General features: G+C 51.9%; 1 protein-coding gene and 1 long non-coding RNA gene across 3 annotated transcripts; one reads left to right on the top strand and one right to left on the bottom strand.

Moving 5' to 3' along the window:
* Positions 1-46,696: 46,696 nt before the first annotated feature.
* Positions 46,697-66,328, bottom strand: PDGFB (platelet derived growth factor subunit B). 2 transcript variants are annotated; one of them, XM_031463298.2, is made up of 7 exons: positions 65,621-66,328; positions 57,639-57,735; positions 55,309-55,398; positions 53,861-54,066; positions 52,331-52,472; positions 48,671-48,820; positions 46,697-48,178 (listed from the first exon to the last, which is right to left on the bottom strand). In XM_031463298.2, the coding sequence occupies exons 1-6, from the start codon at positions 65,681-65,683 to the stop codon at positions 48,696-48,698; spliced, it is 723 nt and encodes a 240-aa protein (XP_031319158.1). In that variant the 5' UTR covers positions 65,684-66,328; the 3' UTR covers positions 46,697-48,178; positions 48,671-48,695. The 2 variants fall into 2 exon arrangements, with proteins under 2 accessions (XP_031319158.1, XP_031319157.1); XM_031463297.2 differs by having other exon boundaries at positions 46,697-48,327; positions 65,621-66,327.
* On the top strand, positions 63,966-99,917 carry LOC135322512 (uncharacterized). The gene is made up of 2 exons (XR_010383103.1): positions 63,966-64,132; positions 99,069-99,917. It is a non-coding gene; the product is annotated as an uncharacterized LOC135322512 (long non-coding RNA).
* The last annotated feature ends 9,302 nt before the right edge of the window (positions 99,918-109,219 follow it).

Raw genomic sequence — 109,219 nt, 5'->3', positions numbered from 1 at the left:
ACCGTGGTCTCTCTAGATCCGGGCTCCGGGGCGGCGTGGTTTGGCCAGCCCTGAGCAGACGCCTCCACCTCATCCTTCCGTCCGTTAGTCCGTCTGTAGGCGGTTGTGCTGAGACGCCCAGATCTCACGCGGCCGCTGCTTCGAGGACCCCCGCTAGGCAGTAATTGGCGGCAGGTGTGGCCGCGGTGGATCTAAGGTGCACAGCGGAACAGATTTTGCTGCCACGCAGCCCAAGTCCCCAGTGACACGCGGCTGTTGCTCGGCACTTAGTAGGTGTTCTACTGTTTGTGGAATGAATGGATCTTGAGGGCAGACTAACTCAGTATCCCCACCTACTCCAACCCCCTTGTTTCCGCTATGGCACCACCATTCATCCTGCTAGGAACCCGAGTCATCAGTGCCGGTCCGGCTCCCACCGCCTGCCTGCAATGACCCCGAGTCCTGCCTCTCTGACCTCCTCCTCTCCACACCTATTGTCCTTTTTCTGGACTGCAGCAACAACCTTCTCCCTGCCATCGCCTCCGATCCCGAGTCTACACAGTGCAGGAGTGCGCTTTCTAAAATGCAGATCTGACAGGGTCGCCCTGGTGCTTAAAAACCTTCCATAGCTCCCTGTTCCCCTCAGGATAAAGTCTAAACCGCCTGTCTGGGGTACAGGAGAAAAAAGAAATGATAGATTTACACTGCCTTTTTTGTCAGGAGCAACGGAAGCCAGCCAGAAGGCTGTAGAAAGATACATCCAAAGCCCTGAGAGAAAATAACCATCATCTGAGAAATTTAGTGAAAATGTACTCCTAGATTTACGTACCCAGTGAAAATATCTTTCCAGAACGAGGTGAAACAATAACATTTACAAATACAAAAACTAAGACTTTGCCCCGAACAGAGACCCTCCCTAAAGGAAATTCCAACGGAGGAACTTCAGGCAGGAGGAAAATGATCACAGACAGACGTCTGATGCAATAGGGAGTAAAGAACAATGAAGAACATTGATAATGTAAAACAATAACAATGTCTTCTGGACAAAAATAGAATTAAAATACACAACAACGGCATAGAACTTAAATGGAGTAAAGGGTTCTGAGATCCTCATATTCTTCAGGAGGAAAAATGAAAATAAATATCAAATGTACTTAGACTTTGATGAGTTAAGAATGCAAGTTGTCATTACCAGGGTAAACACAAAGAATAGAAATGCAGAGTATAGTATTTAGCCAAATTATTAGAGGGGGAAAATAGAATAAGAAAATCAACCCAGTTGATCCTAAAGCAAGAAAGAATGGAGAGAAAAATAAATACAAGACAGGTGGGACATATAAATGACAGATATAAATTCAAATGTCCTATAATTCAATAAATGCAAGTGGACTAAATTGTAGTTAAAATACAGAGATTATCAGACTGGATAAAAATCCAACTACATGCAATTTACGAGACATCCACAAGAGACATTTCCAAAACATAAGGATACTGAAAAGGTGAAAGTAAATGCGTGGTTAAAAAAAAAAATATATATATATTATATATATATATCATGCAAAGGCTAACGAAAAGAAGGCTGGCGCAGTTATTTTAGTATCAGGAAGAAAAATCACTAGAGATAAAGAAGCTCACTTCATAATGCAGATGGCCCAATTGACCAGAAAGATAGAACAATTTCAAATTTGTATACAAATACCACAGTCTTAAAATATAAGAAATATGAAGAAAAGAACTACACACAGAAATAGACAAATCCACAATTATAATGGGAGATTGAAAAACACACCCCTCTGTAATTGGTAGAACAAGTAGAAATATGTTCAATTAGGGTATTACTAAGAAACTTCACTAGTGGACTTTTACAGAACACTATGGCTAAAACTGCAGAATATTCTCCTTTTCAAGATGTGAAATATTTACAAAAACCAGTAGATCTCAAGAAATTTCAAACGTCTTAAATCATACAGAGTACATTCTCTGACCACGGCACAAATAAACCAGAGATCAATAACAAAAAAATAATTTCAAAAGCCCCATATGTTGGGAAATTTAGAAATGTGTTTCTAAATAACAGATGGATCAAAGAAGAAAGCATAATGGAAATTATAAAATATTTGAAACTGAGAATGGAAATATCACATATTAAAAATTGTGGCTACAGCTAAAGCATGACTTAAAGGGGCATTTATGGCCTTTCGTGCTTATATTAGAAAAGAGAAAAGGCTGAAAATAGTAAGTAAGCTCCCATCTCAAGAGAGTAGAAAAAGAACAGTAAAGTAAACCAAAGAAAATAAAAGTGAGGACAGGATACAGTTAAGAGCAGAAAGTAATGAAAAGGATCAACAAAAGCAAAACTTATTTCTATGAAAACACTAGTTATACTGACAACCCTCTGGTGAAACTGATCAAGAAAAAAAAGAGAAGGCACAGTCAATCTATATCCAGAATGAAGAGCTTAAAGAGTCTGCAGACCCTAAGAAAAAGAAAAGATAAAAATGAGTATGAATAACTATTACAATAGCATTAGCGTTTTAATGAAATGAATAAATTCCCAGAAAAATATACCTTACCAAAACAGACTAAAGAGAAAACTTCACATTGTAACTGATTATACTTCAATTTAAAAAAAGAGAGAGAAAACCTAAATGAGCACCATTCCTGGTCATAGTACCAAAGTATTTAACAACCAGGCACTGAATATTCATAACAAGTGCCAGCCTTAGCACTGAGCGGAGTCCAAGAGCCCCCTGGCTATGCACACATTCTCTCTTCGATCTGTGTGTCATCAGAAGGTCTGGGGAATCTGGAGCAGCCATGGAGGGGTTGTTGCACTTAGTGGGTTGGGAGTGGTGGCTGTGTACCAACAGGTATGAAACTATTTTGGCACATTAGCAATCTGACATTCCATGGCGCCAGCTGAAAATCAGACCTCCTCACAACCATTAAAGGAATTGATCATCAGTAATGTTCCCACAAAGAAAACTCAGGCCCAGAGGGCTTCACCTATGAGTTATTTAAAGAAGAAATAATTCCAGCTGTGCCCCTAGTTTTCCACATTTTAGAAAAAGAGGGAATCTTTCCCAATTCTTTTTACAATATAAAAAAGAAAATTGTAGGTCAGTGTCACTCATGAATAGAAATACAGAAATCCTAAACAAAACATTAGCAAAGCTTAGAGTGGAATCACTGGGTTGTAAATGGCAACTATTTAAGAAACTGTCAAACTGTTCTCTACAATGGCTGGACTATTTCCCATTCCTATGAGCATTGTTTGAGAGTTCCATTGCTCCACAGCCTTGCCAACACTTGATGTCATCAATTTTCATTTTAGCTATTCAGTGCATGTGTACTGACAGAGTGTAGAGAATTTGCATTTCTCTAATGACTATAGATACTGAGCATCTTTTCATGTGCTTATTTGCCGTTTGTATATCCTCTTAAGTAAAATGTGTTTTCAAATATTTTGCCCATTTTAAAAATCAGTTTGTCTTCTTATTTTTGAGTTACAAGAATTATTTAAATAGCCCAAGTCCTTCACCAGATGTATGTTTAACAAATATTTCCTCCCAGACTGTGGCTTGTCTTTTAATTTTCTTAATAGTGTCTTTCAAAGAACAAAAGCTTTTGCTTTTAGGTGCATGATCTATTATGCATTAATTTTTGTATATGATATGAGGTAAGGATCTGGTTTGTTGCTTTTCCATATGGTTATCCATCTGGTCAACTTCTATAAAAGACTAATAAAATTTTATTAAGATTATTTTGAGTCTTTAGTTCAATTTGCAAATGACTGACATCTTAGCAGTATTGAATTTCCAACCCATGAAAATGTTATAATGCTCCATTTAACAACATTTAACATTTAATTCTCATATAATTTGTTTCAACAATGTTAACATTTTCAGCAGTGTTCTGTAGTTTCAAGTGTGTAGTTGCTACCCATTTTTGTCAGTTATCCCTAAGTGTTTCATGGTATTGTAAGTGGTATTTTAAAATTTCAATGTCCAATTTCCAATTGTTTCATGACTAGTATATATAACTAAATTTACTTTTTTTATATTTACCTGTAGCCTACAACATTGTTAAACTCACTTATTAGTTCTGCTAGCTTTTTTGTAAATTCTACCCAGTTTTTTTATGTAGATGATCATGTCTATGAATAAGGACAGTTTTCCTTCATTTTTAGTCTGTATGCCTTTCTTTCTCTTGCCTTATTGCGCTAAGCTCTCCAGTATGATGTTGACTAGAAACACCAAGAGAGGACATCTTTACTTTTCCCCTGATCTTAGGGAGAAAGCGCTCAGATTTTTTTTAACGGTATTGATGATATTAGCTACAGATTTTTTTGGCGACATCCTTTATTAGATTGGGAAAGTTTACTTCTCCTCCTGGGTTGCTGAGAATTTTTTATTATAACAGTATTGAATTTTGTCAAATGCTTTTCCTGCATCTATTGGGATGATTGTATGGTTTTCCTTTTTAAGTTAATTAACAGGGTGAATTAACATTTAATTTTTAAATCATTATGAATTTAAATATATTTTTAATTTTGATTGGTAAATATAAAAATATGAATTCTAAGGCCCTGAGGGGTGTCCCAGATCTTCTTTCTGACTCACTTCCCACCCATCTCTCAATTCCTTCCTCTTCTCCCAACCCCTGTGATCACCACCACCACCACCCTTCCTCAATCCCAGAGCAGCCACCAGCACCTGTCACCTTAGTCCCCGCCACCTCTTCCATCTCGTACTTGTAGCCAGAGTGACCACGTCATTCCCTACTAACTACCTGTGATATCATGACTGTCATAAGAAATATATATTTGGTTTCCCCATTTCTGACACAGAGCTCCTAAAACCCTTGGAATTTCCTGAGTGATAAAAGTGATAAAGGTATCTTGATATTCATAACAAACCCCTTTCAACCACATCTGAGTTTATGTTAATAGTGATTTTTGAATTAAACTTAAAAGCTATTGTACAGCAAAGGAAACCATAAACAAAATGAAAAGACAACCTACGGAATGGGAGAAAATATTTGCAAATGATGTAACCAATGAGGGATTAATTTCCAATATATACAAACAGCTTATACAGCTCAATATCAAAAAACAAACAAACAAACAAACAAACAACCCAATCCAAAAATGGGCAGAAGACCTAAATAAACATTTTTCCAAAGAAGACATGTAGATGGCCAACAGGCACATGAAAAGATGCTCAACATCGCTGTTTATTAGAGAAATGTAAATCAAAACTATATTAAGGTATCACCTCACACTGGTCAAAATGGCCACCATCAGTCTACAAATGATAAATGTTGGAGAGGGTGTGGAGAAAAGGGAACCCTCCTACACTGTTCTTGGGAATGTAAATCAGTGCAGCCACTATGGGAAACATTATTGAAAGTTCTTTAAAAAACTAAAAATAGACTTACCTTATGATCCAGCAATCCCACTCCTGGGCATACGTCGGGAAAAGACAAAAACTTCAATTCTAAAACATACATGCACCCCAGTGTTCATAAGCAGGATTATTTAAAATAGCCAAGACATGGAAGCAAACTAAATGTCTATCAACAGATAAATGGATAGAGACGATGTTTCTCACACACACACACACACACACACACACACACACACACACACACACACACACAATGGAGTACCACTCAGCCATAAAAAAAGAATGAAATGTTGCCATTTGCAAAAACATGGATGGACCTAGAGATTATCCTATTAAGTGAAGTAAAGTCAGAGAAAGACAAATATCGTATGATATCACTTATACGTGGAATCTAAAAAAAATGATACAAATGAACTTATTTACAAAACAGAAAGAAACTCACAGACATAGAAAACAAATTTATGGTTACCAAAGGGGAAAGTGGGGAGGAATAAATTAGGAATCTGAGACTAACAGATACATGCTACTATATATAAAATAGGTAAACAACAATGACCTATTGTATAGCACAAGGAACTATATTCAATATCTTATAATAACCTGTAATGGAAAAGACTCTGAAAAAGAATATATATATTGATAACTGAATCACTTTGCTGTACACCTGAAACTAACACAACAATGTAAATCAATTATATTTCAATTTTAAAAATACTACTACTAAGGTGAATTTTGGAAAGCAACCAAGGATGGGAACTGGTTTCCAGGGGAACCAACCAGATGGTTAGAGAGTTTGAGCTTTCAGCTCCAAGGAGGGGAGAAGGGATGAAGTTTGAATCAATAGTCAGTGGCTGATGATTTAATCAATTGTGCCTATTTAATGAAGCCTCCATAAACCCCCAAAAGGATGGGGTTCAGAGAGCTTCTGGATTGGTGAACATTTGGGGGTCTTAGGAGAATGGTTCACCCAGAAGGAGAATGGTTCACTCAGAGCGAGCATGGAAGCACCCCACCCCTTCCCTATACCTTGCCCTCTGCATCTCTTCCATCTGGCTGTTCCTGAGTTATATCCTTTTATAATAATCTGGTTATCTAGTATGTAAACTGTTTTCCTTAGTTCCATGAGCAAATTAATCAATCCGAGGAAGAGGCAGGAAGAGGTTGTGGGAATTTCCGATTTATAGCTGGTGGTGCAGAAGCACAGGTGACAACTTAAACTTATGGTTGGCTTCTGAAGTGGGGGATGGGGCAGGCATGGCAGTCTTGTGGGACTGAGCCCTTAACCTATGGGATCTGACACTATCTCCAGGTAGAATTCAGTTGTTTGGTGGTGAAAAAACACACACCAGACCACCATTCATTGGCTCTCAGCTCAGGGCCTCCATACTCTGCCTATGCTCTTCCCTTCATGACTTTTTTCCCCCATCCCTCTTCCTTTTTTTGTGGTGAGGGGGCAGGTAATTAGGGTTTTTTTTTTTTTTAACTCAAGACCCACTGCATGCTAAGTATGAGCTCTACCACTGAGCTATACCCTCCCCCCATCCCTCTTCTGATTACTAAGAACCTCTAACATCTATGAGAGGCTGGCCTTCAGCAAGGCATGGAGAAGAGGGAAGTGAATGGGGGCTATGCAGCAAGAGGTGGGAAGGCTGTTAAACCGTCAGCACGGATTGACACAATAATTGCAGAGGAATGGCTACAAGATATGGAGTGTCCAGAGTTCTCTTAAACCCTGGAGGACAGTGGGATGAGCTCTGACCACCAGGTGGCGCCAGGCTCCCAGGCGTCTGGCTGCCCAGCCCATGCTCTCCAACCTCCCTCTTAGGATGGAGCCCCTAGCAGACCAGAGCCAGAAACTGCAGGACCCACAGCAGCAACGCCAAGAGAGTTCCTCTAGGCTGGCCCTTGGTGTCACCTCAGGTTTTCAGGGTATCCTGCCCCATCTGCTTTTCTGTGCCTGAGATTCCACCCCCTGGAAATGGGATGCCTGCTCTATGCTGCAAAACCCACCAGGGAGGAGCGCCCAGGGATGGTGGGTGTGTCACAAGAACAATGGAAGAGAATGGGACCTGGATCTAGGAGACCTGGGCTCAAGTCCCCACTCTGACACTTACTGGCCATGTGATGGGGACTCTAAGGCTGGATCTTGCTCTGTGCAGGCTCATTCTGAGGGCTTCACATATGTTACTCCATTAATCCCTTCACTGCCCTAGGATGTAGGAACCACTATTAGCCGAATTTTAGAGACGAGGGAACTGAGGCACAGAGGAGCTAAGCAGCTAGCTAAAGATTACACAGCTCAGAGCGGGATCCTGCTGGGGAGGGATAAAATGAGGATGCAATGCCTGAGGCTGGGAGGAGAGAAGAGAGTGGATGCAGATGCCCCAGAAAGAGGGTCCAGGCTGGCAGGGGAAGCCAACCAGACTGAGGAGGAGCTGCTGAGGAGTCAGAGGAGAATGGCAGAGGGGGCACCTTGGAGCCAAGTGGAGACATGGAAGATGCTGAAGGCTGATGAGAGATGTGTGACTTTGAAGGAGGAGAAGTGATGTGGATAAAAGGAGAAGGGGGTGGAGGGTCAGCTGGGACCCGGGGGTCAAACGGCTTGTCTGTTTCAGGGCAGACACCTGAGGCTGAGTCTGGGCTGTGGGCGGAGAACCAGTGGAGACACGGTGGCTGGTGGAAGGGGAGGAGCTGATGATTCTGGAAGTCAGGAGAGAGGAGCAGCACTGGGAGCTCTTCCTGGGTGCAGGTGCAGCGCCCCCCCCCCCCCCACCGGGTGATGTCCTGGGGTCCCCATGCTTCCAGCTCTCATTCTACAAGGAGCACACTGAGACCCTCAAAGGCTAAGTGACTCACTGAGAAACCCAGGCCGTGCCCTCTCCCCCAGGGCCCAGAGCTGCTCAGGAGGCTCCTGCTGTGTGTGTGCCAAGCCCCCGCCCAGTCCGGGGAGGGAGACCCACAAAGCCAGAGCCAAGGGTTTGACCTCACGATGACTGTGACCAAGGCCAGGAGACAGAGCCTGAGGGGACTGTCCCAACCTGTCGGTCAGACAGTTTCCCACTTTCTCTGCTTTCTTCTTTGCCCGTTCCCCTGTGTCCTGAGGGCCAGGGTGGGCACAGAGCCGGGAAGTGGAGCCCTCCCAGGGATCCCCAGTTAGAAATGGGGATGAGCTCTAGGTGCTTACAACCTGCTCGGTGCTATGCTGCCTTCATAGGTATGTTAATATGTTAACTCTCTGGGTCCTCCAGCATCCCAGGAGGTCCATGCTGTTCCAACCCTCTTCTTGCAGGTGGGAAACCACACAAAGACATTGAGCATCTTGCCCAAGTCATCCAGCTAGCAATAATGGACCCAGAACATTGCCACACTGCAGACCACCTCCCATGCTGTGTTGTTAAAATCCCTCACCATTGAGTCTATCTGATGTGGCCACGGAGCCAGGACTGAACCCAGAAGCTCCAGGTGCCAACCCACACTCTTAAGCATTAGGCCAACCGACTGCCTCTCCCTAGAATGAGAGCCCTTCTTTCACAGAAGAGGAAACTGAGGCTCGAAGAGGGGAACAATTTGACAGAAACTCCGCCCCTGGTGTATAATAGGACTCTGGTCTGGTGGCTCCAAGGCCAGTGCCCCTTCCTCAGCCATTTGTGATGACCCTTAGTCACTTCCTGTCCTAGGAGCCCTGCCCTATCCCAGTAGGGCCTCCGGGGTCCCCTCCCTTCACCTTCAGCTGGCTCCGGGCACAAACCACCCACAGACTGTATCCCCTTTCCTGCAGCCCATTCAACAGCCCCCGGGAGGATTTCCACCAGGGCCCGGGCAGATGCATGAAGGCACCGGATGAGGAGGCAGGAGGACAGGTGTGGGCGGGCAAGTCCTTTCCGGGTCCCACCTGAGGCCCTCAGGTGCAGCTCCAAGCCCCAGATGCTGCGTTTGGGGCCTGGCTTCCGGCTGAGCAGGCCCAGGGCCCAAAGGCCAGGGGCTGAGACTGAGCTTCATTTCCTCCAGGGCCCTGATTGCACCCGTTCCTGCCTCTCGCCACATCTGCTTCTCCTTCCCCCTCACCGAGCCCCGGTCTCTGTTCCTTTTCCTGTGGGACACCCCCCAGTTATCCGATCTCTTCTCAGGTGCCCCTCCTCCCCCCCTCCCTCTCAGCCTTCCTTTCCCCCCCGTGGGGCCTGGGCAGCCTCCCTGCTCTCCATGGTGTCCACCTGGCTCCACTTCCGCAGCGCCTCACTGAGGCTGGAGGTGGGAGAGCTCTGAGGGGCCTGGGGCTTCCTCCACCACCCGTCAGTCTAAGGCTGGGAAAACTGGGGCCACTAACCCAGGAGCTCCTCAGAGGCATGGCTGGGGCTTGATCATCTATGTGCCCCCAAGTCCCAGTGTGGAGCCAGCTCAGGGCAAATACTGCAGTGAGGCATGCTTGAGATGACAGATGGAGTCAGTTGGGCTGGGGCTGTGCAGACTGGGCAAGTCTCTCAACCTCTCTGAGCTTCATTTTCTCACTTGTAAACTGGGAAGAATGAAGCCTACTTCATAGGGTTGCAGTGAGAATTAATAAAAACAATGTATGCAAAATAAATATCTCCGTATAAGGTGGTTATCTCTCATTCAATCAACAAATGCTGACTGAACACCTATTGTGCATCATTCTTATTGAGTCCTCATCTCTCCAGAGAGATCTCTCTAAATTATCCAATTGCCTATGCCTGGAGTATCAGGCCTCGACTCCTGAGTGTGACCCTCAAATCATCCGTGATCTGACTCCAAACTCTCTACCCCTTTGGGTCTCCCCTTGTTTTGTTCCACTGCAGTCCCCTGGGCCCAGTTCCCCTGCCCAGAACATACCTCCGGGCTTCCTATACCCTTGGGTAGAACAGCCACCTCTTTCATCACTGTCAAGCAAACTCCTACTAGGTTTTTCTGGTCTGTTTCCTCTGTGTGGCCTCCCTGCCTGCCTGGGGAGGCTCTGAACCTTGGTCAGCCTCCTCACTTAAGACGTCCATCAAGCCCCAGCCCTAGTCCTGCCCTGCCTCCTTCTGTCACTAGCACGGGCAGGTGCTGGAGCAATTATTGCAGAGGATGATCTGCACTCTGCCACCATCCAGCCAGTGTCACTCATCTTCATCACATTCCCAAGGACTTGGATGGTGGCCCCCTCTGCCCCAGAGCCTTAGCTTTGTCTGAGGTCCTGGTCCCCTTCCAGGTAATGCGGAGAGTGCCTCCAGCTGCCCTCTGGAACTGCAGGCTCTCCCCCACAGTCAGGGCACAGGCACCAGCCTGGCACAGACTAGACCGTATCATCCAGACAGATGGCTTCACCACAGCCCTCAGCTGGTGGGAGGGAGGGAGCCTTGAGGATCCTGCACTGCACCAGCCTCGGGCTCAATCCCCTCTACAAGATCCCACCAAGTCTCCGCAACCTCTGTCTGCCCACTTCCGCTGACCAGGAGCTCGCTCCCTCACAAGGCATCTTGTCCACTTCTGACTCTTAGTTCAACCTGAGCTGAAAATTTCCTCCATGGAACTTCCACCTGATCCATTCATTCTTTCACTAGTTCATTCAACATGCAAGGAGCACCTGCTGTGTGCCTGCTGATACACCAACTCATTTAAACTTCACAACCCCTCAGTCAGGTGGGAAGGATGATGCTGACAATGGTGATGCTGGTGATGCTGGAAACAGAGGTTGAGAGAGATCATCACTGCGCAGAAGCTCACAGCCGGCAGCAGTGGGGCTAGGGGTTGAGTTTCCACCTGAGCGCCCCGAAGCCTCTGCCCTTTCCTCCCCAGATCCAGATGCTGCCCCGTGCAGGACCGAGAGAGTAATATCCGGTGGAGAGACTAGCCCGTCTGGTCCTCAGAATTTGGGGGGCTCAGCAGAGGAGCCACTGGGAAGGACCCCTCTTCCCCGGCCAGGAGTCTTCTTCTGAGAAGGAAGTATTATTTAACAGACATTGTGTTGAGAGGGGAAACACGGGGTCCTTGGAGCTCAGCCAGGCTCCTGCCTTCAGGCTGTTTGGCTTTGTTTGTTTTTTCGACCTTTTTTTTTCTTCCTTTTTCTTTGGGCTAATTGTTCTCATTAAATCTTTTTGTCCTGTTTTGTTTTTTACGGGGCTGACAATGCTGCACGGTGCTCAGCGCCGCTTCCTGTGTTTCTGCCACGGCTCAGGCCTCCGTGGGGCCTGGCTTCCTGTTGTGAGCTGTTGCCATGGAGACCCAAGGCCCGGTGGGCTCCATGAGGGTGGGGAGGGGGTGACATGGTTGACATCACCGGGTGAGGAGGCAAGGGGCCGGGGTCTGAGGGGGGTGAACGGGGGCCGGGCAGGCAGTGGCGGGAGCCTGGCGCATTGCTGAGGGGTGACTCACAGCCTGGGAAGGGGAAGAATGCCCTCACATTCTTTCGGGAGGTAAACAAGGTCAGGGAGTGCGGCTGGGATCCTGTTTACCTGACCCTGGCCCCTTGGGGGACCAGGAGCCAGTGCAGGACAACACACTGGAATAGAACCAGCCAGACCTCTGGGGCTGAGGGACCAACGGGAAGGCCAGGGCAAGGTGAGGGGCTGCCGGCTCCAGCCCAGGCCCCCTTGGTGACAGCGGGGGATGGGGGGGCGGACACCAGAGACAAGACCAGGATTCAAATCACAGCTCTGCTAGGTGACAACTCCGTGACTTCAAGCAGGTCCCCTGGCCCCCTGAGCCTTGATTCTTCTACTTCTGATGGGTCAGTCTCCCTGTGTAGGTGGTCCCTTGTTCTCCCATCACCCAGGGCCTGGGTCTGGGCAGCCTCTGAGGCACAGTCCAAGGTTCTGTAGTCCTCCCTGTCCCTATCTACCAACAGGGCCTGGTCCAGGTCAGGGGATGGGAAAGCTACACCTGAACTGGCCAGGGTGATGCCCCAGAGGCACCACCTAGCCAAGGGGCTGGAGGAGCTGGCCTCAGGAGGGAGGAGATGGGTGCATGGCCTGGGGAAGGAAGGGAGGTGGCACCTCCACAGTCACAGGCTGGAGCCTGGTGCAGCGCATGCTCCCTCACCCCTGCATCTCCCTCCAGCCTTCCCAGAACCCTACTTCCTGTCCCTGTCCCCCCAGCAATAGCCCCCCTGCCCATCACCAGGCTCCAGAAAGAGCTCTTCCTAGAGCCAGTGGCCTGTACCCTGGTCAAACTCTGGGAGTCCCTGATGCAGGAACCCCGCAAAAATGGCCAGGAAGGGGCTTTAGCTGAGCCTCTAGCCCTTGTATCTTGGAGACAAACCTCCCACCTTGACCCTGTGCCAACTGCAAAACAGACCAGCTGCCTGCCAACAAGAAGGGGCTGCCTGTCTGCAGCACCCCCCATCCTCTGCAGGTGCCATGGGGGCATGGGGAGACGGCCCCCAGTGGCCACAGTGTAGATGAGGCCACTCGGCCTAGTGGCTGAGAGCGAGGGCCTTAGCATCAGAGCCGCCCAGATCTAGCCTGGCTTTGCCACTTTGCCAACTGGTGCCTTCAGGCACGTTCCTTAGCCCCTTTGAACCTTGATTTCCTGATCTGTGAAACAGAATCTACCAGGGTTGCTGTGAGATTAAATGAAGTGATGCACACGAATCATTTAGCACATAGTAGGTACTCAACACACGCAGAACCTGCATAGATCCATGGCGTCCTCCCCAGCAGTGCCAGACTCCCAGGCTCCCCTGTATGGAGCGCCCATCCCAGGGCAGGAGGGGTGCCTACAACATGCCCTGTGGTTTTCCCATAAAGGGGCTGGACTTGGGCTTCCCTGGACAGGGAATATCCTGTTCTCGGAGTGGGGGGAGGAAGAGGAGCGGGAAGGACACAGCCGCTCCGCATTCCTGGCATTCTTGGCGGCAGCCCTTCCAGCTGCCTGGAGCTGCCGCTGCTGGGGGGGCGCTGGCCCAGTGCCACGCTGTCCTGGCATGGCAGACCAGCATCCCACTTGGGGTGCCCCTTGGACTTGGGGTAATAGGGAACCCCTCTTGTACCAGTCCCACTCACCCCAGGCTACCACAAAAGCAGAAAAACCCCAACCTTGGAAGGAGAGGTTTGGGGGGCCTGGGAGCAATCATTCAATAGAGGAGGGGTTTCTGCTCTCAGTTCAGTCTTGTGGGACTCCCTAGCCTGTCTCCCATCCCCAGGGAAGCTCTGGAGAATGACCAGGGGACAGGGGTGTCTGGGTGGGGGGAGGAGAGAGAGAGGCAGATTCTAGTCTTTAGTGCCAGGGACAGTTGCTTTCCCTTTATGGGACTCAGTTTCTCCATCTGCAAAATGGGATGGTTGTCTCCCACCTTTGGGTAATCTCAGCATTGCTACACTGTGGTGTCACAGTCTAGTAATTACCTCTTTGCAGAGTCTCTTCCCCTGACCAGGGGCAGAAACCCAGCCCTTCTCTGCACTGAGGCTGCCCCAGTGCAGGTCATGATGATTTCCACTGTTGACGTAGGGCCAACTCCTTCTGCAGAAATGGTCTGCAGACCTCAGATTCAGGGAGGAGCTGGAAGCAATGCAGTCCCAGGGTGGTCAGGCTCGGGAGCCTCCTGCCTGGATGTGTCTTGAGGGTCCTGGGAGGGAAATGACTTGTCCAAGATCTCACAGGTAGCCAGGTTGAGCTGACTCTGGACCCCACGCATTTGCTGTTCCTCCCCCAAAACTGCCCAGAGCTGAGTTCATTCTCTTCCATGTTTTTCTGCAAATGGCCTCTGGTTTCAGACCTGTGAGAGCTAAAGCCGTCTAGGAAGGAGCCAAGACAGGGAAGCTTCCCAGGGATCTGTCTCAGAAACCTCCTCTCCTCAGGAGACCACGCCTGTGAGCAGGTGACCCCAGACACTGGCCCTTGCACCTCTCTCTGAGTTGCCCTCTGCACTTGGGGAACCCTGAGGGATGCTGGGTGGGGAGGGGCAGGTGGGGCTGCGCTGGAGTGGGCGCATCTGGGGTCAAGTTTGGGGCTCCAGTGTCTGGACGCCCTCCCTCTCTCCTCCCCTGCAGCTCAGAGCCCCCCCACCCCCAAGCCCCTCTGGCCCGTCCTAGAGACTTTCCGGAGAAGTCTACTCTCCACACCCTTTCATGCATTTCAAAAGCTCATCCTGGCTCTGGGGACAGAGACCAGGAGAAACTGTCCAGGCCACATGGGGAGGCAGAAAAGTCTCTTTGTCTGAGTCAGGAGACCCAAGAGGTCCCAATCCCTGGACCTCAGCACCTGTATTGACTATTGGAAGGCAGAACCCGTGGTCTCAGGATTCTGAGGTTCAAGTTTGCAGTTCTGTGACCATCCGCCTCCTCCTGTATACCTCTGAGAGGATTAAGCAGAGGAAACCCCAGTCTTTCACCTGTTCTTGTCTGGGGCTTTCCTGGCAGAGTACAGCCCGGGCCCTGCTGCCAACAATCCTGTCTTCCCCATCACCTGATCCCCCTGAAAACCTGGACACCCCAAAGCCATTGGCTCAACTTCCCCTGACCCCACTCTGCCTCCTTACTGTTTTCCCTGTCTGTCTGTCCTGTCTGTCCCAACATCTGTCTGTCTGAGGGATAGTAAGAGGAAAAGGCTGGAACCCCTCCCTGCTGGTCCACATGAGCAGTGCACTGGTCACCCTCTGCTGGAAATCACCTCCATTGTGGAGATCGGGAGCCATGGGTGTGTGGGGCTGGGTGTTTGCCACACAGTCTGTTGTCAGGCCGTGGGGGTGTGTGAGTGTTGGGTTGTGTAAGTGTGTAGAGGACAGGGGGACAGTGTGTGTGTCATGATCATTTGTATGTGAAATATATCCTGAGAAACTGACACAGCGGAATATTAGGCAGTCTTTAAATATGATATCTTTGGGAATCATATGACATAGTGATGAAATAAGAAATGGTCCCAATATTAGATTTAATAGAAGAAAAATTGTGTGCCCAGAAGAGAAAGTTGAAGTGAATACCTCAGATGCTAATAACAATTATCTCTGGATTGCTAAATTGTGAGTAATCTTGTCTTTCTTTTCTATCCTTGCATAATTTCAATGTTTTCTGCAATGAGCACGTGTTAGATTTATAATCAGAAAAAGGAGAATTGGTTCGAAGGGTATAGCTCAGTGGTAGACTGCATGCTTAGCACACATGAGGTCACAGGTTCAATCCCCAGTACCTCCTTTAAATAAAAAAATATATAACGATAATAATAAATAAATATTACCTCCCCCACAAAAATTTTAAAATTTTTTAAAGAGAAAAAAAGAAAAAGGAGAATGAAGGTGATTAAAAAACACATTAAAGATGAACTAGAAAATAAATAAACATAATATAAAATAAAAGAAACTAAAACCTAATGGAAAATATTGAATATAAAACAAAGCCAAATAAGTTCAAGTCAAGTCAGCAAACACTGAGCGAGCACCTACTGTGTGTTCGTCTGAGTGCAGGATTACAGCAATGCCCAAGACGCAGCCCTCCCTGGCGAGCGCACTGTCCATCGGAAAGGGAGGACAGACAGCATAGATAACGCTGACGCAGATGGAATGTGGATCCCCTTGGGAGGGCACCAGAGAAAGAGAGAGAGGAGTGAATCAAGAGGGCTTCAGGGAGGAGGTGACTGCTCACAGGAGGGCTTCAGGAAGGGTAAGTGTTAACGGAGGGCAGTACAGTGGAGTGATGGTAAGAGGACCTGCCCTTTGTCTGGAGCATCCATTAACTACAGAGCAGGAGTGACAAACAGGTTGCAACTCACCAGAAGCCTGCAACGCTGGGTTGAGAGAGAATCTGAAGTTCAGTGGGCATTCACGGAGAAAGAATGCCAGGATTGATTAGCAAGTCACTCATTCATTTATTCACTCAGGAAATATTTCTTGAGTACCTACTATGTGCCACACACTGTCTGGGGATCCCAAAGTGCAGCCTCCATTCAGGTGGAGGAAAACAGGCAAGAGGACAATGAACAAGTGAAATGTATCAGATGCCAGATGGTTAGAAGCTCTCTGAGGAAAGATGAAGCTGGGCAGGGAGGCGGGAGTTCATTTTCTGTGAGGTGATCAGGGAAGGCTTCACCCAGCGGGGCATTTGATCAGAGACTAAAGAAAGTGAGGTGTGGGGTCTGGAGAAGGAAGGCTTCAGGTCGGGAGTGTAGGGAGCGGGGAGGATGGTAAATGCAGAGCCCCAGGGGCGCTCAGGGGAGGTGAGGTCCACATGGGGCCAGGAGGTCCTTGAGAGTCATTGTGAGGACCTGGCTTTTACTCTGAGTGACAGCAGGAACTCTGGGGGCAGTTCGAGCAAAGAAGTGCCTTGTCTGGCCTGTGTGGCAACAAGCCCATCCTGGCTGCAGCCTGAGGTGGGGGTGGGCAGGAGGGTGGGGGCTAGTCTGGGCTGGCAGCGTGGAGGTGTGGGGAGGATGGGGAATCTAAATGTGTTTGAAGGTGGAGCTGCCAGTGTTTGACCCATTCAATGGGGGATGGGTAAAGCAAAGGGAAAGCTGATTCCAAGGTTTGGGCCCCAGCTCTTGGGAGGATGGCCAAGTGGGCGCGGCAGGTTTGGGATGGATGGGAGCAAACGCTGAGGTTGAGCAGGTTAAGGCTGAGATGCCTGGTGATAAATCCGAGACAACTCAGGGAGCAGTGGAGCACGCAGCCAGATCCAGGAGTCTGAAGTTCAGGTCCCAGCTGGGGACACACATTTGGGTGCCATTGGCTTATGGGTGGTAATTAACCCGTGAGACAGGATGAGATCACCCTGGGAATGGGTGTGGACAAAGAAGAGGTCCAGGGATTGAGCCCTGGGTGTCTGCCAACATTTAGAAGTCAGGGAGAAGAGGAGGGACCAGCAGAGCTGCTGAGAGGAGCAGCCAGGGAGGTGGGGGGCCCAGGAGAGCGGGGGTGGGGGCCTCAGCCAAGTGCTCAGCACCCAGCCGCATGGCAGTGGATGGAGACGTGACAGATATTGTTCCTGCAGAGCAGTGGGGGCAAGCCGGATAGGAGACAGAGAATTTGGGAAAGACTAGAGGAGAAGAAGTTAAGGGACAAGCCGAGACAACTCTTCCCAGGAGTGTGGCTACGTAGGGAGCAGCTGGGCTGCCCTGAAGCCCAGGCTAGAGACTCCGAGGGCCCCACGCAGGCCTCCTCCCGCTGCCCTCCCAAATGGTGGCCAAGGGGCAACTGTTTGCTGCAGGGGTGGGAGTTGGGGGTGGTGGGCTGAGCTTGGTCTGGGCTGGGTGTCCGCACACAGGTGCTCAAGGCCTTTCAAGGTGTGGGTGGAGCCAAGAGTGAGAAAGAAGGGGGCCGGGCTGGGGACCAGGGCCAGAGCCAAGGCCAAGGCTGACTCTCCCCATGCCACCATGTTCCAGGAGTGGGAGAATCCTGAATCCAAACACTTCATTAAGAAGACCTACTTCTCAAGTAGAAAGAGAGAACATATCTGATTTAACAGTTGGTTAGTGTGTTTATACCATTTTGATATTTAGACTTAGAGGATGCGGGCCTCCACCTGCATTCTTGTCCCGGGCCCTTCAAATGTTAGGGCTGACCTGGGGTGAACTCGCGTGCTGGGGTGAACACAGGGTTGTTTTGGGGTTTGGTTCATTTTCTGTTTTGTTTTTAATATGGGAGATGAACTAACATTCTCTCCTGAAAAGTGATCCCAGAGAGAGGAAGCTGGTGGTGCAGGAGGGGGTGTGAATTGCAGGAGGGCTGGGGTCCAGCGCACATGAGCTGGGCCGGCCTTAGGGGGACTTGAACATATCCATCCACAAGACCAGGGGGACGTCAGCCTGAGTGGGACTCAGCAGGTTGGTGGTGGAAGTTCTCCCATGATTCCTTCTGTTATTTCTGTGAAAAAGCAGCAAGGCCATCGGTCATAAGTAAGGGAAGAAAGCCCTGGAGGTTTGCAGAGGGAGGAGAATGCGTGAAAGGGCCCTCTCATATGGAGAGGGGAGCAGGCGGACCAGAGATATGTGGCAGCATCGCCCAGTAAGACTCTGGCAGATTGCATTTTCCCAAGATGGAAACATCTTCCACCCCACAAGCTCTTCTAGAACCTTCCACTCCTCCACTAAGAAGTGGAGTCTATTCCTCTTCTCTTGAGCCTGGGCAGGCTTGTGACTCACTCATTACCAACAGCATGGGTGGCAGTGACGGTGCAACACTTCCGAAGCTACGTGAGCAAGGCTTCCATCTTGTCGGACACCCGTGCTGGAGCCTGGAGCCACGATGCTGGAAGGAAGCCCAAGCTAGCCCATGCAGAGACCACACGGAGAGGCTCTGAGTCCATGGAGGGAGACAGGTGTCCAGCCAGGGCTCAGATGCTCCAGCTCCAGCCGCCATCTGACTGCCACTCTGTAGACCCTGAACAACGCAGCTGAGCCCTTTCCAAATCCCTGGCTCACAGAAACCATGAGAAATAATAAGATGATTGTTGTCTTCAATGTTTATGATGCAGGAATAGCTAATTAGAACAAACACCAAGGACCAACTAGAGATCCATGGTCATGAATTAAAGTGATGCAACCCTTTGGCTCAGCGATAGCCAACACATTTCTACAGAAACAGTCTCCCTTCCTTCCCACAGGGGAGGAGTAACGAGGGTGAAGGAGAAAAGGTAGAGGGGTCTGGGTCTCAGATATCAGGCTGAGGTGTTTGGACTTGACTCTGTGGGCTACTGAGAGCATGTCAGTGAGAACTCTCTATGTTCTGTGCACATGCCAGGCCCACTCTGGTTTTAGCAATGTAGACTCCAGATGCCATCCTTAGATAAGTTCGGGGAGGAGAGGCCTGGGGACTCTGGGCACAGCTGGATCCTCAGCTCCTCCCATCTGCCTGAGGACTGCGGCATGAAGCCAGTAGACTGGAAAAAGGGCAGAGAGTAGTAAGCCTCAGTGATCTCATCTGGTAAGTGGGGGCTTAGACTTAAGGCTTCTATGTGGTCTTCTGGCTCTGAGACTAAGGATGGGACAGGGACATTTTTTAGCATGTTTCCACAGAAGCATTGTCTGTGGTCAGGACAGGTGCAGGCTGGGCCCTAGGGCTCCATCCTGTGAGTGAGACTTGCAGGAAAAGGACTTGAGGCCTGCCCTCCTTATGTTATAGGCCTTTTTCAGGATTTTTAGGTTCCCAGGAGCAGAAAACCCAACTTAAGGTGGCTTTAAAATCTATGGGCTGTGTAGCAACTAAAAGCACAGGGGTATTTGAGGTTTCAAGCAAAGCTTGAGCCAGCCGTGCAAACAGGGTGACAGGACGTGGTTTCTCTGCCTCCATCTCTCAGCTCTGTGTTCTCACATTTGCTCCTTTCCCAGGCTGGGTCTCCCCTGGAGGTGGGGGGACTCAGTATGTTCCCCCGTCAGGTCCAGGTCTACCTGCTTCTCTTTAGGTCCAGTGGAGAGAAAGTCTACTTCCCAGAGACCTTAGTACAGGCCATTCTGTGATTGGACTAACTTGAGTCACATGTCCATCCTTGAACCAATCACAGCAGCCATGGCATGGGACATAGTAACTGGTTTTAACCAATCAGGGCCCACCTGGAGCTGGAGTGGTGTCTACCCCACCCAGCCATGGGCTGGAAACATGGGATCCAGTTAGGAGGGAGGAAAGGGACTGAGGGCTAAGGAGGGACCCAGTGTCTGCTACTACAGGACGTTGGAGAACAACAAACGGGTCCAAGGCATTTCCTTTGGTCCACCCAGCAGAACCTTCTGGAGACTGTGTGCTCTGTCAGAGAGGAAGTGGTTGAGCACCGGAAAGAGGGGGAATCTCCCATCAAGTCTATTTCCAGTACCAGCTGCCCATCTGGCTGGCCTGAGCCCTGGGATGGAGGCGGCCACCATTGGCTGGAACCCAGGGCCTGCCTGAGACACTTGGGCAGCTGGAGACTGATTAAGCTGGGAAAAGTGCAGGCTGGAGAGGGCTGGGGTGGGGAAGTGATGTGACTCTTCCCTAATACCAAAAAAGGGAACAGAAAAGGTCAGCTCAGGCTCCAGGAGGGAGCCAAACAAGTAGCACATGACAGGAGCAAACAGCCCCTTCTACCTGTGCTCAGTTCTGGTGGGCACGCCCTTACCTTACTGGCCCAAGAGTCCTGGGGACAAGGCTGCATGGGGATGACCCCATTGCTCGGATGGGGAGGTGGAGGCCCTGAGAAGAGTGACTTTTCTAGGGTCAGCCCGAGAAATAGGGCAAAGCCAGGGTATGAACCAGAGCTCTCTCAGGACTCCCCCGACCCCTTCCTCCCATAGCACAGATGGTCAGGCCCTTTCCCACACCCAGAGTTAACATGATGATGAGACCACTAGTTGGGAGAGCATTCAAATCCCCCATGGACCCCCACTCTCCCAGAGGCTACGGAGATAGAGGGCAGGGGCTGCAGGGTCCAACTGGCCCAAGTTCAAATCCTGCCTCTGCCATTCTGCCTGTGTGAACTTGGAAGAGTCAGTGTCCTCATTATCAAAATGTAACAAATTCTTTCATTAGATGTCATTGGGAAGAGTGATTGACATCACATATGTAAGGCAGTTGACACATGCAGCACATGGTGAATGTTCCATGCCTCGTGTACCAGAAGGAAAGAGTTTGTCAGGTTTAATTACCATGCCATGGCAGAAATGCTGTGATCCGTTGAACCCAGCACTGCAAGATGCAGATGATGGGGGACTATTCCAATTTAAAAAAAAAAAGAAGAGAAACATACTGGGAGTGGGGCTTTTGTCAAGAAATAAACCAGGGCTGCAGTCCTAGAAGTCCTGGCTTTCTGGGAGGGGCTGAGAGCTCTGTCCCCACCGCTCACTGGAAGCCCAGACACTGCAGAATCTGTTTCTACCTTTTTCCCAGGGACTGGACTAGATCCCTCATCCCCTGAGCCTGAGATCAGCAGGGGTGAGAAGGCTGCAGACAGGGGGTCATTGTCCACCCTGGCCAGGCCCAGATCCCAGAGCTCCAACCCATCTGGGGCACAGGGTCTTCTTGGACCAGTCCAGCCATGTGTGTGTGTTGAGGGGTGTTTATCCCTCAGTTGCCATGGGCGACCTAGATTCTACACTGAGCACTCTCTCCAGTGTCCCAACGGTGACCCCAGAGCATCTCCGAACAGCAGGCTTGGGTGGGGCCTGGGAGAACAAAGCTGCCTTTGGCTGCCGGCGGCCGGGTGGGCAGAATGCGTCAGCTTGTCAGCCAGCCAGAGAGACCTGGAAGCCAGCCTTGTCACCCCCTCTCTCTGTCACCACGCATATCTTGTTTTTGTCATGACATGACATGACAGATGTTGCTTGTCAGTGCTGCCCCTGAAATGTCTCTAGACCCTGGCCCCTGCCATCCAGCCACACAGCTGCTGCCCTGACCACCTCCACCACTGGACCCCTCCCTCCTCGTCTCACAATCAGTCTGTCCTGCATCCACGGCCAGAGGGAGCTTCTAGAAACACAGTTCAAGCCCTGGTGTTGAATCCTTCAGCGAATATTTGCAAAGTATATCCTTGACAAAGGACTCATCACCAGAATATATAAAGAACTTCTACAAATCAATAAGAAAAAGAGAAGCAACCAGTAAAAAAGGGGCAAGAGTCTTTGAACAGTCCCCTCACAAAAGAGGTCCTCCAAGTGGCCTATGAATTCATGAAAACATTATTAGTCATCAGTGGAATGCAAAATAAACCCCCAACGAGATAACACTACACCCCTGCCCAAAGTGCTAAAATAAAAATTGTAGAAAATATCAAGTGTTGGTGAGGATGTGGAGCAACTGGAATGTTCAGAACTCTGTTGCTGAAGGGAGCATATGTGGTACAACCACTGTTTGGCACTGTCTTACTAAAGCTGAGCATATGCTTACCCTGTAACAGGCAGTTCCACTCCCGGGCGTATGTCCAACAGAAATGCATGCATATGTCCACTGAAAGACACGGACAAGATGGTTTTTATTCATATTTTTATTCTGCTTTTTTCCAAGCAGCCACAACCCAAAAATAACCTGGAATGTCCATCAACAATACAATGGGATGAGATTGGACATATATAACATGGTGCTGGGAGGAAGAAGCTGGACCCAAAGACATATACACTGTGTGATTCCATTTATGTGAGCTTCAAAAACAGATGAAACTGCATCAAAGTCAGGACAGTGGTGATCTTTGAGGAAAACAGAGAAATAAGGGGAGGCACAAGGGGCATTTCTCGGGTGCTGGTAATGTCTTGTCTCTTGATCAAAGCACTGGTCACACAGGTGCGTTTAGCTTGTGAACATTCATCCTGCTGGACACTTACAATATAAGCACTTTTCTTTCCATACATTACTCTTCAATAAAATGTTAAAGAAAAAGAAAAAGAAAAACCCCACCTACATTGCCCAGGTCCTCTGTGATGGTTCCCACCAGCTTATCCTCAGTTCCCTGGACATGTTGTGTAGTTCTCTCTGCCTGGAGTTCCTGTATCCAGTGGGTAAACACTCTGCTCTGGGGTCATCACCACCACCATGAAGCCTTCCCTCCTGGCCCCAGACAGAGGTGTTTTCTCCCTCCTCCAAAAGCCATAGGTACCTTCATTCCAGCCCTTACTCATCTTACAGTCACTCCACAATATTTATTGAGCTCTTGCAACGTGCCAGGCACATACACTTGTGAATAAAACAGTCATAAGTTAACAGGTTAGGTTTTAAAAATTTTTTAAATAATCACAGAAATAAATAGACGCAGACAAATTGCAATAAGTGCCCCTAAAGGGAAGTCCAGATAAGCTGTGGAGAATGAGACAGGGGATAGGGGAGTGGGAGGGGATGGTTTACACTGGAAGATCAGGGAAAGCTCTCCAAGGCAGAGACCCGGATAAGAAAAGGAAGCCAGGCCAAGATGAAGTGGGAGGAGTCTCCAGGCTGAGGGCACTGCACTGCCGGAGAGCGCTAACCTGTGAATGTCCAGGGGTTGGGACTGCGCCATTCAGGAGATTAGCACAGGTCCCTAGGTGTCTGGGAGTATTTTGTGAATGAATGAATGAATGACGAGAGGCTGGAAGGGATGCGCAGGGTGATCACAGGCAGGGGTTTGGTGGCCTCAAGGACACAGGTTGCCCCTTCACAAATGTGCACCTTCAGCTGGGAGAGCCAATGGGGGAAATTAAAGTTAGAGTTCCCAGAAGCACAGACCCTGCCCTCTGTACCCAGCAAGTGTGCAGAGGCACAGACTAATCATTCCTTCATTTATTCACTCATTCAGTTGATACATATAAATTAAGTGCCAGGCCCCACACAAGGGGCTCTTCCCTTGGCCTCCCATGCATGCCAAATTCCCAGCAGCTATTTTAAATTCTGGAATCTCTGGAAATTCAAGTCTCTTCCTGCTTTAAAATGTTTCCTCATCTCAAACTTCCGTCCCCTTCCATGGGCCAGGCAGGACTCTGCCCTGATCACCGGGGAAAATCCAGGGGAAACCTAGGTTACGCCATCCAGTTATTTACAAGCCCAAACATGATTCAGGGGACGGAGTTCACCTTGCCAAAATAATGTCTGCTTTACCAAAGAATTCTCAAAGCAATTTTAATTAGTTTTCCCAGCAGAATTTCTCAGACGCTGTTGGCGGGACCATAGACAGGTACTGCCCTCCCAGATGCAATATGCCAGGACTTGGAACAGTTATGACAGCATGTGTCTGTGACCCAGCAACCCCTGGAGCACATTACACCCGGGTCTACAGGGGTCATGCCCAACGTCTTCCTGCCAGCTCTGCTTGTAGCAGCTGTGAACAGAGGCAACCAGGTTTCCCCAACTAAGGAACTAGTTAAAGGTGGTGGATGCATGCAGTACTTAGAAGAAGTAGCCCATCTTTAGGACAACATGGGTCAAAACAAAAAGATCTATTTGGGGTAAAATGGGAAATAAAATAAGATGGGATATCTGACATGTTACTATTTGTGTAAACTTAAAACACATACATACACACAAAAGCTACATACTTTTGAGGATGAATACATACTTAAGGACATATATTGAGTACACTGGATGGGGAGTCTTCGGAGGGAGGGGAACAAGAGTTGGTTCAGGGATGAGGGAAGATTTTGCTTTATATACAGACATCTATATACTTTATATAAAGTAAGAGAAGGCCTTGCATGGACCATGAAAATATACTAGAAACTAAGGATTTTTAATTAATTCAACAATCTCCACCTAAGGTAAAAAGTAAAATTTAAATTTTAAAAGTTTACATCTTCTGGGAAGACGTAGTACACATACTCTTTTTCCCTATCGTCCCACTAAGTCAAGCTAGAAACCATACACATTATATGTAAAACAAGCGTAAGGAGACTCTAAAAGGAGAGGGGAAGATGGCAGGTGAGCTAGCGGGTCAAAGAACCCAAGGAGCGACACAGTGGTGAGTGTACCACTGGTCACGGCTGTTTTCTTTTTTTTAATTTGCCTCCTATGTCCCTGACTTGGAGCTGAAGAAGCCAGCAACCTGGAAATGCCTAGACATTAAAAGTCACCCTCCCCTGCTCCCTGCAAAAGTCTGCTCTCTCCAGTAAAAAAGAAAAATCAAAAAACCAAAAAACAAACAAACAAACAAAAAACAGGAAAGAGGGAGCCTAGCAAGACAGAAAAATTTTAGACATTAATTGTTCTACTTCAGCCAAACACCTCAGAAAAATCTGTAGCCCCATCCATGTCTTTGCTAAGAGTTAAGTATGAAAAATAGAAAAATAGAAAGGTTACAATATTGTGCCCCAGAGAGGAGGGCATAGTTCAGCGGTAGCGTGCATACTTAGCATGCAAGAAATCCTGGATTCAATCCCTAGCACCTCCACTAAAAATAAATAAATGAATAAACCTAGTTACCCCCCCCCCACAAAAAAAGCTAAAACAAACAAAATTTAAAAAAAGATATAGCTCCTCAATCTCCCCGCCAGGGCAAAGACCAAGCAGGGTCTTGTGACTCTCACCCTCACCTAAGCAGTAATGAAGAGCCCCATCACCTCGTGTATCAACAGAGGTCAAGTGGGGCACTTGGACTTCTAACTCTGTCTGGCAGCAGTGAGGCAGCATCCCCACTTCCCCCTCTGGAGCAGCACGAGAGGAAACCCACGAAAGCAGAAGGTTTAGTAAGATACAGAGTATTGTAACATAATACCAAATATGTCCAGGTTTTAATAGAAATTCGCTCATCATGCCAAGAACCAGGAAGATCTCAAACTAAATGAAAAAAAAAGACAACCCACAAATGTCAAGAAAGATAACAGAAGTATTATGAACACGCCAGAAACAAAAGAAAAAATCAAGTCTCCGCAAAGAAATACAACATATAAAGAGGAAACTCAACCATAGAGTAGAGGGCGAGGAAAGAATCAGTGAAAGACAGATCTTCCTTGACTTATGATGGGGTTTCATCCCAATAAACCCACTGTAAGTTGAAAATATCGTAAGTCAAAAAAAAATGTATTTAATATACGTAACCTACTGAACATCATAGCTTAGCCTAGTCTACGTTAAACATCCTCAGAACACTTAACATGAGCCAAGAGTTGGGCAAAATCACCTAACACAAAGCCTATTTTCTAATAAAGTGTTGAATAGCTCCTGTAACTTACTGAATACTGTACTGAAAGTGAAAAACTGAATGGTCTGGATCCAGAGGATGCTTGTATGTGTATCGGTTGTTTACCTTGGTGATCACATGGCTTGCTGCCACTGCCCAGCATCACAGGAAAGCATTGTACTGCATATCACTGGCCCAGGAAAAGATCAAAATTCAAAATTTGAAGTATGGTTTCTACTGAATGCATATTGCTTTAGTACCATCACAAAGCTGAAAAGTTATAAGTTGAACCATCATAAGTTGGGGACCACAAGTACAGAATAATATAAATTACCTAACCTAAAAAACAGAGAGAAAATAGACTGGAAAAAAAAGGAACAGAGCCTCAGGGAGCTGTGGGACTACGACAAAAAAATCTAACATTCATGTCACTGGAGTCCCCGAAGAAGAAGAGAAAGAGGGAAGGGCTGAAAAACTGTTCAAAGAAACAAGAGCTGATAATCTGGCCACAGACATAGGCCTACAGATTCAAGAAGCTGAGTGAACCCCAAAAAGGATAAACCTAAAGAAATCTAAAAAACTTCTGGAGAGGGTATAGCTTAGTGGTAGGGTGTGTGCTTAGCATGCACAAGGTCCTGGGTTCAATCCCCAGTACCTCCACCTAAAAATAAATAAATAAACTGAATTACCTCTTCCCTCCAAAAAAAAAAAAAAAAAAAAAAAAAAGAACATTAAAATACACACACACATCATGGTCAAACTTTTTCTGAAAACTAAAAACAGAGAAAAAAGTCTTAAACGTGGCAAGAGAGAAATGACATGTTTCCTATAGGAAAAAAACAACTTGAAAGATAGTGGATTTCCTTTTAGAAACTATGGAGTTCAGGAGGAGGTGGTACAACATTTTTCCAGTGCTGAAAGAAAGGAACTGTCAACACAGAATCCTATATCCAGAGAAAATATCCTATAGAAATGAAGGGGAAATCAAGACATTCTTGGGTAAAGAAAGAGAATATACCAAGAGAATGTGTCACCAGGAAATCCACTTTAAAAGAATAGCTTGAAAAAAATCCTCTAAACAGAAAGGAAATGATAAACAAGTAATCTTGGAACATAAGGAAGGAAAAAAGAACACAGCATGCAAAAATATGGGTAAACACATCAGAATTTCCTACTCTTCTTGGGTTTGAGAGTTGAAGCAAACATTTTAACACTATCTGCTGTGGCTTTAAATGTATCAAAAGGACATATTTAAGACAATTGTGTTATAAATGGGAGAAAGTAAAGGGACTTAAAAGGAGGTAAGATTTCTACATTTCACTGAAACTGGTAAAATGATGACACCAGTATACTGGGATATATTAATGTGTATATAATGTAATACTTAGAGAAGCTACTAAAAAAGCTATACCAAGATGTACACTTAAAACTACACCATAGATAAATCAAAATGGAATTTTGAAGAATGTTCAAGTAATCCAAGGAATGCAGGAAAAGAAAACAGAGAAATTAAAAACAGAACACAAAACAAAACAAAATGACAAAATTAAGCCCTAATACATCAATAACTACATTAAACATTAATGATCTAAGAACACTACCTAAGGACAGAGATTGGCAGAGTGGATTAAAAAACATGACCCAACTATCTGATGTCTGTAAGAAATTCACTTCAAGCGCAATGATATAGGTAGGTTGAAAGTCAAAGGATTGAAAAAGACATATCATACAAACATTAATCAAAAGAAGGTAGAAGTGACTATATTAACATCAGACTAAGTAGACTTCAAAGCAGAGAAAACTGCCAGAGGCAGAGAGAAACTTTATGTAATGATAAAAGTGTCAATCCACCAAGAAGTCATAGCAATCCTAAACATATGTGCATCAAGCAGTAGGCTGCAAAATACGTAAAGAAAAAACTTACAGAACTAAAAGAAGAAAATAGACAAATCCCCAACTGCAGTTGGAGACTTCAACACCCTCTCTCAGTAAGTGATAGGACAAATAGAAAATCAGCAAATACATAGAAGAACTCAACAACACCATCAACCAACAGGATCTGATCAACATTTGTAGAACACACCATCCAGCAACAGCAAAATACACAATTGTTTTCAAGTAACTTTAGAACATGTAAGACAGGTCATTTTTTTAAAACTCAGTAAATTTAAAATAATTAAAACCATACAAAGTTGTTCTTTAACTACAGTGGAATCAAACTAGAAATCAATAACAGAAATATAACAAGAAATTCTCCAAACACTTGGAAATTGAACAAAACACTCCTAAATAATCTACAGATCAAAGAGGAAGTCTCAAAGGGATTCCAAAAATACATCAAACTGAATGAAAATGAAAATACAGCATAGCAAAATGTGGGACACAGCAAAAGCAGTACTGAGAGGGAAATTTATAGCAATAAGTGTACACATTAGAAAAGAGGGGAAGTATTCCATATCAAGAACCCAGGAAAAGAGGAAGAAAAAACCCAGAACAAACAGAGTAAGGAAATAGTAAAGATAAAAGTAGAAATCAATGAAATTGAAAACAGAAAAAACAATAGAGAAAATCAATGAAACAGAGAGATAGTTCTTTGAAAAGGTAGAAAAAATTGACAAGCCTCTAGCGAGACTGACAAAGAAAGAAAAAAGGAAAAAGGAGATGCAAATTACCAATATCAAGAACAAAACAGGGGATGTCACTACAGACACCATAGACATCAAAAGGATAATAAAGGAAATGCTATGAACAACTCTACACACACAAATTTGACAGCTTAGATGAAATGTACCCATTTCTAGAAAAACACAGACTACCACAACTCACTCAATATAAAAGTGATAATTTGAATAATCCTCTAACCATCAAGGAAATTGAACTTGTAATTTTAAAACTCCTCCCATAACTCAAAATATCTTTAGTCCCAGAAAGTTTCACCAGAGAATTCTACCAAATGTTTAATTAACACCAACTCTACATGATTCTTCCAGAGAATAGGAGGAAATACTTCCCAATTCATTTTACAAAGCTGGTATTACCTCAATACCAAAACCAGAAAACGACAGTATGAAAAAAAAAAACTACAAGCCAATTTCTTTCACAAATATAGGTGCATAATTCCTTAACAAAATATGAAAAGAATTATACATCATGACCAAGTGGGGTTAATTCCAAGAAATCAATTTTGGTTTGATGTTTGAAAAGCAATCAATAAAATCCACTATACTAACAGGCTAAAGAGAAAAATCACATGATCATATCAACGACGAAGAAAAAACACTGGACAAAATTATGATAAATCATGATAAAAACTTTCAAAAAAAAAATAACATTAGAGGGGGAACTTCCTTAACTTGATAGAGTATCTACAAAAACCCTACAGCTAATATACTTAATGATGAAAGACTAAATGCTTTTCCCCTAAGATCAGGAACAAAATAATGAGAGGAATCATTTTGTAATCAAGTCTACTTGGTTTACTGTAACCTTTTATAAGGCATATAAGATTTTTCATATAAACAGTAATCAAGACTGTGTTGTATCAGCAGAGCAAGTAACACATAGGTCAATGGAACATATTCTTATTCAATATAGTGCTGGCAATTCTAACCTATGCAATAAGGCAAGAAAAATAAATAAATGACATACAGATCAGAAAGGAAAAAATAAAATTCTTTCTCTTTACAGATGACATGATTGCCTACATAGAAAACCCTAAGGAATCTACCAAAAAGAAAAAAAAAATCAAACCCAAAACAAAAACAAAAACTCCTGGAATAAGTGAGTTCAGCAAGGTGGCAGGATACAAAATACATGTGCAAAAATCAACAGTATTCCTATATCCTAGAAATGAGCATGTGGCCACCAAAATTTAAAATAAAATAAATTTAAAATTTTCAATAGCTCAAAAAAATGAAATGCTTAGATGTAAATCTAACAAAACATGTATACAGGACTTGCATGCTGAAAACTACAAAATGCTTGTCACATAAATCAAAGAAGATAAATAAATGGAGAGATATACCATGTTCATTAATTGGAAGACTAAACATAGTAAAGATGCCAACTCTCCCCAAACTGGCATACAGATTTAATGCAATTTCTTTAAATGCTCCAGCAAGATTTTTGTAGATATAAAGAAGATTATTCTAAAATTTATATGAAAAAGCAAAGGAGCCAGAATCATTGAAACAGTTTTGAAAAATAAGAACAAAATGAGAGGAATCATTTTGTAATCAAGTCTACTTGATTTACTGTAGCCTTTTATAAGGCATATAAGATTTTTTATATACACAGTAATCAAGGCTGTGTTGTATCAGCAGAGCAAGTAACACATAGATAAATGGAACAGGTTAGAGAACCCAGGAGTGAACCAAACAAATATTCCTGGCTGATTTTTTTTTTTTTTAAACAGGAACACAAAAGCGATTCAATGGAGGAAACACAAACTTTAAACAAATGATGTCAGAGCAATTGGATACCCATAGGGGGAAAAAAAAACAAACCCTCCCCGAAAAAAGTTCAACCTAAGTCTCACACCTTATACAAAAATTAATTCAAAATGGACCATAAGCTTACATGCAAAACATAAAACTATGAAACACTCAGAAAAAAACACAAGAGAAAAGCTTTGAGATCTAGGGCTGAGTAAACAGTTCTCCCACTTGACACCGAAAGTGTAATCCATAAAAGGAAAGATTGATCAATTGGACTTTATCAGAATTTAAAACTTTTCCTTTGTGAAAGAACCTGTTAAGAGGATGAAAAAGCAAACTACAGACTGGGAGTAAATATTTGCAAACCACTTATCCGACAAAGGACCAGTGTCTAGAACATATAAAGAACTCTCCAAAGTCAACAGTAAAAAAAAAAGAAAGAAAGAAAGAAAAGTTCAATTAGAAAATGGGAAAACACATAAAGAGACACTTCATCGAACAGGATATTCAGATGGCAGACTAGCACATAAAAATATGTTCAACATCATTAACCATTAGCAAAATGCAAATTAAAGCACAAGGAGATATCACCACATACCTATCAGAATGGCTAAAATAAAAAACAGTGACAATACCAAATGTCGGTGCAGATGCAGAGAAACTGGCTCACTTACACATTGCTGGTGGGAACGTAAAATGGTACAGCCACTCTGGAAAACAGTTTGGCGATTTCTTTAAAAATTAAACATGCAGTTACCATATGATCCAGCGATTGCACTCTTGGGCATTTATCCCAGAGAAATGAAAACTTATGTTCCCAAACAAACCTGTACCGGAATGTTTATGGCAACTTTACTCATAAATGTCAAAAACTGGAAACAACCCAGATGTCCTCCAATGAATGAATGGTTAAACAAACTGGGGGACATTCACACTATGGAAAACTACTCAGGGACAGAAAGGAATGACACGTTCATATGCACAACAACCTGAATGACTCTCCAGAGAATCGTGCCGAGTGAGAAAAGCCAACCTCAAAAGGTTACATACTGTATGATTCCATTTATATAACATTCTTGAAATGACAACATGGCAGAAATGGAAAGAAAACAGATTCGTGCTTGCCAGGGGTTGAGGAAGGGTAAGGATTAGAGGGAAGTGGGCGTGGCCATAGAAAGGCAACCAGAGGGATCCCTGCGGGGATGGAAATGTTCGTTAACTTGACTGTATCGATGTTAACATCCTAGTTGTGATGTCCTACAGTTTTGCAAGATGTTTACATTCAGGGAAACCAGGTGAAACCAGTTTTATTTCTGAAAACTGCATGTGAATCTACAATCATCTCAAAACAAAAAGTTTAAATGAAAAAGACATTTAGCCAGAATTGCCTCCCTCTTCCCACACCCCCAGCCCCTACTCCGTGAGAACTGTGGTTGACGCCCATCTTCCGGGGACCAGCTGTGGCTGGGGAGCTGAGCACCAGAGCCACAGCCATCATCTCTGAGGGAACTTAGAGAACCGAGACTGAAGCCAGATGGTAAAGGCAGGCAAATGAAAAGAGGGGAAATGATATGAGAAAACATAAACTGGAGGGCTTGACATAAGCCCTGGCTGACTTCCCAGCTGCATGAGGACTGAGGGGGAATCTCTAAATCATGGGAGCCAACGTGGGTTCTGGGGGGCAGGCCAAACGTTTGGGTTTGTACAGGGCCAGCTGGCTGGGGAATCCAAGGAAAAGCGAGGGACTCTGTGTGGAAATTTTGCTATAACATGTGAACGTCACTCTCAGACTTCCTTGCGCTAAGACAAAGAACTGGGGTTGCCCCAAATGCCCAGCCTGGGGTCCGGGTGGGGGTTATAAGTGATTGAAACGTGCAATTTAATTGTGAGGATGGTTTGGAAACTGTAGCAATGAACGGTGTGTGCTGGTTCATGTGGGCTGCACACAAGCTCTCCGTTAATCATTACCGTAAAACTTCTGCATCTGGAAGATGCTTGGTTTGGGGCACAAACTATCCCTCTGTCCCCTTTGTCTCTGTGCCCCCCCCCCTTCAGAATTCCCCTTCCCAAACCTTTCCTCTGGATCCTATTAGAAAGGACCTCAAAGAATTGAAGATGCTGAGACCCTGGAAGTGTGCCATGATATACCCCCGTTTTACAGACAAGAAGGGAAGAGGCCTGCCCCATCACTCAGCAGGCTGGGTCAGAACCCAGGCATCAGGCTCTCTGCCCAATTTCACTTGGTCAGAGTTGGAGGAAACTGGAGTCCCCACGGCTCCCAGAGGAATTATGCCCTGAGTCCTCTGCCCCTGAGCCTTCTCTCCAACCCCACAGCCACACCACGGCTCAGTCATTACTCAGCTGACGATATGTGTTGAGACTCCACTGTGTGCCAGGCACTATTCTAGACTCGGAGGAAAGAGCACTGTACAGAATAGACACAGATATCCTGGCCCTTTGGAGCTCAGTTCACACTGAGCGTCTGGTCCCTCCTCCCATCCTCCATCCTGTCCTCCCACCTCCATCCTCCATCTGCAGCCACCCAAGGCTCCAGGTCATACCCAGAGGGAACTGTCACTGGCGGGGGGTGGTCAGGAGGCCTGTGGGCTTGGGCCTCTTATTCAGGGAAGACCTGCAGTGACTTCTGAGATTATTTCTAAATAAGGATCTAGGTGCAATCATCACATGGTGGATTGTGTCATAAGTTTTAGTTTGATTGATGTACGATTTTTAAAAGATAGCATGACTTTGCTAACCCTATTTGGATATTCTTCATGCATTCAATATAACCAAAAGCCTCAATAAAATAGAAGTTTTTAGGTCTATCTGGACCTGCTTGGGGTCCAGGTCCCCAGCTCCCTCCTAATCTGGCTCCAGCCTCCTCTGCCATGCTTCCCTGTCCCTCCCCTGCACTCTCTTCTGGGAGGGGAGTCAGAAGGAATCCTACCCTGAGAGCAAGAGGGCTAGGGTTCAAGTTCTGGCTCTGTCAATTACTCGTGAGAATTTTGAGTCCATTCCCGCCCCCCTGTGGCCTCGGTTTCCCCATCTGTAAAATGGGAGCAGGGTGGTGGCCTCAAGGATTCCTTTCAACACGGACTGCATGAGCTCCCCTACCAGATTTCAGCCCTCAAGTTCTGACTCTCCCCAACTTGTGCCCCTCAGGTGCATACAGTAGGTCTTCAGGAAACAGGTGCAGGACACAGAGTTTCCAAGTTACCTAACCTACTGGCATTTAAGGCCCAGTCACAGGACAAGCTAGTTTTCTATGGGAACTCTGGCCACCTTCATGGCTCCTGAGCCGGGACCCCTGAACCACAGGCATGAGCTGGGTGACCGCCTCCCGCAATTCTGGTGCAGGGCCTGCCCAGAAGATTCACAGGGCCAGGAACTTTGCTGAGCTGACCCAGAGCTTCCCTTCCAAACACTCTTCCATTCTTGTCTCTTGAAGTATGATTTCTTGCACCAGCAGCATTGGCCTGACCCAGGAGTTTGCTAGAATGCAGAGGCTCAGGCCCTACCCAGCCCTGCTGAAGCAGAATCTGCATTCTAACAAGATCCTCAGGGGATTATTTTGCACATTAATGTTCAAGAAGTGCTGTTTTAGAGCATAGAAGCCCTAATCCCCATACACAGCTGGATCGTATTTGTTCAATCAGTAAAATGTTTGTTAAATGAATGCTAACACCTTTTGCTGCTGGGGCCTCCCACTGGGGACGAATCCAGTTTTCCCCAGGCAACCATCCAAGCAGCCACTGGGCTCCCATGTACACAGGGTCAGACTCTCTCTAGTCAAAACAGACCTGGTACCCAGGACTTATCCATCTGCTGGAGGTGACTTTCTTGTCCTGTGACCAAGTGACTCCGTAAGTGATGGTGTGGCTGCAATGATCTCAACAATTTTAGAGGTGAGAAAGCCAAGGCGTGTCTCCTCCCCACCTCAGCTCAGACTCCTCCCCCTAACACGCGAACATACACATTTTCCTGAGTGCACACACATACAAAGCACACTTGCCCGAGTGCACTCACATTTGCGGGAATACACACACACGCACACGCGCACACGCACACGCACACACCTCTCCCAGGCCCTGGCTGTGTCTCCATGAGTCATAGGGTGACTCACAGGCACCTCCCCCACCCCTGATCTTCACAGTGGAGACTGGGAAAGGGAGAGGGAGAAGAGGTGTCTCAGAGCCAAACGTGAGAAAGTGGCTTTAGACCCAGGGAATGCCAGGGTCAGGGCTGGGGCTGGGTCCCAAGGGCTCCCGCCTGGAAAAGCAGACAAGTCACCAGGTCAGGAAGTCCTGCCTGCCCTCACAAGCCCACAGGACTGTGTGGAGGGAGTCACTGGATGAGTGGCGGGAGGGCGACGGGTAAGACAGGAACACACAGGACACCAGGACGACCTCCCCATGGGTTCCTGGGGTGGGAGCCATTCAGACTGGCAGCCAACCATCACCCATAACCCCCAGGGCCCCAGCCATCAGTTACAAAGTCCTCACGTATCTTGGACCCACATCTGTCCCCAGGGATGCGTGCAGATAGGGCAGGGGTCACCCCGTTTCAGAGGCTAGTGTCAGAAGCCTAGACCACACTGGTCTGGATGAGCATGCGATCTGCCGCCCCCTCCTCAGGACGGAAGCTTCACCTGTGACCGGAGCAGGTGGGCAGTGGCTGGGAGAACGTGCGGCCAGGGGCAGGGCCGCTGGGGTGGGATGACCATGCCACCCCCTTGAGACCTGGGGCCACCCCAGGTTCCCTATTTGGGTAATTTCCCACCATCACTGACTGTTTGGGGCTATTATCCCAGCACTCAGAAAACAAACGGGGACTGGCAGGCAGCAGGGGCTCACGTGGAGAAACCTTGGAAAGATGAACAATTTCCCTCTCTGCCCTGCCCCCAGCCTCTGGGAAAGAGACTGGGACCCAATGTCCCGCTCCCCTACTCAAAACCTCCTCCATGTTCGGGATTGTCCTCAGGGCTGAACCCTCGACCCCAGTCTCCCACCTACCCTGTGGGGAGCTGGGGGCAGGTGAGGGCTATCTGAGCAGGGAGGCAGGGGTGGGCAGTGGAGTCAGCCCTAGGCCTGGGAGCTTCTCCCTAGCATTGCCCAGCTGCTTCCCAGGCCCCAAACAGGTGGTGGTGGAGCAGGGCTGGGGGGTGGGTGATGCTCAGACGGCCCCCACGCCCCTGCTTTCCGCCTTGATTAGCAGAAACATTCCTACATCTGTCACGGGAAGACAGCCTGCTCCCCGTCGTCAATCACCCAGGAAACGCAAACACATTCCGGCTGCGCCCAGAACTTCTTCCCACAAAGTCATGGGCAGCCTGGGGGCCCTCACCCCCACTCCAGAGCCAAGGGGGAAGGCGTGTGGAAAGCCCCCCCAGACCTCAGCTTCTGCCGCAGCAAGGGAAGTTCTGAGTCACGCCTCTCTCCTTACACTCACACACACACACACATACACACACACACACTCACACACACTCACACACACACACACACACTCAGGAATACACAGAGCTGCCAGCAAAACTCGGATCCACTTACAGCCACGCCCACAGAAAGTTGTGCACTCGCACAGACACACAGACAACGGACCACAAACCCACAGAGAAGGGGGTGCAAACGTGCACATACAGTTTTGTCCCCCACCAGCAAAGACCTCAGCTCTCCCGTATCTGGCACGCAGTAGCACACAGTAGGTCCGCATCAAGTGGTCCTTTGGCAGGCCTCACCTTTCGACCTCCAAAGGATTGTACCTGTTTCTTCCACCTGCTTCCATTGCCCTCTCCCCCCACTAGGATATGAGCTCCGCATGGACAGGATCTTTCTCCCATTCACAGCTGTATCCCAGCACCTAACACAAGGCTTGACACATAGTAGGTGCTCAGTAAACATGCGTTTGTTGAATGAATGTCTGGGCAGCCCCACCGTGGGCCCAGCACCACCCAAAGTCCTGTGGTCATTGCCTTCATCACCAGGCCAGGCTCTCAAGTAGCGGCCTGATTCTCCAGGAGGGCAGATGTGACCTCACCACCTTCCAGAAACCCAGGCTGCCCCAGCCCCTCCTCCCTCACTTGACTCAGAGGTGCCGCCATCCGATCCCCACAACTCCTCTATCCTCATCTTCCCTGCCTGCCCCCAACCCTTCTCCTAGGACACGGTCCTGCCCAGCCCACCTCCCTGGCCCTGGCCACACTCACTTCCCCTGAAGGCCTAAACCGCAGGTGAGTTTCACCCCTCCCTTCCTTCAAGGCATCCTCCCCAGTCAACCCAGGTCATGTCAGTTCCTCCCTCGGGGCTCCAAACTCCCCTGTGTGGAGAACAGGACACCCTCAGTCCCTGTCTCTGGGTCCCAGTGCAAATGGGCCATGACAACACAGGATGCAGCTGAGGGCCATCATGGGGGACTTGCAGGCAGCTGTGGGGGCCCCAAGGTGGTGACACCCAGCAGAGACAGCTCCCTTCAGTTATTTTGGCTCTTCCTGTGGGCTGCCTTGCTGAGCTCCTACTGCACATGTCTGTGGATATCACCGCATCTCCCACCTCTCCTCCCACGCCCGGCCCTCCGGCCATGCAGGACTCTGTTCCCCGAGCTCCTGAACATGCCTCTTCTCCTCCTCTCCCTCTCCGGTGCCTTTGCACGTGCTGTCCATGCCTTCCTCCTTTGTCCACCTGCTGAATGTCCACCCCCCACCCCCCACCAAAGGCCTAAGCCCAGGAGTCTTTTATCTCCCATTTCCTCCCACCCTTCCATCCTTTGGTACCCAACCTCCTGGATGCTCCCACACCTCCTCACCTCCCACCATCACAGTCCTGCCACTCCATCTTGAGTTGGCTTGCCTGCCTGTCTACTCTAGTGGCCCATGAGTTCCTTGACGACAAGACCCTGTCTTGTTGTTCTCCGTGTCCCTGGTACCAGCGAGGCTACCCAGGGCTCGGAACATAGTGGAGTTAAATCAGTATTGCTGTCAGGGCCTCAGGAGTGGGCAGAGTAACGGAGTCCTCACTTAATCTTGTATCTGCTACTGTTTCTCACCTGGTCACCAGATGCTTCCTGCTATTTCAGGGCCCACCGCATGCCATGCCCTGTATGATGCAGCGAACATGCCAGGCTGGAGTGCAGGCCTCAGCTCGTATTGTCCTGGAGTAGGGCTGCACGGCTGCCCCATGCCCCATGCCATGGCTTCCTCACATCGGATTGTGGGCTTGGCCTCGGGGCTTGCTCTGACCAAAGGGATGTCAGTGGACAGGACCTGAGCAAAAGTCTGAAACATGCTTGACAATTATCCTCTTGCGTGCCTGCCTTTCACCAAGAGACCAGATGGTCACTGGTCCAAAGAGGACGAGAAACGGGGGTGCAAATCTAGACACACCCTGCAGCTTGCAACCAAGCCCAGTTGACCCTCAGACCCGTAAGGGAGACGTCCGTGCTTGATATGGTTACCACTGAGTTGGGAGTTTGTTACGTGGTGTTAGCAGGGGAATTGCTGACTGAAACAGCTGATGTGGGCTGAAGCTTACTTGCACTTTTTCACTTGATTCCTTAACCTTATTTGATTCGCCATTATCATTACCCCCACTTTTCAAATGAGGAAACTGAGACACAGAGGGGAAACTGAGGCACAGAGAGGCCTAAGGGAGGAGCAGAAGCAGCTAGGTTCCAGAGCTTAACCACCCCATCTGCTATCCCATCAGTAATCAAACCTCCTGCCCCAAAACAGGGGTGAGGTCTCCCAGTGGCTGGGGCCTGGGGTCCCCTTTCTCTCTTGAAATGCATACACATATACATCTCTCTTTCTCTGCATACACTTGATAACAAGATACACTTGTTTTTCACCCAGGGGAGCCCTGGTCTCCAGGAGAGAGGCCCGCAGCAACCCTCCTTCCCAGCTGAAGACTTCACAATCCACAGAGTAATTTCACAGCCTGTGTCTCAGTCAATCCTCACAAGCGCCTGGGGTGACAGGTGTCTCAGCTCCATCTTATCCACGATGGGATACTTAGAGAATTGTACATCTTGTCCAAGGATGGAAAAGAATATGTAGTTAGATAAAAGCTAACATTTACTGGGCTTTGTGACAGTGTGTTCTATAGGAATAAATTCAGTTGTAAGTAAAAAAAGAAAAATCCAATTTACATAGGGTAATGGAAGAAAAACGAGGGTTTAAATTTCTTTTATCATAAGAAATCAGGAGGTCGTAACAGTAACCTTGGCCTTGTCCTGTAGCTCGACAATGTCAGGGCTGGATTTCCTGCTCTTCCCTTGACCTCGTCATCATCTTCCAAGAATCATATCTGCATTCAAAGCAGGAAGAAGGGAGAATAGGGAAGGGCTATCTTCCTGGAAGTCTCTGTCTTTTTACTGAGGAAGAGCCTTCACTGTCACCCTCCCTTCAACAAACTTATTGTTACCTCTCAGTAATCAGGATAGGGTCGCATCGCCACAGACAATCACTGGTCCATGGGAATCAGATGTCCATGATTGGGTCTGACTAATCACAATTCATCTTCTTGTGCTGAGATCACAGCATTTCTTTTTTTTTTTTTTTAATTATTTAAAAAGTTTTTCCCTAGCAATAGAAATAAAAGCAAGAATAAACAAATGGGACCTAATTAAACTTACAAGCTTCTGCACAGCAAAGGAAACCATAAGCAAAACAAAACGACAACCTACAGAATGGGAGAAAATTTTTGCAAATGAAACCAACAAAGGCTTGATCTCCAGAATATATAAGCAGCTCATACGACTTAATAAGAAAAAAACAAACAACCTAATCCAAAAATGGGCAGAAGACCTAAACAAGCAATTCTCCAGGGAAGACATACAAATGATCAATAGGCACATGAAAAAATGCTCAGTATCACTAATTATCGGAGAAATGCAAATCAAAACTACCGTGAGGTATCACCTCACCAGTCAGAATGGCCATCATTCAAAAGTACACAAATGACACATGCTGGAGAGGCTCTGGGGAAAAGGGAACCCTCCTTCACTGCTGGTGGGAATGCAGTTTGGTGCAGCCACTGTGGAAAACAGTATGGAGATTCTTCAAAAGACTAGGAATAGACTTACGTATGACCCAGGAATCCCGCTCCTGGGCATATACCCAGAAGGAACCCTACTTCAGGATGACACCTGCACCCCAATGTTCACAGCAGCACTATTTACAATAGCCAAGACATGGAGACAGTCTAAATGTCCATCGACAGATGACTGGATAAAGAAGCTGTAGTATATTTATACAATGGAATACTATTCAGCCATAAAACCCAACAACATAACGCCATTTGCAGCACAATGGATGTTCCTGGAGAATGTCATTCTAAGTGAAGTAAGCCAGAAAGAGAAAGAAAAATACCATATGAGATCGCTCATATGTGGAATCTAAAAAATAAAAAACAAAAAACATAAATACAAAACAGAAACAGACTCACAGACATAGAATACAAATTTGTGGTTGCCAAGGGTGTGGGGGGCAGGGGGAAGGGACAGACTGGGATTTCAAAATGTAGGATAGATAAACAAGATTATACTGTATAACACAGAGAAATATATACAAGATCTTGTGGTAGCTCACAGTGAAAAAAAATGTGACAATGAATATACTTATGTTCATGTATAACTGAAAAATTGTGCTCTACACTGGAATTTGACACAACATTGTAAAATGACTATAACTCAAAAAAAAGTGTTAAAAAATAATAAAAATTTAAAAAAATAAAATTAAATAAAAAGGTTTTTTTCTAATGGAGATATTGGGGATCAAACCCAGGACCTCATACCTGCTAAGTGTGTGCTCTACCACTGAACTATACCCACCCGCAAAAGCACAGCATTTCTGCCATCTTGATAGGCAGACCAGGGTTCTGTTTATCAGGAAAAGGGAGGATGGTTACTGGTTAGGAGAGGCAATAGGCAAGATGTGCTCCCCTGACACCACACTAAGCACTTTACCTACATCGTCTTTACACAGCCTTATAAAGTCCAGACGGTTTTATGCCAATTTAGCAAATGAAAGACAAAGCCAGCGAGCAGCAGAGATGGTCCACATTCTTAGCCATTCTACCAGATTGCCAGGCATGGAGGGATTAAGATGCCAGGAAGGCAGGAGACTGTCCACTGGGACCACAGTCAGTCCCCACTCACCCCTGACCTCACCACACACCTACCCTCCCTCAGCTCCGAGTGTGTGGGGTCAGAGTACCCAAGTGCCCAGGTGTTGATAGGTGACTGCACCAGTGTCTGGTGAGGGCAGGCGTGTGTGCCCATGGAGCTCACTGCAGACACGTGCTCTCTCAAGCTTTGGCTGGAAGCTTGGGCTGAGCCCCTGTGTCTTGTTCCTTCATCCAGGCAACATCTGCCGGTGCCAGGCATCCAATCAGACCTCTGGGAGAGCAGATTGGTGGCTCCAGCACGGATCCTGCCCTCATGGAGAGATCTTGCCACCCAGTCTCTCCTACTTCAGAGAAATCTTGGGTGGAATGCTTCAGGTATACAGAGGAGAGAAAGCTCACTTCTGGCCACAGGGACAATCTTTATCCCCCCAGTGTTTTTTATTGTGGTAAAATACACATAACATAAAAGTTGCCATCTTAACCATTTTTAAGTGTATAATTCAGTGGTTTTAAGTACATTTAAATTGTTGTGCAACCATCACCACCAACCATCTCCAGGACTTTTTCATCTTGCAAAACTGAAAGTCTGTACCCATTAAACACTAACTTCCCACCCTCCTTCCCCCAGTCCCTGGCAATCACCATTCCACTTTCTGTCTATGAATTTGACTCCTCTGGGTGCCTCATTTAAATGGAATCACACAGTTTTTGTCTTTGGGTAACCAGCTTATTTCACTTAACATAATCAACGTTCATCCATGTTGCAGGATGTGTCAGTATGTCCTCCCTTTTTAAGGCTGAATACTAATCCATTGTATATATGTACCACATTTTACTTATCCATTCATCCATCACTGGATACTTGGGTTGCTTCAACCTTTGGCTATTGTGAAATAATTCTGCTATGAACAGGGGGTACAAATATCTTTTTGAGACTCTGCTTTCAATTCTTCAAAGCAACCACTTCAAACCAGAAGTGGTACTGTACTGGTGGGTTATATGGTAATTCTGTTTAATTTTTTGAGGACCCACTGTACCGTTTTCCTTAGCAGCCGCGCTACTTTATGTTCCTGCACGGGCAGCTTTACAGTACATTTGAGTTTGACCTTGAAGATGGTCAGTGAGGTTTGGCTGTGGGGAAAGGCACTGCTCAGCAGGGATGGATGGAGAAGGTACCACCTGAACCGTGGGGAGGAGGGCAGGCTGCGCACAGGGTGGCCAGGGAGGAAGGGGCCAGAATGTAGATTAGGGTAGAGGATTCTGCACGTTTTATGGGAACAGGAGCCACAGAAGGCTTTGAGCAAAGGAGTGATCTGACCACTCTGCCCCTTGGGAAGCCTCAGGGGGCAGCTGAGAGTAAGGTGGACTGTGGCAGAATGTTCTGGGGGTGGGGAACCCAGGAGGAGGCTCTTGATGGTTAGGGCAACAGAGAGTGATAGTATGAAGCCAAGTCCACAAAAAGAAGAAGAAAAAGCAGTGAGGGGGGCGGGGCGTACAGATCAGTGGTAGAGCACGTGCTTGGCATGCACAAGGTCCTGGGTTCAATCCTCAGTGCCTCCGTCAAGGAGGGGAAAATGCAATGAAAATGGACCTGGGACAGCAGGGCCATGACTAGGGTGAGGCAAGGGATGCACTCACCTTGCATGCAAAATTTTAAATAAGGATATTCATATTTAATTTAAATAAAGGATCTGACAGGGGCAAGTTCAGGGTGAAGCAAGTAAGGCATCACGCAAGTGCAGGGTGGGATCCCGACTTTAACTGAAGTGTGATATTTGATCCATCATGGATTTCTTTGATTTTGTTTTGATTTAAAAAAAAATTGTGTTGAAATATTACCTATCTTGATCACAGAGTTTTTGGTGCCCCCTGAAACTTTGTACCTGAGGTGAGCACCTCACTCCTCCCACCCTAGTCCTGGGCTGTGGGACAGACTTCCCTTCCATTATCCAACAGTACTTACTGTGTGCCTGTGATTTGCCCGTAACTGTGCTAGGATGTGGGGATCCAAAAGTCAGTGAAATAGTTGTAGCTCTCTGTCCTCAAGTTTAAGGCCAAATAGAAATAAGAAGTCAGGGGAGATAGAGACTCAAACCTGCTAGCCTGAAAGAGATGAAGGAAGTATGGGAGAGAATGAGATTGACATTTGGCTTTTGTTTTGCTTCAAAGTCTTGCCCATCCACTCTCTGAACCCCCTCTTCGTGGGTCTCAGACCCATGGATCACCCCCCTATAGAAACTAAAAATACCAGCCAGCCACATTCTCAGACTTCCTTGCAGTTGAAGCCTTCAAGGCTCACCAATCAGATGTGCCAACCCAAGATCTAAAAACAAAACTCCCACTGCAAAGAAGTGGAGCGCCTCCCTGCTGAGCCCTGAGGACAGCGGTGCCTGGCATCAGGTGTGGGACATGCTGGTCATGGGGCTGTGGCATCCTGCAGCTGTTTGGAGAGCTGATCTCATGGGTGTCTGAGAGTATCGATCCTGTTTGCATACCACAAGCCCAGGTCTCCAGCTCACTCATGGTCATGAGTCATCCAACATTCTTTGAATATCCTTTTGAATATCTTTCTTTGATCATCCTTTTCTGCTTAAGTTAAACTGAGTCGGTTTCTATTGCCCCCAACTAAGAATGCTGCCTTATATAGAAATTAGTGCCAGGAGGGGTTACAGGCAATGGATGTTGGAGGATATTCAGAGAAGCTGAGATGGGTTATCTGGACCACTTGGGACTGGAGACAGTAAAAATTCAGAGCATAACAAGGGATCAGATCTGGAATCCTACGGCATGCAGAGGGAAATGGGAATTCCAGTTCGCCACCTGGAATCACGTGGAATGAAGAGCCCGCTGAGGGCAAGGTTTTGAGACTGAGACTCCATTGCCTTAGAAGAGAATGAAAGGAATGGGGAAATAGATTGCGGGTCTGAGCTGCTGGTTCCGACAGTGCTACAGTTGAAGAAACAGAAGACAATTTCCCAAATCCTAAATTCTTGGCTCAAGACCCAGATCAAAACCAGAGGACCTCTGTGCTAAAAGTACCTCTTAATTCTTGCAGCCATAAGGCTGGGATAGAAAGAATTAAACTCAAAATTTGTGCTTGCAGAATGGCCAGTTACATCATTAGCTGATGCCATGGCTTCACCAGCTCTGCTCTGTGGACGCTGCACCATTGATTGGGAAGGAGTGAGCTCAGCCTTTGCATGGAGCCACGTGGGAGGGTATGGGATGAAGCTGAACCCCGATATTCACTGAGCAGGCTGAAGCAGCTTCTCCACACTGTCTGGTGATGCTGGCCCTGCCCAGGGCCCCTTTAATGGGTCCTCCACGTCCCACCATCCCTCAGTGTCTTCAGAGCACATTTGGGTCTCCAGATGGCCAGTGGGATGGGGCAGGATTGAATGTCAACCCCAAATCAAAATCTGGGCAAAACTTTGCTGTTTCATATTATCAAAACTCTGGAGGCAACATGTGAGAGAACCAATTGAGCTGAACTTAATCCAGCTGGGTCACACGGCAGTTCTGGATTAGGGGTGCCAGCCTCATCAGCTGGGGTGGCTCTAATTGTTTCCGGGGCTGGTGTGTTGGTTGGCAGGTATGCTGAAGCCTGACTCAGCGGTGGCCCACGCTCACTGAAGCAGGGATGACACAATTGTCCCCAGATGAGATACAGAGTTGTATGAATTAACCATGGGTGACCCACCGCACCTAAGCACCACCCCAAAACACCATCTTGCCTTCACCAAGACGGTGAGAACCGCGAAGCTGAGGCAGCCCAACAGTCTTCAAAGGCCTCAGTGTCCAGGCAGGGAGTCCTGCCAGTGGTCCAACTCCTGATTCCTGGGTTGGGAGCGAGTCAAGCCCCTGGGAGGGCCGAGGACATGGCGGCAATGACTGGCAGGGGCGGAATGGCCACATTACCGTAACAGCAGCGGGACCAGGTGGTCTGACCAGCGGGGGACTGGTGGGGCTAATGACCACAAAGTCCCCAGGGCAAAAACAGATCAGCGACCCTCAAGGACCTAAGGCTTTTATAACCAGAATGATCTGGGTCTGGTAAACAGACGTCTGACTTGACAGGAGACAATGTGAATGGGTTAGACAGAGACATGTGGTCCCTCCTGCATCCCAGACTCGAGTCCGTTTGCAGACCAGAGCTCCCTAAGGGAGACAAGGTCCTGACATTACGTTGCAAGTCCGCCCCATGAGTCTCAACATCCCCCCAAGGGGACTGTGGCTATTTATGGGAGAATTATGCCCTGGGGACCAGGAGGGAGGGAGGGCTGAACCTCGCTGAGTCCTTGTTTCCTCATCTGTGACACAAGGACAATAATATCCGCCTGAAAGGATTATGGGGTTAATTGAGTAGAATAATGGAACAGTGCCTGGAATATAAATGTACACACTGGCTGCAGCGGAACTTTTAATCCTTCTGTGATTTTGTGTTCATTCTTTTTTTTTTTTTTTTTCTCTTTACTCCACCACAGTGGAGTCTGAGCAGCCATTTGCTGGGTGCTGAGAGTTAAAAAATAACACCCCTGCCATTGACCGAGATGAAGTCCATGCCTAGAGCTGCGCTTGGCCCTCGTGTCTCTAACCTATGCAGCTGCTCCATAAAGCCATGCAGGGGGGTTAGCGTTGCTGCGATGGGGCTGGCTGTGTTCCGTGCTAAATCTCTGTTCCCTTCACAGGCACCACACTCCTCAGAAGCTAATAAAATGAAGTGGCAAGTACAGAGCTTGGAACATGATTAAAGTGATAGAGAAGGGAGGAAGGAGGGAGATGGCTGGACGGGTGGGTGGCTGGATGGATAGATGGATGGGTAAGTGGATGGATGGATGAGTGGATAGGTAGGTGGATGGAAGGGTGGGTGGGTGGGTAGGTAGATGGATGGATGGATGGAGAGAGAGAGATGTAGCTATGAAGAGAGATGATGGCTGGATAGTTTAGAAGGTGGATTTGACATGCCCCCATCTCTCAAGGATCTTCCAATTAAAGAAGATGCAGTGCTGAGCATGGAGCTGGCTAAGAAGTTGAAATACCTTATCTGGAGTTAGTGACACCCTCAGAGTGTGCAATTTCCCTGCAACACCATAGCATGTGTGATGAAGAACAGCCAGGCAAGCTGTGACTTGGGGGCAGACGTACTGGATGGCTCCAGTAACATTTTACATTCATTCATTCAGCGGGTGTCTTTTGAGCACCGACTATATACCAGACACCCTTTTTGGGCTCTGGGGACAGAAAAGTGAACAAAATAACTCTAAGTGGGGGGCGGAGAGGAGTCAAGGAAATGTGTGCAGTTGACCCTTGAACAACTTGGGTTTGAACTATGCGAGTCCACTTATACACGGATATTTTTCAATACTAAATCCTGCAGTACCACATAGTCCATGGTTGGTTGAATCCACAGAGGAGGAGCTGCAGATGAAAGACAGGCAGGGAGGGCGGACTAAAAATTATATGTGGATTAAGCCCCGTGTTGTTCAAGGGTCAAATATATATGTAGAGTGAGCCAAAAGAGGATCTGTCTTACAGAGATAAATATAGCAGGTAAAGAGGGGGGCTTTGGGGCAGAGTTCTGCTGTTTTAGTTTGTCCTTATGATGAGTCAGATTCTCCACTCCTAGGTTTCCCCATCAGCTCCAATCTGCCTGCACTTAAGACCCAGAACACATTTAGCATCTTTTTAATGGGAGGGGACCCAAGTCTTTGTGGATGAGGGAAAGCACAGAACCCCACAGCTGGACCTTGTCGACCACAGGTCTCCTGGTCATTTTCTTGTGTTTCAGATGAGGTACTGGCCAGAGAGGGGCTGTGACTTTCCCAAGGCCACACAGCTCTCTAAGGGCTGAGCCAAGATCAGACCCTAGCTCCAACTTTCAGCTGTGTTCTTCTTAACCCCACAGCCCCTCTGGGACCCCTCCAGCCTTCCCCACATTGGGTATCCCCTCCCCACAGCCAGTCCCACCCCACAATGCTGAGGATTCATTTCACTTGTGGAGACTCTCAAGTTAGAGACCCATCCCTTGTCCCTGCCAGTGACAGGCACAGGGCTGGGACGTGGGGTCCAGGTATCCGGAGCTGCAGCAGGACCAAGACCGACAGAGTGGGCCGTGTGGCTCTCCCCGACAGAGGCCTCCCTCAGAGCAGTGGGCTGGCGTGTGCGCACGCATGTGTGAGTGTGCGTGCGTGTGTGCGTGCGTGAGTGTGAGCCTGAGCCTCCTAGGGCGAGAGGAACACGTTGCAAGCTGTCGGCAAATCCTGCCAACGCGGAAAGGGTAATTGTCACAGCAGTGCCAACAGACAGATCTCCGGCGGATTCATTTGGTTTTGTTTTGTGGTTATTTTTTTTACAACTTTAAATACGGAATATAAATAAATTTTACATTTAAAAAATAAAAGGAAAGCCCCCAAAAATATAATCACCAACTTTACAAACAGAAGGAAGCAGATTTTGGAGAGGGGGAGGGGGGAAAGTGCAGTAGAAGGTGGAAAGGGAGGTGGGAGCTCAGACCCCACCCCTAGGGGGCCCTGGGGATCTTTTCCCTTTTCTCCCTGACTCCCAGCCCAAGAGCTGGTTTCCTGGGAGGAGCCACCAGAGATGGAACTCAAAAGGATCTAAGATGGGGGAAGCACGCAGGGGCGGGGCAAGGGCTGCTCTCTCCCTTGAAGACTTTCTCTTGGGTTTTTCCGCACCTGTCTGGAAGGGAGACTGCCTGAGCTGAGGACTTGGGGAAATGGAGGCCACGTGGACAAGTATTGTCTCCCTGCCCCCCACCAAGGGCTCACTCCTGTCCAACCTCTCCAAGTCCTGGGTTGGGTCAGAGGCCCAGCCAGTCCACACAGAGCCTTTGTGTCAATTAGGAAAAGGATCTCTTTCCTCAAGACACTTAACCTTCATATGCCAGAAAATTGTCATAATAAATATACAAATTGGCCACATCTATGGTGTGTGTGAACTGTGATCCCTGCATGCAGTGCCGTTGTGCAGTGCACACCCTGTACATCCTTACATGGCAGTCTTGGCTGGGCTGGGATCTGATGGGCAGGCCCCCTGCTGCCCTGGTTGCTGGTCTTCTGTCCTACAGAATAGTGACTGGGATTATCTGAGGCTTCAATCAGGGGTCCAAGAGCCCCTGGGTGGAGCAGACTGTAGGGCCAGGACAGGAGGAAACATAGGGTGGAGGTAGAGAGATGAAACAGAGGAAAAAGTGAAGGGGGGAGTGGCAGGAGGCAGTGGATGCCCAGGTCACCATCTACAACCACCTCCAGAACAAACTTCATCTCTAACCCATCTGAGAGGGCACTTGGCTGCCTGGTGCTCTGGCCACACCCACCCAGAAGAGTCCACATCTTCAAAGAATTCAAATATATAAAATGAAAAGAAGCCACTGTGAGCAGAGATGACCAAGGAGAGCTGACCAGGCCTGGGCACTGCAGGAGGGGGTTTCTCCAGTCTCTGCTCCCCCACATAGTCTCAGCCACAGGAGTACCCCGGCCTGCCTGGGAGTGCTCCCTGCAGAGCTACCTGAAGGTCCAGGGACCAGGCAGGCCATGCTGAGAGGCCCTCAGGCCCACATGCAGAGTTTCGGGCCAGTCCACAGCGCGGGCGAAGGAAGCCCCTTTCCCCCAACCAACAGCGACCCCATCAGTCTCTCTTGCACTCTTATCCCATTTCTTCCAGGTCAGAAGAGGAAAACAGCAATGGAGTCCAGGTCCTTCATTTCCTTCTTGGGCTTTTGGGCAAGATGCTGGAGGCCGCTGAGGGAAGACCCGCTGGTGGAAGGGTGGACGGACACGTGGAGGGGTGAGGGAAGCACCATTGGCCGTCCGAATCAGGCATCGAGACAGACGGATGAAGGGAACAATATTATCACTCCAAGGACCCCATGGGGGCAATACAGCAAATACCATATTAAATAACCCTGCAGGCCAAGCAGAGGGACACAGTGGGTCAGAGACAGCCCAGGGGCTCCATCCCACGCTCACACGCCCCACCTTGCCAGGGTCGACCAGCTGTCCCCGATTTCCAGCAGTGCTGGGAGATTTGAGGTTTAGACCTCCCATTCCCTTAGGGTATGCTGGCACACAGCTGGGCTGGGGTCCCCATGGTTATCCCCATTGATAACTAGGAAGAGGGGATCAAGGCTTCAAGCCTGGACTTTGTATAGGAAAATGCCTCTACCCCAACCCTTTCCTCAGCCCAAGCCACAGGCCAGGGAGAAGGAAATGCAGTGCTGGGCCTCAGTTTCCCCACCTGGCCCTCACCTGCCCGCACTCTCCTGCGATGCCCCTAGGCTCCGAGGGTCTCCTTCAGTGCCTTCTTGTCATGTGCGTGCTTGAACTTCCGGTGCTTCCCCTTAGGGGGCCGGCGGACTCGCACCGTCCGAATGGTCACCCGAGTTTGGGGTGTCTTGGCTGCAAGAGAGAAAGAAAGGTCTTGTTAGCAGGAGGAAGAGCACGGGTGACGAGGAGGAAGCAGAGGAATCTATCCCTTTTGATCAAGCCCTGCCACAGACCTCCCCAGATCCTCTGGGCTGAGAGAGGGGTGGGAGGGGAGGCTGGGGCCAGACCTCCCGGGTTTGAATCCCAGCTCCACCGCTCATCAGCTGTACCTTAGGGACAATTACTGAACCATTCTGTGTCTCTTTTCCCACCTGTGAGATGGGATAATAAGATTGCCTGCCTCATAGGACTGGTGGAAGGAATAGCTGACGGTATGCTGGCAGAGACGGAGCGGGGGCAGGTGAACTATGGCTTCAAGCTCCTCGTCATTACCCCACTGCTATGCCCCTTATTTCTACACCCCTTGAACCTGGCCTGGACTTGGATCTGTTAACCAATATTAGGAGGCAGACTGATGCTGGCTAGTTCCAGGCATAAGACTTAAGAAGGCCTGGCAGTTCCCAACTTTGCACTTTGGGGAGCCCTGTGATGCCACTTAAGAAGTCTGGTTCCCCTGCAGGGGAGGCTGCAAACCACAGGGACAGGGATAGAGGCCCAGCTGTCCCAGTGCAGCCGCCAGATAACGGAAGAGTAGGATCGCCCAGCTGAGCCCAGTCAACTCACAATGGGGGGGAGAATAGAAAATGGCTATTGTCTTAAGCCACTACGTTCAGAGAAAAGATGATTCGCAGATAGCAGCTGCTCTTATTCACTTATTTCTTATTCCCTCAGCTTGACCCTCTATTGAGATTTCCTGCCACCAACCTCAGCCCTTTCTCATCACAGGAGGAGGGAGCCACTGGGCTTCTGGAGGAACCACATGCCCTGCCTCTGACCTGGGCCGTCCCTGACCCCTTTCCCCGATTGTAGGCAGTACAGTGGGGGGCAGGCCAGAGCTCGGGCTGTGGGCAGACCACCTGGATCCACACTGGGCTTTCCCAAGTGTTACTTGTATGCTTTGGGGAAAGTCATGTACACTCTCTGTGCCTCAATTTCCACATCTGTAAAACTGAGAACAGCAGCTCCCGTGTTAGGAGATAATACATGGAAACAGCCAGAAACCCTTAGCTAGCACTTAGCACACACCTGGCAAAGTTCTAAGCTTGTTTATCCTCACAGCAGGTACAGGTATGTACATTTAACAGATGAGGAAACTGAGACAGAAAGACTGGGATTTGAACCCAGGGATCTTCCTCGAATCCTTGCTTTTAACCACTGGGCTGGAAATCTCTTCACCTGCAAGTCTCAGTCAAGGTTAGTGCTTATGTCTCTCTTCCTCCTGGGTGCCCAGATAGACACCCTGGCAATGAAAGTTTTGTCTGCCAAGCTCAAGGCCCACCTCTTCCTGGGAGCCTTCCGAGTTCTCCCCGGCCCACCCAGCTCTTTGGAGCCAGCACCTGACCTCCTACCTCACAGACACAAGCTCCCATTAGGCAGCCACTCATCTCTGAAAACAGGCAATACAGGGACTCAGGCAGGTCTCAGTTCCTCCTTAGGGGAGGCTACCCAGGAGGGCCACTGAAGGGCCAGAGTTTCCGCTCCAGAAACAGGGCCATCAGCAGGACACTGGGCTGGGCAGAGCTGGAGCAAGCTCAAGGTTGTCACTTAGCTCTTAGGTGATATGGAGCAGAGCTCTGTGCCCAGGAGGTCTGACACTGACCACCACATGGGCCACATCCCAAGCCTTAGCCCTGCCCGCAGACAGCTGCCGGAAGAATCAGCATCCGGGGCCAAAATGCTGAAACTACAGTGGCGAGACTCTGCTGCCTACATATCAAGTGATTGAACACACTGCCCAAGAAACTGGTTTAGAAAATCACATGAAACAAAGGCATGGAAAAGAACCCCGTTCTGAACATAAAGAAGATGTAATTTTTCCTGACTAGAAATCATTCTCCATGTTAATGCTACAAATAATTTACAACACATTGATTTGAAGCTGTCAAATTCTCAGTCTTCCCAAGGCACTGGGCCTCAGCTCAACTCTGAGAACAGGAGGAAGAGGCTAAGAGATGGCCCTACCTTCAGGAGGCTTGTTAAGAAAAAATGACAGCAAGATTGTCCTGTCCCCTAACCAGAGAAAGTTAATCAAAACAGTTACTTGTGTGATTTTTTTATACTCATTTAATCCTCTTAACTTAAGGGTTCTCATTTGATCCTTACTGCAAACATTCAAGGGAGAAAATGCAGCAGGAGTCAGTCAAAAGAACCCCAAACTAGATGTTACAAGACCTGGGTTCTGGGCTAGGCTTTGCCACTGTGCACTCTTCATTAAGTTCCTTAACCTCTCTGTGCTCCAGCAGCCCTGTCATTAACACTGAAGGACTGACTTGCACGTCATCCATTCTAACTCTAAGATTTTAAAATCTTAAAAAAAAAGAAAATGATGAGACAAGTTTAAGAGCCAGTGATAGCTGTCAGGGTGAGGTAAGAGCCAAGCGTAGACCTTCAGGATACCTGGGTTCTAGCTATGCCCCTGCCTGGAACTGGCTGTGTGACCTTGGGCAAGTCCTCAGCCTGTCTGGGCCTCAGGCACTGTCTCTGTAAAATGTAGAGGAGGCAACTGGACCACATTATTTTTTTTTTCAGTCCCTTTCCACTTTTTAAGTCAAACTATGCCCCTGAAATTGTGAATTCATGAAATCTAAGGATAGGAACTAAACTCCAGTTTCATGTATCCATCCGATGTTTGAGCTGTGTCTGTCACACCCCAGCTGCATGGTTGTCCAGCCTTTACTTGTATAGCTCCAGCAATGGGGAACTCATCACCTAGTAAGACAGACAATTCCATCTTGGACCCCTGACTGATTACCAGCTTTTGTGTGTATGGAGTTACAGTCTGTCTCTGGTGATTTTTCTCCACTGGTCCTAATTTTTCCACCAAGGCTACAAGGAATTAGTGTGATTTCTCATCCCCAGGACAAGTTGTTAAATATCTGAAGACAATATGTGTGAGGTGTTTGTTCTCTGGTCCAGGCCATGGCTCCTCCCACCATTTCATACACCCACTGAACAAAGTAGGGGGCTGTGGTAGCAAGGCTGGAATGGTGGCTGCTCTGGGTGGGGTGGCCAGCAGATCTCAAGAAGGAAGGTGACTTCTGACCTTAGACTCAAGTGAAGAGAAGGAGCGAGACTTGTGAAGAGCTAGGAGAAGTGAATGTCAGACAGAGTGACATGTGCAAAGGCCCTGAGGCAGAAACCTACTTGGCCACTCAGAAAAGCCAACCTTCCTGGGGTGGTACAAGTAAGGGGGAATAGTTGGCAGCAAGGCCAGAGGGCCAACTGGGTGAGAGGTGGTGGGCTACTTTCTCCCATAAGGCCTCACAGGTAGGGGAGGAATCTGGATTGTTGTCAGTGATATGAAAAGCTTCAAGTGAATGTAACCAGGGGCGTGCCTGATCCCCATGTGCCCCTGGCAGCTGCCACTGGAGAAGGGGGCTGCAGGGCTGAGCAATTAGAGTCAGGCCCTGGATGGGCAGTTACCTCGCTGCTCCTGGGAACTTCCCGGGCTTCGGGTCACAGGTCGTGCCACCACCGTCTCACACTTGCACGCCAGGTGGTCCTCCAAGGTCACTGTGGCCTTCTTAAAGGTTGGCTTCTTCCGCACGATCTCGATCTTTCTCACCTGGAAGATCAAAGTGATTCTGTGAGACCACAGGGATAGGGGCCAAGGGAGCCACCTGCCTGCTCCTCCCCGCAGCATCCCCTGTGGATCTTTCCTCGAAAGCCTGGAGAGTGCAGGGCAGACACTTTGGCCCAAACAATTGCAGGACCTTGCCCTCTGCCCTTCTCGTAGCTTTTCCATCAAAACAAGCCCTCCCGACCTGGCCTCTGCAGTCCCCGTTGGAACCCCCAGAGAGGGAGGAAGGCATTTCCGGGTTGAGCATGGGGCCTGTGGTATCCTCATTCCTGGAGCGCCAGCCAAGGTCAGGGGCTGCTGCAGAGGCGGGGAGATGGTTGTCTGGAAGGAAGTGGGGGGAGGCTTTATCCAGGAGGGAGGCGGGAAGGGGCAGGTCAGCTGTCAGGTGTCCATCCACAGAGCTGGCAGTGTTGGGGACAGGAGATACCATGACAGTGGGTGCTGGGTGGAGAGTGACATCAGTAATCTTGGGCACAGGGCCCAGGCCTGGGATGGAAGGCGGACACTAGGACAGGCCAGAGCTGACCACAGGGGAGGGGAGTGTGGAGAAGGAGGCAGAGCACTTGGCAAGGGTAGGTAGGGTTCACCAGCCAGTCCTGAGCCTTGGGGAGGTGTGCCTACCACCCAGCTGCTCAGCCCAGCCTAACCTGGTGTGTGGGCAAGGCTGGCCCAAGGAGTGCAGAAACCTTTCCATATGAATCAGAAAACAGCTGAGACTTCTCTGGCCCTGCCCTGCCCCATGTGAGACAGGGAGCTCCCCAGGACAGCCTCTACTCTAAAATTTCCCTTGAGTCAGAGTGTATACCCAACCTTTCCAAGAAAGGGTCAGGACTCAGCATTCTGACTCTTTGTTAGGGGCTGCCCCAGCTCCTGCAACGTCTCTTAGTTGGGGGGGTCTCTGTCCTCCTTGTTAAAGATATGACTTGTCAAAGGGAGATGAGTGGGCCTTAGAGATGCTGGGGCACCTAACCGAGCCTTTTTCTGGGTGGAATGAGAGCCCTGAATAGGGGAGAGCTTTGGGGGAACTGGAGCAGCTGCCCACAACATTCCGAGTGTACAATATACTTGTGAACCAGTCTATTCAAGGGATATTTGGGGATTTTATTCCCCATAAAGGAGGAGGCAGCATCCTTTACATCTGGCCCCACACCCAGCCCTGCCCGGGGGGCCTGTCTGTGGCTCGTGTTCACAGCAGCCTGGGTGGCCTCGGTGGACCCATGGGTGGCCTCCGCACACCCGTCTGGAGGAAGTTTCCCACGAGTGGCCCTGTCTGGACAGAGCCCTGGGGCCTGCAAGAAAGGCCTTTCACCCGCCAGGAGCCTGGTCAGCGTGTTCCGCACCCCCATCCCCGGGGCTGGCTGTGGCCTGCGCACCTGGACGGGCCGCAGCTGCACCTGGGTGGGGCGACACTGCACGTTGCGGTTGTTGCAGCAGCCGGAGCAGCGCTGCACCTCCACGCAGGGTGGCCACACCAGGAAGTTGGCGTTGGTGCGGTCTATGAGGCGCCGGGAGATCTCGAACACCTCAGTACGTGTCTTGCACTCAGCGATCACGGCTGGCTCAGCGACTGTCGGGAAACCTGGAGGGAGCGGGGACCTCTGTCAGGGAGGTGGGCCTGTCCAGACCCCCCACTGGCAGGAAAGCCCAGGGCGGAGCCACTCTGGGACTGCCTGCCCTTAGAAATGGCTGGCCTGTTCTCACCTCCTTCAACCTGGGGGTGGAGGGTTCAAGTCCTGGCTGTTACCAGCCATGGGACTTGGGCAGGTTGCTGATGGGCTTAAGGCCTAAGTTTCCCAGTTTGTGAAATGGGAATGAAGAGATCTATACCCAAGAAACATTGTAAGGATCAGTGAGATCATTCTGAGAGCACTGGCATGTTTTACATGTCAGTTTCCTTCCACCAGCCCTCAGCCATTTTATTCTATGATTTCACACATTTATGGGTTTGCCCAGCATGTGGCCTTTACTTGTATATTATCTTGTAGCCACTCTCACATTGCTGTTTACACTGTAATCTATTCTTACCTTGTTGCTTCTTTCAAGCCTCAGTTTCCTCACCTATGATATGGGATAACAGTGCCTACACTGCACTTGCCTATCAAAGGAGTAATGTGAGTGAAGCCTGGCCTACAGCGGGCACACAGTCAATGCTGGGGATATTGTCATCTGTCGTTATTTACATGTACAGAAACTGAGGCTCCGAGAGCTAAATGAGCCGCCCAAATTCAGAGCGGGCAGTGAAACTCAGGCCACTCGACTCTTATGTAGAAGGCCCCCCAGCCACTGTCCACAGTGTTTTGGGCCCCGCAGGTGGGCAGAGAGAAGGAGGGGCTTGGAGTGGGCACCTGCCTCCCTGGGAAGGCTTCTGTGGGACCCAGTGATCTCTATCCTTCTTTGCTTCACGCCTGCTGTTCCAGGCACAGCCCTTTGCAGCAGCAGACATAGGCAGCCTGCCAACGGCACTCGGTTCAAGTGAGAAGAGCTACTTGGGATCCCAAACCCACCACCTGCTAGCTGTGTGACCTCAGCTACTTCTTCACCCTCTCTGGGCCCCAGTTTTCAACACTATAAAATGGGGTTAACAGTATCTACCTCCAAGGTGAAACTAATGAACAAATGAGGTTTTAAAGGACTATATTCAGAAAACAGTGTGTCTCAACTCCTTGATAGAGGGTAATTTAAGGATCGTTACAGTCTTTTAGCTCCATTCAGTCCTAAGTGACAAAACAGCCAGCCTTCCAGCCTCGGGCTGGCTGCATCCCCAATTCTCCCTCCCTGCCTCCCACCTCTGAGGGGCCACCGTTGTCACCCTCAGCCTTACCTAGGCTCCTTCTCCCTCGGGATAAGCTCTCCAGCTCGCCTCCAGAATGGGACCGGGTCAAATTCAGGTCCAATTCAGCCCCGTCTTCATCTGTAAGAGGAGGTCAGACGTGCTCTGATAACTGCTGGCTGGCCAGACCATGGGGTGGGGGCTCTGAGCAGGCTCCGGGGCAGGTAGGAGGACTGCCTCTCACCCTTCACTGGCACACCACTCCAGAAAATAGTCTCCCCTTTTGCTCCCTGTAAACCCGAGGGTCCTAGCTACCAGGAGTGGCCTCTCCAGGCAAACGCTGGGGTGGCCACGGGGCTCAGAGGGTGGTGGAGCCCTGACTTATCATCAGCCCCTCTCTGGGACCTTCAGCCACATATTTGGACAGAACCCATGTCAATGGAGTTAAAAATAGCCCATCCCCTTTGCTACTATAAGAGAACCCTCCTTGGCCTCCAGGGCAGGGTGAGGACCCAGAGCTCTGAAGGCCAGTTTCCAGTGCCCCTCCACCCAGCGTTCCCATAGGAAGTGCTGAATGGAGAAATTCCCAGAATCCCCAGGGGGGACCAGCGTGCCCTGGACACAGCCCCTCTGGAGCCCCGGACAATGGCCCAGTTGGGCGGGAGAGAGGGAGAGAAGGAGAGGGAAGGGGTGGGGGCTGAAGGCAGGGAGAGGGGTGGGGAGCCAGGCCTGCTGGGTGGGGGCTGGGGGGGGTCTCTCTCTAGCCCCCAGTCTTCCACCGTCTCTGTCCCTCTCCCTCTAACCTTTTGCCCCATGTCTGCCCTAAGTTGTCCATTTATTCCTGAGTTCACAAACCACAGCTCCCTCCTCCAGCCTGGGCGGCCCTCATCCATCTCAGCGTCATCAGCACTCCTCAGAGACATCCCTCTCTCTAGATGGCGGCCGGAAGCCGCTGCGGGAAGTGAGGGTGGGAGAGGACTTGGAGCCACACTGCATCATGGGCAGACCCTTCTGTCTCTCTGACGGCTGAAGTGCCAGCATAGAAGCTACAGGGTGTCCTGCCCACTCCACGTGGCACCTCGCGGCTCATGCTGTGTACCCCGCCTGCTGACTCTGCCATTGACAAAGCTCCCGCTCATCCGTGCAGACTCCCAGGGGGTCCTGTTTGGAGGAGGCTGTGCTATAACTGGTGCCTTTCCGTCTAGCCTGCTGCTCCCACGTCAGCCAGTCTGTCTGTCTGTCCTTCTCACTCCCTTCCTTTCTCTCTGCCATCTCTGGAATGTCCCTCGTGGGGAGGAGATGGGGAAAAGATGTGCTTTGTGGAAAGGTTAAGTTTATTAGAAAAAAATAGCCACATGGTTGCCTTGAAACAGGCCCGCTATTGAAAACCTCATCTTGGACCCCGATCCCCACCCGGGGTGCGTAGGGGCTGCCCGAGGGTGGGGGCCAAGGGCCTTGGAAAGAAACAGCAGAAAGGCTAAATTTGGAAGTTGCCCCATTGTGTTGACCAGGGCTGGCCAGTCGGGCATGGGGTTGGGGGTGTGGGAGACGTGGGGTGGGGGGCCTGGTGAACAATAGGTGGGCCCAGCTGGGGCCCCCTCCCGCTGGCCTCACCAGCCCCCGGCACAGGCAGGTTTGAAAGGGCCCGGGAATGCTTTTGAGAGGGAGCCAGGGGCCCAACGGGGAGAGGAAACAAAGGCAGGAAATGCTGTCCCCCGTAGATAGCAGTCTGGGCAAGGATTACAAAGTGACAAAGAGACAAAACCCCAGAGGGAAGGAGAGCTGGGGGTGCAGGGGGGGGTGCCGAGCAGGGCTCCAGGGAACAGGCCAGAGGTTAGAATAGAATGGAATTTGCTCTGAAGACAGCATTTATAAATACATTCCCGACCCATCCCACCAGCCCCGCCACGTGTGTGCCACCGAGCACGTGCCCATGCGCTGAGAGCATTCTCGGGCATGGGCAGGGCTGCCCACTGGTCCGGGCCAGGTGTCCCTGGGAGACCTTGGAGACTGGGCCCTCAGCCAGAGCGGCAGGGAGATAGATGGCTCCTCCGGCACCACCCACCCTGGCTGAGTCCACACCTGGATATACACTCAGCAGATGCCCTGGGCACCTTCTCCCTGCCCCCTCCTCTCGGTACCCCACCCTCTGCAGCAAGCCAGAGCCACATGTGGGAGCTTTTCCTGCCACACCCTACGTCCCAGGTAGCAACCCGCCCGCCTACTCAGCCCTGCCTTGGACGGGCGTGGCTCAGCCCTCCATGAGCTGCCACAGGCTCTGGTTCTCTGGATGTCAAGGAAGAGGGGATGTCCTTGCCCTGCTCGCCCGGCTCCCCAGAACTCGGCAGAGGGCCAGAGCACCGGATGAGGATTCAATTTACCTACGGAGTCTCCATGCAGCAGGCGCTGGAGGTCATCAAAGGAGCGGATCGAGTGGTCACTCAGCATCTCGTAGAGCTCCTCGGGAATGGGGTCCCCCTGCCAGGCAGACATATGGGACCAAGTGAGCTGGCAGCAAGGGCTTTCCAGCTGTGGTTCTCTTCCAAACATACACACTTTGTCCTATAGAACGTTCCCTCAGGGCACCTTTGGCCATGGGCGAACAGACGGCCAGGCTGAGAGCAGGAGCACAAAGGCCTGGGGCCAGAACCTGCCCAAGCCCCTAAAACCCAGTTCAGATCTGCACCCCTCAGCCCCTAACAGGAACCCCAGCTCGCTTTAAGTTAGATTTGACTGTATGTGTCTGTCTCCCCATCAGACCCAGGTTCTGGGAGGCTCCAACAATCTGATTTCTGTCTGCTTCCCCTCCACACCTGACAGCTAAAGGCAGCCAGCATTTGTCATGGGAGATCTAATTATCCCCATTTTACAGATGAAAAAAACAGGCTCAAATAGGTGACATCCTTGGTCAGAGTCCTACAACTGATTTATCAGCAGAACCTGCATTCAGACCCAGGTCTTTCTGATGGCAGAACCCTTACTCCCAGCTTCCTGGGTACACGAGGTGTTTAATAACTGCTTGAGGAGTAGGTCGGTCTCAGGAGGCCATGTGCACTAGTGATATCTACTTAGCCTCTCACTCAAAGAGAAGAGAAGGGAATCCTCAGATATGGCCAGGAAACCTGAAAGCTCACCCATGCCCCATGCTCAACCAAACCCTATTTTTAGAGCCCCTCTGGCCTGTTACCAAAAACACTTGAAACTTAATAAGCACTTTAACAGGCCCCATTCTGAGCCGGGCTTCCTCCAGGGAAATCACAGGTCCCACAATAACATGAGAGCAGCTCAAATAGGAAGGGCACGGCCACGTCCCACAGGCCGGGGAGACCCGAGGGGCTGATGCCAAAGGTCTTGAGAAAGAGGTGAGGGCAGATGAGAGGCTGAAAAGCATAATCCAACAATCAGTGCCTCTGGGCAAAGAAAATGCCTAAGATCTGCTGCGTGTCCGGACTCACACCCATGTAGACACGCGCACGTGCGTGCACGCGCGCGCACGCGCGCGCACACACAGAGGAGGGCTGTGTCTTGTGGAAGGAGCCCTGGCGAGGGCACACGCAGACCCAACTTACTACGGCCTGACCGTGGATTACACAACTCTGTGCCTCGGTTTCCCTGGGCTAAGAGGGGAGGTGTTCCTGCTCTAGCTGGTTCACTGAACATTCCACTGCCTGGAGAGCTGAGCAGCTCAGCACAGGCTGCCTCCAGGAAGGAATGCTGCCCTCTCCCTGACTGACGGGTCAGAGAGACTATCCTGCCTCAAGGCCAGCCCTGGGAGATGCTCCCTGAAAGGTCTGCTGGGAGCCTGGTGACTGATCAGGTTCTAGCCTCCCCCAAAGTTCTGTTTCCTCATCACTTATCAACACCTCCTTCAGAGGTCCTACCATGTGCAGCTCTGTCCACCCAAGTTGGCCTGGAGTCAGAAGACCCAAGGTGGACAGTGGCCGTGACTGCTTTTCCAATGAATTCTTGAGACCCCTGAGCTCAGTTTCTGCATTTGAACGTGGAGCTTATAATCCTGCCTGGTGCCTAGTTCTGTCGGGAGGTGTGAGGGAGGGAAGGGTGGGGGTCTAGTAGTCAGCTTGGCTAGGAGTTGGGGTCCATGGCTGCACAGCCGGGGAGCCAGGAGCTGCATGTGTGAGATGGAGGAGGGGTGTCGACTCAGCGGCCCCTCACTCTCCTCTCTCTTCTCCACTGTGCCCCACCTCATCCAACCTCAGAGAGGCCACGCCTCTGGTGGTCACCAAATGTGAACACCAGACCCAACCATGGAATGGAAAGGAGGCAGCTGGTCTTCAGTGAAGCCCAAGGCAGGCCACTCACCCTGAGGGTTTTATCTGCCCCAGATCTGGTAGTTCAGAGAGCTGGAATCCACCTCATCCTGCTACTAACCTCCCTGTGACTTCAGGCTGGTCACCACCCCTCTCTGGTCCTGGCTCTCATTTGTGAATTGAAGGGGCTGAAAACAATTGATTCAATTCTAATTCTGCCAGGGGGTGGCAGAAGAAACAGCAGAGGAAAGCCACGGATGGGGTACCCAGTCAGGTCTCCCAGGCTGCTTGTGGGGTAATGATTCAATTAAGAGCAGCCAGAAGGTCCAGTACCAAATGGCACATAGCGCTCATGCCAAGACCTCCTTGCCCACTGGAGAGATGGCTGCAGCAGCCAGTCATGGCAGAGTAGGCAGACCCCCTACTCAGGCCTTGCAGATGCCCCAGACCTAGCCTATGAGGCAAAGGAGATGGTGTCTTATGGAAACAAACCCAGAAGCTCCCAGGCTGGTGGGGAAACGCCAGGTGAGATACTGGGGAGGTGGAAGAAGCACATAGTAGGTGCTTATAAAATACTGGTAAAATGCATGAAGAAGGACTCTCCCCTTCTCCCTGGGGTTCCCTCTTGTATGATTTTCCCACCTCCTCCACCAGGAGGATCACCTGGGATGTTCTCTCCTACCCCCAAGCAAATTGTCTCCTAGAGAGTGGACTTTATTCTAAGTAGAGAGACCAGTCCTGCACCTGTTTTTAGTAATTTGACCACTGGATGCCCAGAATGCACTGAGAGCCCCTGGGTTTGATACTAACACCACAGCTAACTTCTGTGAAGTGCTAGCTATGTGCCAGGCACCAAGCTAAATGCTATGGATCCCAAGAGCCTGGTACTGTTTTTATTCCCATCTTCCAGATGAGGAAGTGAGGCTTAGAAAAATCAAGTAAATGGCTACAGGTCTACAAGACTAGCGAGTGGCAGGGCAGGCCCCTCTCTCCCAGATCCTGTCTGCTCCCCACCCTGTGGATGTCATAAAGCAGTGGTTCTCAAGTTCTCAACCACGGATGAATGGGCCCCCAGGGGACACTGGCCATGTCTCGAGGCATTTTGGTGGTAACAACTAGAGGAGTGCTACAGGCCTTAGTAGGTGGAGGCCAGCAAAACATCCTTGTATGCACAGGACAGCCTTCCACAATAAAGGATTCTCTGGCCCAAAATGTCCCCAGCGCAGAGATGGAGAAACTCTGCACCAGACAAACAAGCAAGGGCTTCAGCTGCAGGGGAACCTCGGTTCTTGGAGTCTTTAACAACCTAAAACCTCAGCTTCTTTATCTTTTAAATGGGCCTAATAACACCTCATGGAGGGGGTGGTTATTGGGGAATCACACCTAGCAGAGCAGCCAGCAAATGATAGTTAGTGAGCTGCGCTGTGGTCACCATCCATTCCTTCAGTGTGGCTCCTGGAGGGCATGCCTGTGCAGGGCCAGCAGTGCAGGACATTTTTAAGGATGACAGTAGGTGGGTGGTGAGCTGCCTGCCCACAGGAGAGAATGTGGCTTTGCATTATCCCCGGTGCTGGGCCACAGGAAATGGCACCTGAGCCCCACACTGGCACTTGCCTGGGGCCATGTGGGCTGGTGGGTGGTCCCTTTCCGGGGCCGGGGGTGGCTGAGGGGTGGGGAAATTCAGTCTGTGGTCAGCTCCAGGATGCACTGCCCTGGGGGAGACTCACAGGGGCACCTGCTTGGGGTCGTGGTGTGGGAGGGTGAGCAAGCCGGTGGAGCCTGGGTTTCCCCAGGCATAGGTTCTAGAAGCCTCTGTAGGCGGGCAGCTCCCCTCAGTGACAGCAATGGAGGCATGGCACCCTGATGAAGCTGTCCCAGATCTCAGGCCTGGGGTTCCTGGCAGGGCAAGGGCGTGGCCAGAAGGCAGCTGGGGCACAGCCAGCCATGGGAGCCAAGGCAAACAGCCTCGTCCCCACCCCACTCCACCCCCAACGCCAGCTGCAGAAGGTAGGAAGGGCACGAGCTGGCTGAGGCCAGGTGACTTACAGCTCCCAACCAGGCTGGCAGATTAAAGGGACCTGGACCCCACCCTCTGCCTGGGCCCCAGTGCACACACAGACGCGCACTCCCCAGCCCGCCTGCCGTTCCGCTCCGCCGACGGAGATGACACTGGGTCGGCCCAAGCAATCAGGGGCGTTGTCAGCAGCGGGCAGAGGGAGAAGCCAACAGGGCCTCGGAGCGCCCGCCTGCCTCAGAGTCTCAGGCCTGATCTAGATTCAATGCCAAAGCCAAGCCCTTTGAAGAAGGCTTCTCTGGACAGACCACAGAAGCCATTTAGAACCACCCTTTCCCACCTAGCATCTCCCTGCCCTATTGCTCCTGGGACCCCACCCCACTCCCCGACCCCTGCTACAGTCAGCCCAGACCCTCACTGGACTCCCATCTCTCCCTCGAGCAGAAAAATTTTTTGACCAGGAAGAGAGGGGCCAGTGCAGCAATTATAATACTGGCAGCCCACTGCAATCATTGCCACCCTTAGTCCCAACTCCCAGCACCGAGTGGGCCCCAGGAATCTGCATTTTCAAGAGGCCAGGTAATTCTGCTGCTCTGGGGGAACTCTGAGCTAACCCAACCTTCTCATTTTGTTTTGTTAGGTGGTGGAAACTGAGGCCCAGCTCAAGACACACAGAACCTTTGAAATCTAATTTTCCTTCTGTTTCTTCTCCCCTGTCCAGTCAAAGTCCCAAGACATAGAGAAGAAAGACATGCTTTTCTCTCAGGATGGAGGGGTGGAGGGGAACAGGGGCACTCAAAATGAAAATGCCTGCTGGAGGGCAGTGTGGCCTTGCTGGGCTGCCCTGGGTGAGGACTGAAGGAGGCCATGTCTGTAAAGCACTTAGCAAGCCCTGGACACGTGTCTGGTCCTTCCCTAGCCCTACCCCTACCCTCCAGGATTCACTGTCCTTCTCACAAATATTTACAGATTACAGGCACCATTCGAAGCAGAGTAGACAGTGGTGACCAAGACAAAAGCTCTCTAGTGGAGTTTGCACTCAAGTGAGGAAAAACAACTCATAAACAACTAAATAACTCAGAAAATGAAAACTGTGGTGCTAGAGGGGCATTTCATGGCGGGTGATGGAAGACTTTGAGAGGGACTTATGAGGCCCATGGCAAGCACCTCTCTACCACTCCTACTGAACCAATAGCTTTCTCTCTCTCTCTCTCTTTCTCACAGACACACACACACACACACACACACACACACACACACACACACACATGCACACACACACTGTTCCGAGGTCTTTCACCAGAGCCTCCAAATTCTGTTTGATCCTAAGACATTTCTAGGGCCTGGAGATCCCAGCAAGTCAGTCTCTCACTCCCTAAGGCCATTAGCAAACCAGAAAGAAGCTGGGTGCTAAGGACTATGGGCTCCTTCACTCCTTCTCAGTAGAAGGGTGCTGAGGCCAGAGGCATCACATGACAATGGGAGTCACCCTCCCGGAAGCCAGCTCAGCTGATGGAGATGGGCCCTCATGGCCAACCCTAAGCCAGGACCTACCTCAGAGCTCCCCAGCCCTTCTTCCCAGCTGCTGAGGCCTCTACCTGAGGCTCAGTCCAAGCATGGAGGGGACCTGACGAAGGCCACCTCCACCAGCAAGCCTTCCTGGACTGGCCCCCATGTCGACAGGTATTCCCCTTAGTTCTCGCCTCCTGAAGCTTACTCAGGCTCTGCAGGAAAGTGCTTTGTAAACTGCAAAGCACTACACAACTGTGGGTTCCTGAAGGCCATGTGTTTAAGGATGCTGTGATTAAAGTGAGGAGAAAGGCACCACCTTCTGTACCATAGCCACCCCACCAAACCCATGGACCTGTGGAAAAAGAGGAGGAGGTGCTGGATGAAGCTGGAAACGGTGAGGGCAGGCCTGGGAAAGCCTTATGCAGCTGTCATCCAGCCTCTCCAGAGCATGCTGGGCTCCACAAAAAAGAACAGTCAGGGGTGGGAACCCCCTCAGGCGTTCAGGGCCTCCAGTCTTGGAGATTTAAAGAAGGACTTACTTGAGGGGATAAATGCTCGGGACATCACAGCGACCCCAGTCACATCAACACCATTTTCAGCCACATGAGCATGGCTTAAAAAAAGCAATCACAGAGGGGTAATGCTTGAGAGACATGGAGCTGATCTAATTAGGCAAAAACCAAGTGGGTGCTGTGGACCTGGGACCTGATATAAGGGTCCCTGTTTCCTCTCCCTCATAGGGCCCAGGAAGGAAATGGGATCGCTCCAGAGGTAATGAGATTCCTGGAACCACGGTGGGCCCACCTGTTGCTCGGGGGTGGGCACCTGGTGCAGAGGGTGTAGCGGCCGTGCGTGCCTGTACGCGTGCGTGGGTGTGCGCGCACGTGTGCTCAAGATGCGTGTTCGGGGGCCGTGCGTGCGTGTGTGTGTATGGGGTGCGCGCGCGTGTGCCCCGCGTGTGCACGGGCGTGGCGGCGGCGGGCGCGCGACCCGGCCGTGGTAATGCGTGCCCGTTGCTCTGCGCACCCGCCCGCCCGCCGGAGCGCAGCATCGCCTCCGGCCAAGAGTGTGCATGCGTGGGGTGAGTGAGCGAGTCGGGGGGCCGGGCGGGGTGGGCTGCGGAGAGCAGCGGCGGGGGCGCCGCCGTTCCCAGGACGCCCTGGCACCGGGCCCAGCCCCCAGGCCCCGCGGCGAGGAAAGACGGCAGCTGGGGCCGGCCGGCGCCCCCCTCCCCAACAGCTGGCCGCGGCCCGGGGGGCTGCGGGAGCAAAGAGGAGGGGACGTCGGGAGGGGCCTGCAGGGGGCCAGGCCGAGCCCCGCGTCCTCCCTCCCGGGTGCTGGCCGCAGGGGCTGGCCGCGGAAGGGCGGGGCCCCAGGGCGGGCGGCCGGCGGCCCTCGAGGAGCCCCGAGAACAAAAGGAGACGGCGACGGCTCCTCCGTGGTCAAAACAACCTGCGCTGGCGGCGGCCCAAGGCCCGGCCGCGGCCTCGGAGCTTTTCACTTTAACCCCTTCGCCGCCGCCGCCTCCTTTCTGCGCCTCTTTGGAGGCCAAGAGGTGCCCGCCCTCCCCGGGAGCGGGCGAGATGCGGGCTCCCGGCTGCGGCCGAGCGGAGGCGGGACGGGACCCAGGCACGCCGGCTCCCGGCTGCCCTCTTCTCCCCAGCACCTCGCGCCTCCTCCCTGCCCCGCCCCCTTTCCCACCTGGATTCCGGGCAGACTTGCCAACTCACTGCTACGTGAGGCGGGGAGGGGTGCGGGGCATTCATCCGACCTGATAGCTCCCGCAGACGTTTTTATACTCCACCTCCCTTGCTGCTATGCTTTTACAGGCGGCGCGCTCCGCACCCTGCAAGCGGGGGAGAGGGGTGAGTCTTCTCGCAGGGCGCGGGCGCAGGTATGGCGCGACCTCAGGCACACACCGCCCCGGGGGCTGTATTCCCTAAGAGCCCCTACTCCTCCCCTAATTCCAAGTGCCCAAAATCTCTCTCGGCACCCACCGCGCCCAAGACACAAGCTGCTCCTGCACCGCACTCTGGGGCCGGGCAAGACCTGCACTGGTCCGAGGACACACACCCCGACCCGGAGTGGGGGCCAGAGTGGGACGCAAACCCCCGCCCAAGATTGGCGTGGCTGCCACTGGTGCGCGAGCTCGCATCTCCCATGCAAGCCGGGTCCTGGACAGGACCTAAGCTGCACCGAAGTGGGCTGGGGAGGACGCGCTGCCTGCTGCCTTGGCACCACCCCACCCTCTCCCTTTGGCAGGAAGGGGGCTTATTCTCGGGTTCCTGAGGGGTAGGAAACAGGACCACGCACACCCACCCCTGACGCTTAAAAGCTGGAAGATTTGGGATCGCACCGCAGGAAAGAAAGCCACCGTTGCCCGCTCCCCTTAGAGCCTGGCACCTCCCGGACCTCGCGTCCCAGCCCTTGTAGGTTACCTAGCGCCTTGCGCGAGGCCCAGGGGCTGCATGGATCCAAAGTTCACTGCAGCGAGAAGAGGGGGCGATCAGAGGGTAGAGGTAGGGGTAATGAATGAAGCGAAACAGCCCCAGCTGCCGTCGCAACTTACCTCGGCGCTGACCAGACGCAGGTAGCAGCAAAGAGACAGGAAGAGCGCCCAGCAGCGATTCATGCCGACTCCGGGCCCGGCCCCGCGGGGCCCCGGACGCGTGGACCGAGCGCGCCGCCCCCGCGGCCAGGGTGAGGGGCGGGGGTTGGGAAGGGAGGTGGGCTCTGCTCGGGTCTGCGGCGATCAGGCGCTCAGGCCGCTGCAGCCGCCGCCGCGGCTCACCCGCATGGCCCCCGGGCGCCGCCGCCCCCGGCCCGGGCTCCGTCGTTGGGGGGTTGGGGAGGGCCTGGGAGCGGGACCAGAGTCCGAGGCCGCTACCTGGGCGGATCCCGAGCCCGTGCGAGCATCCACGGCCGGGGGGCTGCGTCGCGAACCAGCCGAGGCGTCTAGCCGTGTGGGGGCGCCCAGGGGACTCCAACCTCCAGGAGGAAAAAGAGCACGGCAGTCGATGGTTCGTCTTCACTCTCCAGCTAAAGGCGTTTTCCTCTGCCCAACGACTTAGCTTTTTTGCAACATTTTCTGGAAAGGCTCCCGAAGTCGGAAAGCGCGGAGCTGGGCACCTCAAAGCCAAAGACTCCCCCAAAAAACTTTTTCCAAAGTTGGCTTTGCAGCGGCGGCTCGAGTACCCGGACAGGGAGAGGTGCAAACTCCCGCCCGGGCCGGGTGGGGGGCCCGGAGCGTGTGCGCCCTGGCGCGGAGCCCGGGCGGCGGGCACGGCTGCTCCGCGCGCGCGGCGTGTCCGTTGCGCGCTGGGCCGGGCCCGGCAGACAGGTGGACGCGGCGCGAGTCGGTCTGTTCGTCTGCCCGCCTGCTTGCCGCTCAGGGCGTCCTCTGCGGGCTGCGAGCTGCGGCTGCTCCGGTTTTCTCTTTGCAACGAGGCTGGAGGGTGGGCTTTTTTCCCCCTTTTTGCGCGCGTGTGTATATGTGTGCGCGCAAAATATCTCTATCTCGGGAATGAAAGATGGGCGCTGGCGGCCAGAGGGGAGCCCTCAGGGAAGCAGCGGGGGAGGCTGCGGGCGCACAGGGAGGCAGGCGGGCTGCTCCCGGCGGCAGGAGGAGAAGTTGCCACCCTTTCAGCTGTTCCGGCCTTTATAAAGGAGAAGGGAGAGTGCGAGAGGTGGGTGGAGACAGCCTTTCCTCTTCTGGCCGAGAGTCAGCGCCAGGAGGGGGGGTAGAGGGGCGGGAGCTCCGGGAGGGCCTGAGGCAAGGATGGGGCGCTTAGGGGTCTCCAAAAGCTGAGCAGCCCCTCTGCCAGGAATCTGGCCGCTGGGAAGGAAGAACTAAGGGCAGCCAACTGCTGGGCCCCTCAACACAGTGACCATGGCCTTGTTTCTAGCCCACGTGGTTGGCAGGGTAGGGGGAGTGTCTCCAAGGCCCCCAGCTTGCAGGAGTCCAAGCCCAGCACCTTCAGGACCAGACATTTGCACCCTGTCACAGGTATTCAGGTGAAGGACTCAGGCTCTGCAGAGCCTGCCCTGGTGCTGAGTAGCTGGGTCACCTTGGGCAAGTCACTTCCTTTCTGTGCTCCTCCATCTCACCTCAAAGTGGGGTAGAGTTATTGTGTGGCCTTAATGCCAGAAAGGGCAAAAAGCACCCAGCCCCAAACCAGCCACAAGGTGATCACACAAACCCTGCAGCCAGTACCATTCAGCTGAAAGCTGGGTGCACATCTCCTCCTCCTCGCCGGTTGCCTGGCACACAACAGGCGCTGCCGGCATTGGCTGAATTTGAATTTGTTGAACTGCAAAGTCACACAGCCCCCACCCCCCACAACCCTGCAGCATCCTTGCAGGGCCGCCATCATGGTCCTCCAGTCACCCTGATGTTTACTGCCTCCTTCAGCCCACAGGCTGGCGGCCCAGGACCCTATCCACGCCAGCATTCACACAGTTAACACCTTCAGCCCCCCAGCTCTGGGAGCTGCTATGTCCCTGCCTTCAGCAGTCACACGGTCACAGTCACAGAGTCACACGCTTGCACACTGAGCCCAGCACCCATACAGGACACGCAGGCTCCCTTTATCGCCCAGCTCCTGGCTCGAGGACACCTTTATCTGGTCCCCTTGTGCTGTCTCTGTTGTCTGCCCTTTGCACCCACACATCCCTATGGAGAGGCAGTCTGCTCCTCACAAGTGCACACACTCTTAGTCACTGAGATAGGTGCACTCATCATCTCTTCATAAATCATCTTCTAGGGCCTGAATAGGTAGGGGTGCTGAGGAGGAGGAAGGACTTCCCAGGAGGGCCCCTCTACAAACAGCCACACACACCACCGTCTGTTCATTACTGCCTAGGCAGTGTGGCACAGTGGCCAAGAGACAGGTCAGGGGCAGGTCACCTTGGTTCAAATACTGGTGTGACCACTTGCTGGCCAAGCATCTCTAGGAAGTTTAACTTCTCAGTAACTTGATTTCCTTCCTTACATACAAGATAAATCTATAATTGAAGGGAGGGAGTGATTTCAAAGGGACATGGGGGATTTTTAGGGGTGATGGAAATGTTTGTCATCCTTGCTGGTGATGATGGGTTCAGGCTAGACACATGTATCTAGACTGGTAAGTGCTTTATTCTATTTCAATCCAGTTGTAGAAGAATTTGTACCTACTTCATAGAGTGGTCTGGAGGCTCAGATAAAATAATCCACGTGGAAGCACAGAGTGGGATGCCTGGCACCCAGAGTGCATCGTTTCTTTGCTACGGCTTTCGAGTGTTCCCTGGTGGCCAGGCACTGTTTCAGGCACCGGGGAGATGGCATAATGTTGATACTGCTTTGGAGGAGCCCCCATGAGGAAGGATAGACAGATGCATAAGCAGAAAAATTAGGAGATAGGGTGACAAGGGAGATGGGGTGGGGAGAGATGGGAAGGTAATCTCCAAACACTAGATTTGAAGCATAGGGACTTAGAGCTAAAACTGTGCTCCACTGGACAGCTGGGTGATTTTGACCTTGACCCTCTGAATCCTTCTTTATAATTGACAATGGCTGCTGTTATTATTGAGGTGAACTTATGGTTGGTAGTGTCCTTCTTACTCTGCATGTGATCTCTCAGTGCTCCAGTGAGGTATGGTACTCCTGTCTTACACGTGGAGAAATTGAAGCACAGAGAGAAGAAGCAACTTGTTCAAGGTCACATAGCCACAAGGTTCAAGGTCACATAGTGGTGGAGTTGGGACTTGAACCCAAGCAGTCCCACTGCAGAGCCCACACGCTTACACCTCCGTGCTGTGCTGCCTCCTGGCAGGTAACAGTGACAGCAGTGACATGTCTTACACAGTGCTTTTGTGCGTGGCAAACACGTGAATACACACAATAGCACTTTGCCAGCTAAGAGTGCTGTACCAATAGGAGTTCTGACTTCCATACACAGTGCCATAGGAGCACAGAGAGGGAGCACACAGCTCTGCCCCAGGAGAGGGAAGTGATGGGGGAAGGCTACAGGAAGCAGCATCATTGAGCACCTACTGTATGCAGATCCTGTGTGAAGCACTAGGACATAGAATGAGGAAGGAGAGCCAGTCCTGGCTCTCTGGGACTGCCAGGATCTTGAGTGAGGTAGACACAAATCATTACAGTCTAGATGTCTTTGTGCACTGCTTAGAAGTGGCAGGACAGGGACAGCGGAGGCAGCAGGGACCACATGACACCTGGGCCTGAATGCCATGCTATGGAGAACCCCTTGCCTGCACCCTCTCCTTGCAAACAACATGTCAATGTGTGAAGGAAAGAACACCTCCTCCTTTTCCTCTTGAACAGCTCAACTTAGCTGGCACCTCCTTCAGGAAGCCCCCCAGGCTTGGTTCTTGCTCTGGGTTCTCACAGCATGTTCCCCCACAGTATTGCCATTGCCCATTTATTGGTCTAGCACTAGACTGAGATCCCTTCCAGCTTCTGCAGTGCAGCAGTTGCTCAATAAATGCTTGCTGAAGGAATGAATAAATGAGAAAACATCTTGCCTATTCCTTCCTAGCCTGTTGGTTCCACTTGTCTCAAGGGTAGAAACAGTTGGGGAGGGAGCTTATAACATGAGCCTCTAAACTGAGATGCACAGGGTATCTGAGGGGCACCTCCCTCGCAGACCCGGGAAGGCCCCTGCCCATCTTTGACACGGAGGCTGCTGAGGACTCAGGCTTTCCAGGAGAGCAGGGAGCGGGTTATGTGGGATGGGGGCCACACTTGCATAACTCTCACCCTTCCATCCCCGATAGGTGTGAGCCAAGTGGAAAACTGAGGGGCCACAGCCCTCTGCTAGGTGCCAGAGAGAGCCTGCCCAAGGCGGGGGCTTTTTAGGCTTTTTAGAGCAATCTAAGCTCTCATCCATTAAAAACACCTCACACCCTGGGAGTGGGGCCAGGGGCTGAGGAAGGACTTGGCTTCAATCCCAGGGGCAGACTTGTGCCCTCAAATTCTGAAGGGTGGAATGACATGTCCTGGGCATCCCTGCTCTGCCGAGAGCCCCAGAAACACCCGTGCCAGGCACAGTCATTTTTCCTGGCTTGATGGAGGAGGAGCTGCACCTCCAACTTGGGGACAGTCCAAGGTCAGGCCACAAATGGTGCTCATTTTACACATGAGGAAACTGAGGCTTAGAGAGGACGTGGGACAAGGCTTCCCAGCAGAGACTGCCAGGGTTCAAAGCCCCGTTCTACCATTTATTAGCTCATGACCTGAAACAAGGCACTCCACCTTCAGTCTGAGCTTCAGTTTCCTCACCTGGAAAATGTAGATGACAGTAGTAATTACCTCATGGAGTCAAATGAGTTGATACACCCTAAGTGTTGAAAGCAGGAGAGGGCACCCCAAGAAAGTCAGTTACCCAGTGATCATCATTGCCACTCCAAGCTGCACACACGCACCCACCTGCCAACTCCAGAGACAGGGGAGGAGAGGAACCCATGGCTGGGAAGGCTATAAGCGTGTCACCTGGAGGGGGGTTTGTCCTCACATAGACCCCCACACCCCACCCCACCCAGGTGAGGCTTTGGCCACTGTGGCTGTGAGTACCAGGGAGGAGAGGAGACCCCAGGAAGGCAGACAGACCCCCAGGCCTAGGGAGGCCTGGAGGAGCCCACCACACTGTCTCTGTGGCCTTGGGCCTTGAGTCCTGTATACAAAGGCAAGGGAAACGCAGTGTTTGTTTTCCTGGGGCCCAGGCGGTGCATTTTTAGCTCCTCCAGCCTCCAGACGAGGAAGAGGATGTTTGGACGGGCAGCTCTGATCTACCTGTCCTGGAAGCTGGCTGGAAATGGAGTTAAGCCTCCCAGGGTGAGGGGAGCTGGGCCAGACAGTCTGGGACCTGGTGCTGGTCGGCTCTCCCCAGAGAAGGTTCATCCTCACTGCACCGTGGGCTTCTCACCTGCTGGACCTGGAGCACCTGGAGCACCTGGTACCGTGACATCCTCACCTACAGAGCATTTGCCCTGGGCCAGGAGTGCTACCGGGACTGACAGGAGCCCGGCAATTATTACTATTTTACCAGCAAAGGAACAAGGCTGGCCGAGCCCTCACCCGCTCCCTTGCAGGCTGGTGCTCTTATCTTCGTGTTTATACCTGAGGGAGGGGGCACTGAGGCTCAGAGAGGGATACTAGCTTGCCCAGCATCACCCAGCAAGGAAGCTGCAGCACCCAGATTTGAATCCAGCGCTGTCATGCCAAAGCCCATGCTTTTGCTGTCTCTCTGTTACAGGATGCCTCCCTGCATGGCCTGGATCAGAGCTGCCCAGCTTTTCATGTCACTTTGCATGCAGAAGAGTAAACAAATTGAGCCAGATGCAGGAGGCTGTGCAGGGCTGGAGGCATTGGGCCCCCAGAACCCACCGACCACCCTTGGGGGGAGTGCTGGATTTGGGTTAGCTAGCCCTTTCCAAATCAGGGTGTCCTCGCTGCCGCGTTCTGAAGATTTGATTGGGGATTCTGGAAGGGATGGGGGCAGGCAGCCCCCCTTGGTGGGGGCACAGCCAGGACAACACACAGACCCTCCTTAGCTCTCCAGAGGGATATATCTGTAAGTGAAGGGAACATAATGGGCCTGTCAGAATGGGAACCTAGCTACAGTGTAAAAGTCACAAATTTTTCATCAATATTTATAAGAGCAAATGTTTACATGGCACTCACTCTGTTGACAGCTTGCTCCAAGCCCTTTAGGTGTATTAACTCAGTTAAGCCTTACAACATACCTTTAAGAGAGGAGCCATGATCACCCCCATTTTACAGGTGGGGAAACCGAGATCTGGAGTAGCTTTGCAAGGTCAGGGATGAGATTTGAACCTGGGTGGCCAGTGCCAGCGTCACTCCCTGAACGTCTATGCCTATCTGCCAGGCTGGGCAGAGAGGAAAACACACAGTGCCCAGTTCACCTGGGCCCTGCCCTCACTCACCGGTAGATTTCGGCCCAACTCCACCCCCACCTGGGGAGAGCCTTCTGGTGGGCATTGGTCTGGACCCCTGGCTGAAGGACCCTCCTCTCGCTGAAATGAGTGGTGCCCCACCAGGCCAGGCTGACGCTGGACAGGGGACCCCAGAGTCTGCTAGAAAGGAAACGCAGATGGGAGGTGTGCATGGTCCTCTCTCCCTCGCCTCAGGTTACACTCAAGCCCCCGTCTCCCACCACCACCATTAGAAAGCTCCCCTTTGGGAGAAGTTCTGACACAGCTTCGATGTTCAAGGTCCTGTCCCAGCAGTACAAGCCAAGGGCGTTCAGAAGGGACATCTGGGGTTCAGAGACATCATGTGACTTGCCCAAGTTCACACAGTGAGTCAGGGACAGAAGTGGGTGACCCTCAGTTCTTTTAAGTCCAGGGACCCCAGGCCTTCCTCTGCAGTGGGGCAAGCCCCTGGGACAGTGACTCTGGAAGAGTGTTCTGTGGAAGAGGGTGGGAAGCCATGAGTAGGAGGGAGGGGACTGGGTGAGGTGGGGGGAATAGCCGATGGCTTATTTTTACCCCAAACCACATCTTTACATGCGCTGTCTGCTCCCAGAGTACCCTTCTTGCTCCTCTCCAGCCCAGGGATCACCGCCTTCCTCACCTGGCCTGCCTGCCCACTGGGAGCTTTTCCTGGGGGTGAGTCCCCAGAGCCAGCATGTTGTCCCTTTACACCACTGCCTGGTGGCCACTTGAGGGTGTTGCCACGTCCTGGGTGTATCTTAGGTCCTCCCCAGGGCTGTAAGTGTCTCAAAGGCAGGAACTGCGAACCTGTGCAGGGTTTGGGTTGATGGACGAGAACCCTGCTTGGTGATCCCCTGGCACCGCGCACTTGGTCCACACACAGTGCAGTTAACATCTTCTCATCATGGTCTAGATGGACACCGTTACTCCTCAGAGTGCGGTCCACCCACCACCAGCAGCCGTATCACCTGGGGGCTTGTTAGATGTGTATGGTGTCAGGCCTACCCCAGACCTGCCAAGTCAGAATCTGCATTTTAAGGGGACCCCTGTGCACAGTTTGAGAAGCCCTGATCTAAAGCTTAGGTCAAGAATGGTCCAACATCATGAGTTTGTCTGGCTTAACCCCTGAACCACCTGACAGTCCAGGGGGAGCAAAGTACATTATTCCCATTCTACAGACAAGAAAACTGAGTCCTGGAGTGATCACATGACTTCCCTAGTTCACATGATCAGGAAGTGGCCAAGCCATGTAAACCAGTGCCATCGGCATCAGAGCTACACTTGCTGGAATAGCTGTCCTGGGCCAGTCCGGTGCTGGGCTTGGAGAAGAGCAGTCCTCAGCGTGCTCATCTGCAGAATGGGGTCCCAACACAATCTGATTGTGGGGAGTATGTGCAGATGTGCCCTGTGTGGTGCCAGCTCACCTCTCTGGAGCCCCCTGCCCTTCAGGGGCTTACAGGCTGAGGCAGACAGGTGGAAGACAGAAAGACTGAGACAACTGTACAAACACCCTCAGGTGGTGCTTATATAAGTCAAGCAAACAGAGGGCGGCCCAGCGGGAGTGACTAATCATCTTAATAGGAACCACCACAGCAGCAGGCATAATGCTCCTTCGCCACAGATGCGCGGCCCAGGCACATCCCTGCTGAAGCCACAGAGTTGTCATTGATGGACCCAGGTGGGAGCTCGAGGCCCAAGGAAGCTGGGTCTCCCTCCTCCCGCACTTCTCCCCTTCCTCCTCCTCTTCAGGGCTCTGTCGGGATCGCCTTTATTCCTCCTTAGATGTGAATAGTGCTGAGGAGCCCAGAGTTCATAACCAGCCTCCCCTACAACCCAGCTGTGTGACCCTGGGCCAGTGCCTGCCCTCTGGGCCGTAGATGAGGATAATTCTGGAACCTCCCACATTTGGTCGTGAGGTTAATCTAGCGACTGAATGTAGCTGCTTAGTACACAGAGCGCACTCGGTAAATGGGAGCCGTGGTTACAACTCCCTTCACTTGGACCAGGCGGTCCCCGCAATTTGCCCCAGAGGGAAGCGCCATGGCAACGACCAAGCCCTTATTACGGCTGAGAAGACTGAGGCTCAGGGAGGGAAATTGACTTTCCTAAGATCACCCTGTGGTTTAGAGTTGGAGCAGAGTCAGATTTGAACTTGAGTCACAGGACTCCCACGACAGCGCTCAAGAGGAAGGAAAAGCAAATGTCAGAAAGGCAGACCCCTCCTCAAGTCCCACCCACCCAGAGTAAGATCTTTCCTTGTGTGGGATCTGGTGGGGTCGTGTGGAGATGGGTGTGTGTGTCTGTGTGACGTAGCTGTGAGAGGGAACTGGTGGGGACATGGGGCTGCGTGCATGCGGGCATCTGTGTGTGTCCATGGAAGCACACAGGCCTGGGAGTAAGAAAGGACGAAAATGCCCCAGGTAGCCGGGGATGGCCCATACAGGGGACACTCAGCACCAGCCCCCGAGCCACTGGGCCCCTATGTACAGGCGCTGGGGGGCTTCCGTCCCTGAAGACCACCACGTGGGGGAGGATGCATCTCGGCCTCCGCCCACCATCTCTCCGTCCATCCCCCACCTCCCCCAGCTCCTTCCTGTTTTGATGGAAGGAAAAAATTTCAGCTTTTTCCTTCTTTATTTTTCCAGACGGGTGACTCGCTCGGGAAAGGAATTCCCCCCTCCCCAAACCATCATAATACCTATAAATCGATGCCATAGATACAGGCCCATCCTGTTGTGCTGGGATAGTCACCGCTATTTTTGGGCACTTTATGGGGGTGGTACTCCAGGGGAGGGGATATAGGGGGGCACTCAACTGCCTCTTCCCAGTCCACATCCCCCCCTCCCAGGTTCCTCCCCACCCCCACCCATCCTCCCTGCCCGAGTTCTGGGAGGAGGGAAGGAAGGCTGCTAAGCCAGGGTATAAATAACTCAGGTGGTTACTCAGCTCCTGAGAACATGATAACATGAGTCATGATGTGAAATCAAGAGGAGCAGTGAGCAGCCTTGGGCCGCCACCCTGGGCAGGGCAGTGGGGCTGCAGGCAGAGGAGATCTGGTGCCTGGGGACCCGCGATGGGCAGGGCCCAGGAGGACCGGCAAAGCTGTTGTCCCATGTGTGGTCTCAGGCAAGCCTTTTCCTAGCTCGGACCCTCAGTTCACTCACCCGGAACATGGGGTGGGGTGGACTGGGCTTCCTTCCCAAAGCCCTCCCTGAGCTGGGAAGAGGACAGAGAGCAGGGGCCAAGTTGTGAGCATCTAAGAATTGGGCTCTCTCCCTTCACCTGTCCCAGTCAGTGGCAAGAGCAGGTCTGTTGGAACTTCTGGTCCCATCCCCCTGTTTCCAAGACAGGTGGCCCAAGGAGTTCTTTGGGCCTCGTGGGACTTGCAGGATGGGCAGTGGGGGCTTAGATGGGAGCCCAAGGTTCCTGGACACTTGGCCAGCTGAGCCTTCCCCCACCAAGGTGGCCCTGAACCAGAGACAATCCCCACCCTCCTTTGGCTGCCTGGCCACAGTGTGGACAGGAGGCGTGGGTACAGAAACAGGACACCCTCAAGGATTATTGGCTTAGGCAGTGTGACCAGCCCAGGCAGCTAGGCTGGGCTGCTGGCCCTGTCCCAGGCCCTGGCAGGCTAGGGTCAGAAGGCAGCCCTAGCCCCCCTGCCTGCTCACCCAAGGAAATCCTCAGCTTCAGGCTTAGCTCCAGAGCAGGGCAGGCCTGGACCCCATGTTGCCATGGCAACAGGTTCTGGAGTCTGCGTATTAAGCCACCCTCTCCTGTCCCCCTGTGGCTGCCTGGCCTGCTAGGGAGTGGGCTGTGTCCGGGTGCAGGCCCACAGCACTTGTCCTGTTGGGAGGGCTGCAGGCCAGGAACACAGTGGATTGCTGTGGACCCAGGACAGGAGTCAGGCCACAGGGCATCTGTGTGGCCTTCAGCAACTCATTCCTTGGATCTGAGCCACACCCCTGGCTATAAAATGGCAGAGTAGTAGGGAGGACTAATGGCTGTCCTGAGGGTCACACAGCTGAGCAGTTGTGATCAGGGCCACCCAGAGACCCGCTTATCATCTATGAAGCATCCTTCTCTCCTTTGGCCTTAATACCAAGGGCAGCACCCTCAGTGTCTGCACCGCACTTGGCTCTGCCCTGCTGACCCTCAGCCTGGCTTCTGCCCCAGTAGGGAGGGGGCTACCCCACCCGCCGCCCCCCACCCCTGCATGCCGAGACAGCTTGGCATGGCTCAGGCCCAGCCATTCAGTGGACAGCCTGCCCTCTGGCCCCTCACAAACAATGGGGACTCCAGGAATATTGTCCTGCCTAGGCTGAATCAAACGCTCTAAATTTAGCTCATCTGATGCGTCCTCTGCTTCCTGCCCCTGCTGCCCTCCTTTCAAGGCGATGAGGTCACCCCGGAACCGCCTGCCCCAGCGGCCAGACCCAGGGGGTTTCCAGGGCCAGGGCTGCTCTCTTGCTCTTGGGGAACAAGATGTCAGGGGACCAGGGGACCAGGGGTCATGGGTCCTCCCTCCCTCCCTCCTTCCCTTTCATCCTGCCCAGCCCCTCTGGCTGCCTGGCCCAGAGCAGAGTCCCCAGGAACTTTACCACCAGCCTGGGTTGGGGGAGGTCACAGAGGGAGGGAGCACTGAGCACCCAGGGAAGAGGCTCATGTCGAAGAACCAGGAGCCTGGACATGTTGGAAGAAACACAAAGTCTCACCGTCTTCCATTCAAAAAAGACTTATTGAGCGCCTGCTGTGTGCTGGGCCCAGTGCCGGGGAAAGAATGTAACCCTGCCATCCTGGAGGAGACAGGACGGAGGAAGAAAGACAATCAGCAAGTAAACAATATATGACTAAGATTGTCTTGGTCATGACACATGTTATGAAGGAAATAAATGGGAGAGATGTGATCGCGAAACCTGGGAGGGTGGAGGACCCTGGTTTAGAGAAAGGGGTCAGAGAAGGCCTCTCAAGAGGTGACTTTTGAGCTGAATCTTGGATGACCAGAAAGAACTATTAGAAGATCTGGGTGGCGCTGAGCCCTTCGGGCAGAGGAAAGACAATGGCAGCTGTCCAGGAGAGAAGAAACTTGTCTGGTTGGGGCAGTTAGGAGGCCAGGAGACCAGTCCCAGGAGGGAGAGGGCAGGGCAGGTGGGGATCAGGAGGCAGCGGGGGCCAGATGGGGAAGAAGACAGGTAGCCTTCTCTGTGTGAGAGGCGGTCCCCACCCCTGCCCAGGGTGATGGGCAGAGGAGCCACGCGCCTGACTCAGATTTAAGAGGCTCTGTTGGCTGCTGTGTAGAGATGGAACAGCAAGGAGGCCAGGGAGGAGGCTAAAGCCATAACATCTTGGCATAATAAAACCTTTGTTAGAGGGCACCTTCAAGATTTACCTGCTTTAGTGGGGGAGGGTATAGCTCAAGTGGTAGAGCGTATGCTTAGCATACACAAGGGCCTGGGTACAATCCCCAGTACCTCCTCCATAAACAAACAAACAAACAAACAAACAAACAAACCTAATTACTTCCCCACCTCAAAAAAATTATTTAAAAAAACAGAAAGAAAAGATTTACCTGCTTTAGTCCTCTCCTGGGTCTCTGAGGCCCAGAGAGGGTATGTGTCTTGCCCAAGGTCACAGAGCAAGTTGGAGTGCTGCCTGGAAAACCTTTCACAGTAGGTGGTAGGAGGTACTTTGCCACCTGAAAAGAGTATGTCTTTTCAAGAAAATCCTGCCTGAGATGCTGCCCTCAGCCCAGTTCTTCCAGGCTGTAGGCTATACTATGGCCCCTGCCCAGGCTCCTGTTGGGGTGGAGTGAGCAAACTAGAGATACAGGGTCCCTGAGGGACGGCTGGGCCGCTCCCACTATCTTCCCCCACTGCAACCCTCTCCCCTGTGCTCCTGCCTTCCCAGAAGCCCCCACTCCCCTGCTCTGCCAAGAATCTGGGGTTGGCAGGGAGTCATGGGGGGCCTCTGGAATGTCGCTTTCAGGTGCCAGCACCAGTGTGCCAACCTTGGTAGAGGCCTCAGGGATGGATGGGTGATCACCGGATCTTGTCTGGAATGGGGAGGCTGTCAGCCAGGAGCCAGGGCTGGGTCCTGCCTGCCACTTCTCACGTGGGGGCTATCCTGCCCTGGAGCTGCCCCCTGGGCTCCCTGAACTGCTGACCTGCTCTCTCTCCTCACCGTCCCTCCAGGAGTGGGGAAGCTGGTTCCCTAGCAACAGTGCCTCCGTCACACTCTGCCCTCTAGGCCCGCATCCTCAGCTCCTCTGGGTTTACACAGAACCCTGGTGAGGGTGTTGGGAATCGAAGGAGGTAGTGCTCTGTGAAATTCCTGTTAACCTTTCAGATATTGGGAGTGAGGAAAAGAGCTTTGGACCAAAGCTAATCTAGGTTCAGATCACATCTGGACAATGATTGACTCTCTGGGCCTCAGTTTCCTCATCTACAAAATGGAGATGATCCCACCTGTACAACGACTTTCTGTGAGAATTTAATAAGGTGACCCTGCCCCACCCAGGGCCTGGCCCGCTCCAGCGCTCCTTATGTGGCAGTGGAGTACCTAGTTAGGGTCCTGACTCAAGATCCGACAGATCTCGGTTGAGACCTGGCTCTTCCACTGACCGGCTGTGTGGCCTTGGCCAAGTTACTAAACCTCTGTGAGCCTTGATTGCCTCACTTGTCCAGTGGTGATAATAATAGTACCTTTCCTTCCAGGGTTATTGAGACATAGCTGTATTGTTAGTGTTATCAGCTGGTGGGGGGAAGAGGGTATTGGGGGGAGCTCGTGTCCTTCAGTGGCCCTGTTACTGGAAGCTTCTGGTGAAGGTGAGAGGCAGACTTGACGGCTGAAGTGAGGAGAGGGCAGCCAGCACCCAGACATCTGCCCTCCTGTTCCTCTCATAGCAGGAGAAGCTGAGGGGCCGGCGATTCTCTGGGGACCCCCCATGCTCCCAGCCATGCCAGTGGTGGAGCTGGGTGAGGCCTCCTTTTCCAGCCAGACGCCCTTCAGCCCTGGGGCAGGGCCGCCCCCTCTTCCCCTCTGCCAGCAGGGCCCAGGCCAAGATGCCTTTATTTTTAAACCTGGTAACAATGCCTGGCCGGGCATGGCCTCCTGCAGAGGACGGAGAGCGAGGATGGGCTGGAAGCCACACTTCCTGGGCCAGCACTCCTCACCCCCAGACAGGTGCCAGGGGTAGGGGAAGTGGGGGGCACTATGTCCTCCCACTGACAGGGGCACAGAGCTTGCTCATGTTCCTTTCGCCTCTGGCCTTGACCCTGCTGTCCTTCAGGGGGTCCGGATTCTAGAGTCCTCTGTAGTCTGTTCCCTGGCTAGGACAAGCCACCCCCAATAGATAGGCCTGGATAAGGCACACCTGCTGTGCTTGGATCCCTGCAGGAGCCGGTCCCAAGAGTGGCTGTGGGACCCAGGCATCTGGCTCTTCTTGGGGGCTGGCTGAGATGCCCGCTCCACCCTAGAGCCCCCTCAAGACTAGGCTGGACATTCTGCACCCTCCAAAAGTCTCCCCTTCCTGCCCTGAGCCCACTCACACCTCCCTTTGCTCCCAGCTCTCATAAAATTCCCACGTCTGTTCAGTGGGAAGGCACTGCACTTAGCAGTGACTTGCGGCTCAACACCCCTGGAGGGAGGGGCAAGACCAATGGACCAGGAGTCAAGGACATGGGGTCTAGTCCTGGTTCTGCCACCAACCCCCGCACGACCTTGAGCAAGACCCATAGCCATCCTTTCTCCCTCAGTTTCCTCTTCTGCAACACAGGGGTAATAGATCCACCCTACTCCCATCCTGGGTGGGAAACGGCTTTGTCAGCTCTGAGGTGCTGCACATGTGGCCTCTGGATGGGCAGGAGGCACTGGAAACAGTGTCCCCAACACCCGCTGGTCTCTGTGAAGAGCCACAACCAGCAGACCCCAGAGCTAGACAGCTTAGCTTTAGGCCCCGGCTCTCCACGGTCAGGCTCAGACTTTAGGTAGGGTAGTTACCTGTTTGGCACCTTCATTTCCCCATCTGTAAAATGGGATCATGAGAGTACCTGTCTCGAAGGACAGTTGGGAAGGCTGAGATAAAAACACATAAAGAGTAAGCACTTGATTAGCAGTAGCTCTTACCACCTGTGCGGCAGAGCCAAGAGGCACTGTGTGCGCATGTGCACCAGCCTGTGTGTGTGCCGGAGGTTGTGCTCCCGGATATGTGTGAAAGAGAATGGGCACCAAAATCGGGGTGTGGATTTGCACACAGGCCAGAGTCCAGTGTTTGTGTGTGTGCACCAGCGTCCAAGAAGTGTGTGTGTGCCTGGGGCATGTTCACAAAGAGCTGAAACAGCTGTGTCCCCTCGCCCCGCTGTTGAGGTGGGCGTACGGGTGTGTCCACATGTCTTCTCCTGCGGGCATCTCCTCCTGCTGGGCCGGCAAGCACAGGCCATCAGGGACCCCACTCCCAGAGCCTGGCCCTAACCCCAGGCCACTGGGCAACGGCCCCAAAGGGAGACCTCGGGGATGGGCGGTGGAGAGGGGACAGGTCACCGAAGGCCTGGAAATGGGTTTGTCTCTCCTGTCCCCTAGGCTGCTTTGATTTTCCCGGTAGCAACACTGCCTGTTCTAGTGCCTGGAGTCATTTCATCTGGCATCTTCCCACACCCAAGAGGACCAAGATTTTATGTTTGGTCCACTGCTGTGCCTCAGTGTCTAGGACAGTGCCAGGCACCCAGTAGGTGCTCCACAAGCCTGTGAATGGGTGGTTTAGGTGTTGTCAGCTCTATCAAGGTGTCATGTACACACAATGAAAGTCACCAGTTAAACATCAAATGTATACAGTGGTGTAACCAGCACCGCCCTCGGGACGTAGAGCACTTCCTCACCATAAAGGTGAGGGACCCACGGGACCCTTCCTGGTAAATCTCACCCCTTGCCTCTCGCAACCACTGGGCTGCCTTCTAGTTCTATAATGTTGCACCTTCTAGAATTCCATGTAAGCAAGAGAGGGATGTGATCACGTCCGCATGTGAGGCGATTGCTGCGTGGGCCCTAGAGAGGAGGGCTCAGGGAGATGAAGGGACCTGGCAGGATGGAGGTGACAGTGACAGGCCTAGTCCAGGAAAGGAGCTGAGGCCGCCCTGAGAACTGAGTTTGAGAAGAACCCTCAGGACCAGGTGAGCATCCGGCTGTGGTGGTTGAGGCGAGGTTTCCTGCTGGAGCAGCTGGCCTGAGGCTGAGGTGGCCAGCGCAGAGTAGGAGCTCAGGAGACGTTGCCGGCTTGCCTGGGAGAGAGATGCACTCACAGGCACATGTGTACGTGGGTGTGCATGCACAAGCACACCTGTACACATGCGTGTGCGTGGGCCCATGGGCGTGCACACGCAAGGAGGAGGGCAGATGGCGCCGAGTGAACAGCTGCCAAGAAGCACAGTCACTCAAAGCCTGCCTGTTTCCCTCTTCTCTGCCGAGAACCTCTCCAGGCTGCACAGACTGGAGCGAACAGGGTCAGTAAGGGATGGGGAGGGGAAGCTCTCGTTCACTGGGCCCTGTGAGAGGCGTGGCTCGTATGGAATCCCGACCTTAGGATGTAGCTGGTGTCCGCTCCCCCTTACAAATGAGGAAGTGGAGGAGGCAGGCGTAAACAGGCTGAGCAATTTGGTCTCCTCGCCCAGTGACAAGCACTTAAGTGCAGCCTCTTCGATCTGGGACAGGTTGCACTTTCCAGACAGGACCACAGCACATCTTCCATCCCACTTGCTCTTCTTAGAGCATGAAGTTGACCCTTCTCCCCGCTAGGAGTTAGGCTCCTCCCATGTGAATAGCCTTGGAATTTGTAAAAGCAACGCTCTGTGGTTTCTGAGCTTAGGTCAGAAGATGCATTGCAGCTTCTGCCTGGCTCTTTTGGGATGCTCACCTCTGGAGCATTGAGCCACGGCCATGCTGTGCGGAAGCCCAGCCAGCCCACAGGGAGAGACCAGAAGGAACGGCGCTGAGAGCACAGGTGGAGGAGGCCGCCCTGCCAGCACACACGGCAGCCACTGGCTGCAGCTGCATGAGAGACCCCAAGCCAGACCACCCAGCCAAGCCCATCCCAAATCCATAATCTATAGAAACTATGAGAAAGAGTGAAATACTTGTTTAAAGCTAAGTGTGGGGTTGGTTTGTCATGTAGCCATAGCTAATTTGAACACAACCCTTTGCAAATCCTGTTGGATTGATGTTCAAAATAATCCAGAATCCAAATACTTCTCCCATCTCCACCCATCACCCTAATCTGGGCCATCATTACCTCCTGCCTGGGCAACTGCAGAAGCCTTCTGACCAGTCCCCCTGCTTCTGCCCTCAGCCCTGCAGTCTGTTCTCCATACAGCAGCGAGAGTGAAACTGTGGGGCAGACACCGCTGCTCAAAGTCCTCTGGTGGCCTCCATCTCCCTCGAGTTCTGACGGCGACCTGCAGGTCCCACACAGTCTGCCCCCACAACCTCACTGACTTCAGTTCTCCCCATTCTCCCCTCCCCTACTCCACTCCAGCCGTTTCCCCAAACTCATCAAGCACATCCCTTCCTCAGAGCCATCGCCCGTGCTGTTCTTCCCTCCGAGGATTGCTGTTCCTCCCAGCTGTCTGCCTGGCTTGCTCCCTCACCCGCGTCAGCTCTCAGCCCCCATGCCACCTACTCAGTGAAGCCTCCCTGACCACTCTGCCCCCAAAACTCCCCATTCTCTCCCTGCTTTATTTTTCTCCATCGAATTTCCACCTCCCAATGATGATAAATTAGATCTCAGTTTTTTGTCGTGTGCCTTCTTCGTTATTATGCAAGCTCCCTGCCAACAGCAACTTTGTTTTTGCTGCTTTATCCTTAGGGCCTGGGGCAGGGCCTGGATGTAGTAGAGCTTCCGGTATCTATTGAAAGAGTGAAAGAGTGAATGAATTAATGAATGAATGAATGATTCCAGAACCCTTCCACTCAGCTGAAACTCTGATAAATAAGAGGGTGAAAGAAGGGGCGTTGAGCTGCCCACCTGCCTGTCCAGGGTACACCCTCATGCTCCCAATGAGGAAACTGAAGCCTGAGAAGGTAAATCATTGGTTGAAGTCCAATCAATCATTTACATAATCAATAGATGTAAAAGCTTTATAGCAACTGCAGTCTTCTGAGTCGAGATGTCCTGAGTTCAAATCCCAGGGATGCCACTTGCAAACCTAAGGAGCAAGTTACTTCACCTCTCTGTGCCTCAGTTTCCTCACTTGTAACATAGGGATAATCCCCCACCCCAGAGGCAGGACACATTTGCCCTGCAACAAATGAACTTTAAACCCTGGCACCCACCTGCAGGGCCGCATCTGAGGCACCATTCCTATTTCATAATCTTAATCATCATGTTTTCCTTAAAGGTCCTGAGATTGATTTAGCCTCAGACCCCACCAATCCAGGATTGGGCCCCTGCCCATGGTATTTTCAGAATTAAATAGTTACTGCCCACAGGATGGTGCCCGCACATTGTGAGTGCCCAGTGGTGTGTTGTTGAGGGCCCACTCTGTGCCAGGCACTGTGCTTGGAGCTGGGGAGTCAGTGATGAACAAAACAGACCCAGTGCCTGTCCTATGGGGTGTATGTCCCAAGACAGGGAATAGATGATGAACAAGTGAATAAATAGGTGATTAAATGACAGGCAGTGATGAGGACAGTAATGAATAATCAAGTGGTGCTGGGACAGGGAAGATGGGCAGGGAGGGGGCAGTGCAGTTTATAAGGGTTGGGAGACCTCTCTGAGCAGGTGGCATGTAAAAGGTGAGTGATTAAAAGAAGAGAGCCAGTGGAGTGGGTATAGCTCAGTGGCAGAGCTCATGCTTAGCACACACAAGGTCCTGGGTTGAATCCCGAATACCTCCACTGAAAAAAAAAAGAAGAAGAGAGCCATTTCAGGCAGAGAGGACAGCATGTGCAAAGGCCCTGAGGTGAGAACAAGCTGGATACATTGGAGAAACAGCAACAAGGCCAGCGGGGAAGTGAGTAAGGAAGCCAGCAGCGGGAGATGCCGTCAGAGGAGCCCGGGTGCTGGGTCCACTTCCCTCTCCCCTTCCTTCCTCTGCTGGACTAGCGCTTGCAGAACTGCTCCCCCACCCCCACCCTCCCACCGAGGCCTGAGCTCGGGTGCTGCTCCACCACTGCCCCTCCTGCCTTGTGACTTCAGCCCCATCCAGCCGCAGCCCCCAGCCCCCACTTCCCCTTCCATTTGTGACCCGGGAAGGCAGGAACCGCATCCTTTCCCAAACTACATCTCCCCTGCCTCACTCCCTGCCAAGGGGCGGACCTCAGACTTCCAGACTGGTGGCAGTGGCTCCCTTCCGACTGCCATCTACCTTCTCACCCCTCACTCCCCCACTGGCCCCAGCAATGTCAGACCCTGGCAGCCTCCTCCAACCCTCAATGGCATCAGCCATTCCTTAGGCCCAGGATGTCCTTTCTCCCCTCCTCCCTCTGACCCAACCTCAGCTGTCATCTTCCCTGGGCTCTGAGCAGAAGACGGGTCTTGTCAAGTGGGGCACAGGGCCCGACACTGAGAAAGACCTTAGTAGATGGATGAATATGTGAACGAACAAACAGGAAATTTATCCGGGTCCACTTGGCGCGTTCTCTGCTGACCTGCGTGCTGAGCACTGTGCTGGGCACAGAAATCAGGAATCACTGTGACAGACAGACCCATGCACATTCACGTACGAAAACCCAGTTCCCCAAAGCCAGGGGTCTGGAGCAGGTCTGGGCTCTGCACTCATTTGCTTTGTGACCTTGAGAAGTTACTGACCTGTGCTGAGGTTCTCCTCATTTGCCAAAGCAGCAGCTGGAAGAGGCTCAATGATCTCAGAGCATCATGGTCGCTAGTGTGGCCTCGAGCCAGGCAGCCCGGGCTCAAATCCTGGCCATGTCCCCTGGCCAGCTGTGTGACCATGGGTGAGTTTCTTAACCCCTCTGAGCCCCCAGTTCCCCATCTGTAAGTGCTGCAGAGCTTCAGGCTCTGTGTCACAGAATGGGTCTGAAGATTCACTGGGATGGCTCCTGCGGGAAGCACTGGACACACATTAACCATAAGGTTAATTAGACCATAGTTAGGTTTGAGGTCCTTGATCGGCGTCTACAGGGATGTGACAGGTTTGTGTGGACACATCTATGATGGGTCAGAGTAGGAAGCTGGGTGTGTCCATGACTGAGGTTTTGAGGTCCCTTATGGCACCAGGGATGGGGACCACTGTCACCCCTGGCTGGAAATGAGCCAGGCACCACTCTTATCTGCTGGCTGTGTGCACACAGGAGTTTTCTCGTGTACACAGTGCCGCCCTAACGCAGCCTCCGCCCTTCTCCCACTGCTGGACCCAGAGATCAAATATGACAGTGGGTGTTGGGAAAATCCTATCATGAGCTTCCAGAGACCCGCTAGGACATGTCCCCCAAACCACCCCCCATCCCCACATTCTCCCAGGGATTGATGGACTGGACGTGAGGTCACAGGCCACACGTGGGAGGTTCCGGGGACCTCAGCCGGTAAAGGGCTGCCTCTCATACTCCTGTGTCCCCGGCCCTTAGTGAGATGGCCTCATTGGAACAGAGAGAGTTAAGAAATCTTAGTGATCTGTGTGTTCAGAGCCCTGGGCAAAGGAAGGCTGAGGTCAGGAAGGCTGAGTGACTCGCCCAGGGTCACACAGCAGTGAGGGAAGAGCTGGGACCAGGAACCAGGAGTCTAAGCCCCTGGTCCTGCTCCTACTCCATTCAGTGATGCATTTCTGGAAATCACCCCAGTTCTACTTTCCAAAATGACTCAGAAACATCTGTACCTTAAGAGACTAAAATACTCCAAAGGACTCCCTGACAAGGACACTGAGATGTCTGAAAGCAGAACTGGCCTTCCCATAGTAATGATGCCACTTCATTCATTTGGTCGGAGTTCCGGAAGGCCTAAGAAAGGCATGTCCTTGTCCTGCTCTTCCTACACCCCTGTGAAATAGGGGACCACACCCCATTTGACAGAGGATACCACTGAAGCCCAAAGGGGTGGAGCCATTTGCCCCGGGTCACACAGACAGCCCTGGTTCTGAACTCAGGTTGCCCACCCCAAGCCCAGAACATTCTCTGACTCCCCAGAGGTGAGACTGACCTTCTCTCTCAGAGACCTGGGCAGATCTTAGACAGCATCAACTCCCACTCCCGAATTCTAATTCTTTTTCATTTTTAATGTCTTTACTATAAAAGTAACAATGCATGTTCACTTCTGAAAATCTGAAAAATGCAGAAAAGTCAAAATAAGGAAGAAAAATTACCACCCACAGCTCCACCACCCAGAGACAATCATTGTTAAGGTTTGATGTATTTCCTTCCATAGTTTTTTGTTTGGGACCTTTTTTTAAACATGGCTGAGATCATACTGCATATTAAAAGAAAAAAACAAAAAGGTGGTATCCTGCCTTTTTGCTTGCCATTATATCATGGGCACTTTTCTGGTTATTTCACTCTCTGTAACCTCGTTTCTTTTTCCTCTTCTCTGAACCTCATTTTTATTGGCTGCCTAATATTTTGTCAAGTGGAAGTTCCATAGTTTATTTAGCCATTCCCTTATTGTTGGACATCTCAGTTATTTCCAGTTTTTCGACGTTATAAATAATATATTTTGGTAGATCTTTGGACATAAAGGCTTTCTTTTTCCATATTTAGGGATATCTCCTTGGCTGGAATGGAATTACTGGGTCAGTGAGTCATACAGGTCTCTGGCACTGTATGATTTTCAAAAGCCCTGAGCCACACCCATTCTACAGATGAGCAAAGGGAGGCCCCAAGAGGTGATGTGAACTGTCCACAGTCACTCAGCCAGTCAGCAGTGCCTGCAATCCCTCCTCAGTACTTTATCTACCTCCACCATCATGTGTTCCTCTAATCATTCACTCATTCATTCATTCATTCAACAGAAAAGGTGCAAATACTGTGTGCCAGGCTCCGGTCTAGGTCCCAGAGATACTGCAGTGAGCAAAATGCGCAAAACCTCTGCCCTCAAGATGTCTCCAACTCAAAGGCACAGAGGGAAGGATCAAACAGGAAGATTGCCTTGGCATTTGGCTCTATGCAAATCAAGGTGCTCATTTGCATAAGTAAATCAAGGTGTTCATTTGTATGTTAGAGTCAGAGCAGAAGAAGGCAGAGGGTGATATCTGGCAGCCCTGAGGGCAGAATCCAGCCTAGTTGTCCTTGACCAAACTGCTTCCTAAAATTTAGCCTCCCCTTAAAAATTGGGAGATTTCTTGGACTTCTGGCATCTCCTGAACACTCTGCAGACCTGACCAGGCTGGACCGGGTTCCCAGATGGTCGCTGGGGACTGCTGCTCCCCAGGACCTCTGTTGCCCAGAACCCGCGCCTGCGCCTGTCTCCTTGCCCCGCATGTGCTCCACTCCTCGGTTGTGCTTCTCACGTACATTCAGTCCACAGGCCTTTCGTGACATCAGCCAGGCTGGAGGGACTCAGTACTGAGAACAGTAATGACAGTAACACTGAGACAAGTAACAAGGAGGTGAAATCACTCACGCCAGGTGACAGAGCTGCAAGTGACAGAGGCAGGATTTGAAGGGGCAGTCGGGCTCCTGAGCCCAGGTTCTCTACCGCATCTGGCTGACAGTCCAGTGCGGAAGCTGCCAGGTACTGCAAGGGCCCGCAGCTGGACGGACTGCCCTGCCTCTGCCAGAGGAAGCTCAGAAGGGTCTCCAGGACAGCACTGGGCCAGGAGGTAGCCCTGGGAAGACGAGCCTGGGAGGGGAACTGATAGCCAGGTTTGAGTTCTCTTATTTCTTTGAACCTGGGTTTCCCACTGCTCAGAATGCCCTCTCTCCACTCCTTTACTTGCTTAATGCTTACTCTTGCTCAGCTGAGATGCCACCTCCTCCAGGAAGCCCTCTCTGACCCAGGAGAGGGTTTGCAGCTGGCTCCTGAACCCTGGTCCAGCCCAGAGCCCAGCTTTCTGCTCACCAGCTGGGTGACCTTGAGCCTCTCTTGGCCTCAGTTTCCTCACTTCTGAAACAGACTGTGATGGAATGCTTCACTCCCAGACATGGTGAGACTTCACTGGAACAGGCCTGGTGTGGCCACCCCGATAAGCGTTCGCTCAGCTTTTATGAATGAACAGGGGAGCAGGCACCCATGGGCCACAGGCTCACAGAACACCGGGGGCTGACAGAGCCCCAGCCCCACTCTCCCATTTTATAGCTGACGAAACTGAGCTCAGGGAGGAAGGAGGCCATGCCTTCAACAAGAGCCTCTTACCCCCACCCCAGTTGTCACCAACTGCCCTTGGCCCTGGGTACCCCCAGAAAAGGTTTATGATAAGAAGAGACTCAGTGACCCCAGCCCTGCACTTAAAGGGCCAGTGTGTGCCTTCTGTCCTGGGCCCAACCAGCGCCTGCTCCCTGAGCATCCACCTCTCTGGGAAGGAATTCTTCCCCCAAGAGACCGCCTCCCATGGCCATCGAGGGAGGAGGTGGCTTCCTGGCCTGAACAATGGGGCCGGGATGTCCCTCAGTCTCTGGCATGCAGGGGTGTGGGGACATCTGACTAGGATGCCATTCCCATTCAGGGGCACAGGGAATGTGGAGATGGGGAAAGGAGGGGGCTCCAGGCTCCAGCTGGAGGCAGCAGCATCTGAGTAACGCTCCCTAGCTTTGTCCTTGTGACTTGGGCAAGGGGCTCCATCTCACTGGGCCTCGGTTTCCTTATCTGTAAAATGGAGAATGACAAAAACATCGACCCCATAGGGTAGTTGTGAAACTAACCAAATCCTTTCTGTAAAGGGCTCAAAGCTGAGCAGGTGTGGTCAGAATTCACACACAAGGTGAAGCCTCCTACCTGGGGGAGAATCCCCCTCCACTGTTCCAGCTGTGTGGCCTTGGGCAGGTTACTTAACCTCTCTGTGCCTCAGCTTCCTCATCTGTAAAATGGGCATACTAATTGTCCTTCTGCAGAGGAGTATTTGAGCATTAACTAAGTTAATGCTCATAAAAGGCTTTAAGACCAGAGCTGGGTCTTTTCTAAGCACTCATCATTGTGGCCACCATCACTCCTCCTGACCTCCTGTATGAGCTTCCTGCAGCTGCTGTAACAAATGACCACTAACATGGTGACTTAAAACAACATAGATTTTTTTATCTGACAGTTTGGGAGACCCAGATGTCGGCAGGGCTGTTTCTTCTGGAGGCTCTATGGTAGAATCTGTTTCCCTGCCTTTTGCAGCTTCTAGAGACTGTCCTTGTTCCGTGGCTTGTGACCCCTAACTCCACGTTCAAAGCCAACAACAGCATCTTCTCATCTCTGCTTCTGTTATCACATCTCCTCTCTGTGACCCACTTCCCTCCCTCGGTTTTTTTTTTTTTTTTAACTTTTTATTTAAAACTCATTTTAGCTTTATAGAAGTTGTAAAGGAAATTCAGTGAGCTCCCACACACTCCTCACCCCGATTCCCGCAGTGCTAACATCTGATGGGGCTGTGCTGCTCCTCGCAAAGTGCAGACGTTGACATTGACACAGCCCTGTGAGCTACAGCGTTTATTCAAATGTCACCAGCTCTGCCACCCATGTCCTTTCCCTGCTACAGAATCCGTCCAGGGTACCATGTGGCGTTTGGGCTTCATGTCTCCTTCCTCCCTCCCAGCTGGGATGCTCCTCAGACTTCCCTGACCTTGACACTTTTGAAGAATGCTGCTTGGGTATCTTGTAGAATGTCCCTCCATTTGGGTTTTTAAAAGCAGCTTTATTGAGATGCAATTTGTAAACCATACAATTCATCCATTTTAAGTATATAATTCCATAATTTGGAGTTGATTACATTATTGATTTTCTAAAATAGCTGTAAAATATATCTAACATAACATTTGTCATTTTAACCACTTTGAAGTGTTCAGCTCAGTTTGTCTCCCTCTGATAAAGTACAGACATTACTGATCACAACCCATCTCCCATAAAAATCCAGGGCCCTTGTGGGTGATCCAGGCGAATCTCCCATCTCAAGAGCCTTAACTTAATCACAATTGCGAAATCCTTCTTCTCCCATTAGGCAAAATTCCAGGGTTTAGGATGTGGTGATCCTTGCCGTAGGGCTGTCACTCTGTCTGCCACGCCTTCCTGGGAGCTGCCAGCCGCTTCACACCCGCAGTTACCTGTCTGCCCACTGGCCTTGGGCTCCTGAGTGCAGGGCCCGGCCGGCTCGCTCACTGCTGTGTCCCCAGTACCTGGAATGAGGCCTGGGAAACCTGAATCTGTACGTTCACCAGCACTCACAACAGCCTGAGCACAGGAAATGGCTGTTTTTGTCAAAAATGGCCAAATAGGAATTTCATCAGGTCTCCCTAATTTGCCGCAGGCACAGAGAGCCTTGCTTCCACCTCCGCTGTCTGTGGAGAACAAGCCACCCCCAGACCCATTTTACAGAACTTGAGGCCACAAAGGTGGTACATTAGTGCCCAGGTGTCTCTGCCCTGGGATGCTCACCTTGACACTGTAGACTGGGAGTCACCGGGAGGCCTTACAGTTTGCTAAAATCCTGAAATACACCAAACCAAAGGTAACCAGTCTCGGCGTCAGGCCTTCAAATGTCCCCCAACGCTGCTCAGACCCTCCCCCTGACCACCTCATGAGCTAGTAACTAGTGGGTCCTTGGACCTGCCCTCTCTGGTCACCTGATTAGCTGCTGCCTGGGCCACACTGGGAACGATTTCTAATCTCTCCCATGCTCTGGCACATAGTAGGTACTCAACAAGTATGAAAAGCCTCGCAGCCCCTCACTCCCTGCCTGGGCTTCAGTCCACTCAGGCTCACTTCTTGCCCCCCCCCGACCATGGCCTCGGTGCCGCCGTGGACCTCCCCCAACTGCCCAGGGGGCCCAAGGGTGGGAGGGGGGCAGAACAAGAGGGCTTTGAGGCAGCCTTGTCTCCGGAGGGAAGTGGAGGAGATAACGCAGCTTCTCACTTTCCCAGCCCGTCCCAGACCAGAGATAACCTGGGGAAGATGGGGTGCCCGGAGCCCTACTAGCAGCGGGGCCACCCACCTGCCCCCAGGTCTCCCACGATTTCACTATCACAGACTCCAGGCTGAAATCTGAGTTGCCACTCGGAAGAGCCACTCGAGACAGGAGAATGATAAGCCAGCCAGAACTGGTGGGGAGGGGGACAAGTCTCCAGTGTCTCCTGGAAAATGACCCATAGGCTGCAGCTGCCCTTCCCCAAGCCTGGTTCCACCCATACCTCCCCCAGGGAGCCCACCCTAACCCACCCCACACTCTCCAGAGCTGCCCTGAGACACAGCCCTGCCAGCGGCCCTTCAAAAGTACCCGATCCAGCCCTCTGCCTGACGGATGAAGAAGCCGAAACCAGAGAGGTTGGGAGACTTGCTCAAGTCACACAGCATCTTGACAGCAGAGTAAGGGCTGGAACGCAGATCCCCTGGTTGCTGCAAGTTCCTCTTCTGCACACCAGACATGTGTCCTCAGATATTAGTCAAACATTTTGAGAAGGGGGGCAGAAGGTTGCAGTGCACCAAGTCTGAATTCTAGAAGGGGACTGCATAACAAAGATGAGAGGCCACATGGTTTGGGGAAGGAACCCAGAGCTGGGAGCAGGACACCAGGCTTCGGCTCCTGCTCTGCAGCCAAACTACTGGAGCAGTGTGACCTGTAAACGGAGATGATGGCTTTACCACAAGGGTGTTGCACAGGGGATTAAATGACTGAACTTGTTCAAGGGCCTGAGGACAGCGCCTGGCCCCCGGCAAACATGCTGGGGATCCATTGTGGTCTGGTCACTGCCAGGAGCTGCGTGAGGGCAGGGCTGGGTGTAGTCAGCTTGCAGCATGGGTTGGGAGCCATGTGGTGTCCACTTATTCAGCAAGGGTCCTGAGACAGTGACCACACCATCATCAGTGCTTTCATCAGGAAGGCACCAGCTGTGGAAGGCCAGCGCCCAGGGCTGGCTGAATGACAGAGGAATGAATGAGGGCCTGAATGAATGAGGGAGTGGGTCAGTCTGCTCAGTTTCTTACCAGACATGGGGCTCTCAGCCTAGTTTGCTGGTCAGCCTGACCCCACTCTGTCCCCCTTTGGTGCTTCCTGCCTCCCCCCAACGCCCAGGTGGCAGCAGCAGGTGGACAGTGGGGGGAGGCACTGCCCCAGAGACACACATGCTGCTCCCCACTGACCAGCGGCCCGGGCACAGCTCTGCCCACCACTAGTTTGAGCAAGGCTTTCCCTGCCAGCCCAGAACCTCCCAGTATTTGGGGCCTAAAAGTACAGGCTGACCTGAGACCCAGAACAGAGACCCTGGCCCGCAGCTGGCCTCGGCAGGCCAGTGACTAGAGAGTCTGGAAGCCCCACATCTTGCTTTCAATGAATTCACTTGTGGCACAGATCTGATTCACATGGCAGAATAAAGGTTAGATGGGGAAACTGAGGCCTGGAGCAGGAGATGTCTTATTCAAGGTCACAGAATGAGACAGAGGCAGACAGAAATAGGACTCGGGGCTCACTTATATGAGCCTGCAGCCCCAGGGGGAGTCCTTGTAGCTCTTTGTCCCCCCTTCCTATTGCCCATGCCCTCCACTCCCATGACTTCATGATGCATGAGGCTCTCCTCCCCAGATTCAGTGCCCCAGCGTGGTGGCCCAGAGCTCCCCAGCCGTGTCCCCACCATCTCTCATGAGTTCCTCTGAACTTTGATTTTCTCCTTTGCTGTCAGCAGAGCTGATAATGGTACAAATCTCATGATGTTGTTGTGAGGATTAAATGAGATGCTGACATTTGAATAAACATTTCTCTCAGAAGTGTGTATCAGTGAACACATGAAAAGATGATCAACATGAATAGTGGCGAGGGAAACAAAAATTAAAACCACGACGAGATATTACTTCTCTCCTACTAGGATGGCTATAATCAAAGGCAGACTGAAAAAAGTGTTGGTGAGGGTACAGAGAGACTGAAGTCTTCATATACTGCTGGTGGGAATGTAAAATGATTCAGCCACTTTGGACGCAGTTGAACAGTTCCTCAGAATATTAAACATAGAATTACCATATGAGTCAGCAATTTCCAACCAGGTGTATACCTAAGGGAAATGAAACATGTGTCTGTACAAAGACTTGTACAGGAATGTTGTTGGCAGCATTCTTCTCAATGGCCAAAAAGCGAAAACAACTCAAATGTCCGTCCATGAATAAATGGATAACCCAAATATATATAATCCATACAATGCAGTATTATTCAGTCATTTAAAAAAAAAGGAATGAAGTACTGATACGTGCTACAACATTATGCTAAGTGAAAGAAGTGAGTTACCAAAGACCACACACTGTGTGATTCCATTTATATGAAATGTCCAGAAGAGGCAAATCCATAGAGAATAGATTGGTAGTTCCAGGGGCTGGGGAAAGGGATAAGGGGAATCTAAAATTAGATTCTGTGATGGTTGTAGAGCTATGTAAATATACTAAAAGCCATTGAACCATACACTTTAAATGGGTGAGTTTTATGGTACGGAAATTACATCTCGATAAAGCTGCTTTAACAAATGATATACTCCAAGTTCGCCTGGCCAGCATCCAGTTAGAGCTCAGGCGTGGCAGTGGCCAGGAGTGGTATCCTTGTTATTTGCACTGTCTTCTCTTTTGCACCCCACAACTGTGTGAGGTGGGCATTTGGCAAAGAGAAGCTTGGAAAAGTGGGGTGTCCAACCCAAGAAGTGGCCTTCAAGACAAATGAGAGTGGGGTGGGGGTGGGGGTGAGGGTGGCCAGGGCAGCCTTCCCAGGGGAGGGGGGCTGGGGCACCATTAGCTGCCCTTTCACGTGCCAGGCTCTGTAGCAGACTTTGTGGGGAGGGGGATGGCAAGTGCCCACACAGTCTGGCCCTCACACCTTTCCCAACTCCAGGTCTCTGTTTTCCCATCTGTCAAAAGGGCTCCATCAGTGGTTCGAACTGTATTCCAAGGCACTCTGCAGCCAAAAAGAGATTTCAGCCGACTCTGAGAGAGGATGCCCCTGAGGTTCCCTGGGACTCCACCCTCATCCCTGCCTCCCCTGCAGGCCTGGCCCACCCCTACAGGATGTGGTTGCCAAATGTAGGTGGGGAAGAGGAAGGCGTAGGGGGTCATGCGCAGGCATCCACATCCTGGGGACCAGGAGATGGGAACTCCAGGTGTCTGTAGCCTAGCTTCCGGCTCCAGCCTAGGGAAGAAGCCTCAGCTGCTGCCTCCTGGGATGCAGCCGCCTGGCTGGGAGCCCAGAGCCCGTCCCGGACATGGTGCCGTCGCTTCCGCTTCCCTTCTGGTAGGGGAGACGCTCTGGAGCCTCTTGCTCAAGGCCTGGGTCCCCGGGATTGGATTAGCCATGGCTCTTGTGTCTGCTGAGTCCCAGACAAGCTGAGAACCTGGCAAAATGTAAAGCTGAGCCTGTTGAGGGCATGGGAACCCTGCCCAGGGGGAGTTCACAGAGCCCTCATTATGTTGCACGACTCTAACCCCAGCGTCAGAGACCCTCCTGTGGATCCGGTGGAAATATACACGATAGGGGACAGTGGCACCTGCAGCCACATGGACTCCCTTGCCCGATCTAAAGGGGGCAGCTGCTACTTAGCTCTAGCCAGCTTTCATTTTTCAAGAAAAGCCAGAAATCTGGCTTTTAATGTGAAATCTCTAGATCTGGGGGAAACCAGGGGAGCAAAACACATCCATAAACAGATACAGCCTATGGGCCACTGGTTGGCAATGTGACCTCTTTGGTGGAAGCAACCTCCACCTTATAGGTTAGAAGACTGCGGCAGAGGGAGGAACAGGAAGTGAGGGGCCCCCCATGGGGGGCAAGGCAGAGCCCAGGTTTGAACCAGTCTCCCGGTCCAGACTCAAGGCTTCCATTCTGCTGTGAAAGAAAGAAAGAGAAGGAGGGAAGGGGTGGGGAGAGAGAGACATAGACGAAGGAAGGGAGGAAGGGAGGGAGAAAGAAAGAAAGAAGGAAAGAAGGAAAGAGAGAAGGAAAGAGAGAAAAAAGAGAAAGAGAAAAAGAAAGAAAGAAAGAAAGAAAGAAAGAAAGAAAGAAAGAAAGTAAGGAAGGGAGAGAGAAAGAGAAAGAGAAAAAGAAAAAGAAAGAAAGAGAGAGGGAGAAAGAAAGAGAGAAAAAGAGAGAGAGAGAAAAAGAGGGAAGGAAAGGAAGCTTCCGTCTGCGGTCTGGTTAAGTAAACCATGGAACACCCGCACAGCACAGCCACAGAAAGGAATGAGGAAGCTCTGTCTGTTCTGATAGGAGCTGCTCTCCAAGGTGCAAGAGAGAGCTTTGTTTAGGGCAGGTGTTTAGGTCGGAGGAAAGCATATGAACGTTTCTTGGCATGTGTCTGCCGAGCCCATCTCTGGGAAAACACTCGAGAAACTGACTAGGGGTGGGAGGGAGCTTTTCTCTCAACACCCTTTGATGTGTTTTGATTGTTGGACACGTGAGCAACAATCTTCAAAAAGTGTATAGTTTTTGTTTGTTTTAATTGTTCCCTTTTCTTCCCCTCGTGTCATTCTCTGAGCCTGGGATGAGAAGGATTTGCAGGTGTCCTGGATCTGGGACCAGCTCCCTGGGAGCTAGAGAGGATGGGGGAGGGGAGCTGCCCCCACGAGGCTGCTATGTGCCCAGGCCCTGTGCATGTGAGCCATTCAGTCCTCACAATACTTCTGTGAGGTGAGGCAGTTGTGACCCCACTTTACAGATCAGGAAACAGAGCCACATGTCCAGAAGTTACGGAAGCAGGCTCAGAGCTGAGCCCAGGTTCTCAGGGTGTCCCTGCTCCTCCCCTAGGCCTTCCCCTTTCTCAGTTGAAGATCCAGCCTGAGGCCTATCATGGCCCAACCCAGGCCCCAGGCTACAGGCTCCATCTTTGGATTCCTTCCTGAGAGCTAGTGGGGCTGTTCCTGGCCCCACAGCCACACCCTCATGCTCCTGCCCATCAAGCGGGCTCAGAGCAGCTGGTTTCCTTCCAGAAGTGGCTCAACCCCAGGTCTGAAGTCCATCTGGGGTCCAGCCAGAAGCATTTCCCCCAATGGAGCCTACGTCTGGGATCCCCCAGGATATCCTGCCCAGGGTGGGATTTGCAGACAGGATACCTTGAGAATTCATGGTATCCCCTTAGACAATACACAGCATCACCAGGAGATTAGTACCCCACTGATTCCTCTGATAAGGAGACCAGAGAGGTTAGGTCATTAGCCTAAAGTCACACAGCAAGTGGGGGCTTTGAGCCAGTCACATCCTAGCCAGGTCTTGGCTCCCTCCCCTGTAGAGGAGGATAGACTGACACCTCCTAGGCTGTGAGGGGCAAGAAATGAAGGCCCACAATATGAACATGGAGATGAAAAAGATATGCTTCCCGCCCTTGGAAGCTCAGGCTCTGGAGACAAGTAAACAGGCTTGACTTCGAGAATGAGGGCAGTGCAGCTAAACTGTGAAGCATCCTTCTGCCCAGGTGGGTGTAAGCCCTCCAGAAGCCAAGGGCACAACCAGACCAGGGCAGGAAGCCCACTGGGGCCCTCCGAGAGGGGCTTTCTGGGAGGAAGTGGAGGTGGGGTTCCTCAAGGTGGAGAATGAGGTCAGGGCTTGGCCAACGCCAGCAGGTGATTCCTTCTGGCCAGTTGCTGCCCTGTCCAGGGAGGCGAGCCCACCCCCAGGGCCTTCCCTGCCACCAGCCAGTGCTGCCCAGTGCCCCGGCCTGGGCTGCCCAGTGCCCCCTGTGCTGACTCATGTCCGCCCGGCTGGCCCTGGCTGGAGGGAGGGGGCGGACCCCACTCCATGCTTGACCTTATCAGGCCTTGCTGGTGCCCAGCCGCCTGGACGTGGGCAGGGCTTCGGCACCTCCCCACCCCTCCCTGCCCTGGCTGAGCAGGGCCTGCATGAGCTCATGAAAACCCGAGGCAAGGACAGGCAGGCGGGGCAGTGGCCCAAGAAGGGGGGAGGGCAATAGCCTGGCTAGTGTCCTGTGGGGCTGCCCATCGGCCCCCTGCCCGCTGAGACAGAGCTGGGCACGGGCTATTTTTAGTGCCCAAATGAGGAATGGTGAGACCCGGATGTAGCAGCTGCCACAGGGAGGATTTTCACTGCAGCAGCCTGCCCCTGGGAGCACACGCATGTACATGGACACACCCATGCACTCAGCACTCACGCAAATCCATGAGCACGTGCATACCAATATGTTCATGCACAGAGGCGTGTACATGGGGATGCGTCCACACACGTGCACGGAGACACGTCCACATATACCTACATATGTGCGTACACGCATCTTGTACAGGCCCTCCAAAACGCACAGAGGCCTGCACTCAAGACCCACCCAAGTGCACACTTGGGTTGCATAGGCTGGCTGAGGGTAACTCAGCTATGCAAGCACCCCCAGGGCCCCCACCTCTGTGCACACATATCTTGTCCTCACTTGGACCCTTCAACCACTTGCCGGCCCTTCTAATGATGCCCTCGAGGAGCTCCCAGCCTGGTAGCTATAAGCAGACCATGACCACACAGTGGGACCCATGAAGTGGCAGGGGGTAGAACAGGGGCTGTAAGTGCACAGAAGAGGTGGCAGCTCAGCTGGGGTGGTCAGGGAAGGCTTCCTGGAGGAGGAGGCTCCTGAAGGCATGAGCAATAAAGGATTTGCCTATTTTAATGAAGACTGGAGTGGGTAACGTGTTAGTGCTTGTGACAATAACAACAGTAACAGTCAAGAGCCATACCAGCAGCCAATGGCTGTGCACCCACGCTGTGCCAGCCCCTCCACACACCATCTCATTCCACCGTCTCAGTGTTTCACGGGGCAAGTGCTATCACAATCACTATTTGCAGAGGTCTTGACATACAGCTGGTGGGACTGACCCCAAAGCCCAAGTTCAGGCACCGGTGGTGACTTCCTTGGCCATGGGGGTGTCCCAGTTATCTACCACGGTATAACAAATGACCCCAAGATTTGGTGGCTTAAAACAAGAGCAAGCATTTGTTCTACTCACAGATCTGCAAGTTAAGCAGAGCCCAGCAGCGAAGGCACTTCCCTCCTCCTGGTGGCATCAGCTGGGGCAACTCCACTGGAGGCTGAAAGACCTATTAGCTCTGTTGGGATGAGAGCTGGGGGCCTCTGTTCCACTCTACATAGCCTTTCCATGGAACGGTTGGACTTCCTCACAGCACGGTGGCTGAGGTCTAAGAGCAAGCATCCTGAGAGACGGGTTGTGGAAGCTGCTGTTTTTCACAGGCTGGGTCTGACACAGCATCACTTCCACCATTTTGCCCAAGCATCCACAGAGCCCAGAGTCAAGGAAAGGGGACATAGACCCCACCTCTCCATAGGCTGATTGTCAAATAATGGAGGGGGCAGGGCATGTTCTAAAACTGCCACAGTGGAGATGGGGGCAGCCCCAAGGCAGGCAACCACTGTTTAGCCCAGAGCCCCCTGCCCTGCCCCAGATCCCAGCCCTCCAGCCAGGGCTGGCAGATCAGTCCTAGAGCAGGTGGCCCCATTTCCTCTGTCCTCACCCTGCCCTCTCCATTCACGTCTCCTTTTATGCCAGGCACAGAGGGACCATGAGGTATGGCCACACAGGTCCAACTGGTCCAGCACCTTGGCTGGAAAGGAGAAGCCTCAGTGGGGCAGAGGAGATGGGTGCCCAGGTCCAGGAGGTGCCTCACTCATGCCAGAGTTCTCCCAGGTCCTCCAGGGCCCCCTAGTCCTAGCTCCTCTGTTTTCTCCTTGCCCACCCAGGGGATGCAGGGTTTGAAAGTAGTCACTTTGGGGTCTCCCTGAGTGAGACTCCAGCATAGATGCCTCTCCAAGGCCCCTCTCCCTATGCCCTGAAATTTCATGATTCTGGAGTTGGAAGCATCCAACACCATAAACCCCCAAAGTCTATTTCCATGATTTTCTCCTTCTCAAGAATCTACATTTCTAATACATTTTAACTCAATTTGACAAAACCAACAGAACTGTAAACGAACTTACCCTTTGACCCAGTCATACTCCTTCTAAGGAATCTTCTGTGCTCGGGAATTCTTCAGGCAGATGCAAAAGAGACAGCACCGAGATGTTCATCACAGCCTCATGTATCACGGAGAAAAGCTGGAAGCTACGTGCACATCCATCCATGAGGGCTCATTAAACAAGGGATGGTACAGTCACAAGGTGGACGACTTGCTGCCGTTAGAAAGGAGGAAGCCATCTGTAGGAGTAGAACCTGGAGCCATCTCCCAGACACACGTGGACAGGGGTGACAGCCATTTACAGAACGTTACGTGGGATGTGTGCCTACATGAGTGTGAACAGCACGGTCTCTGTGTGTACAAGATAGTTCTGTCGGAGGAGCAGAGAGAAGCCGTGACGGGGCAGACAGAGGACTGGGAGGGCCCTGGGATTGGAGTGTGTGTTGGTTTTCCTGCTGTAACAAATGACCACACACTGGGGGACTGAAAGCAATAGACATTTATTCTCATACTTCTGGAAGCCAGAGGCCGAAATCAAGGTGTCATCCAGACCATGCTTCCTTCGAAGGCTTAAGGGAGAATCCTTCTTGGCCTCTTGCAGCTTCTGGTGGCTCCGGCCACCCTGAGCTTGTGGCAGCATCACTCCCAGCTCTGCTCTCTTCTCCCCATGTCTCTGTTTTCAAATCCTTCTCCTTTCTCTTCTAAGGACATTGTCATTGGATTTAGGACCTATCCCATTCCAGGATGATCTTATTTTGAGATCCTTATTCTAATTACATCTGCCAAAAAACAAAAAAACAAAACCCCCTCATTCCAAATAAGGTCACATTCTGAGATTCTGGATAGACATGAATTTGGGAGACACTATTCAACCCCCCGAGTGGGGGAGGGGAATGTGCTTTCCTACAATAAATCTGTGTTTATGGACTTAGGTATTACTTGTGTTATTTCATTTTAATTTTAAAAAATTCTAAAATCCCAGAAGACGAGACGTCTTCAAAGCTCCCTTGCTTCCAGAGTCAGCATCTCAGGTTTCCTGGGAGGCCCAGTCCCCCCAGCAATGAGGTGAAAATGGTCAATGTGGCATGACTGGCGTTTCTCCCACAACGGCCCTGGCTGACTGGGCTGGTAGTCGCCTCGGGACCTCAGACCTCCAGACCATGAACCTCCCGTGCTACTGGAGAGATGACTGGCCAGCGTTCACAGCCCAGCACCTCCCGGGGGGATGAGCTGAGCACCTGGAACATGGGGGTGGGGAGGGGAGCAGTGGGCTGAGGGTTCCACATGGCACCCACAACCCACCCATCCATGAGAGGTCCCCGCAGGGGGACCCAGCCCCTCATTTTACAGATGGGAAAACTGAGGCTGGAAGAGAAGAAAGGATTGGCCGAGGTCACCTCTTGAATTTGGAGCCAAGTATCCTGTCCTATTGCTTCTCAGCAAGAAGCTGCCCCCAAATCTCCACACCCAGCAGCTGCAGCCCCCAGTTTCCACTAGAGACTTGGTCTTCCCAGTTTACACTGTGAGTCAAGCAGGACAGTGAGGTAAATGAGGGAAACCGAAGCTCAGGCTGGTGAAGGGGCAGAGAGAGTCAGAACCCAGACTGGGCCTGGCTGGGCTCAGACGGCCCTCGGAGCCAGTGCGGAGCTGGACGCCAGTGACACAGATCTCCCGGAGCGCGCTGGGGGTCAAACAGCCCCATGTAACCCAGGCTGTGAGGAGGCCCTAGCAGCCCTCCTCACCCTGTCTGGCCTCTTGGGGTCCATCTTCCTGCCTCTGACGGCCTTTACTCTGTCCCCTGCAGTCTGCAGGGTATGCAGTGGCCAGGACCCAGGACAGCAGGATTTGCCAACAGCAGTGACAATGACGCTCCTACTTGTGTCTGGGGGTCTGGCAGGCCCTATGCATGTGTCTCCTCACACTGAGGCCAAGGGAACGGGGCCCAAAGAGAGAGTACCCCGGTCACAGTCACCCGGTGCACTCAATTGAACCCCTCTGGTCTTGGTAATTAATTAATCAACAGGCTGTTTAAAGATTAACGACAGCAGAATGGTGGGGGAAAGGCTTAACCCATGACAGGGATACAGAGGAGTTCACCCCTGGACCCTGTGACACAGGTTGGGGGTGCAGAGGAGGCTGGTTGGCTGGCTCTGTACCCCCCACTCCTCCCTGCCTCTGCTAAGGAAGGGGTATCTGCACCCACAGTGGGGACCTGGGGGTGTAAGATTGGGCCAGAGACTTCCTCCAAGGGCAAGAATCCCCAGGCTTAGGTCAGATCTCCACCCACAGACACTTACCTGGGCAGTGTGACCTTAGGTAAGTCACCCCTCCCCCACCCTGAGCCTCAGTTTCCTTATCTGCAAAACGAGAGCCCTGACAGCAGGTTGGTTTGCAGACTCTCTGAAGATAATGTCTGCCAAGCAGATGCCATGAGCCTGGCACCTAGTGGGGGCTCAGTGACTTCCTCCTGGAGCCTCGACACCCTAAGTCCTTGTGCTGAGTCCCCCCACCCCGCCCCACCATGGCAGAGTCACTCCTTTCTGAGAATAACAGTCAAGTCCAAGTTTGATTCCAGCCCCTGGGGAAGAGAAAGTGGCCCTTTCTGCAGGGCCAGGTGGGGAAGGTGAATCAGCTTCCTCACCTGAGCTGAATCACCCCTGAGCTGAGGGTGGGGTGAGGAGGAGACACAGACAGGGACTTGTGCCTTCCTTCACACTGGTGCAGCCACATCCACAGGGCTGAACTGGCCGAGTCTGGCAGGCCCACGCTGGAAGCGGGGATTCTAGATGAACCCCTAGAGGAGGGATGTGTGCCCACACACACAGTTCACCAGAGGCAACACCACAAGTCCAAGGGCTGCAACCCGACCTTCTTCCCCCCCCCCCGCCTCCCCCTGCACCGTTAGGTAAGAGGGCCCCACCCTGCCCACCAGCCCAGCCAGCCGCCTCCTCTCCCTCTAAAGGTGCCCTGAGGTGTGGGTGACTCAAGAGTGGGAAAGGCCCATGAAGTCATCCAGTGGCCCCGGTCACCTCTGGAGTTCGGGAGCCTGTCTGGCCCCTGGACTCACCGGCCCAGGATTTCCCCTGGGAGGGGACTGTCTGCCCCCAACCCACCTCAACGGCAGCAGGATGGAGACAGCCCTGACTCGGAGGGAGACTGGCCCCGGAGACTCCCAGGCCCAGACTCCACCTGCCCTGACTGCAAGCCTCCTTGCCCACCCAGCCTCCTTCCCTCACAGTCGCACCACAGAGAGGAGTGGAGGAGACGTCTCCAAGGAGCGGCTGGCCCGGGGCCCAGGGCCGTGCCGGAGTGAGAGTTGGGGAATCTTTTTATTACTTGCGGGTCGTTCCATCTGAGCATTCTAAGCTTTTAGTATTGTGATCACCAGGAAAGCAAAAAGTAAGTGTTGCCTAGGACCAAAGTCCCCAGACGCTGGAGTAACAGAGACATGGGTTCAAATCCTGGCACTCCCTGGCCACAATACTTTGAGTCATTTATAGGCCCTCTCGGGGCCTCAGTTTTCTCATCTGTAAAATGGGGATCATGAAGCTACCCGGCCCGGTGGCTGGGAGGGCAAAATGAGTGCATGTGTCAGGGTCCTGGCAGGAAACAGACATCAGGGCTTTAGGAGAAGAAATCTTGGGGAAGGCACCAGTCTGAGCTGTGGGCAGATGAGATGTGAAGCAGCTGGAGAGAAGCAATGAAGGAGCTGTGACCATCCCCAGAGCCAAGGGGCAAGGAGGCATGCAGGTCTGAAAGCCAGAGAGAGGGGAGGCCAGGAGGAGGGCCACACACAGAGGAGCCGTGGTCGGCCCAGCGGGGAACAAGATGGGGAGCGGAGGACACATACATCTCCTCCTCCTCCCACCATCCCCTCTGCCAGTGACTCCCCCTGGATGAACCCCACTGGCAGTGGCTGAGAAGGACACCCACTGCCCAGAGAACCCACTGGCAAGACCAGAAGAAAAGAGAAAGGACCTGTGGGCAACAAGCAGAAAATAATCTGAATGATATGAAAATGGCTTCATTCAGCAAAGGTGTACTGAGCTCAGCCATGGCCAGCCTTTGTTCTGAGCCTGGGGGACAGAGTGGTGACCAAGGCAGACCAAGTAGCCACTCTGCAGAGGGGAGAATGAGACAGAAGGGAGAGGTGATGGGGCCACAAGAAATGTTTTAACCCAAGGAAGTCCTTACAGAGCAATCAGAGACCACACAGATGGGGAAATGAGGCCTGGAAGGTGGCAAGGACTTGTCCAAGGTCACCCAGCAAGTCAGTGGAGTAGGGAAGTTCTGTGACACCCCCACCACTCTTCCAAGGCCCAGAGTTGGCTCAGCCTGGCAGGAGGCGGGGACCCAGGAATACAGGGGCTGCCAGCGCCTCCTTTGTTCTTCTGCTCCCTTGGCCGTTCCAGACTCTGAAGTGAGTGTAGCCTGGTGAGGGGACGGCCAGTGAGGGAGCCCACCGTGGGGGAGGGAGTCACAAGGGGAGTGACACTCGCATTCCCAGACAGGCCAGCACATTCCTGCTGGGGAGCCACCGTGCCACCCGTCCCGCCCTGCTCCCCTACACACAGTGCCATTGTCTGCCCCAGACACTTTGAGCAGCCGCTGCCCCCGGCCTCTGACACCACCCCACACCCATCTGTTGCCAGGTGGGGCTCCACAAGCCAGAGTACCCCTGTCCCAGTCCCCAGCCTGAGGGCAGCAAGGATCCAAGCAGGAATCAGAGAGGGGAGATGACTTGCCCCACATCACACAGGCTGAAATCCAAGTCCCTGGACCCCAGTATAATTACTCTTCCTTAAAAGTGCCTCCCCGCCCCAACTCCTACACCTGCTGGGCCACTGGACACCCCAGCTCACAGCCTCTGCCGTGGGCCAGGCCTCTGCTGGCCCTCTACGACGCCTGGCTCACCTTGCCCTGCCCGAACGTGAATATCCCCATTTTACAGTCCAGGAAGCTGACTTGGAGAGGAAGGAGCTTGCCAAGGCCACCCAGTGAGGAGCAACCAAGATGAGATCCAGCCCAGGTCGGGAGTCGCAGCCCACGCCCTCCTTCTCCTGCAAAAACAGCTCCGAGCGGCGTCCAGGGCAAAAGCGTCCAAACAAATCCTCACGGCGAGGATGTGTGTCTGATACACAAAGGCAGGTTCACTCATCCATCACACGTGTCCGGAGCCCAGGTCCCAGGCGAGGCACGGCTGGGAGCTGGGATGTGGGGTAAGGACTCAAGACGGCCCTGCCTTTGGGGAGATGGGAGCCCCTTCAAGAGAAAACAGAAGATGCAGATCGGGTTAGATAAGAGGTGCTCTATGGGCACTAAAACTGGGGCTCCCTTTTCTAAAATGACCCTTAAACATATGACTGCCAATATCAATCCCTAAAATGACGACTTCCAATCTCCTTTTTCTGGGTTTCTGTTTCTGCTCGGCACTCACTGCGATCTGTTCTAACCCCCGCAGGATAGATCTGGATACATGGATTTGTGGCCTTATTTCCCTCCTAAGAGCCTTTGCACTTGCGCCGTCCTCCCCGGGGTCCCTCACAAGGGCCTCCAGGCCCCTTCTCTCACTTCCCTCCGGGTTCATCTCCCTGACCCTGCGACTGTGGCTTCCAAGCACTTCCCGCCCTGACTTCTCCTGATTTACTTGTTTTTCTTGTTTAGTGTCTGCCCACCCCTGCTGGACTGGAAGGTGTGAGAGTGGAGATTTTCCCTCCTGCTGTAAGAAGCAGAATCAAAACTGATAGATTTTTTTAACTCAACATACCCGCAAAACCAGCTCTGACATCAAGACTCAGATCACTTCCGGGCCCCAGAAGCTCCTTGTTCTCCCTCTGGTCCTTCAGTACCCAGCCCCCACCCTACAGGAAGGGCCTGCCTGCTCTTGACCTTCATGTAAGTGAAGCCTTCAAGCCCTGGCTTTTTGCCTCCAGTGTGAGATTCCTTGGTTCAGCTGCGGGCGGCAGAGTCGGGGGCACCAGTGGATTTTAGTTGAAGCAACTAGATGGGCAGTGGGGCCATTTACTGAGCTAGGGGTGGCCGGGAGGAGCAGGTTTCGGGATCCAGGGCTCTGTTCCAGGCCGTGGGTGTGGAGGAGGCAGCCCAGCATGGGACTGGGTCAGACAGCATCTGATCATTAATGCTGTTAAAGCTGGAGAGTAGGGAATGTTCCAACTGGTCCTCCTACCAGGGGAATCATCTCTTTCTGCCTCACATCCAGGGCCACCTGCTCCAGGTCAGGCCTCCCACCCACTCCTCCCCGGAGGCCTCTGAAGGACATGGTTTGGAAACTGACTCCTATTTCAGGAGAGGAGTTGAGGCCCAGCAAGGGGGAGTGACTCACCCAAGATCACACATCTGGTTAGGGTTCAGCCAGAACTCCTTGCTCTGCCCTAGAGACCCCTGCCTGGCCCTCTAGATATGCCATATCAGCTTGGAGTGCCCCAAATCAGACCCAAATGAGGGTCTAGCCCACAGTGAGGGTCTGGGTTAGCTGAGAGGTGTTCAGAGTAGCAGAGTAACCCATGAAGGCTCCTTGTAGGAAGCAGGTCTGACGCTGGGCCAGAGGAGCCTGAAGCAGGGTAATCCCTACCTGAGGTCACCGTCTCCCCAGCAGTGACATCACTGCTCTGGGCTGCACTGCTGGAGGACCAGGCAAGCTGAGGCGGGGCCAGGTAGGCAGCTGGAAATATGTCACCAGCCCCAAGGCCAACCCCCTCAAGCAGCCAAAGCCCTGTGGAGGATAGTGGGCTCCCATGGGCCTGGGACACCAGAGTGAGAAGCCATCAGGGTGGGGAAAGTCCATCACCTGTGGTCCAAGTGCCTCATTTTACAGATAAGAGAAACTGAGGCCTAGAGAGGGCAGTGCCTCTCCCAAGGTTACATAGCAGGTAAGGGGCAGATGCTGGGAGGAACCCTGCCCTCCCGTCTCCCAGCACAGTGCTATGCCTCCGGGTGTTGTGCTTCCAGGGACACCATGCCCAGCGGAGGGCCACAGTCCCCAGCACTCTGTTGGGTTAGGGTCATAGGGGTGGCAAGAGGGCTGGAAGAGGGCTGTGTCCAAGAGGGGACCCAGAGGCTGCAAGGCCAGTGTCCAAGCCCCCAGCAACTCACAGTCCAGTGGGGGGGTGAAGGAATACAACTCAGATTGTGTCCTTCTTTATCGTCTGTCTTCACACAGACTGGAAGCCCCCAGGGGCAGGGATCCTCTCTGTCCCCCTCATGGCTGTACCCCAGCACCTAGTAGGTGTTCAATAAATACTTGAATCAGTGACTGAATCCACAGAAGGGCAGAGAAGGACTCTAAAACTGTCCTGTGCACATGATGCAACTGAAGACAAGGCTTGGGGATGTGGTCAGAATCCATTCCCCATCCTTCCCCTCCCCACCCAGAGCCTGTCCTACCTCGAGTGTCCCCAGACCACGGCTCCCTCCCAACCCCCAATCAGTCCTAACTTCCAGCCTATTCTCTGCCCCTTCCCACAGCTCTCTCTTCCCCGGGGGCTTGTTGGGAGCAAGCGGGAGGAATTCCTGGCCCCGAGTCAGGGGAGGTGCCCCGGCAGGCGGGAGGCAGCGTGCACACGCCAGGGACCGCTCAGAATTCCAGCTCCCACGAGCCTGCTGGGAGCATGCCAAGCAGAGCCACAAAGGGGCGGGGAGGCCCTCCCCATGGAAGCCAGAAGGGCGCAGGGGAGCCTGGGGAAGGGCCAGGGGGCCGAAGAAGCAGACGGTCAGAGTGGACATGGACAGGGCACCACGGACTGATAGTTCACTGCCTCCAATGCCCAGATGGGAAGACTGAGGCCCCCTGGCATCAAACTCTGAGCTCCTGACTGGGACTGTCCCGGGATGCCATTGGGCAGGAGGGTTGTGGGGACAGTCTGTGACCAGACACCTAACGTCCGGGGAAGAAGACTGGTTTTGAGGGCTGGTTAACATGGGACCTTGTGGAAAGAGCCCTGGACCGGCAGCGGAAACTTGGGTGGGGTGGGTGGTCTCGGATTGCCCCTGTCCTCAGTGGGACCAGGTAAGCCCTCCCTCCCTGACTGTGCCCGGAGTCCACCTTTGTTCAACGGCGGGGCAGGAGAGTTGCCCTTTGTGGGCCCAGCGCTCTCAGCCACTGTGAGTTCAATGGGCAACAGGAATGGATCCCAGAGAGGGAAGGAGGTGGCAGATCTTGTGGAAGGCTCTCAGCCTGGCCTCTTCTGGATCCCCCTCCCAGCCCTGGGTCAGGGCCAGGTGCCATGAGCTCAGGCGGCGGCCCCTGCCCAGCTATCAGCACCAGAGCTGCCGCCAACACCCGCAGCAGCGCACCTGGCCTGCCACTGCGCCACCCCCTCCCCGCTTGCTCCTCCTGCCCCACCCCCAGCTCCTGTGGCACCCTCAACCCAAGGCGTGGCATCAGAACCACAGACAGCCTGGATCCCGATTTCCAAGACCACAGCGACTTTGAACTGGAAAATTCTAGAACCATGTGTTCTTACAACCAGAAAATTCTAGGACCATCAAATATTGGAACATTTTCCACTCTGAGCCCTCAAGACTCTTAGAATTAAATAATTTCAGAAATGCTGCATCTTGCAACCAAAGATCAGAACCACGGAAACTTGGATTTCCATGGTTGGGAATTCTGGGAGCAAGGGCTCTTAGAAGCAGAAAATTCCCAAACAACAGTCCCATTGTCCCAGAGGACATGAGCCCTGGGTTCTTTCCACCACCGAGACTAACGGACATCCATGAGCAGAACCAGCCAGGCCTTGGTCAAGTTGTTCCACAGGCCCCTGCTTTGGACAGATTTTTCTGTTCCTGGAACAGCAAAGGCGGGAAGGGAGAGGGGAAGAGAGGGAGCGCTTCTGAGCAAATCCAAGTTGCTAAAGGCCTCTCCTCCAGGGCCTGGGAGACTCCCTTTGCCAAGAGAGAGACGGAGAAGAGAAAGAAAGCCCTTGATGCCACAGGTTTGGGCAGCAGGTATGTGGTCACAGGGGGTGGCAGGATCTACCCCCTCCCTGGCTGCAGGAGCTTGGAATTTTCTCCTGGCAGGAAGGGCCCACCCTCCTAGGAATGGAAAACAATCCTTGGCATCTGTCCCCCAAGGCATACAAGGTTTTGACAATCAAGCATTATTATCCTCTCTGCCTCACCCCAGCCCAGTGCAGAGGGGAAACCAAGGCAGGCTGGGTCTCTGTCTAAACTGCCCCTGGCAGATTCCAGGTGTCCCCTTCCCTGACCGCGAAATGTCAGAGCTGAGACAGCCACAGGGGAGGGGCATGGGTCAGGCCTGGCAGGGCAGGTGGGAGCTGAGACTGGAGAGGGCAGCCATTTATCCAGTCATTCAGCACGCTGTAGCAGAGTCTCTTATTGCTTCCACTAAGGCTCACTTCCAGGAAGCCTTCCCAGATCATGTTCCCTCGGGCCTCTTTGCCCCTTAATATTTTACCACTCCACCAAACAGCATACTCTAATTACTCACACCTTGTCATCTAAGTATTTTGAGCAAAAATTTCTCATTTTCTTGGATTATGCTTTGAGAGTGACTCCCCACTGGCCTGGAACCAGAGCCTTGTGCTAAGGCCTCCATGCCCGTTCAAACATCTCCAGGTCTCTCCACCTCCCTGGGGACAAAGTCTAACTCAGTTAGGACTTTGTAGCTGCACTCCAGACATAGGTCTCACCAAGTTCCTGGCAGTCAGTCCTCCACCCCAGGCCATCTCTCTCCCTGCAGCCCCGTGCTCCCCTCCCCTTCCCTAGCCAGAGCATTCTCATCTCTGAGGCCTCACCTGAGACCACCTACCTGAGGGCCAGTACTTCCCCGGGGCCACCTTGGGTTTCCCTCTACAGCTCCACTGTCCTGCCAGTGGTGGCTTCTGCCTTGATACCCACTCCCCGAGGCAGGGCTAGGTCTCACACAGACTGGGCCTTAAACCAATACGAGCTGTGCGTCTTTACTGAGGGCCCACTGCTGGTCTCAGCCCCTCCCATACCAAATCCCCGCAACAACCATAGGAATGGCTTCTTTTCTGATCACACCCATTTGTCAGAGGATGAGACCAAGGCACAGTGTGGCTAAATTACTTTCTCAGAGTGACACAGTTAGACAGTGGCAGAGCTGGGATAGAGACCCTGAAAGCCTGGCTCAGGAGCCCACGTGGTCACATCGTCCAGGGCGGGGGAAGGACAGAAGCTCTGAGCCCCAGAGCGCTGGGAGGTCTCAGGGCGTCCAAGAGCCAGAG

This window comes from Camelus dromedarius, chromosome 11 (assembly GCF_036321535.1).
Source record: "Camelus dromedarius isolate mCamDro1 chromosome 11, mCamDro1.pat, whole genome shotgun sequence".
Taxonomy (NCBI): domain Eukaryota; kingdom Metazoa; phylum Chordata; class Mammalia; order Artiodactyla; family Camelidae; genus Camelus; species Camelus dromedarius.
Note: the sequence above shows the minus strand (reverse complement) of the source record. Positions and strands in the feature narration are given on the sequence as shown.

Bases quoted from the DNA above. Each gene is read 5' to 3' on its own strand.
- PDGFB (XM_031463298.2), bottom strand. From the start codon at position 65,683: ATGAATCGCTGCTGGGCGCTCTTCCTGTCTCTTTGCTGCTACCTGCGT. The intron at 57,736-65,620 runs GTAAGTTGCGAC...TCTGCCTGGCAG, and splicing joins TGCGTCTGGTCAGCGCCGAG to GGGGACCCCATTCCCGAGGA. The intron at 55,399-57,638 runs GTAAATTGAATC...CTCCTCTTACAG, and splicing joins GCTGCATGGAGACTCCGTAG to ATGAAGACGGGGCTGAATTG.